This window comes from Pelmatolapia mariae, linkage group LG3_W, assembly GCF_036321145.2.
Source record: "Pelmatolapia mariae isolate MD_Pm_ZW linkage group LG3_W, Pm_UMD_F_2, whole genome shotgun sequence".
In the NCBI taxonomy this organism is placed as follows: domain Eukaryota; kingdom Metazoa; phylum Chordata; class Actinopteri; order Cichliformes; family Cichlidae; genus Pelmatolapia; species Pelmatolapia mariae.
In genome coordinates this window covers 78,554,962-78,699,140 of record NC_086229.1, presented here as the reverse complement: position 1 = coordinate 78,699,140, position 144,179 = coordinate 78,554,962, and the positions used below count along the sequence as shown (strand labels likewise).

The following is a 144,179-nucleotide window of genomic DNA, read 5'->3' as shown; positions in this document are numbered from 1 at the left end:
TGTACATGCATACATATTTACCTATCCATGCGGGGGTAGTGTTGTAGGTCACAAAAATGCTGTTACATGTTGTTACTAAGTCTAAACTTGTAAGTAACATCATGTAGCAGCAAAAAGAGCTTCTGTGTTTTCAAACCACGGCATCTGATCAGGTTCACATCAGCTGGCATGTTATGGTTGGTGTGTGTGACCCTTAATAAAATTTAAGTTTCCCGTTTTTAAGACGATCATCAAATGTTTGGTCACATGACATTGTACTCATATAGACCAATAGCAGCTACTACTTGTGTCAGTTTACTGACACACACACACACACCAAAACCTCTGCACATATAGGTGTTTTCAAATTAACCTACCAAGTCAATTTATTTAAAAGTAGATTTAAAAACAATAAGAGTTGATTAAAGTGGTGTTCAACTTAAAGGAATAAAACAAACACAGAGAAAAAAGCACAAACAAGAAACAAAAAACTCATATTTAAATGCTAGAGAGTAAAGATGTGTCTTCAAGTGGGTTTTAAAGATGTCGAGTGTTGGTGAGGTCCTACTCCGAGGGGCAGACTGGTCCAAAGTTTAGGTGCAACTACAGGAAAGGCCTGCTCTCCTCTATACTTCTGTTTGTTTTCCTGAACAACTAGAAACATCTGATCAGACGACCTTAAAGACCTTTTTTATTCTTAGAGGGTACTAATCCATTTAGTGACTTCAAAACAAACAATAACATTTTAAAATTCTAAATTCTAGTACTGGAAGCCAGCGTAAATATGCTTCTTTTAGACGGTATCATTAAGACCATCAACGCATCACCTGAGGACGCCTTGGACAGAACCGAATGGAGAAACCTTTGCCGAAGAGCGGGCCTGCGCCAGCGGGAACAACGCCAGGATGAAGAAGAAGAAGGCAGCACACATTTTCACTGCTATGCCGATGACACCCAACTTTATCTATCTTTAATAGACCTCTCTGCATTGAATCATTACTTATTATTAATCTCTGGCTCTCTTCCACAGTGTGTCTTTTTTACTGTGTTCCTCCCCTCACCCCAACAAGTCGCAGCAGATGGCAGCCCCTCCCTGAGCCTGGCTGTGCTGGAGGTTTCTTCCTAAAAGGGAGTTTTTCCTTCCCACTTCGCCACAGTGCTTCCTTATAGGGAGTCATATAATTGTTGATATTTTCTCTGTATGTATTATTGTAGGGTCTGCCTTACAATATGAAGTGCCTTGAGACGACTGTTGTTGTGATTTGGCGCTAAAATTGAATTGAAATTGAATTGAAAGTGTAAAGATTAAAGAAAAACAGGGGAAATATGGTTTTGCTTGCATGTCCCTGTCAGGAGTAGAGCAGGTTTCTATCCACTTAGAGGCTTGAGACAACTGCTGTTGTGAATTGGCCCTATATAAATAAAACTGAACTGAATTACACAGACTACTATTACCACAAAGCTTGTTTTAAATATATTGTAAGACAATTACATCAATTTACATGTAAATTCTGTTTCATTTATTTTATGGTGAACTGACGTGATTCATTCTGGGGTCAAACTTTCAGAGGATGTCATCCCCCAATCATAATGTCATGCATACATTTCCCTAAAAGTAACATTATTGGAAGCATTCTTGTTGCAAACAACCTTTTTCACCTTCATAAACCTGAATTTAAAGGCGTAGTCACTGTAGTGTTACTTTGACAAGCAACCTAAGTAGTGCGAGTTGAGTAAAATACACCAGTTTTAAGGTGGACCCAGTAATTATCCCGCCTGATGCAGAGGCTCGATCACGTTGATCAGAACTTTCCTAAGTTAGCTGAACTATTTGTAATAAAGCAGATAAAAGGAGAAACATGCTTAACATTGTTTCAGTCTCTTAACTACATGGAGGTGTAACTGTGTTTATGTTGCGTGTGACTCCACAGTGTATTTATCTATTTGTCTGTGGAAGAACAATGGCGCCCTCTGTCAGAGGCAGTGGATAAATGCACTGAGAGACAATCATCAGGTGGGTTGTAGAGCACAGCACTGTATACGGTTATTGGATATGAACGTCTGTGTGGCCACTATATGGAGCCTGTGATCACTGTGAATTATTTAACTGTTAATAAGAAGCGTTTAAGTGGATTGTTGAAGCTGGGAGTGTTAAAACAGTGACATAATATCACTGAGCACTGGCTAGGGTAGCTCTGGAGCTTCTCTGCTACAATAATGTGCTGTTCTGCACATAATCTGTTCTTATCCAGACATTAATAGGTACCACTAAAAGACAAACAAAACTTCATCCATTATTTACAGCACCACACAGAGTTGAGGAGTGTAGCTGAGCTTGTTACAATCCACTAAACTATCAAGCAATTAAAGAAGCATTATTCAGTGTAGGCATTAAAATCCTTCTGCCACTCCACACACCTGGACAAGAAACACATGTTGATGTGTTAATGTTAATGTCCTCCTCTCTCAGTCTAAGTAAAATTGAAACAGAATTTACAAGCCAAAAAGTTCATGACAATAATCAATTTGAATATGGCTGCTGCTGGCCTTTGACAAATAATGTCCATTTGACTTGCTCTCATCTGAAACTTGAGCTGTAAATGTTAAAGCTTGATGAAGAAACTTTATCAACTATGACAATAAAGTACATCAGCTTTTTGTCTAGAGACTACATGACTGCAAACTAGTGCCTCACAGAGCTAAAATTAGCTTATTAACTCTTATTAACTGATGTTGGCTAATGCTGTTTAAGCTACTTGGAGAGCAGATACACATAACAGATGCTTTGAGTCACATTAATGTTCCCCACACTGACCAGAGGTTGACAACCTCTGGTCAGCAGAATTCTTTGCACACATCTGCAGCTGTCATTTGTAAAAGCACATGGTGTCTGGCTTTCTTCAGGGTGTACCATGCTGGTCTTTTTCATTATAATCAATGTTCATGTTGGTGAGAGATGCACTTACTGACATTCAAACGTCCATGTGTCTGTGGCAAGGGCGTAGATTTGGTTTTGGCATTGGTGGGGACGGATGATTCAACCACCGAACCCTGCCGTGTTTCTTTTTTTTTTCCTTTTTGTCTTTGCTTCTTGATAACAAAAGGAGAAATATACTTGCCTACATATGCTATTCTACATCCTTTTAAACCATTTAAAATCACAATTCATAGTTTTATATGTGAATTATATAATGTTAAATTACTATTAAACAAATGACTGACTAAGTATTTTAGACTTTAGTTTACTTCAGCCATATTCCATATAAATCAGGTATCATACAAAAATAAAAATAGCTTCAAATACAGTCATGACAATAAAAGAATATGACCTTAAGGACTTAACAACATTACTTCAGTTATAGTACACCAACATCTCTTATACATCAGCACTAAGGGGGGGAATACATGTACATACAAAAAACTTGAATTTTACAGTGTTTACTTATTGGATAAAATAAGTTAAATGTCACCGTTATTATTGTCCAGCCGGAAACAGGCCGGAGGTGTCCAAATTCAGAGGCTGCGTCCACCTGAGGACCCGGCCTTTGCGGTCTAAGTGGGCCAGGTCCTCCGAAAGCCGGGTAGACCGGAAATGAGCGACTGTGAAATTGGACGGTCTACCCTTCAGAATTACGTCACCTCTGTCGTCTGCTCCTTGCTGTCTAAAATATAACCGGACGCTGGCGTAGATTCTCGACCATCTCACACTTCTGTTTAATCAGTTTTCTGTTTGACGTTTATTCAGCTGTGTGAAAAACCCTAGAGGAACCCTCCCGAGGGATTAATAAAGTTTTATTTAATCTAATCTAATCTAGTGACTTTAATCTCAGCCAAACCGATTTACTCACGAACAAATAAAACACTGAAAAAGGCCAAACAATAACATGTTTAAGTTATTTGAAGTTTACACAGCTACATTCTCGCCTGAAAATATGTTAAAAGTTTATTTTGCGACCCAGAAAGAGTAATAAGAGTAATATTAAAACTAAGTAGCTGCAGTAGTAGTAGCCATTGTTGGAAACTGGAATTGGCTGGGCCAGTCTGGGATATGGTTTTTCAATTTTGTTGTCCGGGTGGAAATTTGGGAGAATGGTGGCTCTGGGAGATTTTCAGGAGGGGCACTGAAATTCGGGATTCTCCCGGAAAAATCAGGAGAGTTGGCATGTATGGCCTAGCATAGCTGTAATGTTCGAACTCTTATTTTGAAGTCACCGGAAGTACAGATGTACGCCCGATGTGCGTTCATGTGCTAGCCTGGCAATTGACAGTTGCTGGATGCGTTGTTCTATATATACGGAATAAAAGAATCTGTATGATGACTCCGAGGCGATTTCTTCATAAGCAGTGAAGACACAACAATAGCTTGTAACGTTATTATGACGGACACATTTTATGAGTGAACTTGACTTTAAGTGACTTACAGGTTTCTATGAAAAATACTTTCTTATATCCAGTGTTGGGCAAGTTACTTTGAAAAAGTAATTCAATTATAGTTACTAGTTACTTCTTCAAAAAAGTAACTGAGTTAGTAACTGAGTTACAATATTGTAAAAGTAATTAATTACTTGGAAAAGTAACTATTGCGTTACTTTAAAAAAAAAACAGAGAACGTTTAACCCTCTGGGGTCCAGGGTATAATTGGCTATTTTTTTACTGCTCTTGATTTTCCCTCCACATTTTACCTTTAAAAACTATTTGCTTTGCCTTGTTTGGTATCATTCTTTTCAGCACAACCTCACGTGCCTGAATTTACAGTTATGTTCTCATTTTGTCATACTGTATAACCAGAACTGATCTAAAATCAGACAAAAAACATAAAATCAGAGTAGAAAAAGTTTTATTTTTACTGTAACAACCATAAACATGTTTAATGAATCATGTTTCATAACTTTAAATGCAAATATTAATTGTCAATTTTAAAATCCTATGCACAAGTTTTGCAAACAACAAAGTTATTTGCATCCATTTACCTTTTACCTTGATTTTTTAAATAACCATTTCAAACTATTTACAGAACAATCAGCTGTTCTTCAATAAGATGCCACAAATTATTTGTGCCACTCCAAAAAAATATTTTCTGTCCACTATAAAGGAGAACATCACAGCCTGATACCTGCAGGTCTGACAGCAGCAGGTGTATCACTCCTGTTTCTACCTGGAGACAGCAGTCGCCTCATTGTTCTGACACACAACACAAAACTATCCACAACACTACACACTAACTACACAAGACAACACATTAACTACACACTCCAAACACGCTAAATGTCACAAATCTCACATCTCAAAACTCGCTCTCTCTTTTTCTGTTCTCTCTCTCTCTCTCTCTCTCTCGCCGTCACTCCTAAAACTTCCCGTTTTGTTTTGGTTTTTTGCTCATAAGCAGAGAGTGCTTGCTAGCGCTAAGGTGGCGAAACTATTGAGGTAAAAACGCCGCGTATATCTTGTTTATCATGACTGTGGTTTTACGTGGCCTATCAACACAGTTTAAAAACTGGTATATGTCACCTTGTTGCTTTGTCTTTAAGTGGTCGTGTGATTAGCTTACCACGACTACTTTATTCTTCCTCAGTCAAACAGCAGCACTCATGCGATTGTTTTGCCCCCTGAGCTCCAGGTGTTGTGCTAGACAGTGATCGTGATTGCCGTCCGCGGGAGCGCGCAGCTGAGCACCCAGATTACTTACAGCTACTTCCGTGCAACTGATATAAGATGCAGTAAGCTGAACACAGCTTCAACCGTCTGTTTGTTGAAAAATAGTAACGGACCGCGTTTCCTTGTTAGTAACTGTAACGCCGTTGTTACGTGTCAGGATGAGGGAAATATTTTGCTGCTACTATTCATAACCATCATCATTATCATTGCATTAATCATCATTTCATCAAAGCATTTGTTGAAGCTGTTGGCATTGCATTGAAACTTGTGTTACAGGTGTTGTCATGATCATATGTGGACATTTGTATTACAGGAGCAGCCATAATCATTGTGTACACACACAACATTAAGGTTAAAACTGCATACATGCTTACAAAACACATATAATACATATAATCTAGGAACAGGCCTGAGCAGAGGCCCGAATGCATTCAGCTTCTTGTTGTAACCTGGTGCAAGTGAGTTTGCTTGGTAACAAGTGACCAAAGATGTGCTAAAAAGAAGACAAGTCCATGGGGACTTGAGGGGTCTGAAATCATCGCCATATTTGGAAAGAAGATGCTAGAAAGAGGAACTTCTGTGTCTGACTTTGGCTCTAAAAATTGATCATTGTCTGTACAAGATGCAAATGATGTTCTTAGAAATACAAAAATATGTTATAGAACGCAAGAGGAGGCGTTATACTCCGATGCTATAAAAACCATTCTCTGTGTATGTTTGGGGAAGAACCTCGCAGATGTGATGCTGTGTGCTTCTTCCCACGCGTGTGTTGTCAATAAACTCTTCATCTGATTGCATCCTTCTGGGCCTCTGATATTTTGTTTTGGTTCTCAATATCTCGAATCAGGACATACGATAGGAATAGTAATTAGTTAGATTACTCGTTACTGAAAAAAGTAACGCCGTTAGTAACGCCGTTACTTGTAACGCCGTTATTCCCATCACTGCTTATATCCAGGTTCTTCCTTTTTGCTTCCATCCTCCTCTCCTCCTTGCAGGTCCTCGCAGCGCAGGCTTGCCGCTGCTAAAACTAAACAGAGCTCCCTGAAAGGTACAGCCAATCAAATTGGCCATATTTGTCACATGACGTAGGACTCCGGTAGAGAACGTAATTTAACTCTTTCTGCACCGCTGGGTGAATGAGACGTTGACAGATCGTTTTTTAGAAATGACTGAAAGATTAATAGGCTGTTTTTTGAGTTTTGTTCAAAAAATAATGACTTCATATGGGGAAAAATATATATCACATATGCAAGACATCTTAAACTAGTTTTTTAATTAAGCAGCAAGGCAGAACAAAGTCGGGGCTGTATCAAGACACGAGGACTAAACCCCAATTCAACCAGACCCAGAACTGATCTGAATTAAAACAGGACTACAACAGTTCAAAATCAGGACTACTTAGCACTTAACCAAGACAGAACCAGAATCAGAACTAGATGATAGTAGCACTAAAAATCATCATAGACCTGCACTACACTTCTTTTTTAATTCTACCAAAGTACACTATTTAGATTCAGAAAAGTTTATATAATTATTTAGCCTTGTTGTGCAAACAAGCCTGCATAACTTAATAAATATAGAATTTGAAAAATAACAAACCTAAAAAGAAACACTAGTTACGAGATACATCAGTACCTATGATACGGTGATACTTTTGATAAACAACCATTTGACTAACATGTCTGTCTCACCTGGCTCTTGTTCCATCTCTGTCCTCATTCTCCTCTCCATCTCTCTCTCTGTTCCTCTCTCTCCCTCTCTGTTCCTCTCTCTCCCTCTCTGCTCCTCTCTCACCCCTCTCTGTTCCTCTCTCTCCCTCTCTCTTCCTCTCTCTCCCTCTCTGTTCCTCTCTCTCTCTCTGTTCCTCTCTCTCCCTCTCTGTTCCTCTCTCTCTCTCTGTTCCTCTCTCTCCCTCTCTCTCCCTCTCTGTTCCTCTCTCTCTCTCTGTTCCTCTCTCTCCCTCTCTGTTCCTCTTTCTCCCTCTCTGTTCCTCTCTGTTCCTCTCTCTCCCTCTCTGTTCCTCTCTCTCCCTCTCTGCTCCTCTCTCACCCCTCTGCTCCTCTCTCTCCCTCTCTGTTCCTCTCTCTCCCTCTCTGCTCCTCTCTCACCCCTCTGCTCCTCTCTCTCCCTCTCTGTTCCTCTCTCTCCCTCTCTCTTCCTCTCTCTTCCTCTCTCTCCCTCTCTCTTCCTCTCTCTCCCTCTCTGTTCCTCTCTCTCCCTCTCTGTTCCTCTCTCTCTCTCTGTTCCTCTCTCTCCCTCTCTCTTCCTCTCTCTCCCTCTCTCTTCCTCTCTCTCCCTCTCTGTTCCTCTCTGTTCCTCTCTCTTCCTCTCTCTCCCTCTCTGTTCCTCTCTCTCCCTCTCTCTCCCTCTCTGTTCCTCTCTCTCCCTCTCTGTTCCTCTCTCTCCCTCTCTGTTCCTCTCTGTTCCTCTCTCTCCCTCTCTGCTCCTCTCTCTACCCCTCTGCTCCTCTCTCTCCCTCTCTGTTCCTCTCTCTCCCTCTCTGTTCCTCTCTCTCTCTCTCTGTTCCTCTCTGTTCCTCTCTCTCCCTCTCTCTTCCTCTCTCTCCCTCTCTCTTCCTCTCTCTCTCTCTGTTCCTCTCTCTCCCTCTCTGTTCCTCTCCTTCCTGCACTGCATGCTGGGAGTGTGAGTGAATGGGTGTGTGAAGGTGTGTGGTGAGTGCGTGGAGCCGCTGAGTGAGTTTGGGACGTTTGGACTGTTTCTTCTTTCCAGAAAACTTTGGGCTTTATGGGTGGTTAACAGGTAAGGCACGTTTATTTCATTGTGTTGTGTGAAGTGAAGAATTTTAGCTAATTGGCCGTTTTTTTCCTTGAGTTATGGCGTCCCTCCCCAGTGAGGGTTCGCCTCCCCTGTCTATCAGACATGGGGCCAGGGTGGTAGCGCCCCAACAGTACACCGTGGAGCAGGTTCTGCTAGCTGTTGGTGAACAGGTGGGCCATGAGAACATAACTTATGGCTCTCGGATGAACAAGGCTGTGGTTGCTTTTCTCCGTGAGGAGCGCTTGGTTCACCTGTTGGTTGAAAGGGGGATCATTCTGGATGATTTGTTTGTGGCTGTTTCGCCACTGTTTGTGCCATCTACGCGGGTCACCGTGTCCGGTGTCCCGCCGTTCATCCCGAATGAACTGCTTGAAAAGGAACTGACCCGCTTTGGCAAGTTTGCTAGCGGGTTCAGGGTTGTTCGTCTTGGCTGCAAGGACGGCAGACTGCAGCATGTTCAGTCACTAAGAAGGCAGGCCTTCATGTATCTTACTGATCCTTCACAGACACTGGAAGTGTCGTTTAAAGTAAGGTATGAAAACGGCTTATATACTGTTTACGCCAGTGCAGGTAGCATGAAGTGTTTTGAGTGTGGTGATGTTGGCCATAAACGCTCATCCTGCCCTCATAAAGAGCAGGAGGTGCGCCGTGAACAAGAGGCTCACGCTAGTGGGGCGAGTGAGCAGGAGCGCGCTGCCGGTACGGGAGAACAGCCGGCTTGTAGCGATGCGGACGAGCGGCCGTCTACGAGCAGCGCTGTCATCGGCGAGCCGCTAGCGGCGCAGGGTGACAGAATGGAGGTCGCAGCCAGTGCTCCACAGGCTGCGCTAGAAGAACAGGGGGTAGTACAGGCGTCCACTGAGGTGGAGGATGGCTGTGATGACATACAGGTTAGGGAAAGTGTGGAGGAAAATCAGGATAGTGGACAGACCAAAGCAGCGGCAAGTGAGGTGGGTGTTGCGAATGTAGTTTCGGGTTCTTTGAGCGCAGAAAATGAGGAAGACGACTTGTTGGAAGATGATTCCCTGTCGCAATGCTCTGATATTGTTTCACAAGAAGACCATCAGCAGTCGTATTCCTTGGAAGATATAAATCGCTTTTTGGATGAGACATTTGGTATGCAGTCTGTGGATGTCACTGAGTTTTTTCCAGATGTTGATCTTTTTATAAAATCTGTTCTGAAAATCAGAAGAGTTGTTGGTTATGAACAATTAAGCAAACAGAAAAGATTCCGTCTTAAGAAGATCCTGACTAAGTTGAGGAGGGAAAAACGTGGAAAAACTCCTTTAAAAGCATAGTGAGATGTTTGGAGCACTAAGGGTGTCTTTCTGGAAGCGTCTCACTGTCTTTTCTCTTTTTCTCCTCCTCTTCTCTCTTTCTTATATGGCGGGCTTGAGAGTAGGTACACTTAACATTAATGGGGGTAGGGATAGGGAAAGGCGTGCAGTCTTAGTGGAGCTTAGCAAGAACAAAAACATTGATGTGTTCTTTTTACAGGAAACACATAGCACTGTAGATAATGAGACAGAATGGGGAATGAGTTGGAGTGGGCAGGCTTTTTTAAGTCATGGTACCAACCTCAGTGCGGGTGTAGCAATTTTATTTTCTAGGCACCTTCACCTGTCACATGTTTCTGTCTGTGAGATAGAGCAGGGAAGGGCTCAGGTAGTAAAGGCAACTATCAAGGGGATATCTTTTGCTTTTCTGAATGTCTACGCCCATAACTCAGTTGCGGGTCGTGTGCGATTATTTCGAAAAATTACTGATGAGTTAGCAAAATTAAATAGTGGTTCAATAATAGTGCTGGGAGGGGACTGGAATTGCACAACCCACCCTTCAGTTGACAGAAACACAGGAGAGCCTCACCCACCTTCGGGCTCACTTTTGTCTACAATCATTCTTCAGCATGATTTGACTGATGTGTGGAGAAAGCTCCATCCTACAACTAGACAGTATACATATGTGAAAGTCTCTGAGAGCAATGTGAAGGCAGCTAGGCTTGATAGATTATATATCAACCAGACGTATAATAATAGACTAGTTAAAGCAGAGATTTCACCTGTTGGTTTTTCTGATCATCATTTAGTGACTGCTGATATTTCTTTATTGGTGCATTCTACCATCTGTTCGCACTGGCGCTTTAACGTGCAGCTGATTCATGACAAAGAGTTCTGTCGAGCTTTTTCTGACTTCTGGTGCCACTGGAAACTAAGGAAAACGGACTTTTGCAATTTGGCTCAATGGTGGGAGGTGGGGAAGACACAGATTAAGCTTTTTTGTCAACAATACACATCACATGCAACGGCTACTGTTAAAGATTACTTGGAGGACTTAGAACGAGAGCTCAAGAGGCTAGAGACTGAGATTATAAGTGGGACAGACGATAGAAATGATGCCTGGGGCAGTAGGAGGAAGGCTTTGGGCAAGTTTCTTCACGAGAGAGCAAAGGGTGCTCTTCTCAGGACTCGGATTTCTACTATTAAGGAAATAGATGCCCCGACAAAGTTCTTTTTTAAGCTGGAGAAAAGGGTTCGAGAGTCACACCAAATGTTGCACCTAAGGCTCCCCGATGGGAAGGTGACATCTGACCCAGCGAAAATGAGGAAGCTCGCCATTGACTTTTATGCCAGCCTCTTTAGTGCTGACGCGTGTGACCCTGAATGTGTGACGGAGATGCTGGTGGGGCTGCCACGGCTGGATGGGGCCGAATCGGCTGTGTTGGAGTCTGCTATTTCTTTTGTGGAGATGTCTTCAGCGGTTCAACAACTCAACGGTGGTCGGTCATCAGGAGTTGATGGTCTTCCTGCGGAATTTTACCAAAACTTCTGGTCGCTGATAGGAGAGGACATTTATGAAGTTTTCACGTACTGTATGACCACTGGGATCTTACCGACAAGTTGCACAAGGGCAGTTTTGACTTTACTGCCAAAGAAAGGGGACCTGGGCTTGCTCAAAAATTGGAGGCCTGTCTCTTTGCTTTGTACGGACTACAAGATTCTTGCGAAATGTCTTTCTAATCGGTTGAAGACCTGTATTGACATGATTGTTGATGTGGATCAAGCGTACTGTGTCCCTGAAAGAACTATTATGGATAACTTGTTTTTAATTCGAGACATTGTTGATCTGGCCAAGCTCAAGGACTTGGATGTGGGGTTTTTATCTCTGGATCAAGAAAAAGCTTTTGATAGAGTTGATCACCATTATTTGTTTAAAACTTTGGAAGCTTTTGGGTTTGGGAACATTTTTATTTCTTGGATTAAATTGTTGTATTCAAATGCTACTGTCATGTTGAAAGTGGGGGGAGGGTTAAGTCGGCCTGTTCCAGCTCGGAGGGGCATTAGGCAGGGATGCCCTCTTTCTGGTATGTTGTATACACTGGCTATTGAACCCCTTTTACACCATCTTAGACAGGGACTCTTGGGTTTTACCTTTGACCAAGTAGGCAGTCCAGTAAAGTTGTCAGCTTATGCTGATGATGTTACGGTTTTTATAACCAGTCAATGTGATATTGAAACACTCAGAAAGACACTGGACTCGTATGAGCGAGCGTCCTCCGCAAAGGTTAACTGGTCAAAGTGTGAAGGTTTCATTTTGGGAGGGTGGGTTGATAAAGAGGAGCCAGTGTTACCGGCAGAATTACAGTGGAACAGGGAGGGGCTGAAGTGTTTGGGAGTGTTTTTGGGAACTGATGCTTTTCAGGGGAAGAACTGGGAGGGTGTAGTTGAAAAGATTGCTGCCCGGTTGTCTCGATGGACTTGGGTCCTGCCACAGTTGTCTTACAGGGGAAGGACTTTGGTTGTTAACAACTTGGCCGCTTCTGTACTCTGGCACCGTGCCACTGTTGTTGAACCTCCAGCCTCTCTTGTCAAGGAGATACAAAAAAGACTGGTTAATTTCCTTTGGGGAGGGTTTCACTGGATCAGGTCTGCTGTGCTGTCTCTACCTGTGTCAGAGGGGGGTCAGGGTTTGATTGACCTTCGCAGCCGTATCACAGCGTTCCGTCTTCAGACAGCACAGCGTTATCTTTATCAAAGACAACAACCACCCTGGTTCAAGACAGCATCTACGCTGCTTCACAGAGTAAAGGACCTTACATATGACAAGCACCTGTTTCTCATAGACCTGACTGGCATGGACCTTTCGCAGACCTCTGTTTTTTACCAGTCTGTTTTGACTGCTTGGAAGACTGTTTTTAAAGTACAGAGAGACTGTTCTCAATTTTATGGTGATGTTGGTGAGGAGCCTCTTTTTTACAATCCCTTGGTGCCAAGTAGGATGCTCAGCACTGCTAGTGTGCAGAGGTTCCTCGTAAATGCTGGTCTTACCAAGCTGGCGGGCCTGAGGACGGCAGGGCAGTGGAAAACGGCTGCCAAGTTGGCTCAGGAAACTGGGATCAGGTCTCTGCGCTTTCTGGAGAAGCTGGTGGAAGAAGTCATGGGTGTTCTTCCTGGACTCGTAAGGGCTGCGCTGGGGACTCGCTCTGCAGGTGGTCAACCGAGTTCAGCTGACTTCCCTTCGCTGTCTGTTTGTGCTGCAGTTGGGGAGCAGGATGAGGAGGGAGGCTCTCTTCTTTCCTTTCGAACACCTGTTCTGGGTGACCTGTCAAGGATTTCGAAGAAGGCTATATATGAGGTGGCTGTAAAGGTGCTGAACAGGGGATTGTTGGCTGGTGTTCTGGAGTCGAAGTGGTCAGGTGTGTTGGCTCCGGGGTCGTCTCCGAGGGGCAGCTGGAGGTCCCTGTACAAACCTCCCATAGAGAAACGCAGTGCGGATCTCCAGTGGAGAATAGTGCATGGGGCCGTGGCTACGAACAGACATGTGGCGCATATGGATCCACAAACAGGGACCCACTGTCTTTTCTGTCTGACTGAGGAAACACTGCAGCACCTGTGGCTTGGCTGTTCCAGGCTTGCTGGCCTTTTTTCATTGCTGCGGCAGTGGCTTGCTGGCCTTGGGAGTGTTTTGGAGGAGGGTCTCTTTATCCTGGGTCCGAGGTACTCTGCAGCGCAGCGTAGGAAGGTTTGCTTGATTAATTTTTTACTGGGTCAGGCGAAGATGAGTATATGGCTCACGAGGAGGAACAAAATGAAGGGGACAGGATCTGTTAATTTAGAGCTTATGTTTAAAGGGTTGGTAGGTGCACGTTTGAAAGTGGAGTTTGTTTATTACAAGATGGTGTCCAATATTGAAGAGTTTGTCTCTAATTGGGGCATTGATGGGTTTTTGTGTACAATAACTGATGATGATTTAGTTTTGAATTTTTGAAGGAAGCCGAATGGGGAGTTTTCTGGTTTTGTTTTTCTTTTTTTGTGTTTATTGTATTTGAGTGGGGTTGATGGTGGGAGGGGAGGGTTGTTTATATGTTGATTTGGCATTCATTTTCATTTTCAGTTATGGTTGTGAGTTGAAGTATTGATGTAATAAAGGTGTGTTAAAGGTCAAAGGTCTCCCTCTCTGTTCCTCTCTCTCCCTCTCTCTTCCTCTCTCTCCCTCTGTTCCTCTCTCTCCCTCTCTGTTCCTCTCTGTTCCTCTCTCTCCCTCTCTCTTCCTCTCTCTCCCTCTCTGTTCCTCTCTCTCCCTCTCTCTCCCTCTCTCTTCCTCTCTCTCCCTCTCTCTTCCTCTCTCTCCCTCTCTGTTCCTCTCTGTTCCTCTCTCTCCCTCTCTCTTCCTCTCTCTCCCTCTTTGTGCTGACAATCAAGCCAAACACCAACATCATCAAATATACAGTTGAAACCAGATATTTACACACTCTTCAGATAAAAACACAAACACTTTTTTAATTGTAACATCAAATCAGACTAAATGTTTGGTTTTTTTAGATTGATAAATATAAAAACATATTTGTTAAATTTAACAGTAAAGAGAGAAACTATCTGTATTTCTTAATTGTAAATGGCACCAAATTATATTCAAAATTGAGCCACACTTATGGAGCTCCACAATTCTTTTCCTGGTGTTTTGGTTGACATCTCTTGATTTTCCCATTTCAAAGAAACAGGCTCTGTGTTTTGCCTTATATGCATCCACAGGTGTGCCACCAATTTACTCACATGGACTCTGCTAACCTATCAGAAGCTTCTTAAGCTCAAAATGGAATCGTCTGGAGTTTTCTTATTAATTAACAATAAACTTAGTGTATATGTACTCCTAAATTTGATGAAAGTGATAAAAAAATAGACAGCTCTGTCTCTCTTTATTCTGACATTTAATTAATTCAAAAGATATTTCAATATTTATTTATCCAAAACAAAACAAGTTTACTCTAAATTGATGTTGTACAGTAAAAAATGTTCTTGTGTTTTCCATAAAGTGTATGTAAATATCTGGTTTAAACTGTGAATATACTGCTGTGTATTGAAATTCCTCTTGTTTTGCATAGAAATATACTGAACAACATACAAAGCATAATATATAAAATAACATTTACCTGAGTTTTTTCTTTGAAAGAAGCTCCTTATGTCCATTCTTGTATATCAGTACATTACTGAAACCGATTTATTTAGCCGTGGAGGGTAACAACTGAAAATATGTGGTGGGTGATCTGTTGGATGGGAATGTCTATATGTCTTTTGAGCAGGTCCAAAAGAAATATGGAATACATCAAATGGATTTTTTTGCATTTTTACAGGCTCGTCACCTAATTACTTCAAGTTTTGATACTTTGCACAATACAATGCAACTAGGACCCTTGGAAAATTTCTTTCTACACTTAAATGCAGATAATAGTACTATAAGACAGTTTTACAATACACTAGAAGGTTATAACAAACATAATATTGGAAAACTGATTAGGCGTTGGGAGGGTGACCTCCAGTGTCACTGTGATGATCGTGCCTAGAGTGAGTGCATACAATCTGTGCATTCTTTATTTCTTAGTAACAGATTTAAAGAAACACAATATAAAATCTTACACAGACAGTATAGAACACCTATTTTTCTGAATAAAATTGATCCGAGCAGGTCTGCACAATGTATTAAATGTAAATCTGTGGCGGGGTCCTACTTGCACTGTCTTTGGACTTGCTCAAAAATCTCAAAATTCTGGCTCTGTGTAACAAAAGAATTAAAAGGTATATTTAAATGCGGAATACAAAAAGATCCAGCTCAGTATTTATTGGGGTTGCCAATTCAGAACAAATTTCCAGATAAAAACAAATATATACTATTATGTAAATTATTGTTTTTGGCAAGAAAATGTATTCTTTTTAATTGGATTAATGAAAAACCACCAACAATAACTCAGTGGTATAAAGAAATCTTTAGAGTTTTACCAATGGAAAGACTGAGTGCAAAATTAAGTGCCAATGAAGATATTTTTTTGGATATATGGCGCCCGCTATTGGATTACTTACCTGATGATCTGAAGAAAACCATAGTGAGAGGGGCAGCCCCACTCCAGTGGCGGGTTGAGTTTGTCAGGACAAATGTGTAAATGACTGGTAGACTGAATTATATATACTGTATTACTTTTTTGTTTACATGTCTCAGACTGCTTATTGTGTTTGTTTGTTTTTTGTTGTTTGTTTTCTCTCTGTTGTTGTTGTGGTAGTTGCTTTTGTCCTTTTTTTGTCTATTGTTTTTATTTTGTATAAAGGATGAAGTAAATTAAAAAAAAGAGAAAAAAAGAAAATATGAAATAAACATACATGTAAGCTAAGACTCTAAAGCATTGTTGTTGTTCGGCTTTTCATTTCGCCATTTGTTGATTCACTTGAAGAGCAAGTAACGTAATATGGGTCAAGTGATCAGTTTGATATCAATCTTTCGTGATACACCGTCATATTTACATTATTTGTACAGTACGAATGATTTGCTTTGGTACCTGGTCAAACTTCAGTTCTCCTCTGTCTGCCTGGCTGCGTTTCTCCAACAGCGCACTTGCAGGCAGCAGCTCCCCCCGCCCCCTCGCTCAGTCGCTTAGTGTCTGAGCTCGGATCATACCAATATTAGGGGGAATTTACGCACAGTCGTAAATTCCCACAGTGTGCACTATGTGCTTCGAATATTGTGTGTAGTTTTTGTTTTATACAGTTGTCAGCCAGGCATCTAACTATGAAAAAATTACACTCCAAAAGACCCCGGGCTTCTGAAAAAACAACCCGGGCTTAAGCCCAGTAAGCCACCCCCCCGCTCCGCCACTGATCTGAACAATGGTTAAACTCTGTTTTGCAGAAGAGGACAATTAATCTCACACATGATTTATAAAATTAAAGGATTTTATTGGCCTGAAAAAGTCATAGCCTCTCATCACACAGCCAAAATGTTTGCATCATATCCACAGACGACTTGCGTGGTGATCACAGTCGAGGTGGCGGGCTACTTGTTTTCCCTGATCTTCACCTCACGATGCATCTGGCCCCAAACACACGGGTAGCAAAAGCACACTTTACAGCAGTCATCAGTGAACGAGCCCTGCAGGATGGAGAAGAAGAAGCAGATAGACAGAGGATGAAGCAGCAGGAGTTACTGTTGTCACCCCTCAGACATAAAAGTTCAGTGGGGTGTTGTCATCCCCTCATCCGGCAGCTGTGTCCCTGTGTAGAGCTGGGTAACCAAATATCTGAGAGTTTGTCAAAACAAGCAGCCGCAGCTTTTTTTCCCACGATGAGGGCAAGAGATTTCAGATTTGAAGAACTTTACACTTCCTCTTTCTCAAGTCAAGCTACTCCTTTATAACTTCTACAGATTGCAAAATACCACATGTTTTATCCAGATCGCTTTTATGATGGCACTGCATGATATGGTTACTTATAAACAAATAATGAGGACACAGAGACACCTGGGAGTTATTTGAGAGGTGAGGGTGAGTGAGAAGGATCTGCACAAAGTGCAATTCGTGTGCATTTTATATGAATCTCATAAAATTTACATTTAGATTTTACGTCAGTTCATTTTACAGCCACATCACAAAGACGCACATTCAACCCGCAGAAACCTCCAGGGCTTTAAAATGAAGCCAGTGCAGAAGTTATAAAACTGCACATCCTCTAGTGACCGCATCTATCTTTTAAATGTAGTTTGTAACAGTATCCTCCATCTGTAACCCAGTCTTACTTCGATGTTGTGGCGCTCTCTGATGGACCCACGGAGTAAGCAGGACACCACACCACAAACGTCCAGGAGTGGCAGTGCACAGCACCATCCATGTTTATTGGCTGCATCACACTGCATGCAGGGGAAACAGCAAAGGCCACAGCAACCTTTGGGGAGAAACAGAGTTGATAGATAGATTAGATAGATAGATAGATAGATAGATAGATAGATCTTATCATATAAAACTAAATCAGAATTTTCTGTCAAAAACACTGCGTTGTGTTAGCGCAGACTGGCAGCTGGGATAGATACTTCTCCAACCCTAAATTGGAGAAGTGGAAGAAACTGAATTTTTGTTTTCTTTAAGTCTTTCCCTCAAATTTGCAGCAGACAGTTACAACATGAAATTAAAGCTCAGTTTAGCACTAAAGCACTACCAATGCTGTTCCAATTGGTTTGTTATTTTTTTTGCACTAAGATGTTCGTATATATATATATATATATATATATATATATATATATATATATATATATATATATATATATATATATATGTATATATATATATATATATATATTGATTGATTGACTGATAATACTTTATTCATTTTATTCATTCCGAGGGAAATTGGGTTAAGGCTGCAGACCTTTTGCCAGCGCCATTTTACCCTTCCGACCATACATACATTACACAACCATCATGGGGAAGACAGGTCAGAGAGGTATAACAATGGAAAATGCACAACATGATGAAAGACTAGGAGAAAAAAAGAACTACCCCCAGACTGAGCTCCAACAGGAAGATCAGTTTGAGAACAGAAGAAAAACACCTCAGCACATGAATCATCACATCTCACAACGTATTGCGACATTTCCACTCCAATTATGAAAACTTGGTTTTCTGGTGAAAAATGTAAAATAATGAAAAACTCCATAATGCTACTAAATGATCATTGCTATCATGTAGTCTCAGATAATTAATTTATTCTTGATTTTTTACTGACTTTAAACACTCGGTTAGCTTATTGCAAACAAAGTCTGAGGAAATCGCTGCTGTTTGTAGGGTTTCCTGGGTTTACTTACAGCTCTCCATATCAGAGCAGCAATCACAGAGGTCGGTGCTCCATTGGCCAGAGTATTCAACGGTCCTGATGACTGTCACCACCTGGGTGGGCTGCTTGTGGACAGCCGTGCCTGTAGGAACCACCATGCTGAAGGAAACACAGACACAGACTGAAATGCTGTAGTGGTTATCTGGTTAGAGAAATTCAACATGAAAAAGGTAAAAGACTGGTTTTGATCCATGTTATAAGAATAACAGGATGATTCCTGGTTCATATAAATGACAACAAATACCTCGGGCCAGCTGTACAAATGATTTATGTACGGCCCAGACAAAAGAGCTGACACTGTTTTTAAGCACAGATTTATTATCTCTGACTTCCTCAGAAAAATGTTACCACGTACCACATTCATGATTTTACAAAGATTTCTGATTGTCTTAAGCTGTTCATCAGTGTAAAATGTTTTTCTTACCTTCTTTTGTCTTCTCTGGTTCTCTAAGCTTTCAAAACAAGAGAAAAACTTATGAAACACCAGCATTTAAGCACAGACCAATAACAGGAAGGGGAGGTGCCGACAGTATGCACACACACACATCTAAGTTGTACTGGATTGCCAGATGTTTTTCATTTGCTCATGAGCCGCAGAGGGCTGAGCCTGATGGGAAGTCCACACCAATCCCTGTAATGATTCCCAGTAACTGCTATGACGAATGGTTAGGAATTCACTGAGCCTCTGCTCCAGTGCTGTGAAAGGAAAACTCACTGCTTAACCAATGAGCAGCAACAAGACTTATTCTTTGAATCTATCAGTACTTCTGCTGTCAATCCAAACACACTTGACACCGGAGGTGGGAAGTAACAAAGTACAAATACTTCATTACTGTACTTCAGGTATCTGTACTGTACTTGAGTAGGGGTTTTTTTAGTGATTACTTTTTACTACAAATATCTGTACTTTCTGCTCCTTACATTTTGTAAAAAGGTTTGTTACATTTGCTTTAACGCAGTTCTGTCACTGTGAGCCTCCAAACATCAAACTAATTTCAAACACAGAATCAGAATCAGAAAGGGTTTTATTGCCAAATATTGAGCAGGTTTACAACATTAGGAAATTGCTGCGGTACTTAGTGCAAACATACTGTCAGATAACGCTTAAATAAACATAAAAATAAGAATTAAAAGTGCTAAGTAGATAGATATATACATGAGTGCAGGTGGTGATCAGTGCAAAAATGGGATGATGCAGTGAACACAGCGTAGGGTCATGTGTTAGTGGTGGGAACAGTCATATGGTTATTGTTTATGAGTCCAACAGCAGAGGGGAAGAAACTGTTCTTATGGCGAGAGGTTCTGGTGCGAATGGACCGGAGCCTCCTGCCTGAGGGGAGCAGGTCAAACAGACTGTGTCCAGGGTGAGAACGGTCAGCTGTGATCAAAGCTGCACGCCCCGGTGTCCTGGAGGTGTACAAGTCTTGCAGAGATGGGAGTCTGTATGGGCTCAAAATGTGGTCATAAATATTTTGTAGTTGTAAATCAGGATTTGTATGTGGTGATGAAGGAAAACGCTGGGTTGGCATGTAAAACGGCATTTATTCCCTTCAAGGACCTGCAGTTCAAAAAAGCGCCCCTCCGACAGCCAAACCCATCTGTTCTCTGATTCGATTGTTACATTTGTGATTGACATGACATTGACCAATCAGATGAAAGGAAGAAAAATAGGGTCAAAATTCGTACTTGTAATTTGCAGGGTTTTTTTTGGCTAAGTCCACACACAAATCTTTTTTACACACATACAAATTCTTCTTACACATACAAATCCTGATTTACAAGTACAAAATATTTATGACCACATTTTGAGCCCATAAGTCTGCAGCCAATCACCTTCTCAGCAGAGCGCACAACACGCTGCAGTCTCTGTTTGTCCCTGATGGTGGCTCCAGCGTACCACACGGTGATGGAGGAGGTGAGGATGGACTCGATGATTGCAGTGTAGAATTGCATCATCGTCCGTGTTGGCAGGTTGAATTTCTTCAGCTGCCTCAGGAAGTACAGCTGAGTGGAACAAACCTCAGCCCCCACAGCTCCGCCTCCAGCATACTACGCATAAACTAACAACAGAACCAGCCCCAGCCTGCCCAGACTCTCAAGTCTAAACTTGTAAGTAACGTCATGTAGCAGCAAAAAGAGCTTCTGTGTTTTCAAAACCACGGCATCTGATCAGGTTCACATCAGCTGGCATGTTATGGTTGGCGTGTGTGACCCTTAATAAAATTTAAGTTTCCCGTTTTTAAGACGATCATCAAATGTTTGGTCACATGACATGGTACTCATATAGACCAATAGCAGCTGCTACTTGTGCCAGTTTATTGACACACATATACACACACACACACACACACACACATACACCGAAACCTCTGCACACTTAGGTGTTTTCAAATCAACCTGCCAAGTCAATTTATTTAAAAACAATAAGAGTTGATTAAAGTGGTGTTCAACTTAAAGGAATAAAACAAACACAGAGAAAAAAGCACAAACAAGAAACAAAAAACTCATATTTAAATGCTAGAGAGTAAAGATGTGTCTTCAAGTGGGTTTTAAAGATGTCGAGTGTTGGTGAGGTCCTACTCCGAGGGGCAGACTGGTCCAAAGTTTAGGTGCAACTACAGGAAAGGCCTGCTCTCCTCTATACTTCTGTTTGTTTTCCTGAACAACTAGAAACATCTAATCAGACGACCTTAAAGACCTATTTTGTTTTTGAAGGGTACTAATCCATTTAGTGACTTCAAAATTTTAAAATTCTAAATTCTAGTACTGGAAGCCAGCGTAAATATGCTTCTTTTAGACAGTATCATTAAGACCGTCGGCGCATCACCTGAGGACGCCTTGGACAGAACCGAATGGAGAAACCTTTGCCGAAGAGCGGGCCTGCGCCAGCGGGAACAACGCCAGGATGAAGAAGAAGAAGGCAGCACACATTTTCACTGCTATGCCGATGACACCCAACTTTATCTATCTTTAATAGACCTCTCTGCATTGAATCATTACTTCTTATTAATCTCTGGCTCTCTTCCACAGCCTGTCTTTTGTCCTGTATTGTCACGGTCCTGGGTCTGTGACCCAGTGTTTTCTGTTCTGTGTTGTTAATCTTTGATTTCTTGATGTATCTTTGTTTATTCTTACATTTTGGTTCTATGTATCCCCTCTACTGTAGTCAGGTCTGTCTTACGCCTGCGTCTCTGAGTCTGTGTCTTTGCGTGTGAGTTTCGTGTTTTACTTTGAAGGTCCGTGTCTGATGTCAGTGTGTTCAGGTTACGTTTCCCCTGTCCCGTCATGTCTGATTACTCCCAGCTGTGCCCTCCTTCTGTGTCTCATTCCCTCGTCATCCCTCTGTGTATTTAAGCCTTGTGTCTGCCTCTGTTAGTTGCTGGTTTGTCTGCGTTATTTCCTTCCGTCCACCTGTGTATCTCCCTGCGTGTTCCTTTGTCTTTCTGCCTGGGTCTCCAGTTAATGTTTCAGGTTTGCTTTGTTAGTTTTTTCCAGCTTAGCTTCCTCCACGCCTTCGCCATTTCTGTTTGTATCTCCACCTTTTCAATAAAACTCCCCTGCATCTCAGCTGCCAGCATCATGGGTCCTCATTAAATTCTACACGACTCATCCCGCAAGCCGTGACATGTATTCCTCCCCTCACCCCAACCAGTCGCAGCAGATGGCCCTGCCCCTCCCTGAGTCTGGCTGTGCTGGAGGTTTCTTCCTATTAAAAGGGAGTTTTTCCATCCTACTTCGCCAAAGTGCTTCCTTATAGGGAGTCACATAATTGTTGATATTTTCTCTGTATGTATTATTGTACAGTCTGCCTTACAATATGAAGCTCCTTGAGGCAACTGTTGTTGTGATTTGGCGTAAAACTGAATTGAAATTGAATTGAAAAAGAGTGAAGAGTAATGAATAACGGGGGAAATATGGTCTTGCTTGCGTGTCCCTGTCAGGAGTAGAGCTGCTGCACTCTGAATGATTACTACAGATGAGGGAGCAAAGCAAGAGCCTGAGTGACTCCAAAATAAAGGAAATAATCAGGCCTGAATGAAACGAAGGCATTAATTAATTTCTCAAAGTCAGAAAGGACAGAAAAACACAAAATTAACAATACATGTTCATCTGAGCCAGATATAAACTAACTAATGATGCCTAATGATACTGAACAACTGAGAAACACTGTAAAAAACCAGTGGACAGATGTTAATGTTGTTACTGGGAATAATAGAAGACCAGTTACTCAGACCGCTTCTTACAAAGTAAGAAAAATCAGTTAGTGAAGAACAGAAAGTTTCTATCCATTTAGAGGCTTGAGACAACTGCTGTTGTGAATTGGCCCCATATAAATAAAATTGAACTGAATTACACAGACTACTATTACCACAAAGCCTGTTTTAAATATATTGTAAGACAATCACATCAATTTACATGTAAATTCTGTTTCATTTATTTTATGGTGAAGTGACGTGATTCATTCTGGGGTCAAACTTTTAGAGGATGTCATCCCCCAATCATAATGTCATGCATACATTGCCCCGTTATTACAAGCGTTCTTGTTGAAAACAAACTTTTTCACCTTCATAAACCTGAATTTAAAGGTGTAGTTATTGCAGTGTTACTTTGAAAAGCAACCTTTGTAGTGCGAGTTGAGTAAAATACACCAGTTTTAACCCTGGAGAACCCATGGGGTCAAATTTGACCCCATGGGTTCTCCAGGGTTAAGGTGGACCCAGTAATTATCCCGCCTGATGCAGAGACTCAATCACATTGATCAGAACTTTCCTAAGTTAGCTGAACTATTTGTAATAAAGCAGATAAAAGGAGAAACGTGCTTAACATTGTTTCAGTCTCTTAACCACATGGAGGTGTAACTGTGTTTATGTTGTGTGTGACTCACTTGCCATAATAACCACAATGTTCATCTGTGGAAGAACAATGGCGCCCTCTGTCAGAGGCAGTGGATAAATGCACTGAGAGATAAGATAAGATAAGATAACCTTTATTAGTCCCACACGTGGGAAATTTGTTTTGTCACAGCAGGTAGTAAAGAAATTTTGCCATGAGCAGGATTCGAACCCAGCCCTTGTGGTCTCAAGGCGGCTAGTCATTTCACTGAGCCAAACTCTTTTTTTTTTTTTTTCTTTTTTTTGATGAGCATCAGGTGGGTTGTAGAGCACAGCACTGTGTACGATTATTGGATATGAACATTTGTGTGGCCACTGTGATCACTGTGAATTATTTAACTGTTAATAAGAAGCGTTTAAGTGGATTGTTGAAGCTGGGAGTGTTAAAACAGTGACATAATATCACTGAGCACTGGCTAGGGTAGCTCTGGAGCTTCTCTGCTACAATAATGTGCTGTTCTGCACATAATCTGTTCTTATCCAGACATTAATAGGTACCACTAAAAGACAAACAAAACTTCATCCATTATTTACAGCACCACACAGAGTTAAGGAGTGTAGCTGAGCTCCACTAAACTATCAAGCAGTTAAAGAAGCATTATTCAGTGTAGGCATTAAAATCCTTCTGCCACTCCACACACCTGGACAAGAAACACATGTTGATGTGTTAATGTTAATGTCCTCCTCTCTCAGTCTAAGTAAAATTGAAACAGAATTTACAAGCCAAAAAGTTCATGACAATAATCAATTTGAATATGGCTGCTGCTGGCCTTTGACAAATAATGTCCATTTGACTTGCTCTCATCTGGATCTTGAGTTGTTCTGTAAATGTTAAAGCTTGATGAAGAAACTTTATCAACTATGACAATAAAGTACATCAGCTTTTTGTCTAGAGACTACATGACTGCAAACTAGTGCCTCACAGAGCTAAAATTAGCTTATTAACTCTTATTAACTGATGTTGGCTAATGCTGTTTAAGCTACTTGGAGAGCAGATACACATAACAGACGCTTTGAGTCACATTAATGTTCCCCACACTGTGCAGAGGTTGTCCTCTGCTCAGCAGAGTTCTTTGCACACATCTGCAGCTGTCATTTGTAAAAGCACATGGTGTCTGGCTTTCTTCAGGGTGTACCATGCTGGTCTTTTTCATTATAATCAATGTTCATGTTGGTGAGAGATGCACTTACTGACATTCAAACGTCCATGTGTCTGTGGTCTGTTTCCTTGTTGTCAAGAATCAGCCTGCCAGGTTCCACCATTATACACAATTATTTCATTTGCATATATTATAATACTGTGAAAAGTTATATGAGTGGACAGTGTGACCTTACAACAGCCTTCTCACTATCCTATCAAAGTTCACAATTAGTGAATATGACTAGTTTATATCTGAACAATGGTTAAACTCTGTTTTGCAGAAGAGGACAATTAATCTCACACATGATGTATAAAATTAAAGGATTTTATTGGCCTGAAAAAGTCATAGCCTCTCATCACACAGCCAAAATGTTTGCATCATATCCACAGACGACTTGCGTGGTGATCACAGTCGAGGTGGCGGGCTACTTGTTTTCCCTGATCTTCACCTCACGATGCATCTGGCCCCAAACACACGGGTAACAAAAGCACACTTTACAGCAGTCATCAGTGAACGAGCCCTGCAGGATGGAGAAGAAGAAGCAGATAGACAGAGGATGAAGCAGCAGGAGTTACTGTTGTCACCCCTCAGACATAAAAGTTTAGTGGGGTGTTGTCATCCCCTCATCTGGCAGCTGTGTCCCTGTGTAGAGCTGGGTAACCAAATACCTGAGAGTTTGTCAAAACAAGCAGCCGCAGCTTTTTTTCCCACGATGAGGGCAAGAGATTTCAGATTTGAAGAACTTTACACTTCCTCTTTCTCAAGTCAAGCTACTCCTTTATAACTTCTACAGATTGCAAAATACCACAAGTTTTATCCAGATCACTTTTATAATGGCACTGCATGATATGGTTACTTATAAACAAATAATGAGGACACAGACATAGCTATTTGAGAGGTGAGGGTGAGTGAGAAGGATCTGCACAAAGCGCAATTTGTGTGCATTTTATATGAATCTCATAAACTTTACATTTAGATTTTACGTCAGTTCATTTTACAGCCACATCACAAAGACACACATTCAACTCGCAGAAAACCTCCAGGACTTAAAAATGAAGCCAGTGCAGAAGTTATAAAACTGCACATCCTCTAGTGACCGCATCTATCTTTTAAATGTAGTTTGTAACAGTATCCTCCATCTGTAACCCAGTCTTACTTCGATGTTGTGGCGCTCTCTGATGGACCCACGGAGTAAGCAGGACACCACACCACAAACGTCCAGGAGTGGCAGTGCACAGCACCATCCATGTTTATTGGCTGCATCACACTGCATGCAGGGGAAACAGCAAAGGCCACAGCAACCTTTGGGGAGAAACAGAGTTGATAGATAGATAGATAGATAGATGATCGATCGATCGATCTTACCCTTCCGACCATACACATTACACAACCATCATGGGGAAGAAAATGCACAACATGACGAAAGACGAGGAGAAAAAAAGAACTACCCCCAGACTGAGCTCCAACAGGAAGATCAGTTTGAGAACAGAAGAAAAACACCTCAGCACATGAATCATCACATCTCACAACGTATTGCGACATTTCCACTCCAATTACGAAAACTTGGTTTTCTGGTGAAAAATGTAAAATAATGAAAAACTCCATAATGCCACTAAATGATCATTGCTATCATGTAGTCTCAGATAATTAATTTATTCTTGATTTTTTACTGACTTTAAACACTCGGTTAGCTTATTGCAAACAAAGTCTGAGGAAATCGCTGCTGTTTGTAGGGTTTCCTGGGTTTACTTACAGCTCTCCATATCAGAGCAGCAATCACAGAGGTCGGTGCTCCATTGGCCAGAGTATTCAACGGTCCTGACGACTGTCACCACCTGGGTGGGCTGCTTGTGGACAGCCGTGCCTGTAGGAACCACCATGCTGAAGGAAACACAGACACAGACTGAAATGCTGTAGTGGTTATCTGGTTAGAGAAATTCAACATGAAAAAGGTAAAAGACTGGTTTTGATCCATGTTATAAGAATAACAGGATGATTCCTGGTTCATATAAATGACAACAAATACCTCGGGCCAGCTGTACAAATGATTTATGTACGGCCCAGACAAAAGAGCTGACACTGTTTTTAAGCACAGATTTATAATCTCTGACTTCCTCAGAAAAATGTTACCACGTATTACATTCATGATTTTACAAAGATTTCTGATTGTCTTAAGCTGTTCATCAGTGTAAAATGTTTTTCTTACCTTCTTTTGTCTTCTCTGGTTCTCTGAGCTTTCAAAACAAGAGAAAAAGTTAGGAAACACCAGCATTTAAGCACAGACCAATAACAGGAAGGGGAGGTGCTGAGAGTATGCACACACACGGATTACTCATGAGCCGCGGAGGGCTGAGCCTGATGGGAAATCGACACCAATCACTGTAATGACGCAAAGTAACTGCTATGACGAATGGTTAGGAATTCACTGAGCCCCTGCTCCAGTGCTGTGAAATTAAAACACACTGCTTAACCAATGAGCAGCAACAAGACTTATTCTATGAATCTATCAGTACTTCTGCTGTCAATCCAAACACACTTGACACCGGAGGTAGGAAGTTACAAAGTACAAATACTTCATTACTGTACTTCAGGTATCTGTACTGTACTTGAGTAGCGTTTTTTTAGTGATTACTTTTTACTACAAATATCTGTACTTTCTGCTCCTTACGTTTTGTAAAAAGGTTTGTTACTTTTGCTTTAACGCAGTTCTGTCACTGTGAGCCTCCAAACATCAAACTAATTAGAGCCTAAACAAAAACATATGACAGGCTTTTTTATAAATCACCAGAGGATGTTGCGTAACAAGAGATGACTGTGCCAAAGTCTGGGGTTAAAAGTGGGACTGTGTCTTTTTGTCGTTGTTTGTTTTTGTGCAACACCAGAACGACTGCAGGTGTCTGTAAGTTGTGGTACTTCAGCATCTAGCTTGTGATACTGAAGAGGAGCGAGCATAAAGGGAGTAACGTTTTTTAAGTGTCAGGTCATTTTAAACGCAGTGTTTCTATCAGCTCAACAAACAGAGAGAGGAAGAAGAGAGGGTAGATTTAAAGGTAAGGACTGCTCATATACTCACAGAGGATGTTGCATAACAAGCGATGACTGTGCCAAAGTCTGGGGTTGAAAGTGGGACTGTGTTTTTTTTTTTTTTTGTTTTTTTTTGGGGGGGGGGGGGGGGGGGGGGGTTGCAATAAAGCACAAGGTTCACTTAGCTTTGCACACAAAATAGAAACATCCTCCAAAGGGATACTTTTTACGTTCTTACTCTGAGTACATTTCAGAGCTTGTACTTTTTTACTTTTACTTGAGTAAATCAGTCGTTCAACTTTTACTGGAGTACTTTTTTAAGAGTAGTATTTGTACTTAAGTGCAGAATGTCTGTACTTTAGCCAAACATTGAAACATTTGGTCACCACCAGGTCTAAGAGTACTTACACTGACATTTGAAAGCCGAATGGACTGGTACCCCTATATATTGCTTTTCTACTCTGAGCACTCAGATTGTTTCTTTACTACATACACACATCCACACACTGCTTTTTACTGTTCCATAGCACCTTGTCCCACATTCACACTCACACTCTGATGGACACATCTAGAGCAACCTGAGGTTTAGTCAGTGCACCGATGATACTTCAACATGTAATACGACTGCTAATAATAATATTCATAATAATAGTAACATGTAGATTGGAGAAGAACCAACCCTGCATATTAATGCATTCTTATGGACTGAATACTACACCATCAACCAAAAAATTCAAATGTCCAAGAGATGAAGTAGTGTTTTATAAACTGGTCACTACCTCAGGTTTTTCTCTTGACATCTCAGGAGTCAAATTCTTCTGGGAAAGGAAACAAGATAACTTAGCTCAAATGTATTTTTATCCGTATTTTTACCACAATTTATTTCACTTATTTACTGTTATGGCTGGAGGGATGTCTGCTTTTTTAAATGAAGCTGCTGGATATTTACACGAAGATGAGGAAATTTGTGTTTGGTTGATTATTTCTTTGCTGTAACCATGCTTCCTGGCAATAAATCTTGCTGTAATAAGTATTGCCGTTAGTTCCCCTTAAATAGTGTCACATTTGAAAGGAAATTTATTGAAGATGATTAAAGTCTGAAGAAATAAGACAGTTTTTGGCAGTTTAATTAAATTAACAAGATGCCATTTTTAGCTGCTAATGAGCTAGCTTGTGTCTTTAGTTGATTTCACAGGCAGTGTCGGGCTGTCAAAGCTGGTTCTTTATGTTTTTGGCTCAGACAATAAAGTACATAAATAGTGTATGTCCTGCATGGGTTGCACGGGTATCACAATGAATTAGAAGGTGAGACCAAAACTCAATAAAACTAATAAAATCTCAGGTAGTTGCAAACTGGCACACAGTGTAACCGTGTAAGAATAAACTCAGAATAGGTCACCATGTTTGATTTTTACCGACAGCTCCAGGAATGAGTACACACAGCGCACACATCTGGTGTAAAGCTAGTGAAACGTGAGGAACAAGTCATCACATTTGTAGATTTTATTTGTGGACTCTACATGTAAGTGATTAAAGAAGAAGCTCAACACAACAGTTAGCTTCTATTCTCAGGTATGGAAGAACAAGGCAGCTGATGTCTTGGCAGAAGATAACAGTATCTGAAGTATTGTCAGGTTCTTTATGAGGGAAGACAACATAAACTCAAAGTACACGTTTCTTAAAATGTATTAGACAGTTAAAGGTTCGAGTAACTAACAGCACCGTGTCTCTTACTTCATTTAGCAAACCTAAACGAACAAAGAGCACCACACCCAGGCAGTAAACAGTTCTATTATGCATCATAAAAACAGAATATTAATGTGATTGGTCAAAATAGTTGAGGGCTGGCCGCGGTTTGCACTTGGTTTATCTTTCGCCCTGTATGGCACAAACTTCTCTCTGTAATAAGAAGACCACTCTTCCCACTTCACCATGGCAACTGTTTCCTGTCCTCCAGTCAGGCCTTTATAGATCAAGAGAGATGTAAAAATGGGAGAGGGAGAACTCCAAAACACCAGAATTTATAGAATTGTTTTCGTCTAGTTTTGAGCGAATTAAAACTAACGTAAAGCATATCATTAAAGGTTAACTGCGATGAAAGCACATGTGTCAGTGAAGACCTCTCTCTCTGCTGCTTCTACCATGGCATCATAAATGGATCATTTCTCAGAGAAGACCATTTTGTTTTTGCTTCTCTGTAAACCGTCACCAAAACAATAATAAAAGGAGCAACACATTACTGCAGTAAAAATTGTTATGGTTGCTTGTATCTGCTTATATAGAAGTGCCTTTTTTCATGTGAATTAAGGCAGGTGCTGTAGTGAGGTACTGGATGTGTATAAATAGTCCTGTCTAGGGATGGGAACTGCACACCAGTAGATCATTTCCTTGGAATTGTTAGTCTGCCTGCCCATCGAACCTCCTTATCAGTTCCACTTGGACTTGCTCTACAAAAAAACAAAAATTGTATTCTGTTTTATTATTTATGTTTCTTTTGAGTTTGAGTTTGAGTTTTGGAAAAGCGGATCTTAAAACACTGAGAAAAACAAAAAAAGAGAAACCAAACCTCAAAAAGGGAACTGTTCTGAATCGCTAAAAAATTTTTGATTTTGTCTGGCCTGTCTGCCCTGTTTTAAATGTACTAACTTGTTCAGAACTGATAACAAGAAAATGCCACAAAAATGTAAGGAATAATTATCAAAGAGGGTAAAAGCTCAATAAACCTGTCTATAGTAATCTGAATGTTTCTAATACACAATATGATGAGAAACTGTCTGTTGTAACATCTGCATAACATGCACATGGGCAACATGAAAATGAGGAAGCAAGAAATCTGCAAACTGCGTACATGGCATGACTTACGAAATTTATACTTGGAATCAGGCAGATGATGCTGACCAAGGTATCACATGCCAGTGGCCGTGATTTGAACCCTGAAATACCTCCTAATCTTTACTCAGAAATGCAGATGTTGATCACACACTAGTTGAGAAACTGTCAGTAACAGCAGTGAGAGCTGTAGCTCATAAAAGAAGAAAAAATCTACATGAGAACAATCGCTTTCTTTATTTTTCCCTCGTCTATGAACAATCAACTTGTGTAAATCTACAACTCTCCTTCTTAGATCTTCACTGATTTTCTTGGGCTTTACTATATTTCAAAGTATTGGTCAGTCCAAATGCTTTTATACTGCAGCAGTAGCGGTTTTTGATATGGGCGACATGGGCGATTGCCCAGGGCGGCATCGTGGTGGCGGGCGTCATGACGGGCATCGGCAAAAAAAAAAGTTGCTCGTACTCATGCTGCCCAGACATCATGCCAGCGCATTTTGGGGATGGCATAGGTACCGATCGGTGTTCTTAGCAGCAGGCGCACCTCCGTTTGCGAGGTGCGCCTGCTGCTTGCGGGACAGGGAGGAGAGGGCGGGGCGGCGGGGGATCCTCTGGCTGGCTGGAGCAGCATCTAATAACCAGCTCGCAAAATAAAACAAAATAAAAACAAAACAACAAACACGAAAACACCAGACATCATGATACAGACTTATAATTTGCACCGATGTTTTTTCGAAATTCTATAAGCGAAAAGTGAGCACGAGAGCCCTCGGTGCGCCTGCTCGCTGCTGAAGTCAAAGTAAACTTTATTGTCAACTCCGCTACATACAGTCCAGTATATAGAGAGACGAGACGACGAGGCTCCAGTTACAACAGTGCAAGTAAATAAACAATATATATAAGAAGAGTAAGAAAATAAATATACACTTTAGGACTAGGGGTAAAGGGATCAATAACAATTTAAAATTTATAATTTACCGTTTGATGATTTAAAGTCTCACACACAACCCGTCGAAAGGGGAGGGGGCCCTGCTGCTTCCAAATAGAGCACATTTCATTCATAATGTTGTAAATCCAAGCCCATTATGTATTCATGATTTGAATCCTGGGTTGTGCGAAATCCCAGAAATAAACCCTAGACAAAGTGAATCTGTGAACTAAGGTGTAGTTCTATTAGATTATGTTGTGGGGATCCTCGGGTTGGGGGATGGGTGTTTATACTGGAGTGCAAAATTAAAACCAATGGAAGATGGACAAGAAAAGTTCAAAGCCATCAGGTGCTCAGTTTAGAAAAAGAGAAAAGAAGAGGAGGAGAAACGAGCAAAAGATACCAGAAAGTAGACGTGTCATTGGATCATGGCAGGTCATCCTGAAACAATCAGAATACTTTATTAATCCTTAAGGAAATTATGTGGGTTACAGTTGGTCCAAGAAGAAATTGTAAAAATAGTAACAGTAACAGACTAAACTCCAAACAATACATTATGTTACAGATTTTACACAATTAAGAAATAGCACTAATATATACAGATCACTCAATTATAAATATCAAGGATTAACAGAGGTGATAATAAATATCAAGAAAATTGACAAGAATATTCCAGAGTAGAAAAGAGCGTGTGTAAAAAGGGTGTAACTATTGCAGTGTTCACAGTGTGTTAGATGGAGGAGTTGTACAGGGAGATGGCCACAGGCAGGAATGATTTCCTGTGTCGGTCAGTGGTGCTTTTTGGTCATCTCAGTCTCTCACTGAACGTGCTCCTGTGACTGACCAGCATGTCATGGAGTGGGTGGGAGGTGTTATCCAACATTGTCTTTATCTTGGACAACATCTACCTCTCAGACACCACCCGAACAGAGTCCAGCTCCATCCCCACAACATTACTGGCCTTGTGGATCAGTTAATTTCATCTGTTGGCATCTGTGACCCTCAACCTGCTGCCCCAGCATGCAACAGCATAGAGGATGGCACTGACCACAACAGAGATACAACAAGATAACATTAATTAGTAGGGATAGTGAAAACTTCTGTTTACTATCATAGCCACTTGGCTATGATAGTAAACAGTAGACACTGATGTAGCTTATTGAATCTTTTGGACTGTGTTCAGCACAATATTAATTAGTCATTGTCAATTGTTGATTTGTCCTGTTCTCATTGTATGACGAATTATAATAGCTGTTTGTTAGCCATTTGCATACTATGCATACTCTCTCTCTCCACATATATATACAAAATATACAAAGGGAGTGTCCGCCAGGGCGCCAAACAGGCTAGGACCGCCACTGTGCTGCAGTTGTAGTCAATCATCATCACCAAAGTTGATAAGTTGATAGGCCTCGACCTTGTTAGGTCAAAAGACATGTAGAAAAATACATTAAAATTTATGCACCCAACTCTTAGTTTTTAAAGTCATCAACAATGTATGCTGTGCAATTATTTTATGATGGAAAAAGAACAGTTCATGAAATAATTCTGTGAAGAGTGGATACAAACTTCTGACCACAACTGTATATATTTATCCATGAATTTACCGTCCCTCTGTCCTCCTCTTGAGCAGAAGCCCTATGACTCATCCGGTTGCCTAACTCAGAACTCAGATGACACTTCAGTATTCAGAATCAACACATTTTGATACTTTTGCACTTATTCACTACATCGAACAAAATGTGTATGTTTGTTACATCGAATGAAATATATCTTTGCTCCTAAAAAGATTAGCTTCAGCAAATTCACATACAGCTATACTTTTTGTTGAACTCTGTGTTATATTTTCTATCGCCACTTCCTCAGTGGAGGTGAGCCTCTGACATCTTTAAACAATGGTCAGGTAGGCTCTGGTGTTTAAATGATGCTAGTCTTAACTACTAGCATGCTAGTTAGTACCAAGGGACTCAAAGTGTGCCAAAAAAATATCACCAGCATCTTCACACCATCACCAGCCTGAACTGTTGATACAAGGCAGCATGGATCCATATTTTCATAATGTTTACAGCAAACTCTGAACCTAACATCTGAATGTTTTGGCAGAAATCGAGACTCGTCACACCAGAATATCAAATTGTAGCCTCAGTTTCATATTGTTCAGCTGACGCTCAGTATGCCTCATGTGAAAGGTTAAGCATTATTTTACAGTTTGGGAATTTTAGGTCCCATTTTGGGTCTGTAAAAATCTGGATACCCAATAACTTCTTAAACTCTTCATATTTTCCCCTTGGACACAACTTTATGTAAATGAAATGAATAGAACAGTTTGTAGTATGTTTAATTGAATAAGATAGGCAAAAATAAGAGTGTTTACCTTTCAGTGTTTACCTTTACTAAGGCAGTCAAGGCTTCATTGTTGTGTACATGCATGATCTGGGGCAGCTCTAAATAAAATAAAAATCTGGTCAAAAAATATAAATCTCAGATTTGTTGCATAGCCATAAGTTCTGTGACGTAGAGGCATTAGGGGGCCATCTAGTGGCCGATAAATACTATTGCAGCGATTCTTCGCTACACATTTTCACCCAGGAAGCAAGAGTAAACAAAGATCAGGTATCGAATGTGACTACAACTACAGTGTCAGTGTACTGCTCTGGCGTTTGCTTACATCATTGTAGCAAGAAGAGAGGGCTCAGGCAACTGGAAGCAACGATATGCTGCAATGCTTGAGGCTTTGACATCAGAATAAGAAGAACCCAATCTGTGTCACAAAAGATTTACTAGACAAAGAAATGTTTATGATTTCGGGTACTCTTGGTTTCATTGCTAGATATTTTTATTTACTTTGCATGGCGCACTTTTATTTTTATAACAAATTTTCTAAGGGAAAAATAATATAAGGTGATAAAGTACCGTTACAGAAGCAGTAGAGTTTCTTTCAAATGTTTTAGGTCAAATAAATCTAAATGAAGTAGTAATGCTGTAATACAGCAGCATTATATTATGCAATGTTATAATTAATTAAGCACAACAGAAAAACACAGTTTCAGCCCAACAGGTTCCACTATTACAAACAATTACTTCATCTGCATATGTTATGATACCGTCCTTCTCACTATCCTATCAAAGTTCACAATTAGTGAATACGACTAGTTTATATCTGAACACTGGTTAAACTCAGCTCTGCAGAAGAGGACAATTAATCTCACACATGATGTTGTATAAAATTAAAGGATTTTATTGCCCTGAAAAAGTCACATAGGATTCAACATATTAATATGACAACAAATTTAAAGCATTTTGCTTCAGCAGTGACATAGGCCCTCAACAGCCAAAATGTTTGCATCCTATCCACAGACGACCTGCGTGCTGGCAGCAGTCGAGGTGGCGGGCTACTATTACTGCCTGATCTTCAGCTCACGATGCATCTGGCACCAAACACACGGGTAACACCAACACACTTTACAGCAGTCATCACAGAACGAGCCCTGCAGGATGGAGAAGACGAAGCAGAAAAACAGAGGATGAAGCAGCAGGAGTTACCGGGGTCTCTGCAGTATTTCAGCCTCTTCACCTTACAATATAAAGCGCTTTCAGGCAACTGCTGTTGTGATTTATATATAAAAAAAATATTATTGTGCTGTCGTGGTTGCCACTGTGTAAAAAGTGGCAATACTACAGTATCAGGTACGGCACTGATTATTCTGAACTCAAACCAACATGACTAGTAACAGAAACATGCAGAGGAGGTTTTCCTGTGATTTCCAGACAGTAAATTTCACATCACAACATTCAACATTCATCTGTTTTTACTAACAATAAAGACGTAAATGAATGACGGCAGTCTCTTTCTCCTTATCTGCTAAAAGCTCCACTATATTCACTAACTATCAGCTTTTTGATGCTGGCAGGAACCTGCTACAGCTAACTGTTAAAACAGGCTGACGTCAGCACTGAGAGTAACATGAACAGCAAAGCTGTGTCCTTTAAAAATGCTGTGTGGAGCTGGCAACCAAATATCTGAGAGTTTGTTAAAACAAGCAGCTGCAGGTGCAGGTTCCTTCCCACATTTTATGCAATTAAGTTCATTTTAGAACCACATCTGAAATACACACATTCAATAATAAAGACCAATCTCAGGACTTTTACTATATTCTGAAAATATCATAACTTATTACTCCAAGCAGAAACCTCCAGGACTTTTAGGAAGTCTTAAAACTGCACTTCCTCTAGTGACCGCATCTATCTTTTAAATGTAGTTTGTAACAGTATCCTCCATCTCAAACCAGTCTTACAACAATGTTGTGGCGCTCTCTGATGGACCCACGGAGTAAGCAGGACACCACACCACAAACATCCAGCAGTGGCAGTGCGCAGCACCATCCATGTTTACTGGCTGCATCACACTGCATGCAGGGGAAACACCAAAAGCCACAGCAACCTTTGAGGAGAAACATGTACAGAGTTATTGTATATATAATGTCCACGTTTCATATATAATAACTATGTTTTAAATCACAATGCAAACAACATAGATTTTTACTAACGCTGCAGTTTCACTCTGTTTTATAAAGACATGGAGAGTTCATTGTTTAGCACTTCTCCTTCTCCGTGCTGTCAGTTTGTCTGTTTCTTGCGCATCTTCCTCTTCTCATGTCTACATCATGTTTTGTATGTCTCATTGTACATTACAAAAGTTTCAGTGGCTATTTCTTCATATTTTTGACTGCATGATTTTGTTCCAGTTTCCTTTACTTCTCCCCTGTGAGAGTACCACTGAAGCAGGGCAGCATTTCTTCTTTTGCTTCTACCTGCAGAAAGACCTCCACCACAGCATTTATGCCTCCGCACTTCTTACGTGTGGCATTATGAACGTTAACGCTAGTAGATTTTACAAGAAGTTTCATGAATGTGATCATGTCAAATGAAAAATCTTCTATCTTTTGTTTTATTGTCTTTGATTTTAAAAAGTCACTTTGGGGAAAAAATGGATATGCTGTTTAAATCTTTCAATGATCCTTTTTTTCAAACATTTTACCTGATTGTAAAACATGAAAGAAGAGCTTAAAACGTACATATAGAGATATAAAAATCCATCAAAAAAACATGTTGAAGAGCACAGTTATGTATGTCCCTGTGTGACACTGTGACATGAAGGTCTCCACTGAGTTTGATCCACATTAAATTTTGCACTGGTGTACCATTGTGATGTTTTTGGTATCCTCCAAGGGAAGCTATTTCAGCTTTCCCCGAGTGAAACCACAAAGAGACCAGATTAGGTCAGTTTTAACATTTAAATTCCTGTTCCCATTAAGGTAACTTAAACTTTGTTGCAAATGACAAAGTGGTCAAAGGCTCTATAATGCTACTACCTTGACATTCTGGTGAGATAGTCTCACTGCTTGAAGAAATTCTTGAATATTTACTGACTCTAGACTCTCTGCTAAATTATTGCAAAGAAAGTCTGAAGCAAAGTCTAAGGAGACGGTTGATGCACTAATCGCTGCTGTTTGCAGAAATAGCTCGGTTGACTTACAGGTCTCCATATCAACGCAGCATTCACAAAGGCCGGTGGTCCACTGCCCAGCACTGGCAGTTGTCATCACCTGGGTGGGCTGCTGTTGGACAGCCATGGCTGGAGGAGATAAATCACAAATACAGATACAGAGTGAAGGGTTATAAGAGAATTTTTAGCTTTGTGTAAATCACTATGAAGACCTCAGACCAGAGGCACATTTTTTAATGTGCAGTACAGACAAAAAAGTTCACTGTGCAACAAACTACTAAGAATTTACATTTATATACATACATAAAGGCCATGCATGTGTTATTTGCATATTTAAAAGTGGTGTCTGATAAAGTCTGTGTGGTGTCTATGTTTATAACCTTATAATAACTGAATAAGTTGCCAATGAAATACAGATGTTAGTAAATGTTTTATACTTTAAGAGCACAACTGAATAATAGATACGTCACTATGCAGAACTTAATGGCCACATGAGCATTTTGAGAAAACTCTGATTTTGCACTATATAAATAAAACTAAATTGAAGTTTTTGACTATTTAAAAATAAATTTTGCAGTAATAAAAAACTGCTGTAATTGTGCAGGTAGGTCTGAACTTTGATGCCAAAATTCAAATTCATGGCCGATAACTTCAGAAATAGCCAGAGCAGGTGAAGTAACACCAGGCCTCTCCACAAGATGGCGTGGAGAGGCCTGGTGTTATTTGCATAAAAACACAACTCAGGCAACCCATAACCAAACACACTAATACCAGTTAGAACTGAAAGCAGCATTTTCAAAATGATACAGCATTTTGAGGAAGCCAGAAATGTAAAATGCTATATCAAAATTATATAACATTTTAAATACCAGAATAACACTGTTTCAAACACAGAAAGTAAAACAGATGTAAGCTTTCACTTCTACGGTGATGGATATTTTTATTTAGCATCCAGCCTAAGTAACATGCATCATTAAGTCCGCTTATTTTGTTACTGCAGTTGAAGTATAATAATAACAATAATAGTATTAATAATGTATCTATCATTGCAGCTGCACGTCTTCCTGATAACACTTATACCAAAGTATCATAAGTTCAAAGATGACTGACTCGTTTAAGCTGCTCATTAGTATAAAATGTTTGTCCTACCTTTTCTGCAGATCTCTGAGCTCTGTGTGGGAACAACTTAGTATTTAACTACAAATCAGGGAGTGAAAGAGGAATTGAAGCCTTAAAAAAAATCAAACCGATTTGAGCCTAAACAGAAACACATGGAAGACAAAGTCAGGGGTTAAAAGTGGGACTGCGTGCTTTTGTTGTTTGTTTTGTTTTTGCCACCACAAAGGAATGACGGCGGGTATCTGTAAGTTGCAGTATTGCAGCATCTAGCTAACCCTACTGAGGAGGAGCGGGGATAAAGGGTGTAACGTTTTTTAAGTGTCAGGTACACAGTGGCTGTGGTTTCATGCTCAGAGTGAGGTCACGTCAACAGAGATTCATTTGAATTTTAGCTGAAGATGCTTAAATTCATTCAATGAATTCCACCTTCATACCATGTAGAAAAAAGAAGGCATAAACAGTTTACTGGCAGTGTAGAGGGGACAACTCATGAAACATCTGCTTGCATCTGGTATAATTCAGGTGTTTACATCCTCAAAGAGCAGCAGGTCAGCTGATCACAGCCTGTAAATCTACTCGAGCTCTCAGTAGAAATTAATGTGAGTTATGATTTTTTTTCCCCACACTGATCGATTACAACCAATTTTTCCCCCACCTGCTGAGTCCACCTAACCCCTAACCCACACATTTTTCTGTTCAGAGGCAGTCCCCCTCTACAATGGAGGCAACAGAAAATACAGATATATTTTTTATTTTCCTTCTTCTTCTTCAGATTCAAGCTGATTATAATTAGAATAAAAAAAAATAGACTAAAGTTTTTATTCCCATCTACTGATATTATTTATCATTAAGTTGATAAAGCACAAGGTTCAGTTAGCTTTTCACAAAAAAATAGAAACATCCTCCAAAGAGCTACTCTTTACAGTACTTCAGCTTCTACTGTAGTATTTTTTAACAGTAGTATTTGTACTTCTATGTAAGTACACAATGCAAGACCGAGTCCTTCCAAGGCCGTGAAGACCGGAAGTGCGGCTGTTAAATTGGATGGTCCTGTTGTCTAGCAACTGCATCAGTAGCAGCTACGACCTTGGTGGATGACTGAATTAGAGAAAATCTTTATTTTATGTCATTTATTTTACTTGTATTGGTGAAAACATGTTGTTTCATCAGAGAGGTGTATCTGAGAGAACATCACAGCCATGGCTCGCTGTGGGCAACAGTAATGCTAACTTTAGGTAATAAACTACTTTGCTTGTGTAGCTAATGAGACTAGCCTCATTTCATTTTGACAGTACAAATATAATTGTCCTGGTCTGTGGGAGTGTCTTTATCAAAATATCTGTTAACTTGCAGGATGAAAACAAAATCTTGACTTTTAAGCACATGGACATTCTCTATATGTTTTAATCAGAGAGAGAGAGGAAAAAAGCTAAGAGAAAGGCGCAACAGGAAATAATATCCTGTAGAAATGTTGGACTTTATAAAAAAAGGAGACAGGCTCAGGTTGTCACTTGTTAATCTGGATATTTGAGTGAGATAAAAATCAAGTACTTACTTTTAAAAGTTTATTTCTGGACCACTTCGTTCGACCATCTGCGATTTTTACCAAAACATCTTCAACTTTACATTCAAAATGAATCCTGGCATATGGGCAGCTCACAACCCATCTTTAAAATCCAGGGGAAAGGAGGATGCTTTTGTGGGTCACATTTAGAGGAGCCTTCGAACTTGGACAGTCTTCGTCATTTTGCTGTGACGTAATCGGCCTGAAATTGCAGCCTTCGAAGGATTCAGCCCCTGAATTTGGACACAGCCATGGTCCTCCAGTCCCTTTGCCTTTTCACAATTTTGTTTTCGAGCTACTACAGGTAGCAGCCGTGTTCACAAAACTGGATCTCAGTAACGCCTATCACCTGGTTCTGATACGAGAGGGGGGAGAGTGGAAAATGGCATTTAACACCCATCAGGGCCACTTCGAGTACTTGGTCAAACCCTTTAGCATCACCAAGTCCCCAACCGTGGCCCAAGCCTTTTTGTCCCATATCCTACCTACTTGGTGAGACGCATCATGGATGTCAGACATTGTGGGAGGGCTCTTCAGTATCTCGTGCACTGAGAGGCATATGTCCAGTAGAGCATTCCTGGATCCCTCGGTCGGTAGTTCTGGATAAGACCATGCTCTGGGGCTTCTATCATAGTCATCCACATAAACCCAGCGGGTCCCTGGGAGGCTCCTGTTAAGGCGGGGTTACTGTGTATGTGTTCACTTACACTTTCACATGTAAGTTTCTTTGTCATGTAAGTGAAACTTACATGACAAAGATTTCCAGTGTATCCTTTCCTCTGTTTAAGATGCCCCACGGTGTGAGAGAGTGTTTTGCATGGTGGAGAGAGGAGAGTCTGTTTCGGAAAATGTTGAAGATCAGAAAAACAAAGAATTGCTGAAAGACTTTGTATAATAGCACAATGTTCCCCTGCACTGTAAATAAACTCAGTAAACTTGCACTTCTGAGTTCTGCGTTTGAGTCTGTTCAGTCAAACCTTGACACAGATGACCATATTGTGATTTAATAATTAATTGTTCAATAAAATATTCAAGAGTAAATTATTTTACAATCCACTGTTTTCCATCTTTTTATAAATAGTAGTTTAGACTACAATTAAGACTATTTACATACACTCCACGTTCTAGTGTGTTAATTTTTCAATATCTGTTTTGGGTTTGGGGTTTTTTATATTTCAAAAAAGATGATTTAAAAAGCTGTCCAGTTTAATAGCTTACTGCATCTTTTTCACTTCCTGTTAATTGTTGCATCGGGGGAAAAATTTTTATTTCACATACTAAATCAATATTTAAAAAAAAAACACAGAACATCAGCCTGGGAACTGAAAACAGGAAGTGCAATGTGGGACAGCAAACAGATTTCATTTCTGCTGAGAAACACACAACAAAAGGAAAACTATAAATAAGGAATAATTATCAGAGGCTTTGTGATAATGTAAGTGAATGTTTCTGTGAGCTCTTCTATCCAACGTGAAGCTTATGGAAACCCATATACCAAAAAACCCAATAACTCTAAAATCTGTGAAATCTCATTCATATAACCATAATGGAAAGGGAACACAAAGAGGCATACACTAAAGTGAAAAACACTGTAAAAGGAAGTTAGACAATATACTCTTGCCCACATAGCCACATTAAATGTCACCAAGTTCTAACAACAGTCCTTGTCATGTTTCCAAAGGAGTCCGGTGAGACACACAAACAGGTAGGCCTGCAAAAAAATCTAACTTTAATTCTTTCATGTAATACATTTAAGTTTCATTTGCTGACTATATTGACACACGTTTTCTTTTGCTACGTAACTGAGAAATATAGACGACTGGTGGAGGAATATCATGTGGCTCTCTTTGTGTCTTCGTATGTTTGATTTCTATCCAGGCATAATGCCAGACAGCAACAGGTCACAACACATCTGCGGGCCTTGGGCAATAATACTAAGTAAGAGAGTAATTTGCAACATTTTTGCACATCTGCTGCTGCTGCATGGTGTCATTTATATATAAAAATATCACTGCCTTCCTTCAGATTGTACCTTGGTGATTTTCGATATCATATTCGTTGCTCAAGGGGTAGTTGGTAAGTGAGAGATGCATCTACTGATGTTTGAATTCATTTTATGTGCTGGAAACAAAGTTTGAAAAATCAAATAATCAGAAGTGTTTAATAAAGACACTCATTTTTATCTTTATTCTTGTGCCCTGTAGGATTAGTGTACAGCAACGACTGTCCGAGGCAGCCCTTCATCCCCGTCTATATGTGTTTTTTCATACTCATACCCATCTTGTTGGCACTGAGCTCGTGCTACAACTGTTGCAACATCGTTTTGTGCTCTGTGGCCATCATCTTCTATGTTTGCTGGTTCATCACAGGTGAGCTTTGAGAGCTGAATTCAGTTTCTTAACAGCAAAAGTCATCTGATTTTAGAAATATTACAGACAGCCTGCACAAGCAAAGCCAAAATTTAATTTAAAAAATTCTCAACCGAGTTAGACGAGTAGCAAAGCAAAACCAAAGAGCAAAAAAGTAGCTTTTGATGCAAAGCTAAAATAAAAACTAGAGCTAATAATACGATTGTTATGTAACCATCCATCAGTGCATGTGAGGAAAATAACATCAAACTTCCTTTGATATTTAGATTTTTGAAGGTGATGTAAGTATTGTCTTTGAAAGAAACCTGTTGCACCATTTTTTTTTTTTTTTAAATTGTTATTTATTTGTTCCTTATCTTCTGTAGACGTGTGATGCATCAGGTCTTGTTTGATCAGAGAAGGATGTAATGTAACGATATACTTGCAGCAGACCGAGACTGCCTTGTTGCATTCTGTTTAAAAGAGTTCCCGCTTTCCAGAAAGCCTAATCTTCAAGAATCTGCCTAGGAACTAGGAACCAGTAAATTCATATCTTAGGTACACTGAGGTAGCAATGCTGTGACCTCATATATGCTGAAGAATGGTTTCAGTTTTAATGATACCTTCAGAAATGAGCACCTCCCTCTGGTTTGTGTGCTCTGAATTTTTATTTCCTAAAACCTGGTTGTCTGTTTTCTGTGAGATGTAATCAGAAGACCATGTGTTTTTTGTGGTTGTTGAAGGTAATTTCAGTACAGTTGAAACTGAACTGATAAAGGCAGTTTCAGCAATAGAATCATGCTGTGGCCATGAAATGTGGAACCTGCAAAGCTGCAAAGCCCATGTGCTCTGTTAGCCCAACACGCACAAATGTGGTATCAACAGAAAGTCCTGAATGTCCCCATGACGGTACAGTAGTACTCATATTGATTGCATGAATGGATATGTGACATAGAGGTCTCAGACTTGTGTCTCTGACAGAGAATAAAAATTAATTGTTGAGTCTTATATTATTGTTCCCCTTTGTTTACTGGAAGTGTAAGACATGCTTATTCAAAAGAAATTTAAAGAGGAGCTATTTCCTTATTTTATTTCATGTAAACATAACAACAGCTGGATGCTCTTATTTAACACGGCTGAGGTTTTAAATCATGTGATCTATGCAAGTACACGAAAACTTCAGCTCTGAACAGATCTGTTGACGGTTCGCTGATTTAAAAGTTAAAATAGATCATTCATAACAGAGAAAAAAACAGGGGTTTTCATCCCTCTCATGTGGCCAGAAATGAATTAGGGGAGCTTTAAACACCAAAGCAAAAAATAATGAGTTAGCACATTTGAAAAGCTGTTAATGTTGTGGAACAAATTGCTTTTCTCGTGGCATAAGAGTTAATGCATTACAGCATTATTTTCTTAGTGAGCAAGCACCTCTGAGTCTTTTTTTTTTTCAACCTTTCTCCAGGTAATGTGATGATCTACTCCATTTACGAACCGAACTACAATAAAAATACAACAAAAGCCGATCCATACTGCAACAAGACGCTCTACCTGTTTGCATTTTGGAGCACCAACCTGACCTACATCCTGTTAGGTGCGCTCTTCCTGTCTTATTGCTGTTGTAAGCAACGAGAGGCTGATGATGATAACGACACTCAGAGGCTGCTGCGGGGATGAAAAGAAAACTACTAAATAAAAAATGAAGCTTTGAACATACATGTTGGAATTTGGCTTTCATACGTGTTTTATATATGTATAGAGCATTTAATATTTTCTAATGGCTAATTTAGCAACACACTTTTTTCTTTTCGGAGAAATGTCACAATGTACAGGTAAAATACAAAGTTTAGTGGAAAATGTTTAATCTTTTTAAATTATTTTCACAGCAGATTTCTGTTATCTAAACATTTGACTGGATTTTTTAAATAATATATATATAATGTTAGGCAGAATCATGAACAAGCATGTCTAAAATAACTCACAAAACAGGATATTTATTTGATTGAGCCGTTTAGTCAGAGACTGCATTGGTCCTATATCAAAATGCTTGTTAACTCCTGAAGGTTCATGATACAATTCATATGTGCAAAAAGTCTTGAGCCACTTCATTTCTTCATATTTTGCTTCCAAGCAACCAGAGTTTTTTTTAAAGTGGTCTTGAGCAGTAGAGTCATGGCCAAATGCTGCTTCAATTTTTATGATGGCAATTTGCATATACTCTAGAATGTTATGAAGAGTGATTAGATGAATTGCAAAGTTCATCTCTGCCATGAAAATGAACTTAATCCCAAAAAACCCACTTCCACTACATTTCATCGCTGGCATAAAAGTAGACCGTTTCAATAATCTTTCTCGCTAGCACAGGAAAGAATGTTGACAAGCACAAGGCTGGAGATCATTATGTCATGCTGATTGAGTTGGAATAGCAGACTGGATGTGTTAAAAGGGAAGGGGATGCTTGAAATCATTCTTCTTATGCGACCATCATTGCGTTGCATAAAAAGAGCTTGACAGGCAAGGATGTTGTTGCTACTAAGATTGCACCTAAATTAACCATTTGTTGGATCATCAAGAACTTCAAGGAAACAGGTTTAATTGTTGTGAAAAAGGCTTCAGGTCACCCAAGAAAGTCCAGCAAGCACCAGGATCGTCAGCTGTGGGATCAGTGCTACCAGTGCAGCGGCGGCTCAGGAGTGGCAGCAGGCAGGTGTGAGTGCATCTGCACACATCTCAACATTATTGAAGCAGTGTGAGATCATTTTGACAGAGAACAGAACAGAAGGCAGAAACATCCAAAGAAGAGCTTTGAATGTCCTTCAAGATGTCTGGAGAACTATTCCTGAAGACTTCTTACAGAAATGACAAGAAAGTTTGTCATATTTGTGCTTAAGGATTAAACGCAGTCACAGCAAATACGGACTTCCAAGCTTGTTAGTAACTGTAGAAACACATTTTTTCTTTATATACTGCATTTCCATCGTATGTTTGTACAGTTAAAAAAAAATCACTCCACCCATTTCCAAAATATAAAGAAATCAGGGGTTTCTCTAAGTTTTTGCACAGTATTGTATTCTAAAGAAATCCCTCTGAAACTGTGTTCATTTAGAAGTTTCCAATCCATGCTGGGGGGTTTTGTCTTGTTTTGTTTCATCATGAGAAAATAATATTGTGGAAAAAAGCCTGCTGCATTTTTTAATCTTTGTCCAATACATTTTTACACTGAAACATGGATCAGCACAACCACGTCAGACTGAGAACTGAAAACAGGAATTTTGCATTTTGAAAAAACTCAAAATTCTCATGCGGCTAAAACAAACACAAAAACATCTCAGACAGAGAAGTCTTTGAGAGTCATTAAAAATGAGAGGAAAACAAAAACAGGCTTTTTGTTTTTGTAAAGTTCAGGTTGTTTCACATGTGCCCAGGGAAAGTTACCAGAGAAGGTGCAGAAGCTGAATAAACTTGTTTAATGTAAATGTTTTCTGTATATATCATGACGGGAAGCTTAAGGAGGCTGTCCATCATAACTGTAGCTTTTTTCACTTCCACTCCTGTATCACCTAAAATGCTTTCAGTTTCTTAGACCTGCGTACTTTATCTCAGAAAATCCCAGCACTTCTTCATCCTCTTTTTGCAAATATGAGAATAAAGAAGCAAGAAGTACAAAATGAGTTGTGAAATTGTTTTTCAAAGATGTTGACAAAAAATATACCCTGAAATACCTCATAATCCAATCTTAATAACAAAATATATTACACAGTAAGACAATTAGTGTGGAAGCCCAATTTAAAAAAAAAAAACCCACTGTGACAATCTCTGAAGATGGGGGAATGTGAAATGGTTGTAATTCTTAAGTAAATCATACAAAGTTTTTGTGAAACCCCTTAAAGCTAAAAATCTGTACTTCAGTCAAATATTGATTGTTTGATTTACAGTCCACTATGGTGCTATACAGAGGCAAAACTACAAAAATGGTGTCCTAAACATCAAGGGCGTAGATTTGGCATGGACGGAAGGGACATGTCCCCACCAATATCCAGTGATTATTGAATCGCTGGATATTGAATTGTAATTTTAAATGGTTTAAAAGCATGTAGAATAGCATATGTAGGCAAGTATATTTGTCCCCTTTTATCAAGAAGCAAAGACAAAAAGGAAAAAGAAAAGAAACAGGGCAGGGTTCGGTGGTTGAATCATCCGTCCCCACCAATGCCAAAACCAAATCTACGCCCTTGCTAAACATTATGGATGGCACTGTATCTCAGGTTTTCCTACTTTGATCACCAGTTTATTAGGTAGACATGTTCAACTTTTCATTAATACAAATATGCAATCGTTCGATCACTTCAGCCACTCGGTGCATTTCAGCATGTTGTCGCGGTCAAGCTGATCTACAGAATTTCAAATCTAGCATCAGAATGGAGAAGAAAGGTAATTTAAGGGACTTTGAATGCTTTTTACTGCTAAATAGGCTGGTGTCACAGTCTGGCACAGGCAGACTGTATGGAGTGACGAAGAGGACCCAAAATGCAGACACGAATGAACGTGGAATAAAACTTGAATGTTAACATAAAGCGAGCCGTTTATTAAGTCTGGTAAAATATTACAAAACAAAACGGAGAGATGAAGCTAAAAGACAACCTAAACTGTGGAAACTAAAGATAAACATTAAAAAAAAAAATCAAAACATGAAACCTGACATGGACACAAAGATACCTGGAACATGGAAACATAGTAGAAAGGATAACAGACGACCTGACAATGAACAAACAGAAACACACAGGCTAAATACACACAAGGGTGATTAGGGGAAGTGGAAACACATGGGGAAACTGCTAACACTAAGCTGACTTAGCGAGACGAAGGAAGCAAAGCCGACTACACTGACATAGGATGCAGACCTTCAAAATAAAACAGGAAACATGAGACGCAGACATGGCAATACGAACTTGACAACATAAGACACGCAGCATGAAACACATAAAGGGTGAGGGAAACTTAAATTTAGGGGTAGAAAAACACAAAGGGAATCTGATAAACAAATGAACTTAGCTAACCTAAAAATCTTAAACATTAACATCAACATAAATAAACCAAAACTTAAAACGCTGGATCAACAGACCCATTAACGTGACAGCTGGTCTGAGTATTTAAAAAAAAATGCTCATCTACTGAAATTTTCACACAGGCATCTCTATGGTCAGATGGACAGAAAATATCCTGTGAGCAGCAGTTTTCTAGGTGAAAATGACTCGTTTATGCCAGGAGAATGCCTTCCTTTGAGCTGATAGGAAGGCAGAAGTAACTCAAATAACCGCTTGTCAACAACCACGCTATGTAGAAGAGCATCTCTGAACACACGACATGTCAAACCTTGAAGCAGTAGAAGCAAAAATTGAGGCTACAAAATTGAATTGTCAAATGGTCTAATGTGTCGCGATTTCTGCTGCAACATTTGGAAGATATGGTCAAAATTTGACATAAACAAGATGAAAGCACTGATTCACCCTGCCTTATATTAACAGTTGATGCTAGTGGTTGTGGTTTAATGATGTGGGTGACATTGGCACAATTTGGGTCACATAGTACTAATAAGCATCATTTAAAAGCCACAGCCTACCTGAGTGTTGTTGCTGATCATGTCCCTTTATGGTCACAGTGGTCCCATGATGACTGTTTTCAGCAGGATGACAAACCATGTTTTGCAAAGTTCATCGGATCATCTCAAACTGGTTTCTTGAACATGACAATGAGTTTGTTGTATTCAAATGGCCTCCACAATCACCAGATCTCATTACTATAAAACAGCTTCAGGATGTGATAGAACAAAATATTTCATTATGAATGAGCAATTGAAAAAGCTGCAGCAACTGTGTGATGTTAATATGGACCAAAATCAGAACAACTGTCCCTCACAATCATGTGTCATGTTGCTGCTGGTGATAAATGTCATGATATTTGTTCTATGCTCTCTAAGATCTTTGTGTTGTACAGCATTTTGTGCTGTTCAACAACTTTTATATTTCTTTTTGTTTCATAGTATGGGCCCAGAACTCCATCTATGAACAAAACGTAGGGATCCGTTCTATGTTCACATACTAGCTGTTTATCCAGTGGCCAGTCAGCATTGTACTTTACTCTGCTGTTGCTGAAACCTTGTTAATCATTTCAGTGTACCATAAAAAGTAATGATAGTTGAGAGTAAAAATTACCCCAAAACTGTGTTTATTATGTATCTTTTAACACAGAAACTTTATAATTTACATAGAAAATACAAAAGTAATATGTTAATATTGTATGTTTAAAATGTAACTCCTTCTCACAACCATATTGTAATATGAAAAAAATTCTGCAGGATATTGCTTATAATACTTTCACTCTTTATGCAATGTTACATTTTCTAAAGAGTCAAGGCCGTCAGTTTGATTGGTGGTTTAGGCCACGATGTCAGCATGATTTGCGAGAAAGGACATCCAGTGCTTTTGAATGAACGGGCTTAAAGAGGAGGGTGAAGCTGGAGGGGCTCAAATGGCCATTGCCCTCTGTGTCCACTTTTCCCATCAACACGTAGTTACGGCCTGGACAAGAGACAATGAAGAAAAAAATACCAGAGCAAGTTGTTATCATCTACATCAGAGCAGCTGGTGATTTTTAAAGGGAAACGTTTAAAGGAGCAACATTGAAAATGAACAATTCCTATTAAATAACATTATACCAATCCAAAACTGTGTTTTACTCCTATTCTTTATGTAGTGGTTATTTATTTACAATAATCCCAATGATATATTTTGCAATATGACACCTCTATATGGTTTTATTATCTACATTATTGCCTTTAATCACTCACTTTTATTGGTTAAATACAAAATCAAATCATCTGCATACAGTTTGACATTGAACTGGATTTTAGCACTGGTAGTACCCTAAACAAAGAAAGCCATCATTAAGAGACTCCAGTTTGTACACAATATTTACAGACGTTTGACAACCTGCCCTAACTGTATTATGTGGCAATATTTCTGTAAGATGGAGAGTAAGAAAACTGCCTCATTTTTTACCTTTGATTAGCCCTGGGCATTTCTTGCAGGTAGAAGTCAGTGTGACTGTTTTGGCGGGTCCTGATTTGGTGACGGTGAGGCTTCCTGTCTTATACGCCTTGATCAGTGACACTTCGATGGTTGCTGAGCCCCTTGGACCAGGATCTATAAATGTAACCTTACCCGTAATCACTAAAATAAAGAAAAAAGAAAGATGTTGTCACTAAGGGAAAAAATTTAAGATTTTTTTAACTTTTGTTAAATTATCATTGAAAGGTGTTTAGACTTCTTTAAACTTTGGTCAAACATTTAAGACTTTCCGAGTGATTATCTGAGGAATCTGCTTATGAGTGAAATATCCATTGCTAAAAAGCCACCCTAAAGTGGTCGCTACTAATTTGAAGATTGGTGGTTTGACCTCTGGGTGCCCCAGTCTTCATCCCAAAGACTTGGAAAGACACTAACCCCAAGTTGCTCTCAGATGCATCCCTCTGAGTGTAACTGTGTCTGAATGTTAGAAAGCACTTAGTTGTAGAGTGGGCTAGAACCACAAAAAAGGCATGTTTCACTGGGGAGAAAATGTGTAGAACCAAGTGACATTTTGTAGATGTAAAGGTGTGAAAGCCCAAACTGCAGCTTGTTTTGTAGCTCACCAAAGTCATGAGGGCAGAAGCTGGTTTGGAGGGTTCCAGTCCGCTTACAGGGTTGTGTACACAGTGGGTTCAGTGGTAAAGCTGTAGGAAAAACATGCGGCAACAAACACTTTCTAATACAAGTAAACACAAATACATACATGGGGGCAAAAAGCAGGTTAAAAATCCAATACTCATTTTATTGTACTTACGTTTCTTGCTCACATCGGGTTTCTTTGTCACTGCTTTGGTTACTCCTGGTGTAGATGATGCTGTGGGTTTCAGTTTAGGTTTGACTGTTGGTTTAACTACTGCCTTAGTGGTTGGCTTCACTGGTTTCGCTTTAGGTTTTATAGTGGGCTTAGGTGTGGGTTTAACCTTGACTCTTGGTTTAAGAGTTGGTTTAATGACCTTAGGTTTAGGTGTAGGTTTAGGTTTGGGCTTTGGTGTAGGCTTAATTTCAGGTTTAGGTTTGGGCTCTGGTGTTGGTTTAATTTCAGGTTTAGGTTTAGGCTTAGGTGTAGGTTTAGGTTTAGATGTGGGTTTGATGTTAGTAGTAGTGGGTCTGTTTAGTGGAGGTTTCTTTACTAGCGGTGGCCTTCCTGGTTGCCTTTTGGGTGGTTTGGGGGTGGGTTTGGGTTTGGGGCTTGGTCTGAGTTTGGGAACTGGTTTGGGAGTGGGTTTGGGTTTGGGGCTTGGTCTGAGTTTGGGAACTGGTTTGGGAGTGGGTTTGGGCTTGGGGCTTGGTCTGAGCTTGGGAACTGGTTTGGGAGTGGGTTTGGGCTTGGGGCTTGGTCTGAGTTTGGGAACTGGTTTGGGAGTGGGTTTGGGCTTGGGGCTTGGTCTGAGTTTGGGAACTGGTTTGGGGGTTGGTTTGGTGGGTGTTTTTGTCGTGGAGATTATCTGAGGTCTGTGGATAAAGTCTCCTCCGGCAGTGGGTGTGCGGGACCCACGAGGCACACTGGAGTAGTAGGCCATGAATCCATCTGATGTCACGCTGAGGTCAGACACGAACTGGAGAAGCAGCTCGTTCCCATTTGTCACTATAGTGCTATGAAAGGAACAGGGAAAGTAGAAAGAAAGGATGAAGCAACAGGCACGTGGAAGAAACAGGACATGACAGTATAAACACGTCAGCAAAGCTCTGCTGTAAAATATGTATACATGTATTTAGCTTAATTCAAAGTAGCTTATATCTGAACAGTATCTCACCCTGGTGGTTTGTCTCCACAGAATTTCCCTATCCTCCTCGAGTCATCCGTTTCTCCCCCATTAAATAAGGCCACATAGTCATAACGACAATACATGTCAGGCTCCAGATCCAGTTTCTCAAACTGTACCTCAATCACCTGGAAAATAGGTGGAAACAGAAAGCTATGAAATTCTTGGCTGGGTATGGCGCTAGCACATGTTTACTTCTGACTAATTTTCATGAACCGTGTACAGTGCAGCCATCAGGAGGTGGTGGCGGAGTTCTGAAATACAGAGGTGCATTTACTCCCTCTCTTGCCCTTGCTTCCTTCCCTCCTTCTTTTAGTTCAATCTCTTGGCACACATGATCATGCCTGCAGGGACTCAAAGAGGTCTTTCATTTTAACCTCGGCACAAGGCCGCTGTCACACTCACACACGTTAACTGCATTAAGTATCCTACAAGGAAAGTACATTTCCTTGTGATGGGCCCCTTTACTGCCATTTATTTCCTCTTTCTCCAACACAAGGCATTTAACATACTCAACTGCACATACAGTCAACTGAAATTTGATTTTGACTAATATTTGGTGCAAGTAAATTATACAAATACAAATTATAATGATACTGCAGCACCCGTGCATATTTTCTAATTGTATATTTCACAAAGATTTAAGCCCAGTTCTTGTTAACAAGGGACAATCATGTGCAATTTTTTTTTTGAGGTTATTGCATTCCTGGTGCATTGTCAGCTTCACTGGCTATGTAGATTAGATCCACAAGAATTTAACTATTTATTCTTTGTTTGGAAATATTGGCTTTATTATTCGTTTTTATAGAGTTAACTAATAAAAGTATTTTAAAGTGTTGAAGATACAGAAAACACCTTTGGATTTTATTATTAAACTGACTGAAGCACCCACTGTGAAACTAGAATATTTATAAATCATTCAATCTAAAGTATTTGACTGGGCACTTTCCTACTTGAGTGGGTAATACATGTTTGGTGTTTGCTAACAATTAGGTGCTTTTAGCTGCCAGGTACAACATTTTAACCCTTGGAAAATAAACCCTATAAGGTGGATTAGTTACTCTCTTTTTTCACGCTAGTTGGAAGGCTATGTATAGCGTATATTCCTTAGCATTTGTTCCTCAGTACAACATCATGCTGTTAAATTTTTCCACCGGGAAAATTTATGCTAGCTAGCCTAGCTAGTGAACCGGTCCTACATATGTGTCCTTATTTCCGCTGGATGTTACTTTCCACTTATGTCACTTTGTTTTCTAATTTATGGTTCTTGTCATTAACTATCTGTAGACGGCCTAATTTGTGGTATTTAATTTGCAAGTTCAGAATAGTCACAAAAATCAACATCATATTTTACAGTCTTTTCAAATGCATATGAATCTGAAGAATGCCACTTTTAGGCATGGCTGTAGAAAATGTCAGAGCTCAGATTAATATGTTAATTAGGGTGACATAACCAAAAGAGATATGTGGGCCATATGGGGAACAGTACATATCTGACTTTTTTTTTTCAACATGTTGATGCTTCATTCTAGATAGATGTACAGCGGGTAAAATAAGTATTGAACACATCAGCAGTTTTCTAAGTAAATATAATTCTAAAGGTGCTATTGACATGAAATTGACCAGATGTTGGTCACAACCTATCAAATCCACACATGCAAAGAAATCAAACCATAGTCCATGAATTAAGTTATGTGTAATAATGACAAAGAGAAAAAGTATTGAACACATGAAGAAAAGGAGGTACAAAAAGTAAAGACACCAGCTGAAATCTATCAGTAATCAGAAAGCAATCCTTCCACTTATTGCAAATTAATATCAGGTGGTTCAGTCCCAATAAAAAGGTGTCTCATTACCAAGGTGTCAACAAGAAACATCTAATGAAGGGTAAAATCAATGAGCTTTCTTAAGACCGTCGCAGCCTTATTATGCAAAACATACCGATGGCATTGGTTACAGAAGAATTTCTAAACTACTGAAGGTTCCAGTGAAGTTTGAAGGTGGGAACATCCTGGTGTAGGGCTGTTTTTCAGCATATGGCGCGGGCACCCTTCATATACGTGATAAAAATCTACCAGGATGCTGAAGATCAAACGAGGGTTTGACATTTCAGCAAGACGATGAGCCCAAACACATCCAAGGAAACTCTCAGCTGGTTTCACAGATTAAAATAAAGCTGGCAGAATGACCCAGCCAGCCACCTGACCTGAATCTAACTGAAAATCTATGGAAAGCTCTGATGCTCAGCGTTCATAGAAGGTGTCTTCAGGATTTGAAGTCTGTTTGTGTGGAAGAATGGGCCAAAATCGTGCTTGAGAAATGCATGTGACTATAGTTTCTCCATTAAGGAGGCGTCTTGAAGGTGTCATCAAAGGCTTTTGCATGAAGCATTAAATACATTTCAGTAAGCGCTTTTGATATTTTTTCTGTGTCATTTCTCATTATTACACATAACTTAATATTTGGATATCTACGGTTTAATTTCTTTGTGTGTGTCAATAGCACCTTTAAAAATATATTTACCTAGAAAACTGGTGATGCGTTCAATTACTGCTATCTAATTTTAAATTGAAGAATAATGGTAAATCAGTTCTGAGTTTAGATAAACTAATATTAAGGCACTGATATGCTATGAATAAATAAAATGATAAATTCAACTTTCTCATCATAAGAACCGCTCTCAATCTGTATGAAGTGTAGTGTGATCAGCTTACATTGCTCGGCTCTACGGAGATGTGCCACGAGCAGCTGATACCTGCTGGGTAATTAGAGTTGGGCCAGTTGGGCGTCTTTACCGAGCCCTGTGATTTGGTCAGTCGTCCTCCACAGAACTGGTTCTCTGTGGAAATATGAAAAAGAAGATGGAGTTAAAAATAAGTGTGTGCTACAATATGTTAAGGTGAGATAAAAGCCAGGTGATACAATAAAAGCATGGGGCTGTCCTGTGTTTGCAGGAAAAAGACAAAACTGTGTCCTGGAGCCCCAGTAAAATGTTTGCAAGATTACTTGCCCACACCTTCCATATGTGGCTTCCCTGCATTGAAAGAAGCCAGAAATCCTCTTCCACCAGTGGCTTCATCCGTCACCATCTCCAGCATCATGGTGTTGGAGGTGGAGATGAGGGCACCGGGCCTGAAGGTCCCGCAGAATCGACCTAACTTCTGCACTAGGCGAGAGTGACCGTTGTAGACGTCCAGGTAGTCATAGCGGCAAATGGGGTCAGCCTCCAAGTCAAAGAGGCGGAAAGACAGCATGACCACATGATCCTCTGGGACCTGGAGGGGACAACAGATTCAGTATGACCCGCACACAGGAACAACCTGGTTTTTTGTTATGTAAGGCAGATTATTTCTTCAACATTGATACTGCTTGTGTTACTCTGAAAACAACAAGAAAATGCTGAAAGTGAAGCAGATCAATAATGAGTAAAAACTACAGATGTGTTTTTGAAGGAAATTGATCCAGAAGAAAATGGATTAATGAAATAAAGTAGATGTTATCCTCAAGGGACCTGCTGATTAAATAAAAATAAATAATATATTTCGTAGTTAAAATGACCAAAAAAAAAAAAAGAATAGCATAGGTGTTCCTTTAATTATCAACACAAAAGGAAACACTGCAGTGTTTTTGTTCTGCTCCACAAAAAGTTCCATTTCACTATTTCCTGTTTCCTCCCCTCACCCCCAGCCAGTCACAGCAGATGGCTGCTCCTCCTTGAGTCTTGTCCTGCGGGAGGTTTCTTCCTGTTTAAAGGGAGTATTTCCTTCCCACTTTTGCCAAATGCTTGCTCATAGGGCAGGGGTGTCGAACTCCGGGCCTCGAGGGCCAGTGTCCTGCAGGTTTTAGATAACACCCTGGGTCAACACACCTGAATCAAATGATTAGTTCATTACCAGGCTTCTGGAGAACTTCAAGACATGCTGAGGAGGTAATTTAGTCATTTAAATCAGCTGTGATGGATCAAGGACACATCTAAAACCTGCAGGACACCGGCCCTCGAGGCCTGGAGTTCGACACCTCTGTCATAGGGGGTCGTCTGATCGTTGGGGTTTTCTCCGTGCTACTGTCTTTACTTTACTACATAAAGCTCCTTGAGCCTTGGAGTCATTTAAATAAAACTGAATTGAATTGCAGTAAATGGGATGGAGTAGTTGAAACGTGTTTATTTACATGTGGATGAACCATAATTGTCAGGACTCACAGAGGAACTGTAAATTAATGTTTTGGTTCTTGTTTCTGTGCTGTTGAAGCACTTTCTAACAGTGTGGCTCCCCCTGTAGCTATGAGTCGATGGTACAGTCCAGTTTGGGCCCATCTGGTTTATAGTAGGATGATGAAGGCAGCTTAATATGAGCCTGTTGTTGGTGGTTTGATCATTATTGGGGTGGCTGTGGCTCAGGAGGCAGCACAGATTGTATACTGATCAGAGAGCACTCAGATTTTGAATGCTCCAGCACTGTAGTCAACCTGACCTTGGTTTCATCAAATGTTTTTCTAAATCACATTTTCTTTAGTTTTCTAGTGCCACACAGCAATCACATCCTTTTGGCACTACAATGATTTGGCTTCAGTCCAAAGCATTTAGTCATCTGCATAGGCGCTACCACTGTTTCACTATCCCCGTGTCCCAAACTGAAACAGCTACTTTCAGTGACTCACAGTGATGTACCAGATGCATTTGCTGTTGGGTTTGTACAAGCTGGGAAAACCTTCACTGGCCACGATGCCGGAGTCTGTGACCAGGTGGCCTCCACAGTGGAAGACTGGCCTGAAAGAGAAAGAGAAAAAGAAATCCTGCCCTTCACTTCATGCGCCGTGTGCTTCAGGAAATGCTGCTTGCTTATGCAGCTATACTGAAGAGCATTGAGGCAAAAACCTGCGCACACACACACACAGATTTAGATGTGAAAAACACAGTCTTTCTCTGTTCTCCGAGGCTGGGGAAGTTCCCAGTAAACTCTCATGGTATGTTTTTTTTTTTCATAGAAGTTGGCCAAACCAAGCCAGGACTGTTAATACACAGTATATGTGTTATCGCCACACTCTGACTGCACCGCAAGAAAACTGTACGCATTCGCTTTGCAAACACTGCCGCACAGCAGCCCAATCACACACGGTTTGGTGGCACGCACACCCACTCTTTCGCACTCGGATAAACACACATCAAAGCAGCGCCAGCTTCAACTTTTAATTTTGCCGTGCCGGTCGGGCCCAGACTCGTTAATTTTGATGTTGGCTGATCTGGCATCTGGTTTTCCTCCAGAAACTCTGCAGCTGGAATTCAGGTTTAAATTTTACTCCGTAGCAGCCAGTGAGGCAAAATTTACAATCCCTTACATTACAGAGCTGTTTTCCAGCTTGTTTTCCTGTCTCTCAAGTTCTCCAGGCATGCATGGTGTGTCTATTGTGGTACTCTAAGGCCACACTTGGCCAAAATATTCCAGTTTTGGAGTCCCCTCCCTTCTGACCCTCTGGAGCTTAGCAGGCCACAGGCATTTGTTTGTCTCTCATGTTCAATTTACACCTTGTTTGTGTGGAACTTTGCACAAACAAAGAATTTCAGGAAGATTTACTTCTCAGCTACCAACAAGAAAAACAAACTATATGACACGAGAGCACTGCTGCTGGTACATCTACCCAGATTTAATCACAATAAATTACAGCACGCTGTCATTATGTGTCCGCCTGCCTGTCTGTGTGTTTATGGGATGCCGACCACATCTTTCTAACGCTACACCCTTCTATTTCTACCGAGCTTTCGGTAATCACAATACTGCGACCAGGAGAGGAAACAGTCTCACACATGCACAGTAGTTAATCCAGACTGATGTGGGCTTGAAAATTGCTTGCCACATGTGCACATACTGAAAAGAAAATTGATTCACAAAGGGGACATTGACAGCTCATACATACAGAATAACTTTGCTGCGCACACCTTACCTTGTGTTAGTGTCATTAGTCTGAGCATCAGTCCATCCCAAGGACAAAATGACAAGAAGGCACATGGGGGTCCACACCCTGTCCTCCATCCTGCTGTCCTCCCGGATTGGGAAAGACGAGAGTGCAGAAGCGAAAAGAAGGAGGGAGAAGCAGCGCAGAGGCGTGGAGAGGGGTAAGGTTTTGGAAAGGGAAGGGGAGGGGAGGCAGGGAGAGGAGGGGAGGTGATGGTTGGATGGTGGGGTGTTACAGAGGGAAGGCGAAGAAAGGCAAGGGTGGATGAATGAAGTTGGTTAATGCAGGTGACTAGCAGAAAAAAGTGTTGTTTACACTGATTCACAGCCAGAGTGGATCTGTACAGTGTGCTTGTGTTGCTCATTAACAGGTAGACTAATGAAGTATATGCAGAAGTTTCTGTAGGCGTGTGCTTTTGTTCGCCATCTTCATCTGGAACCATCAGGTTTACATGTTGGACTTTTAGTCCATTCAAAGTCAAGAATTCAGCTCGACCGAAATGCTGTGGTGGGACGCTAAAACAACTGTGAATAAACCTCAATGGGCTGTAAAGGATTCCCCAAATTCCTCCATAACCATGTGAGAGACTGATAAAGAAATGAAAAGTTGGTTGTACAAGCTCGTGAAATGCGGACTAGCAAAGGACCGTGATGTTTGCAGATGACTCTGTGATCTGTAGTGAGAGTGGGAAGCAGGTGGAGGACAGCCTGGAGAGATGGAGGTGTGCACTGGAGAAGCAAGACAGATTACATGTGTGTGAATGAGAGGGAGACAGGTGGAAAGGTGAACATGCAAGTAATAGATGTAGTAAAAGTAGATGAGTTTGAATACATAAGGTCAACCATACAAAGCAATAGACAGTGCAAAGGAAAGGTGAAAAGGAAACTGCAGACAGGGTGAAGCGGATGTTGAAGATGGAGGAAAAGAGGCAGATCACAGAGGATTTATGGATGTAGTGAAGGAGGAAGGATATGCAGATAGTTGGTGATTGGCCGAAAGAGGAATAAGAAGAAGGAGCTTGAAGAATGTAGCTTTCTCTTGGTGTGTCTTTTACAGGATTTCCTGATGGCAGCCAGTGTGCACCCTTGGGGTAACTTTAATGCAGTTGAGTGTATTGATGTTTGAGTGTGATCACTTGGTCAGGGTGAGTGGTAATTCTAATCATGGCCCAAACTGTGGTGCAGCTTCTGTCTGTCCTCTTGTTTGCTAGCTTAATCTTAACAGGACTGGTGGATTTTTCTTCTTGTTATCATTAATTGGTTTCCATTTCCCACATATATAATAAAATTTCTTGTAACAGCACTTGTATTGCGGTGTTTAAATCTCAATATAATGGTAGTCCCTCTTTTGGCTCACACATTAGCATGCAAATTTAGCATTTACTTCTGTACTGCTGCGATCTCACAGCTGCCAGCATGGATCCTGACTGCTGTTTTTAAAGCTCATGGGCACACAAGCACAATTTAGGTGACGGTTCATTAAAAAGATTAAATTCTTTCCACAGAATTAACCTCACCTCACAAAACGATCCAGTGTAAGCACAGGAAAGCTTAAAAAACTGCAGGAACCAGAATAAAAATCATACAGGGCTCGTAAAAGCAATTATGAAAAACATGAATTATGCTGAACTCTACAGTAAAATATTCTATTACAACTGTAAGACTCATTTTTATTGTTGTATAATAAAAGATGGAGCGTCTTCAGCTGTGTTATTAATACCAGCCTGTCTGCCAGCAGACCCACGCACATTACAATCATTGCTGCCATTGTTATAATCATAATATGCACTGAAGTCAGCTTCGCCACTTTGAGCCTGTCTGAACGAGGACGTGCCTTTTGTCTTTTTTAAGCTGCGGTGACCACTTTGGGTAGAAACCACAGCAGAACAGCAGGAGACTGCGGTCGGGTAAGAAAGCAGCTGCCCCGATCCGCTCCCTGCTTCCAGCTCGTTCTGGACGCTTCTGTGTATCCACGCCAACTGACAACAAAAATAGACTGCAAAGAGATGTAATCATGAGGTGGAAAAGAAGAAAAATCTGACTTCGCATTTAAACCCATTTTAAGTCATTTTATTGTCTTTTTTTGTACAAAGAACTTCAAAAATATTAAACTGTCGCAGACACCACTGACGCCATGAAGCAAAGGATATCACATGACCAGAACAGTGCCACAGAGAAGAGACAGAAAAGGGACAGAGTGGAATAGAGAAGATAGTAAAACACTCTTCGAACTCTTCGGAGGACTTTTTAAGAGTTACATCCACCTTTTTCCAAATCTTCTCACCACCACGAGCAACACAGAAGCGCTGCAGGCTCCGTAGTTGGGGTTGGTAATTTGGGAAACGCTGTCTGTAGTGTTTGTTCACTGTTGTCCTGCTCAAACGAATGCCTGGCAGATGAGAAGCCTTTTAAAAGGTGTGGGTCCGACTCCCGGTGATTGCCACGCTCGTCCACAAGTAAAGCAACTCGACCGCCGAGTCACAAACACTGTCTCCATTTCCAAAAAGTGCGATCTATCGTATAACAAATAGCTTTTTAAACACATTTTTTTGTTGTTTTTTTACAGTACACACCCTCTTTTGGGTGTTCTCCATCTGCAGTGCATCAAAGTATAAAAATATACACAATGCTTACAAAATTACTTGGTTCTCACTGTACATTTTCTCTATCAGGTGAAAGTAGTTTAATTATTTGGGGTCACAATTCATACAAAAGAAGAAAAGAAGAAGAAGAAGAAGAAGAAGTCAGGATTGAGACCAGAACAGGATCCCAGAAACATTCAGAAAAGTCAGAGTCCCTTCTTTCTTCACAGGCTGAACTCTGAACAGGACAGATGAAAACACGAGTGAAGCACATCCATCTTTATGTAAAGGCGCACTTTTTTCTTTGCAACACATTAACCTTAGTCTCCTCTGATTATTTTACAACTTAAATAAATATACCATGAACTACAAAGACAATAAAAAAAAAAAAAATAGACAAAAAGAAAGAAAACAGGACTAATTCACTCTCTAAAACTGAGTGTGCGTGTCCGGTGGTGTCCAAGGCATTTACTTATGAGTTACAGTGGGTGCCTGGACCGCTGACATCGAAATCAGACTCAAAGAATCAACGTGTCCTGCCTGACCTGCTGTCCGACAATAAACGGCAGTTGTCTTCATCAGTATGCACCTCAGCATCCCAGCGCAAGCTCATTGGATTACAGCCTCTGTAATGATGCTTTGAGCACAGGAAGTCCTGGATGGCGCATATTGTCTCATGATGAAGCTCATGATGGGCGATAGTGCTTTTCACTTTGGCCCACCTGCGAGGTGAGTCCCGTTAGACTCCAGTGGCTAAGTCTCACTTTTTCTTTCCACAGTGTCTGACCTCACTCCCTCCTCCTCTGCCGCCATGTCTTGGCTGCTGTCCTGTTTTTCCGTTCCTTTATCTTCAACTCCTTCCTCCTCCTCTTCGTCCTCAGGGTGAGCTGCCTCTGCGAGGTTTTTCATCGTCTCACTGGCGTTCTCCTCCTCGGTCTTGAGCACGCTGCACAGCTCCATGTCGTGGATCTCCACGTCGAACGGGGCGGCAGGGGGCACAGCGGGGGGAGACTTGCAGCCGGTACAGCCCTGAAAACACAGAGAGAAGCGACTTCCTGTATCTTCTGGCACACGACAGATCGTATATCGCACGTTGCCATGGTACAGGGAGGATCTGTTGTACTTACGGAGATGTTGATGGCTCGCGGCAGGCGTCCGGTGCGGATCCAGGGATGGACCTGGCTCAGCTCCCTCTTCTGCTCCTCTGTGAAGCGTGGCTGGTGTTTCTGCATGTTCCTCAAGGACTCACGATCCTCTCGCAGAACCGTCTCCAAGTCCCTGTTGATGAAGACAAAGTGGACAAGTATTAAGCTGCTGCCTTTCTGGACTAACAGCTGCTTGTATTTCTCTTCCATATTACAGTATGACTAGACTGGTCCCACTTATACTTCACGTCTTAAGAAACAAAACAATCCTCACTTTTTCTAAACCAGTTTTTCATCTGAGAGCTAGATTAATGAAACAAGATCATTTGTGTCATTTTGCCCAGTGCTGTACCTGACAGGCAGCTGATAGGTCATCATGACCTTGTCGTCTGTGTTGGCCATAAGCAGCCAGATGGGGTCCTGCAGCACACACTTGATGAACTGCTCCTCTCCACCGTCTCCTCCTGCACTGCTGCTGCCCCCTGCTGGCTGTTTGCGGGAATGGTCATTCTCCGACGAGTCGATGCTGCCGAAGTACTTGCTGGTGTGGCTGCCCTGGCTGCTGACTAGATGGAGAAAAACATTAAAGTTTAGGAGAATTTTCAGTCTGTGCTTGAGAATTAAAGACTATCACAGTGTTGATTAAAGGCAATCTCGATAAAAACATTTTAAGGGAAATTTTTTGATTTTTTTACTGCAACTTTTAGAGTTTATCCGACTTGTTTCATCTGGTGTCATCTCACTTTACTAATAACAGTCATATCACTATCAACTAAATTAACTGTCAGAGTGTCCCTGATAGAAACCATTAAACTAAAAAGAATTTCATCAACAGCCGAGAACAAAATGTTTTTTTAAAATGGTACTAATGATTTAAATCTACTGACTGGTGCCGCTGGTGCCAGAGGAGCTGCAGCCGTTGGAACCAGAGCCTGAACCCGAGGATCTTGTTCCTGAAGATCCTGAACCAGAGGCAGCTGATCCGGTGCCTGAGCGCGAGTCTTCTTGGAGCAGCAAGTCCAGCAGGTCACTGGAGGTGGACATGGCATCGTTGTTGGACTCATTAGCTTCACCCTAATGAGGAAAACATTAATGTTAAATTTTTTTAAGTTTTTTGTGAGCGATTGCTACATTTTTAGGTCAGACATCCTATCCTGAACACTTACATTCTCATTTTCCTTGGAGGTGTCATCTGAGCTCCTCTGATTGGTGGAACTTTGCCCCCTGGCTGCCCCGCCCTGGACCGAAGGCGATGCCTGCTGAGATGCTGCTAGTGCCGTGGCGACCTCTAACCGGTTGCTCGGCGACTCTTCCAGCTGAAGCAAGTTGAGAGGGGAGGAGCATCGGGATTGGAAGAGGGGTGACTCCGCGCCTTCGCGATCAGCTGGCGTCTGAGTGTAAGACTGTGGCGTGCTGCTGCGAGACGGGGCACATGTGCCTGGCGTGGGCATGGGGTTGGAAACAGTAGTGGGGACAGCGGCTGTGGGGACAGCAGCTGAAGGGGCCCCGGGGTAGCCGAAGTTGGGATTGTAAAATGGTCCAGGGGTGGAGCCTGGCTGACACATGGGCACTCCCATCTGCGGGAACATGTAGTTGGGCAGAACGAAGGCCATCATGGGAGGAACCATCTGGGTGGGGGGGAAACGTGATGGATCTGGGACAGGTAATGGCTGCGTAAGAGGTGGGTAGACGGGGTACATTGGAAGCATACCAGGGGGAAAAGCAGCGGGTGGCATGCTAGCCTGGGAGCCTACAGAAGGCCAGGAGGATGAGGTTGTTGGAGGGCCGAGAGGCATGTTGAGGGGCATGGGAGCAGTGCTGCTTCTGGGGTCCTGACGACCCCCACTCAGGCCCAGAGAGCTGTGCTGGTCAGAAGACTCCTGGTGCTTAAGTCTCTTACCGCCACGGCCGCGTCTGTGACCACTGCTACCTCCTGCAGCTGGGTAGTCACGGGAACAACGCACCCCTGCAAAAGATAGAAGACGCCCTACAATCAGTTTGGTGCTTCACATAAAATATTCTGAAGCCTTCACACCAACAGTTTCACAGACGTTAGTGTATCAAAGGTGATACAGATGAAGATGAAGATGAAAGTTAAAATATACTTCTTCACTTTGCAAAACAGCTATTCAATACAAAACCATTTCTAAGACTGTGCAGTCCTACTGTTCTTATAAAACAGCATTCTTGAAGCACAGGCCACAGGATAAGAGCCTGAAAATCATCATACCTTTTGTTTTCAAATCAGTACAGTATTTATTTATTAATGGAAATATTTATTAGGAACAATGACCGGTAATTCACTGTACAGCAGCTCATCTGCAAAAGCATTAAATGCCACAGCCTTTATGCCCTTTAGGTACTAACTGAGCACTTAAAGCGCGATTTGGTGGACTGGCAGATGCATAATGATATAATCCAAATAACACTGTGTGTGTTGGGGTGACAGTGTGCTCCTACCTCGTGACAGGGGGTTGACAGCTGCGGCGTGGCAGCGCACAGTTGAAGATACCGTCTGATCGACAACGCGCAGCTTGCTGAGGTCCTTGAAGCGGTCGAGGAAGGCCTGCTCCTCCTGCTGAGTGTGGGCGGACAGCACCTCCTTGGTAAGACCCAGCCTGCTACCTCCACCTCCCGCCGCTCCGCCTCCTACACTTCCACTTCTCCGGCTGTCCCTATCAGGCTGGCTGGCTTGAGGGAGAGGAGGAGGTGGCGGAGGAGGAGGCGGAGGAGGCGCGATGTTAGCGGGAAGCTCTAAGCTGCTTGCGGGAGGAGTCGGGGTGGTGTCGAGAGGAGTCTGTGCAGCCGGTGTGGGAGTTGTAGGAGCTTCCTCCATGACGATGTCTGTGAGAAGAGAAGAAGAGGAGAAGAGGACAAGAAGGCGGGGTGTAATGATATAAAGAAGAAATAAAGATCACTCTTTTTGCAATTAACTGACACACAATTCAGTGCTGTCATTAGGCAGGTAGGACCAGAAGATTCAGGTATACATACATACACGTATATATCTTATACAATCTATAGCTGCAGATAAACACGAGTTTGTTAGCTGGAAGCCTCGTCTTTGCTAGAGCTGCTGTGTCATTAGAGTTTAACATTCACTGAAAAAAAATTTATAATATGTAAAACAGTGTGCACAGGAGAAGAATGAAACACATCACATCAAACCAGAAATGTTCCAGGTAGTATGCCTGCAATAAAAGCGAGTTTAATTGCAAAATGAACACATAAAAAGCACAACTTGAACGCCACTGTTAAACATGAAAAAAAAAAAAAAAGAACTCCATTCAGGGTGTGCAAGGAACTCATCCTGCAACTTCCAGGAAGGAGAGCGTGAGTGTTAACGAGGCCCACCTGACTCGGGAGGCTTCTTGTCTCCAACATGGACGATGGTGCTGCTGAAGCTACACTGAGACGTAACTGAGGCTACACTTTCTGCCTTTGTGGCCATGGTCAGAGGAGGCAGAGGAGGTGGTTCACCTACGAGGTTAACTGAACCACCTGGAGAGACAATACGGTCAGAAATTTAGTCGCACAGACACAACATCAACCAGGTTTGTTGTCTTCTACCTAGTTAGCTACATCATTACCTGCCTAACAACTTAAATCAATTCCAGATCATAGTGAAATACCTTTGCTGTTGCCGTTGGGCTCCTGTTTGTCGTCATCAGATGCTGAGGAGGCAGTGCAGGAGGAGGAACCACACTTCCTTTTGACTGTATTGGGAATGTTGCAGCTCTCCAAGTACCTGTGTGAGAAATCGCTGGGTAAGTGGGAAGGTCAAAGGGCAAATGTCGACACAGAAATGACTTCTGGTTTGTGCACAAACCTAATGATGCTGTCCAGACAGTTGATCTGCTGGTAGGAGTAGCTCGTAGATGGTTCCTTGGGTACAAGCGGTGCAGGGACCAAACTTTTGGATGGGTTTGTCATGTCTGCTATCAAACTTCTGACTGGATCACTGTTGATCGCTCTGACGGCCACTGTGTCTGGATCAGATACAAACAGGATCAGGAAATTAAAATCGTCCTATGTGAAGGCTTTTGGACATTATTGTTATTATTAAAAACTTTCTTTTATGTCTTTCTTTTCTTTCCTGGAATACTAAAACTATAAAATAAACTATTTACTCTCCCGTGACAGGGACATTCTGAGTTAAAATACAACTCCAGCCTCTTACCTGTGCTGGTGTTTTTCCTCGGCAGTGGGCGGTTACGAGACTCGATGAAAACCTGCTGCCCGTTTGTTTTCACCATATGGACGTCTTTGCAAATCTGCTGAAACGTCATCTAGAGAAAAACGAAGACCAGAAAAATCACAGCTAACTAACGAGAGAATGACACGGCACTGAATCTTCTGCCAATCTGTCATATTGTTCGTGCGTAACACTACAGCCTAAATGTGATGCAACAGTACCCAGGAAAATGCGGCTGTATCAAAAACAAGGTGATAAACAATCTTGTGAGAAAGCATTTCACAAAGCGGGACATGTTGTGCTCATTTTCAGATGGATTTTTTTTTTTTTTGTTTGAGTAGCCTTACATGATTCATAGTTAAAAATAATCCCTATTAGTCTAATACTCTATGCAGCCCCTTTAATCATCTAATGTCTGAATGCAGATATTTTATCATTTAGTCACACTACAGTAAAAGGACAGCAACCTCCTTGCAGCTAGGAAACAAAACACTGGTGGTTGCCTGGTGACAACTGAAGTTTCAGCAGCTGCAGTGACCAACCTCTCGGCAGCCACTTTCAATCACAAGGCAACCTTTATCCAAAAAAGCTGCCCGACAGACTGGATCAGGTAACAAGCTATAATGAATGAATGAATGAATTTTATACTCTGGCTCTTCTCGTGTGTCTATGATGTGCCTCTTTGCAATCAGACGATTGAACTCAACTGATTGCAAAACTGGTTGTACTGTGGTTATATAACTAAAAAACAACAACACAAAAGCACTTCTTTCTCAGACTCACAGGTTTGTGGAATGCGCCTGCGGCCTCATCTACAGCTGGACTGTTGCTGTCGCTGGACGAGGCGGCCGAAGCACTGAGGTGCTGTTGGTTGGAGCGGTGAGAGCCCCGTGAACCGCTGGACCCAAGAGAGCTGTAGCCCTGAGAGCTGCTGCTGTGCACTGGCTGCACCAGGAGTCTATGGATCTGCTCGCTCAGGTGGACGATGTCGGGCGTGGTGACCCGATTCTCACAGTCCTGCGGTGCGGTGAACACGTCTTCATTCAGCGGGCTCCTGGAGACAAGGAGACAGAGATTTAGCACCAGAGGAAGGCGAAATCTTAACTTCTTTTCTGACACATTATTTGGGATGTGTAAGGTTTTTTTTATGTCTTCTTAAAGTGCCACTTTTTAAGAAGATCCTTGTTTAGTCACTAAAGGCAGTATTAAACGCGTGTCTAATGAGCTTTAAGGACAGATGGCCGATGCACAAAGTTTGAACAATTACAAAAAACTTTTGGTGAAGTGAGAGACAGAAAACACTTACGTTCTGACTTTGTGCCGCCCCACGATGAACGCCACCTTTCTACTCCAGGGGTTAACAAAGGAAGACCAGCTGGTGTCCATGGTGACGTACTCCCCGCTGCGGGCGCACATCCGCAGGGGCGAGTAGTCGAACGGCTGCCCAGCAAACTGAAAGACTGAAGAGAGATGACAAAGCACACATGTGAGTTTCCTGAGTTGGGAAAAAACAAAATAAAACATATGAAAGCCATGAACGTTTACTCAGCCCTTACGCTTCTGTGTGACTTAAGCTCCTACAAAAACATCCCCAGATACAGGCGGCAACAGCCACCAAACTAAAACGTCAAAATGAGGACCCTTATTTTTTCCAGAAGTAAAAGAAGAGAGAAAGATCACATAATAAATGATCATTATTGCCTCTGCTGGATTAATGTAGGCGTCACCCTGTCCCCTGTAGCTGCCTTTGTGTGCGTCTATGTGCACACCACCTGCAGCTCTGACACACACAGTGCGCAGAGAACCTGGTTGCTTAGGTTTTATACATTTTAACAGCAGCTGTCGTTACATCAGCAGATTAACGTCCACGCTTCTCCCCTACTGCACAGGTTCCCAATTAATTAGTCTTCTGCTAACAAGTCTGTTATTCGAGCTAAAGTGTGTTTTTTACATTAGCCCTGTGTGAATTTTGTCGTGATTACATTTTGAAGAAAGGCTTAAATAGGCTTACTCTTCTCATGTATAGCCACCATAATGGGCCTGTCCTCAGGGTGGATGCAGAGCAGGATGGGTGTCCCGACCAAGTCCTGAGGGAGGTAACCCAACAGTGGCACTGCCCTGCAAACACATCACATTTCCACACTGAGATTTATCATTTTACACACACCTTAACATTCAGAGAAGTGAAATCGCAAAACATATTATAGCTGTTTATTTTTAACAACCGTCTCCAAATCCATAGTGAAACGATGAGTCGATCGCACTCCTTAAGCTTAAAACACCAATTACCAGAAGGCAACACAGCAGTAAGCACCGGGTCAGAGCAAAGATAACTGACCTTTCATCAACTTCCTGGAAGAGGCAGCTGGGAGTGTGACTGGTGGTGAAGATCCTCTTGTCGGGTGGGATGCGAGGAGCTGACGGGCACAGAGGACACAAACAGAACAGATGAGGAGCATGTTTGGAGGGTGAAACAGACTTTCTGTGTCTGACACTGTTCTGACAGTCATGCAGTATTAACTGTCTACATTATCCATATTCAAAGGAATATGGTATTCCAGTCTCTTTCATTTATATTTCCTCCAGAGCTATAGTGGAAGCAGACTTTGCACCTGTTAGAGTGTAACTACACAAACTAGACTCTCTCGCTCTTTTCTGAAAACCCAAGGCTCGCTTGCTTTGTTTTCCACTGAAACATCCTGTCCACAGAGTTAACACCAACGCACCGCCCACTCATCCTGTCTCACCAAAACAAACACGAGCTCTGAAACCAAACTAGTAACCTGTCACATGTCAGACCTGAAGCGACTCTGATACCAAAAGCTGCCCTGTGTTCTGCTACCCTATTCAAACAGGTGAGGCCTGCCTGGTTACAAGAATCAGCCTGATATTCATACATCACCTCATATAATCAGTCCAAACAGTAAGGAAAGAACAGTGTAAAGTGTCGATATAATTAAAATGCTATGTTACATCTCTTTAGCTTGTGTGACTCTTAGTGTCAAATTGATGATGGTGTAATTTTAACTCATATAGACACAAACACTTGTTTATTACAGACAACAGGGGATCGTGTCAAATACCTTCATATCCAGAGTGGACCCTCTCTGCGATCAGCAGGCAGCAGGGCTGTGGCTCAGCAGCATCCGAGTCTCTGATGGTGAGCTGGTAGGGCGTGAGGCGAAATGGGTAGTAGCGCATCTCGCCGCCCTGCGGCCGGCCAGCACTGAGCCGACAGAACATGGACTTCTCCTGGGTGCAGTCGACTGGAGGAGACGCTGGAGGAGACCGGATTCAGTCAGCACAGGAAACATAAGGAAACATAGCTAAACTTGCTCTCGCTTTCAGTCAGCATATGCTCACCAGAGCCGATGCAGGAGGCCCACGGGGGCAGGCGGCAGGGTGCCGTGCTGCTGTAGAAGGTGCTGACATCTTGCGGAGCCAAAAGGTCAGAGAACATCATTCCTTGGAGACACTCGGGCTTACAACGCAGCAAGGATGAGCCCTGGGGCGATATGTACACAACCTTCCCTGACAAGAATGATACTGCCATGGAGAACGTGTCCTGGAGAAAACAGAAGGAATTTAATGAGCCATCTTCTCCAACAATCTGGGATCTTTCATTGGGGCGCATTTCAATTCCTGTTTCTGAAAGGAAAAAACTGTGAAAATAGATATTTTTGAACACAAGCACAAAGCTGTGTAAAAAGATCAAATAGGGACCACTGAAGGCCACACCCATCTTCAAATTCATTTAGCTCTCGGCTACTAATCCTGTGAAATTTCCTGCCTGTATGTACTGGTTGTCCTCAAACATCAGCATAAATCTAAACATCTGCCAAAGTACCCCAAACCGCCTGTTTTATAGTTTCATTGAGGGTCGACTGAACCTCTAAATCTCAGTTTAAAATCAGTAGTGTGCCTAGAAGCACGCTCAGATGCTTCTTCAGTTTCTGGATAGTGTGGATTTATCAAATGCTCTGACAGCAACCAGGAGGCAACCCTCCTTTCCTCTGAGGTACCGAAAGTCATAAAATAATAATGCCCATGGCTCATTAACAACAGTAATAGTTTACTTTCCCCACTCCTAAAAGCCTTTAAGAGTAGTTTTAAGATGCAGGAAGAAGTGGATAAGTATTTAAACTCACAGTGTTTTTGAGGGTGTACTCTGAGGTGATATTATCCAGCTCCTCAATCGTGAAGGTGGACAAGTCCAGACTGCAGCCGTGACACTCCTCCACACTCCACTGGTGATAGTACTCCTTGTTAGCTGGAAACATTAAACATTTCTCAGTTAAGATGGGCCTAAAATTCATCATCTATGTTTTGCCTCCCACATAAGAACAGCCACCTTCTTAGAAGAAAAAAAAAAAAAAAAAAAAAAAAAAGACCCTCACCTCGGACTTGTTTGACACACTGCAGAGCGTATTTGAGTGCGTTTAGAGTGCTGAAGTGGCCCTTGGCCTTGCGCTCAGCTGGCAGTCGGAGCTTGAGCTCTTTGATGGCCTTCATGAGCTCCTTCTGCGTCTGGACCCTGGCTGACTGGTCACTGCTGCATCCGGAGGTGGAGGGGGGGTCGTGCTCCGAGCTGGACGATGGCAGGCTGTAGACCAGGGACCCGCTGGGAGGTGACAGGCTCTGGGAGTTGGAGCTGGGTAAGGAGGACAGTTTCAGACAATGATTATTCAGAGAGTGAGAAGTGAGTGTGTGAACACTGCTGCTGCTGACCAGGCAGACATAAGTGTCAATAAATAAAAAAAAATGCAAAGAAACTATTTTAAATAGGAAGTTTCGGCTACTGATGTCCACTCTGACAGCTAGAAGAAGCTTTTCAGATGAAAATGGGTAGAAGCAGAGAAGAGGTTTCTCGACAACTTCACCTATTCCAGGGCGCACCCCCCCATGGCAACGACACTCCCAACGGCAGCCGCCTCTCCCGGCAGGACAATGCGCCCTGCAACACCGCAAAAACTGCTCACAGCCAGTTCGACTACCGTAACAAAGAGCCCAAAGTGTGCACCCAGCCTCCAAACTCCCCAGACAGCAGTCCAATAAGGCAACAGTGGAATGCCCCGGAACAAGCCCGATCCTCGGAGGCTCGACTCTGCAACCCACACTCTGCCACAAGCCGACGCCACAGGACACCCTCGGGGGTCCTGTGTCCATGCCATTATTCGAAAGGGGCACCTGAGCAATATTAGGCAGGCAGTTTTAATGTTGTGGCACTTTTATGGCAAACATAAATAATACAATTACATTTCTGATTTTAAAGAACTTACATTGAAAACAGGTGCAATAAAAGCTGAAACATCCATTCTGCGTGCCACACAAAGTCGGTCCTCGCCAGCCACCGTACACGCTCAGTTAAACCAGAGCAGTAATCGTCAGCATTACTAATGCTGACATCTGTCTTATAATGAAAGCATCCAGCTATCTACCACCTTAGTCTTTGTCTACTCATTTCCAGCTTTTATTCTTCGACTCTTTAGGTCTGGCCTTGGTGCAGCCACTCATTTCATTCATTGTAATCTGACTAAGCTCATACTGATTTCACCCTGAACACACACACACACACAAACAAAATGAGCTGTGGGTGACTTCTCTTACCTCTTGTTGCTCTCTGTAGTCTCCAGTATCATGCCAGAGTCCTTGCCATTTGAAGAGCTGTGGGAGCTGTGTGCGGACTGATGTCCGCGAGACCTGCTCTGCCTCTCCATCCTGCCCTCGCTCTCCCTCTCCCCGGAGTCGTTCCCGCTCGAGATTCCATCCATATCGTCCGAAGTCGGACACCTCTGATCTCTGGACGAACCTCCAGACCGAGATCCGTCGCTGGGGGATGAACCTCCTCCCTCTCCGCTCCCCTGGTCCTTGTGTGTAACATCGACACCAGACTGACCACTGCTGCCGATTTCGTGCACATTTAACCTCTGTGAATCCGCTTCCGGGTCTTTCCCTTCGGCCCCTGCCAATCGCCCCCGATTGCTGCTGCTAGGCATTGATTTAGAGTTGTCATAACTCATACTAGAGTAGGATGAGGCTGGTACAGCTTGATTGAGGGGGTCAGCCAAGGCGAAACAAAAAAATTGAACTTTGCTTTAAGTGGGACTACTATGTATGCACATGTGAATCATAGTTGTTGGCTGTTAGTTTAACAAATCAAACAGGGACCATATCATTGTTTGGTTTGTTTTTCTGGGTGTGGGGGGGGCTGTAGACCCCTCTTTGAGAATTTTCAGGAGGAAAAAAAAAAGGTGCAGGCTGCTACAAAGCTGCCTTTCTAAACAAACAGAACAGTAATTATCTCGGGGGAAAAAAAAAAGTGTCACTCAAAGCGCTGCAGACAAGACATGAATTTGTGGTTATGAAACAGCCTTGGCATAAGTGCTCCAACAGATGGGATGAGAGATTGTGAGGGAGAGTGAGAAAAACAGCTCTCGGTGAGAGCAAAAAACATTCCTTTCACTCAGTGTCTGGTTTTCTCGCTTCTTTAGAGATGTGGTGCTCTAGGCGCTAAAGGCCACCTGAAGTGAAAGAATAAGAGCGAGATGGACAGAGAGAGGGAGAGGGGGAGAAAGGACAGCAATATTAGGATTATAAAACACTTGGTTGTCATGGTCTCTCTCCAGCATCTCTCCAGGACTGCGGCTTTAAAAAGGCAACAACAACAAAAAAATGCTTATCATCAGTTTATCATCATGTCAACCTCAGAAGACGAATCAAATACGGCGTGAAATATTCTCCCTGCCGAGCGATGCGGGCTGCGCGTCACGATATAAGAGTGTGCTCTTGTTTAGGGCCCAGCTGTTCTCCTTTTACTCAGATTATCTGGGAAACAAAAACAATCTCCTCATCCTGCGCACGGAATAACAGTAATCTCCTGTTTCTATTTGCATGTTGCAAGTGCGTACGCATGGATCTGAATATATAGATCAGGTGGTGCCAAAGTGTGACATAGGACACTGGTCGCTCGTCAAAGCTCAGTCTCTTTTTACCCCTGGGACAGTCAAAACAAAGTGCGCTGGGAGGAGAGAACAAAGCTCACATCAGAGAGCGCTAAGAATAATCGGGAAAGGTAACTCCAAGTATATATATACGGCCCACCTACGCAAGTGAGAGTCTAGTGCTATTTATTCCTTGAGCAGAGGTGATACCCCTTAATCCTTTAAGACCTGCAGACGCAACTAGGAGACGACACAGCCTCGTATTCATTTGCCAATCCTCTCAACTTTATACACCTGGCTGCCCCACAACCCTCTTTACCTGCCTCCGACAGGTGTGCAGTGATGCTCTGATGCTGCATTTGTTCAGGACGGCTTTAAATATGCTCAGATATACCTGTGCTGACGCAACGGCCCTTTACAGCTGAGGGGACAGGAGGCGATAACAAGTGAGGAGGGCCTGTGACGAGGGTAACTCATAAATAACTTAAAACGCAACAAACTGTGGTTGGGGAGAGGAGATTAACAAATTCATGCGCTGCGCCTAAGCTCCCTCCTTTCTGGGCATGAAATGCTAATCAGCATTATGTTTGGTCCGATGGATGATGCACACTTGCACATGACAATCTGTATGTGCTATGGCCAGACTGGGCGGAGGGAAGGGACCAATTATGATGAAGAAATATGCAAGCAGGGAGTGAGTGGGTGTGAGGCAGGCTGGCATCCATGCATGCTTCCATGGGTGATGGCAGAGACGCACGCAAAAGTGGTGGTGAAGAACTGTGCTCAGGCTATTACAGTACCTGCCTGCACCATCCCAGTCCACTCACTGGACTCTTTAAAGCTCAGCTTTAAACCTCAGCTCTGTTTCCGCAGCCAATCAGATGCCGAGTAAAAACACAGGCTGATAGAGAGTCAGGATTGGGGCGCATGCATGGCTTTGGACTGTGGGAGGAAAGCAAAAACCCACGCAGACACGAGAATAACATGCAAACTCCACATCGCAATGCTAGATCGCTTTTGAACCCATGACCACGAGCTAACGCTGCAAAAACCACTGAGCCAGTATGCCGCCCACCTTTTTCGAATTATTCACAGGAAATACACGCTGTAGGACCAAGCTCTGATTATGCAAGATATGTCTGTCGTGCTGTGGGAAAGAATATGTAACAAGGCGTGCTGACTACAGGACTAACACGTTACTTGGAAAAAAACATGTCTTCGGTTTCTTCTTAGTTTCTGTATCTGATTTGCGCTGCTCTCGACTGCCCCGTGTTGTACACATTTAGCAGAAAGGTTAAATGAATCATTCTGTCTCTGTCAGTGTGACACAGAGGCAAAAATCACTCGCCTACCCCTGTGACACCCGAGTCTCTAAGACATCCAGAGCCGGGTCATAAGAGCTGGGATAAGATTCATTTAATTTAGATTTCTGTCTAATGCAAATGATATACAGATATACTACAATACTGTAGATAAAACTTATTAGTTAACCACAGCGCAAAGCAGAAACTACGTCGTCCCAGATTTTTATGAATCAAAGGCTGCATTTGCTGACAGGCCAGTAACAATGTTCGGAAGATATACTGGTGCACACCTAGTGTGAAGACCGGCAGTCACCACATTATATCAGATGAACAATCACTTTGAATGACAGGTAAAGCTGTCATTCAGTGTGATAATAATCATAGCAGCACTTGTTTCTGCGTAATTTCCTGTCCAATTCAGGTGAACTAGCACGTCCTGACCTTGTACCTGTCAAGTGGCATGACTGATAAAAAGACACAAGAATGTCCAGGATCTGGAAATACAGAAGTGTTGGTATTCAACAGTTTGCATTTATCTTCATTCACACAGCGTTACATAACCAGACCTTAAAGTACAGCATTAATCCTACTGGGATTGCTCTGAACAGGACACATGCTGAAGAGAAAGTAGGCAAAAATGTCAGACACACCCTAATTTGAATTTCTCAGTTGCTTTTCTCTGTCTTAAATCACTGCACATTGATCACCTTTGATGTTTGGACCAACAAAAATACTTCTGAGATGTCACCTTCTAACAGACAGCATGGCTGTGTTCACAATCCTTCAGGCAAACCTCACAGTGCACGGGCAGAAAATAACTGCTAATGATAAACTGTAAACAAAAATGCAAAGAACTCATGTCTGCACGGGATAAATACACCACACGCTCACTATGGTGACAAATATAAATCAGCGAATGAAAGGAGCGATGCAGCTTTCCTGCCAGTAAAACAGCACTTCTCCACTTGACACTGGCTGGGCTCTGCTCCAACAGTTGGCCATAAATCTGTTCACTGTGATGGTAATGAAGCAAGTGATCTGATTCAAACACTGTAACTGTAAGGCTTTACACTAAAGACACACTGACATGTCAAACGGACCATAAACCTGTCTGTAGCTTTTATGACAACGATTTATTTATTCATATGGAGAATGAATAAAGAAATAAACTTTTTTTTTAAAAAAGCATCAGATGCTGTCCAAATTCTTATTTGAAGCATCAGCACAACAATCTCACACTTTGGCCATCTGAACAAGATGAGCTGCCTAAAACATTCAATCACATCTCTAATGAAACCTGCAAATGTTTAACACCTGGGGCTGTAAAAGCAAACAGTTGACAACAATGTGTTGAGCCTGAAACTGAACACCAGAGGAGGCTTCTTTGTTGTATTCATGAAGTGCACTGCAGGTAGGGTATGGTGCAGGTTGAAGTTCAAACTGAAACAATGATTATGTACAACAAGCCGGATTTAAGGGAAAAGAAATGCACACAGCTCAATGCTTGCTCCTCCTCAAATGTGAATATTTGCTCATTTGGATGCCTGCCTGCACCAAACTAACAATCTGAAACTGTCAGCTTCTTAGAAAATGTTTACAATTTTCTGTCATTTTAACTAAACAAAGAAAAAAAATATCAGCACTTGTTCTTGTAACTGCATTACTGTTTTCCAACAGTAGATTATGGAGAAAAAATTCATATCCTAAAGACTCTATAAAACTCCTCAAATTAAGCCAGCAGCTCTAACGTGCATGAGAACCTCTGATGCTGTATATTAACAAAAATAGCTACCCAACAAATGATGCACACAACTACCATATGACACTCCAAGCTATGCACTGGGACAATATCACAAGACACAGACCAGCGCATCTACCAAACAACAGCCACCTGACGCAAGCTGGCAGTAACATGAAATACTTCCCTGCTGTAAAGCACAGACGGAGGCTGCAGGAAGGTGTGGCGACGCTCCGTGCACGGACATGTGTGAACTACTCCTCTGGGCTCAAGCTAACAGCTCCATCACTGCAAACCCAGCGAGCGCGTTAAACAAAGTGTGTTAGTTCAATTTCCCCTCACCGGCATGAGCGCCCACTGCTCCACATCTCAGCACAGTGCAGTGTGACAGCGCTGGCTCAGCATCCCCGCTTCTCTTGGCTTTTCTGTGTACATGCGGCACGTGTACACGGCGGTGTTTTCCGCAGGTCTCGCCGGCCGCTGATTGGTCAGCTCGCTCGACCAATCGCAGAGCGCGCTACGCAGAGGCTGGGCTGCAGCGTCAGGAGTCCGGGCTCCCAGACGGCCTGCCAGACACTGGTCTTAGCTCCGCCCACAGAGGTTTGCCTATTAAATATGCAACGCTGTGAGCAGACGCCCGAGCTGATTCTGGACCAGCGGTTATGAGCGACAGTAATAAACGTACATAATGTACATCTGTGAGGCATGGGGAAGCACGCTCGGCACGAGAGAAACGGGCACACCGCTTCACATCACTGCCACACGATCGCATTATATTATAATAACTTCATTACACTAATAATACAGAAATATGGGCTTTCATTATGTTTATTTACATTTGCTGTACCTCTTGAAGTATGTTTATTTAATAAAGTCTTTCACCATTAGCCGATTTAAACAACAGCAACAATATCAAATAATAAAAAATAAAAAACCTTTCAGATTAAGCCTAGAATTAATTGAAAGGTATATTTGGACTGCATTTCCAAGCTGCAAAGCCTGCAGGGGACTTTAAAATTCAAGCTGTGCAAACCTATGTTGCAATAACCTAGTTGGAAGGTTATAAATGTGCAATAAAGTGGTTCAGCAACAGCTGAACAAATGGAAATAAAGCCTGATAAATATTCTGTAAACTAGTTTGATTTTCCTTCTGCTTATTTTCTGTTTCATCTTGGCATTACATGCACAACATCTGGCTACTTTCTCACTGGGTCTTGCTTTCATTGCAAGCTTTATCATTCTCCAAGATACTGTCAGTCTATTGTCAACAAATGGCAGGAAGCTCAATTAAGCACTCGTTGTTTTGGCTAGTACTACCCAACCACAAAGAAGGCTCATGTTCTTCTTATGCCGGACCACACCTGTACTACTAGTATGTTTGCCTCTAATATAATATGTGCCTACCAAATAAAAAAAAAAACACAACAACAGCCAGCCATGAACTTTCTCAAACTGCATCTGCATGAACAGGTTTTCATTTTAAAACACTGTTTTCAGAAGAACTGATGGGCAATAATGGCCTAAACCATCACCCCTTATCTAACAAAATTGATTGCCAAATACTTGTTCATGGATTTCAGTAAATCTTCCATGCAGTGATCTGCGGCCTGGATTCAGCTGGAAATATTTCCATTTATGAGCTACGATGCTTTTGAAAATAAATTTTATAACAACCCAAAAAGAGAGTCTTGAGGTTTTCCAGAAACAAATCCAGCCTGCCTTAAATCCTGCTTGCTGATGGTGTTACTGCAGGTTCCCAGTGTTTCTATGCAGTAACGTGATCCTTAAGGTACAAATGCTATTGATTTTTTTTTCTTTTTTTAATTCTTGGACTCTATTATTGTCTTTTTTGCATGATACACAGCTCAAAATAATTCTCACTCATATTCCTGGCCTTGATCCAGTCCCTCAGTTCATTCTCTGAACTTTCTTCCTGCTGGAAAACATAAGGTTTTAACAGCAGGTGGTGGGGTTGTCATACTCCTACACAGGACCATATAAAGGATATCCCCTCTCTCTGACATCACACAGAGCAAAGAGTAAAAAAACAAAAATAAAAAACAGACTCAATCCATGTGTTAAGTATGGTCTGAAGCCCAAGCTTTTGGCTCACAGCGATTACATCCACATCCATCAACATCATTATTTAAATTCTGGCCATGTTTAATATGAGCATCCTCCACTGTAACAACCTATATGTGACAGAAAATAAGGAAAAGCATAATAGGTCCACTTAAAACAAAAATCAAGTGTCAAGCGTCTGGTGTATTCAGACATCAACATGTGGCAACTTGATCATTTAATAACAGCACCGGTTGCATGAATATATGCATGACAGCACACACTCTGGACCGCCTGCCAACACACCTCAGCACATAAGCTCCTGAAGAGGGTAAAATAAAAGCCTGTAAAAAGCAGGTAAAAAACACTACATCCACAGACTTGTCCACGTGTCTGTTGTGAACATCCTCTGTAACAAGTTCAGCTGGAAACTTTAACAATGAACATGTAATACAAGAATGAAAAAAAAACCCTCTGAGGCAATGGCAGCTTTTAGTGTAAAACCTCAAAACCAAATCAGAAACAGAGACATTTAAAAAAAAACCTGAGATATTTCCCAGCAGTTTGCGGTCAGTCTGGTAACCTTGATGTTTTTTGTTTTTTCTTCTCTTATCCGAAAACAAGACAGACACACTCCCTCTACCTGCTCATATCCAAACCCTCTTTGTTTTTCCAAACATACGTGACCATTTTAAAAGTATATAGTTCAAATAAAGAAATAACTTACATCGAACTAAAGATTCATCTCGAACATTTTTCTTTTTTGTGAAGTCAAAACGGAAAGAACGTGGTGCTCTGTTTCTGCTGACTAAACCGCTGGTAAATTAGTCATTCGTGCTTTGATGTATCACTGCGAGGGAAACTAAAGATTGTTTACTTGTCTCATGAGTTGAGTCATTACCCCACATACATGTGATCAAATGATTGCAGCGTGAAGAAAATTACCCCTGCTGCCACTGCATGTCTCTCTGCCTCTATCAACTTCGTGCAACATTAGCACAGCTCGCTGCTGCGAGAAATCAAGTTTGACTTTTCTTTATGAGCTAGGAGAGTCATTGTTTCCTGCCCATCCATGGTCCGCTCTCAGACTTTCTGATAGGTCCCTTAATGGGTGAAAGACATTGACATTGGAGTCTTCTTTCTCTACAGTTTCTTCTGGAATAAGAAGTAGTTTACACATTTGCCTAAAAAGCAAAAGATTCCTGGTTTGATCCTGAAAGAGACACCAATCCTTTTAGAGTTGTGTCATAAAGGGCATTCCATGTAAAAATCTACCAACTATGGCAACCACTTTTGAATAAGGGAGCGGCTCAGAGTAGATTTTGTGCAGCTTTTTTGCACTCTCAGTCACTCAGGAGGGTAAGAGTGCAAAGAAGCTGCAGGTTTGCATTTGTGCAGGCTCATGTTTAACCCTCAAGCCTCTGCGGTGTGGTAACAACGATCTGGTGTGTGCCGCACTGTTTATGGAACATTTACTGTAAAACTGCCACTCAGAGGGGATTACAAGCCTGGAACAGGACACCATCGCAAATGTCAAAAGATTTTGGCACAGGTGCCAACTGAAACTGGTTGAGTGAAAACACCAACGCCGTGTGATGGTTTCTTATATTATTATCATGCAATGACAAAGTTATGCAGCCTCTGGGGGCCACCGCACAAAATACAATTCACAGGCATGAGTGGATCGCCACTGTTCAGTCACAGGAGCAGTGGCATGCAATTGTCTACAGTGAATGCACAAGTCAAATAGTCCTACATCAAATGAGAGCAGAGCTGTAAAAACTGTGTTTGGCTTTCAGTAAAATCTGCCAGCACCAAGAACAGTATGTGTACATTAGGAAAGAGGCCTCTAGGAATCCCTTTTAGCTGGACGTGCAGTTTACACTAGTCTGGCTAAAACACAGAGTAAACATTTGCTATGTTGCTTTAGTACCTCAATCAGAGTCCAAACGTAATGCTTAACATAACTAACATGTCTGCCAGACGACCACCGCACGGCACAAGCCCCTCCCTTAAAGTAATAAAAAAGGAGGGGTATTACTTTGGGAATCATGAAAATATGGGTAGTTAATGAAGCTACGTATGATTAAACTGATGATCAGTCACAATATATCTGAAAAACAATTAATGCCCCATCGCTAGCAAGCATATCGTAAACACATGGGGGCAAATTTCCTCCCCTCTTAGCACACAGTGCAATGTTCGTGTATGCACGTCCACCACGCACAAACCAAAGGGGCCAGGTTCACACAGTTCACGAAAAATAGGTCTTGGAAACTGGGTGGGCTGTAGTAGATGTAGATTACTGCTGTGTTACATTAGTTCAAAGTGTTGGCCTCTTCTTCTAAATACATTTACACAGCGAAGTCATCCGTTCACATCAAGTTAGCCGAGGAGGTTAAAAGAAAAAAGCTCGCGTATTATCTGTGAGATGAACAGACTGTAGTTGATATTAAGTTATGTACAGTAGCTATAATGTGAGGCAGTTAAATGCATTTATCTCTCCAATTTGTACACTGATGCTCACTAATCACAATAACAACTAATATGCTAGCTACATAGCATCACAGACTTGTAAAACAAAGTGCCAAAGGCGCCAGCTTACCTTAAATATGCTTCAAAATAACAATAACGCAAATGCTTCAATATCCCACGGTGGGGAACTCAAAATTCTTGAAAGAGACGGCATAAATCCAGGTAGCAACGACAGCCTTCGCTTAGCGGTCTGTACTGGATCTCCAGACATTTTTTTTTATTCTTCCCCCAACTGTAGTTTACACGCAGGGACACACGTGCACGTACATGGTCTGGTAACTAATATTGAACTAGCCGTTGTGATTGGACAACAGGTGACAGTTTCTCCGCCCAAAGCCCGCCTCGGCTCGATTTGATTGGTTATGAGGGGCGTGGTTAGCGGCACGGGGCCTGGGGGTCACGTTGCAGAGTGACTGGTCCTGAGTTCCTTTCAAAAACACATTGGAACACGAGAGGGCGTAGCCCCTGCCCACAGTTGGTGCAGTTGGCCGTAATGGATGCCATAGCAGCGCAATTATAGCTTCAGCACGCAGCTGTTTAAGAGATTAGCTGTTTTTAATAAGTCATTTTGGGTATGTCCAGAAATATTATGGTTATGATTTTTTGTAATGGTTTATTAAATCCACTGCTGCAACCAACAGAAATTATTCCTCATCATCTGTAGGCATCTGTGTAGTAATAGTTTTATTTTATTTTATTTTTTGTCATACTATGAAAGTTACTTATTTACAACTACATTTTATCCGTAGGTTTTTCTGTGAAGAGTTCAGCCCTATAGTCAATACCCTTTAAACAGACAACTAACTGAACCCAAGTTACCTTTATCCCGTATCAATCAATAACTATACCTATTTTTCTTTCCATTTAAGTCATAATGAACTTTGACCACCAGATCAAACAAAGTCCAGGCTATAGTGGAGCATCTAATAAAAGATGTATTTATGAAAGTGTCTCCACAAAACTAAAAGATTCAGCTTTGTTGTTTGTTTTGTCAGATTGCAGGCGAATTTTCAAATGACTTGGAAAATGAGTTATAAACCACTGACAGCCCGAGCTGAGCAACAATTCTAACTGTGCAACTATAGAAAAGATGTAATAAAAGTTTAACTGCCCAAGTTATTTGCACCCAACGCTGAGAAACGCGAATCGCCTTTCATGGTGCGCTTTTGTTTCGTATTTACGGCTGCGGCAAGGCCCAGACATGTACACTTCAACGTGCTCCCAGCACGATGACGTCATTCGCTCCGTATGCCCTCTCCAGCGGCACGAGGCTGCGGGATGGTGGCTCGGTGTCTGTAAACAGCGCAGATGTAGGGCACAGGTCCGTGTGCAGCTCCCATAAATCAGAGACGAATTCAAAGGAAAACACACGATAAAGCGTCTAAGTGAGACTTTACATGTCACCAGAACAGCCTGCTGCTGACCAGTGACCACTCCCACCCCAGGCAATCACAAAACAAAAAGCTGTCATTTACACAGTATTTACAAAAAATCAGACAGAGCCCTTCATCTAGTGGTGTCACTCAGATTATTAGTAAACAAGCAACAAACAGTGTATTAAGGCTTTAATATCATATTTATCCCATCTTCTTATGGAAAATGTATTTAAATATTAATTTACTACCCCTATCTTCATAGCTCAGTTAAACAGTTTAAAATGGATCTTTAATACAACTGAAAGAATGCATTTTAATACAAGTTACACCTTTGTGCACTGCACAGATCAACAACCCCCCACACAATCCTGTTGTCGAAATGCTCCACTTTTCTTCCTCAGTCACTGGTTTAGTTGGCCTCTCTGCCTGGCTGCCTCTGGTGGAAAGAAACATGCACATGTCCTGTGTGAGCTCATTTGCTGGGAACGTCAGAGGAGCTGTGCAGCTGGAGAGAGCAGCAGAATGGCGTGCCGTATACCGTATACCTATATTAAATATGCATTCATGATTGCTCTTCTGTATGTTACATATCAGCAACAGATTTATTTGATTCCACTGAGGTTTTATTTATAATGTTTTTATATTTCCCAGACTGTGGCAGACAGCGTTGCACTTCAGCAGCAAGAGTTTCAGTCTGGCCTCCATCGCTTTAGATTTGCAAATAAATCTGATTCATCACAACAAAATGCAACTAGGAATGTGTCCTACAGAGGGCAGCGATGCATAACACTTATAATGTATGAGGAAAAACTCCAAGAAGCACTGAACCAGTAACATCAACATACTTTTTAGAAGTATAAGCACTTACCAGGGACTTTATCAGGTACACTGTGCTACCGTCATACTAAACCCTCTTGTCCCTACAGAACTGTTTTAATGCTTCATGGCACAGATTTAACAAGTTGCTGGAAACATTCCTCAGAGATTTTGGTCCATGTTGACAGGATAGCATCACGCAGTTGCTTTGTTGGCTGCACATCCATTAGGATAGGGGTTTGTGTTGGTGTGTGAGGCTGTAGCCTGTAGGTTTATGTTGTTATGTGGTAATTATGAGGCAGTGTGTTTCAAATCATTTTACAGAGTAACATGAAGAGAACATAACAAATGTCTTTCTCCTGTGTGTAATTAAGTAATGTAGTGTATTACTTTTAAGAAAGGTGTTGTGTGTAATATACACATATTACACAGGACACTACAATATACACGTATATCTATTATCTCTATCTATTAGTGATGTGTCGGTCGCGAATGAAACGGCTCTTAGAGCCGACTCTCTGAAGTGAACGACACAAGCCGAGTTGTTTTTTTTCTCTCACCCTCTCTCTCGCACTTTTTTCGCTTCACTCCGCACGCGAGTCTTGTGCTTTGCGCTGGGAAGAGGGGGGAGGGGCGGTAGTTACACTCGCAGTAGCACAGGAACAGAGCGGGAGGGAAAGAGAGAGAAAGAGAGCCAGGGACAACAACGTCACATTAGAAAGGTATAGTGATCATCCACAACTATTTTCAGTTGCAGATGATAAAGGATTCAGAAAGTTTATTCATGCAGGCCTATATGACAGAGAATATGCATCTTCTTTTTGTTTTCATATTTTAATTTATATTTAATTGTGTTGTGGTTTGCAGTGTTTTGTGTTGTTTCACTTTAAATTTGTTTGAAAGGAAAAAGCTGAAAATTTAAATAGTTAAAAGTTGAAATGTAAATAGTTGGTTTTTGTATTATATGATTTATTTATTACATTTTATGTGGAGTGAATAAATAAAAGTATATTTACGGTGGCCCCTAGAGACAAAGCACGGACAAACCCCGAAGCACGTAAAAACTCCGAAGCACGTACAAACTCCCAAAGCACGTACAAAAGACAACGGAAGTGCTCCAGGATGCTAGGGGCAGTGTTGAGCTTTTGTTACCTAGTGGCTACACAAACCAGGAAGTACCAACGACCGGATTTGGTGTATGGTAGTAACAGGTAAATGAACATTTTTTTAAATTATTTGAATATATATGAGTGCTTGTGTATAAATACACAAAAATACACATATGCTTTCAATTGTGTAATTTAAGTAATCTAGGTAGCTCTGTTTTGGAAGTTCAGTTAAAGCTAGAAATGTGTTTTGGAATTTGTACGTGTTTTGTCTCAAGGGGCCACCGTATATATCTATATATAAACATATATAAATAAAACCACTTTTTTTTTTTACATTAGTAATTCCTTTTCTGCATATTTTTATATTGTTGTTAATAATAAATTAATTAGAGCAACAAAACAACCCGAAGATCCGGTTGGGAGCCGAAAGAGCCGGCTCTTTTTAGTGAGCTGAGCCGAAAGAGCCGGTTCTCTAAAAAGAGCTGGAAATCCCATCACTAATGCCCAGCATTAGGCTAGGATTTCGATGAAACAGTTTATGAAGGACAAGCCCACAAAGCGGGGATATAAACTGTTTGTCCTGGCTGATTCAGACACTGGCTACACCTGGAATTTTTTTGTTTACACGGGAAAGAGTGATGTCAGCACAACATATGGACTAAGCTACTCAGCTGTTATGGATCTTTTACCTCTGTCGTTGCTTGGCCAGGGCTACATTTTGTATGTGGACAACTTTTACACAAGCTCTACACTCTTGTGTGACCTATACCCCCCCCCAAAAAAAAAAAAACCTGGCTGTTGTGGCACCATTAGAATTTAAATTATTTTTATTTAGAAACAGGGACAATACATATTAATGAACATTTTAACAAATGTAAAGAAAAAAACAGACTGGCTTTCCGCGCACAAGCAAAAACGGCTTTCCTAAGAAGGCTGAGAGGGGAGATGTGCGCTGGATAAGGAAAGACGAACTGCTGTTTGGGAAGTGGACTGACACTCGAGAGGTCACAATGTGCTCCACGGTGCGCAAGGCCTTCAGCGGAAAGACTGTGCAGCGAAAAGTGAAGGGGGCTGCAGGTTGGACAACAAAGACTATACCTGTTCCAGATTGTGCTGTGGACTACAACAAGAACATGGGTGGTGTTGATTTGTCTGATGATCTGATTGGTTATTACACTGTCCTCCATAAAACTATGAAATGGTATAAACTTTTTTTTATCATTTCTTAGACATTGCTGTCGTTAACAGTTTTCTTTTGCGTATGGAGTTATGCAAGAGCTAGGGTAAGGAGACAATGACACAAAAAAGTTCCGGGAGCACGTTGCCAAGGAGATGCTTGACTTTGCTGTTGCCTCAGCATCACCATCACCAATGCCTAAACTCAACTGCATGCCACGTTATTTTGGCAGCAATGCAACAGTTTCAAGGAGATATTGCAGGACGTGCCAGGATGCTGGCATCCCGAGGGTGAAAACCCCAATTTATTGTAGGGCTTGCGATGTCCCCCTGTCCCTCACATAAAACAAAACAAAACAACTGTTTTGAAATGTGGCATGATGAGCATCAATAAATGAAGGTGTAAATATGTAGAGTAGGTTTGATAGCAATAAATGATAGTTTAAATGGCATAAATATGTAATGCAGAATTGGAAATTGTTTATTTACATTTTGGAATTTGAATAAATGTTTTCCAGTTGGAGACAAATGTAACCCTTTGTTATAGTGTTATTTGAAGTACTCACATATTTCTCTGTTCATGTAAACAGTCATCCAATAATATTTAATATTCAATTATGGTAACCATTAACAATTTAGAGGTATCAAAGCCGTGTGCTTAACTTCTCCAAATCTACAGACCTATTTATGACAGAGAACTGCTCCAAAAATGAAACCCTAGTTACGTTAGACTCACTTGGAAATGAAATAAATTCTTTTTAATAATTTGCATACACACCCAGAGACACAGAGGCTTGGAAGGACCTTTGATGATAATGCCATAAGGCCAGGGAACTCATCACTGTAAAAAGCAAGTTTATGTCATGGTTCTGAGGCTGAGGACTCAGTGTTTTGTTTTAATTAATATTATCTTATGTTTCGGTTTAATTCTGGTTATGTCTTCTGCTAAGATTTTTAGTTCTTAGGTTTTGGTTCCCGTGCTCCCTCTGTTCTGCATCTAGTCTGTGTCTCTGTGCCTGTCATGTGCTTCGTGTTTTATTTTGACAGTGCCTGCTCTGCATTCAGTCCCGAAGTTTGTTTTCGACCAAGTCTTTGACGAGAACGCTACACAAGTTGACATTTTTGGAACACTATATTGGAGAAGAACATGGATACTGATTCGTTTGAGAACGTGAATCAGTCCCTAGAGGCTGATTTACCTCTATCTGAACTCTCCTTGGAGAAGGGTCTTATGGCACAGTTGCAAAATGTGTCAGAAAGGCTGATAAAAAGACTGTAGACATTAAAACAATGAAACATCAGAACCCAAAAGACCTGTTGGAAAACCAAGAGGTAAAAACAGCTGCCTAGAATTTCAGCTAGAAAGATGTGTGGAGTGAATGTAAGGACTGTGATGAAATGCCTGTAAAATGTTTATTTCTGTTAAACTAATGTAAAAACCATCTGTAACCTATTCTAGCTCACTGCCCTGTGAAAACTTAATACCTGTAACTCCAACAAACACAATATAGTTGATTGGTACCAGGCTTTTGCAGACAGTGGACGTCTATGCCTTGAGTTTGAATATCTTGAAAAAAGTCTTTTTGACTTTATGAAAGAAAGAAATTCAAACGGCTCAGTTTCAAGGCAATTCGTCCCATTGTCATGCAGGTATGTTTAACTCCATGATTCTCTACATTAATAAATGCTTTTAACATGGATACTGATCACATTTGATCATAACATGACATATTCTTTGATACCTTTCAGATTGCAACAGCTTTTAGTCACCTCAAGTCTATTGGAACAGTACACGCAGACCTGAAATTAGAAAATGAAATGTTGGTGAAACATCACCAAGAGCCGTACCAAATTAAAGTAATTGACTTCGGCCTGGCCTGTGACACCTCAGCTGCCAAAGTGGGCTCTTACATTCAGACCCATCCGTACTGGCAAGTAGCTGCAATCAAATTTAATCTCTTCCTCGCACTGTGACATAAACTCCAGTGTTTGTGCTTTCTGTTAGGGGTTTGTCAGCTGTAGTAAAATCCAAATGGTGAATATTAACAAAAAATGTAACAATTATTTGTCTTTGTCCTCCATCAGGTCTCTGGAGATTATTCCAGGGCTTCCGTTTACAGAAGCCATAGACGTATGGTCTCTGGGCTGCATGGCACTGGTTTCTTGCTGTACCCTGGATACAGTGAATAAGTAAAACAATATGACTAAATGCTGCTTTGTATTTCTTCTGAAGAACTTGATTTCAAGCTTTATTGAAATGATTGACAACAAACTTTTAGTGTTAATCTCTGTGATGGCATCAGACATGTCCTCCAACAATTCCCAGGACAAGTTAGTCCCTAGAGGCTGATTCACCTCCAGATCCTCCAAGTACCAAATTTGAACTCTCCTTGGAGAAGGGTCTTATGGCACAGTTGCAAAATGTGTCAGAATGGCTGACAAAATTTCAAGCTTTATTGAAATGATTGACAACAATTGTATATCACTTAAAAGTCTGTGTTTGACTCCCAGTTTGATTAAATGTATTAAATGTATCCTGTATACCAGTCTTGAAACTTATTAGCATATTTCTTATTTTCTAACCTTTGATTTTTAACATATTGTAAAACATAAATTTTGTTGCTGGTTTGGCCAGAGCCAAATATGAAGATGGCAAGAGCCACATCTCTGTTAACACCTTCAATGACAGTCAGGCTGAGGACCACCGCTGCAGAAAAGCAAATGGAGGACAAGCAGAGTAACACGTGATTTTTGTCACGTGACATGAGTGTCTCACTTCATCAAATTTATAACTTTTGGCTAATGAAAAACATACACTGTTAAAATTCATATCTGCAGTAATGAGGTCAGTAAAGCTAATACTGAATCAGTGTGTTATGTCACTAACACTGTGACACACTAATCATTCCCCCCCCCCCCAACTGGTTGCAGTAGATGGCTGCACCTGTAAAAGGGAGTTTTCCATTTCCAATGTCGCAAAATGCTTGCGCAGGGGGTCACTTGATTGTTGGGGGTTTAGTGCCTTCAGCCGACTTTTGTTGTGAATTGGCATTTTTATTGAAGATTTTTTCCTATACTGATAGGCACAGAATGGCACAGCACATATTCATCTGATTTCTGGAAATATAATTTTCACTAGTTACTTAGAAATGATAGCATCAGAACCCATTTCAAAAAATTCCCCAACAACTTTACACCAGATGCCTTTCCTGACACAACCCTCAAATTTCAAGCTCTAAAGTATGGCGACAGCGTGAAGTTTCAGATGAGCGGGGGAATGAGACTCACGGGTGTTTGGATTTCACAAGGAAACGGGCAGATCTAAAGAAATTTTCTTTAGGTGGCATGAGGGTGGCAATTAAAATCAAATGGGGTGGCAAAATCAAAGTCATGTTTTTACACGCTGGTGTTATGTCCTGCAATATGCATTATATGTGGTTAAAATACACCAAATGCAGTAAGTATACACATTTCATATAAATATAGTCTATAACTTTATGTCATTTAGCCCAGATAGTTAAACATTTCAGTTACATAAAAGATGTGAATTTTGATTTTATGTACTGTACAGCCTATATAATAAATAAGTATGTTGCCCAATTAGTATAAAATCCAGAAAGCTACACAAAATGGGGCAATTCATTTGGTTCAAACCCAAGACGTTTCACACTCGTTTTATTAGAAATAATTAAATTGTTGCCTAAATTTACACAAAATGCAGGAAATCTGCACTGTCATGAAACATTCTTGACAAAAATATTAAACCTATTTTTTTATGATTTACTGGGTAAAACCTCTGGGGTCCAGGGTATAACTAGCCATCTTTGACTGACTATTTTTGATTTTACCTTTGTATTTCAACTTTAAGATTGTTTTTTGTCCCTGCCTTTTTTGTCATTCTTTTCAGCACAATCTCATGTCTTAATTTACAGGGGGGGTTTTTTTCATTAACAACCTGAATTAACACAATTGATCTGAAATCACACAAAAACATAAAAACTGAGCATAAAAACAGCAACAAGCTGCTGGCATCTTAAATCGGTCACGTGATTTGGAGGTGCGCGTGTCCATTGACCCCAGAGGGCTAATAACACTTGTGTTGAAATATAAAAATGCCCATGGTATTGACTCAGAATGTGCTCTGCCACAATTATAAGCATTGGTTTCTATAGACAACAAGAAATAAAGGCGTTCGATGCTATGGGCTGAACAATTTTTTTTTGGTGGAGGGGAGGTAGCACTATGTAATATATTCAGTTTTAGAATATGAGGTAAATCTGACACTGTAGAAAAACTAAAAATACATGAAAATCAATGTTGCTGCCAATCAATGAACCATTGACCCAGGGTCTATTACAAATAATAATCATAGACTCTACTATAGTTGTAGTAACACACTTAATTTTTTTATTTTTATTTTTATTTTATTTTATTTATTTATTTATTTTTTTTGGGGGGGGGGCGCTTTAAAGGGTTGAAAATCAAAAAATATACATAATAGTTGATGTTTATGCTTCAGCAGGCTGAAATCGTTGTAAGAGACAGTCATTTAAAGTGGAAAAAATTATTGCTATATTTTTACAGCACTTTTGTTTTAAATTTGACAGTTTTGTAGAATATATCATTTACTGGTCCTCAGGATCACGAATGCCAGTTTTATTTTAAATTTGACGTAACAGAAAAAATAAAAATGCATTGAAAATCAGTGTTACTGCCAATCCTTGACCCATCTCACGGTCTAATAAAATAGTAATCATATACTTTACTATACTAATAGTAGTAGTTTACAAATTTTAATGACATTATTTGGGAGGTTTTTTTCGAGTAAAAAAAAAAAAAAAAGCCCTAGGCCTTTAAAGGGTTAAAACCCCCAAACTATAAATACTATTTGATATTTCTAGTTCAGGCTGAAAGCATTTTGAAAGACTGAGTCATTTAAAGTGGAAAAAAATAGTGCGATGTAATATTTTTACAGCAGTTTTATGGAAACTACCATTTATTGGTCCTCAGGATCACGAATACCAGTTTAATTTTAAATTTGACGTAACAGAAAAAATAAAAAATACATGAAAATCAATGTTACTGCCAATCCTTGACCCATCTTAGGTTCTAATAAAATAATAATCATATGCTTTACTATACTAATAGCAGTAGTTTACAAATTTTAATGACATTTTTTGGGAGATTTTTTCAAGAAAAAAACAAACAGGCCTTTAAAGGGTTAAAACCCCAAAACTATAAATAATATTTGATATTTATAGTTCAGCAGGCTGAAAGGATTTTAAAAGACTGAGTCATTTAAAGTGGGAAAAAAAAGAGTAAGATGTAATATTTTTATAGCAGTTTTGTGGAAACTGCCATTTATTGGTCTTCAGGATCACAAATGCCTTCTTTTTTTTTTAATTTGACCTAACAGAAAAACTAAAAGTGCATTGAAAATCTATGTTACTGCCAATCCTTGACCCATCTTAGGGTCAAATAAAATAATAATCATATACTTTACTATATATAGTAGTAGTATAGTATAGTAGTATAGTAGTAGTTTACAAATTTTAATGACATTATTTGGGAGGGTTTTTTTTTTTTTTTTTAAAAAGACTGAGTCATTTAAAGTGGAAAAAATAGTAAGATGTAATATTTTTACAGCAGCTTTGTGGAAACAGCCATTTTTTTTTGTCCTTAGAATCACAAATATCAGTTTCATTTAAAAAAATGATGTAACAGAAAAAATAAAAATGTATGAAAATCAATGTTGCTGCCAATTCTTGACCCCAAAAAACCCATGCCTTTAAAGGGTTAAAAACCCAAAACTATAAATAATATTTAATATTTATAGTTCAGGCTGATGGGGTTTTAAAAGACAGAGTCGTTTAAAGTGGAAAACAATAGTACGATGTAATACTTTCAAAAGCAGTTTTGTGGAAACTGCCATTTTTTGTCCTTAGATCACGAATGTTAGTTTTACATTTGAGATAACAGAAAAAATAAAAATGCACGAAAATCAATTTTGCTGCCAATCATTGACCCATCTAGGGCCTAATAAAAAACAATAATCATAAAACCTATGAAATGTGTTTTATGGAAATTTTTATTTAAAAAAAGAAGAAGCAAGCTATCTAAACATACTAGCCTTTAAAGTGTTAAAAATACATTTTTATATGTAAATTTCAGGCTGAAGTAATTTTAAAAGACTGAATCATTTAAAGTGGAAAATAATATTACTATATAACATTTTTACAGGTGTAAAAAGAGTCAGGATTTTTAACGTTTTTAACGTTAATGGTGTGCTTTTTTAGGCTAACCAGTAATGGCCTTAGTTGGCTAGCTAGGATGAGTAGTTGGCTCTCGGGGAAAGCCGTGGTCGTCAGCTAATCCATGCACATGAATGAATTTACCATGACTAAGGAAATTGCTCTGAGCTTAAACGTAATTCAGAAATTGGCTCTGCTGATCTGACTGAACTGAACTGAAGGATTTTCAGACATGCAGTTGAAGATGAGGCACTAAAACATTATATATTAATATTATTATTATATTAAAAAAAATATTAAAGATTTAATTTCATTTTTTTTATGCTGTTATGTTCCATATGTCTGTTCAGTAAGTCCTCTAACACTATGATATGCCAAAAAACGATACCTACCTACCTTAGTTTAATCAAAAACACTCAAAATAAGTTGGATGTTTTTTTGATTTCTGACTTCCTGGTTGGGAGAGGGGAAGAAGAACCAACTGTTTACATTTACAGTGCCATCTGGAGGATTTTTTCAGCATTACATACCTTAACCAAGTAATACAGATGGCTCAATTAGTTGGATTGAGGTTAGGCACTCTTCTTATTGAAATATAGTGACTCAAAGGTGGTCAGGGTGTCTGCGTTGTACCTGATCAACCAGCACCCAAGTTTAAACTCCACAGCTGCAGCTTGCTGTGGAGCTCCTCAGTAAAGAGTCTGAGAGTTAGCAGAGGTTGCAGGATGGAGTTCATGTATCACGTCCGCTTCTGGTTTGTAAATTCTTAAACATGAGCACAAAGAGGATGAAGTCAGATTTTCTCCTCCTTCTATATGTTCCTGTTGCTCTTCAAATCACTGACTTTAACCTGATATTTGGCTCAAAACTTGCAGGAACGATTTATCTGTCACGGCTTCTTTCTCAATCTCCTAACTTTTAGGGTTAGGAGATTTTAGGCTCAGGAGCTGAAGTGATGAAGCAGCAGAGTCCTTCTTCCGGAAAAGCCCAAAGCACTTTCTCTTCTTTTTCAGGCACCGTTCCTGCAGATCTTTGTTCTGTACTCTGAGGTTGGTCATCTCACTGAAAGGTTCCTCATGCTGCAGCTCCAGTGTGTGGGACCATTTCTCCAGTTCTTTCAGTGCTTCTTGCTTCTCTTGGTCCTTTTCTTGAAGTTCTTTGTTTCTCTTTCAGTTCTTTATAATTCTTATCCTGTGCTTTCTTTTTGTCATTTTTTAGTTCTAATTTCTCATGCATGGCTTGTAATTTCTGACGTCTCTTCTGCATTTCTTCAAGCATGTCTTTATGTTTTTACTCCTGACATTGTTTCTCCTCCCACATTTCAGTATTTGTGTACTGACTTTGTCATAGAGTCCTTGCAAATGTGTATTTTGGTCACCATTTCTTGGGTTCTGCACTCAATTTCTGTGCATTTTGTCCCCAGTTGTTTCTCCTGCTCAAATTCAATGTTTTTCTCCTTTTCTTCATTATAAAATACTTCCAAGTCAGACTTTTTCTTGTCAAAGTCGTGGAGAAGATCCTGCATCTCTCTCCGTGTCTCTTCCAGTTGTTCCTTCTCTTTCAACATTTCTGTGTTTCTTCTGAGTGCTTCATCAAACATCACTCTCAGCTGTTCATATTTTTTTTTCTCCATGTCTTCTCCATGTCTTCATCTTGTTGTGTTGCCTCTTGCTTTTCCTTCTCTTTCAGCATTTGTGAAATTTTTTTGACGAGCTTCATCAAACATTGCGTGAAAGCCTTGATTTTTCTTTTCCATGTGTTGGAGCTTGCATTGCATCTCTTGATTTATAGCTTCCATTTCTTGAATTTTGTACTTCATCAGCTGGCGTGTTGCCTCCTGCTGTTCTTTGTCTTTCAGCGTTTGTGTATTTTGTCTCACTGCTTCATCCAACATTACTCTCAAGCCTTTCACTATTTTTCTCTGTGGCTTGGAGTTTGCAATGCACCTCTTGGTGTATAGCTTCCATGTCTTGAAGCTTGCACTGCATCTGTTGTTGTATTGCCTCCTTGTGTTCTTTCTCTTGGAACAATTGTGTATTTTTTGTTCTGATTCCACAGTGTCATCTCTCTCTCCCTTTTTCCTTCCAACTGCTGTCAGATTCTACAACATGGTCTCTGTAGATGAGCACACATGTGCAACACACACAAACATCCAATACACCATGATAGCCTTCGCCCAGTCTCCCTTGTATGCAATATTAGGTGCAATACCAAGTGCATTTTTTCCCCTACTATAAGAGTTACTGTATAATTTTATTTTATACAGTATTTTATTCTTGTTGTAAAGTCTGTTATTCTATTTTATCTTATTCTATTATGTTTTTCTTAACTGTTACTGCTCTTTAACTTGTACTTTCTGCCGTGAACAAGAAATTTTCCACGTGTGGAACTAATAAAGGTTTATCTTATCATAGCCACAGTATTCCTGAGTTCGCACCATTACCCCTGATTCATAGCAGAAGATGGCTTTTTACTTCCGCTTGCGCTATTGTTGACAATTGCGGGGTTACACCTTCACTGTTGATAAAGGTTTCTCTCACTGCGGTTTCTTTTACCCAGCATCAATGGCAACACATGGTTGGTGGATACACAGTAGAGATGATTCAAAGCAGCGAGGGCAGTTCAGTAGTATGGCGTTATTTTTGTGCCACTATTCTGAGCGCACGTAAAAAAAAATTGAGCCCACGTAAAAAAAAATTTGCAGGTGCAAGTGTTGCATTTTGAGGAGAAATTTATTTTGAGCGAAGAAAAGCTTAATTTGAGTGAACAAAATTCATTGCTGCGTGCAAAAAATGTATTTCAGTGTTTGCTATTATCCATATACACACACAATAGCAGCCCCTCTCGCTCAGTTTTTGCATTTGCGCTTACTTGCAATGTGTTGCTTGTGCTCTCAACATTTCTGCCTGTGCGCGTTCAACTCTTTCTGTACACCATTATATTTGTGCCACAAAACCAACCAATCACAGACTTGGATGCAAAAAAATCTGATTGGCTGTTTTTGCACGCAGCAATGAATTTTGTTCACTCAAATTTAGCTTTTCTTCGCTCAAAATAAATTTCTCCTCAAAATGCAACACTTGTACTTGCACTTTTTTTTTTTACGGGCGCTCAGAATAGTGGCACAAAAATAACGCCATACAGTAACAGTGCCTCACCCCTCACAGACTGGGTAGATGACATGAAACTATGGCCTGATGTTTAGGGCTGTTTGATATAACAATATATATCGGATGGCGATATGAAAACATCTATCTTTTCATTTTACGCTATCGTTTGTTTTGTGGTGTCGCAAAATAAACTGTTTACGGCAATATTTTTTCATCGTTTTTATGGTCGCTGTAGTATAAATTTCTTAAAGTTCTCTCTTTCTCTTATATTTAAAATAACCACACTACGGACGACTGTTTTTATGCGTTGTCGTTACCGGCCGCTTGTTTATTTTCCACATACACCTTTCACAATAGGTGAGATTGAGATTTTGAGATTTGAGATTTTTCAAAATAAACTGAATCACGTGAAAGAGTACTCTTTCTTTGCATACGTATGCAAAGTATTTACAGATGAGAAGCAAAACAGAGCCGTCATGTGCTAAAAAATAAACCGAAGACTTAAACGTTAGGACAGGCTTTTCCCCGCAGCACGCCATGTAATAAATACTCACAAAAAAAATGCCGGCCGTTAAAACTTATGTCTAAAAATGTATAGTTTCATGCATCGGTCAAAACACTAGACTCCAGGTACACGACGTCCAGCTGAAAACAGTTCACGCAAGTCGAGTTGCCCGAGATTCACAGAATTTACAGAAAATGTAAAATTTTTGTGATTTATATCACTGTCGGGACGATAAATGTCTTATATCGGGATATGAAATTTTGGTCGTATCGCACAGCCCTACCGATGTTAGCTACATTAACATTATTAATGACCTCGTATTTTCTGAAGGCATTGATGGCGAGTAATTACAAGAGCACTGAGGTGTATAAGCCTCAAAATTTATAAAATACTGCTCAACAAACAAGGGAACTTTTTTTTTTCTTAAAGCAGCTGTAGAGCCAAGCCAGAGCATTAATCAAGCTTAAACACTTAGCATGGGTAATGCTAAGGGAAAGTGAAGTAGTGGAGACAGTCGGCTGTTCCTGTATCGCCTGATTAGAGAAATCATGTAGTCATGCGGCTGCTATTCTGTGGAAGGTATATCACCTATCTGGATATCAGAATGTTTAAATCACTGAAACAGAACACTGGACTAGCCAAAAGGGGGGAGTAATGCTGCTGCCATCTAGCTAAGTGCTACGTGGAGCACTGTTTACTGTGCTATTACGTATGTGAAAAGCCAGTCGTTAAAGCTTGTGTGAACTGTATGCTGTATAGTCACACAAAAATAAAAATAAAAATATTTTTAAAAATGACAGTACATTAAGGGCAAATTCACAACATAAGAAAAAATATGGGTGACTTTGCCAGTGTTTTTATTTCAGTGGTTTAGATATGATTCAGGTGTGTTAACCCAGGGTCATATCTAAAACATGCAGGACACCGACTCTTTGTCCACCACTGATATAAACAGACACTGTAGTACTTCTGTTAGTGTAAATTTCCTCATTATGTTAAATCTTGAGTACTGACATTGAGAAAATACTATTAATATTTGTTACAGGTGCAGAATGCTGTGATGCAGTGGAAAGACAGGGCTTGCATGTACAGACGAGCAGCGCAGGTGGAATGCAGGGACAGCAAAGAACCTTGAACCCAAACGTCTAAGCCAGATAAACTTCAGACATCACGGGGCAGAGCAGCAATACATTGTGAACTCCCGGACTGCAGTGACACAAACTCTCCCTAACACATAATATCACCTTACACACCAAGACTTTATTGACAGTGTTAGCAAAACACCAATGAAGCCACTTTTCCTCCTCAAGAACACATTAATTGGAAAGTGTTCCCATGCCTCGCCATCAGCAGGACCTCACTGCAGCAGTAAAGTTGATAAGCAATTTTTTCAGCCTCACCAAGCACACAGTTGTGAACTAATCTGTAATCCATGCAGGGCATTCTATCTTTCAAATTTCTGAAGAGCAAGCAACACAATTACAAGAAGAAACCAAAGAGCAAAGTGCATCTGATTTGTGGCACAACTGCAGGAAAATCAGACTTACAGCAAGCTCTGCTAAAAAACTTCCAGTACGTGCCACAACAAAAAATGACAAATTTTTATCTGAGCACATGCACCCTTCCTTTCGTGGGAATTATGAAACACACTATGGTAAAGAAAATGAAGTTAGAGCTTGTCATCAGCTGAAAGAACAGGGCATGAACATTCTTCACATGGGTAGTGTTATCAGCATCCAGGAGCCATGGATCTCTGCTAGTCCTGACGGGGTGATTGACTCAGATGTGCTGCTAGAAATAAAATGTCCAGTGCTGACCCATCCTTCGCTCACTGAGCAGCTTACCCAGAAATGCAGCGATATCAAACTGGTAGATGGAGTTCTGCAGCTGCAGAAAACTGGCAGCAGAGGCTATTACATGGAAGTGCAGCTTACAATGTTTTGCACAAGTCTCAAGGTCACAAGTCCACACTTGTGATCTGGACACCTAGTGAGCATGTTTCATTTACAGTGCAATGTAATGAAGCCTTTGTAAAGGAGCAAGTAAAGCCCTTAAGAGGGTTTTACTTCTCATGTTTCTTACCTCAACTTGTAGAGGAGTATGCAACAGGACGGTTTCAGTTAAATGAGAGACATTTGAAAATAATAAGGCTACGTTCACACTGCAGGTCTTAATGCTCAATTCCGATTTTTTGATCAAATCCGATTTTTTTGTCTGCTTGTTCACACTACAAATAAAATGTGACAGCAAAACACGCTCTAGTGTGAACCCTCAAAGCGGCCCGCATGCGCAAAAGAAGACATCACACACAACGCGCTCTGTTTAGACCCAGACCAAACAGTATTGTTTGACTGATGGCCCTTAATATAAAGACTTTACGTTTCCCAATTTTGCTTTAAGTTATAAAGTTATTTTGTTATTTACATATGGCCTAATAATTATCCTTATTGCTGTTTTAGAGGAGCGGTGCTTCAAAGGATAGTTGCAGATTTCTGTCAGAATGGGCAGATTATACAGTACAAATAAAATGTTCGCGTTTCTCCAACGTTGTCTTCCCAACAGTTTCACTGACATCTACGCTGGATGGCCAGGAAGCGTTCACGATGTCTTCGGGCTCTTCTCCGGCGCTGATAATTGGCGTCTATCTTGTGTCAGTGACGTAAAAGACGGACTTAATGCAACATGACCATTCAAACAGCAGTCGCTTTCTAAAACATCAGATATGTATCGGATTCAGTACCACATACGAAAGTGACCCAGATCGGATTTGTGGTGTTCACACTGTCATACCATGATCGGATATGGGGCGCTTTCGCCTGCAGTGTGAACGTAGCTTAATAGGCAAGCTTTAATGCACATTTGCTCATGCGACAACTATAAATGGGACAGTCAAACACTAACATGCTGGCAGAGTTTGGTCTCTGTCTTGTGAATGAAAGGAGACATTGAAAAGAAAAGCGTCTGGATGCCTTTAAGTGGCTTGAAGACGTTTCACCTCATCCGAGAAGCTTCTTCAGTTGTAGGGTCAAATGGTGGAGAGTCCCAGATTAAAGCCTGTGGGAGTGTCCCCCTGAGAGGGACAATGGACTCCCTAATGATCCTCTACCTAATCACATGAGCCAAGGTGTGAAAACGGGTGTAGATCACAATCAGCCAGGGTTTTGGGTGAACCCATTGTGAAACCTAGCCCCACCCTATCATTTCACTTATCAGGTCAAATGGCCCAGGATGTGAGTGGGCGTTAAGGCATCTGGGAAGGGATCTCAAAACTGGATTATAGATGGCAGACAATTGTTGTCGTAAACCACCGCCTCTGTTCCACTGGTCGCTCACTGTCCCGTCAGTTTTAACTGCTCTTAAATTAACATAAGAAACATTTTTCACCACCAAATTCAGTTCAGTGATTGGGTCAATGGGTCGTTCAGTAGGTCGTAAACCTGGGTCTTTCATTTTGTCATTCAGTGGCAACAACAACTACATTTTAACATATGGTGGGAAATAAATGACAAACTGACAACATTAACTGTTGCAAATAGTTCTGTATTTCTGTAATTTTCAAAGACAACAAAATGTCAAGAATGCACAACTAATTATTGTAGTTTAGAGAAAAACATTTGTTTCCACTTGAAGAGCACATCGTGGTTGAATAAAAAAAGTAATAATTGTTCAGTTGATTGCACTATATGTGCACTGTGTATCACATAACCTTTCTTCTACAAAAATATTTACATCGTGTAGAACACAAGATAAAAAACAAAGACCTGGAATTATTTACTCTCTCCAAATATGTACATCAAATTTCTACCTTAAAATAAAATGACATTGGGTAACAATCTTGAGCTCCCTGAGTTTATGCTTGTTTACAACATACACAGTTATTCTGTATCACGGATGAGATCCTCTCGTAAGTTGACTAGAGCGGCACATATCCTCAGAATCTTGTCTATTTTAGGAGCCATGCTTATGGGAACAATTTGTGAGAGTATTTTGTAGACTTTCAAACGTCTGATTGCTCGTTCAACATGCATTTTTACATTTGCAATCCGACGCGTGTCTGTTACCTGGTCCTCAGTTAGCTGTCCACGGTTTTTTGTGAAAGAGGGTATTACTAATCCAACTTCTCTCTCAAAGAGCAAGTCTTTTATTGTTAAACCTCTATCTGTCATGACTTCATCACCAGGTTTAAGGTGTGTTAATATTCCAGAGTCCATTGTGATCAATTTGTCACTACATTGACTTCCATATGCCGCAGACACAAACATGATTAGACCAGATGGGGCAACAGCAACCAAATATTTGACTGTGTTGTGTGAGTAGTAATGGCTGTACGATCGCCTTCTTGAGCCCAGATTTCTGGGTTTCTGTAAAAGGGTCTCACTGCAGTCTATAATGCATGTAGTATTTGGAAAGGTCTTCTTGAAGGCTGCAGGCATAGTTGCGTGAATAGTTTCTTTTGGCAGCCATGGAATTAATGGCCGGAAAACTTCCTCCAGTTTGTCCAACCAGTGTGAGATGATCTTGCTGGCCATGCTCTGTGATATATGAAACTGGCGGCTTAGGTCGCCTATCACACGGTTACTCTTTAATTTCATAAGAGTCATGAGGACTTGATCTCGCACAGGCATTGTAAATTCATTGTTGTCATATCCTTCCAGTGTCGACGCAAGTGTGTTAAATGTTTCCAAGGGTATTCCAGTGTACAGCAAAGCGTCTGCATCATTTTGAAGAATGAAATATGCAACTTCATCACACTGAGTCATCTTATCCTGCACTTCTTTTCTGGGAGACCTGCTGCAGTATTGGTGATCTTGTTGCGAAGGATCCTCCCACTGTGTGTGGACTGAGTGCAGATGTGGCTCAGGGGGTTGTTTGGAGATGCTGGCCTGGTCTAAGATGACTGAAGGTGCCACTGCGCAGTCTGAATAACACAAAAATATGATCAGCTGTGCACTCAAATAAACTGTAAGCATAAGAGAAACTGTCGAGTCGCACGTATTACATTTTTGAGGGAAATTTCTCATTCTACACTCTCTCACACACATGCAAAATCAGAAACATTTTATGTTAACATTTATAAGTCCCCTGAAAATTTGTCACAATTTAATTAAATGATTGTAATTAGATTTTAGTTTTCATTCTAAAATAAAAACAAAAAAAAAAAATCACAAACTTTGGTTTGCAGAGGCTGCATTTAATCTTTTTACTTGGGTTTTCATACAGTTGCAGTCGCTTTAAATAAATGATAAAATAACTGCCTCTAATAACTCATTAGCATGTTCTTTATAAACCCAAACCTGAGACTTTTACAGGACAATTAAATGATGACATAGTTTTGGCAGCATGCGGCTGGTCTTAATTACTAACCATGGGCCTAAACTTTCTTTAAAATTGAGACTTAGCTGCTAATAACGTGCTAACATCCAGCCTAAATACATAACACTTGTTAAGGCAACCAGCTAGTGCCGATACTAACGCCATTCACCACAGCCTGTTATTTAGTAAAAATAAAGAATTGCATGATTAAAATGTGAAACGTGGACACACCACATTTACAATTTCACTCACCAGGTAAAGATTCTGTGTTTTTGTTTGTGTTGTTGGAAGCTGTCTGACTCACAGTGGTCTGAGTGAGCTTTCTTCTTTTCTTTGGTGGGGGCCGGTCATAGCCCAGATAGAGCTGATTTGCTGCTACTACCTCAGCCTCCACTTGTCCAACACAACTCTTGCCCACAGCCTCCATCACGTGGTGATTATGGTGTTGGTCTTCTGTCGTGTCCATCTGTGGCAGCTCTTCATCTGCAACTTCTGCGCAGGCTTTACCTTCAGACTCTGCTGCTTCATTACCAAAGCCTGTGAGATACAATGAGTGCATATATATGAGGCAAATGTTCGCCACAAGTCCAATGAAAAGTGCATGAATTATCAAAATGCTATGTGCTGATTACCGGGCAGTGAGAGCATTTTTTCTATCTTGGTAGTGGGGGGGTAACATTTTCCCTCGGCTGCTGCTCTTTGTTGCTTTCGTTGCATTTGCCGTCGGTGCCGGTCCAAGCTTGAAGCAGGGATTTCAGAGTGCCCCATGTGTAGCGTTGGAACCCAGTCAGGATTTGTTTCATCCATTTCATAGGCTGGTTTGCCTGCAATAATGCCAAATAATTAGCAACTCTATAAGTAGAACGTAGTTCTGCAAAATCACTCATTAGGATGTTTGTTCTAATTTGCTATGACCTCAGAGCGCATCGAAAATAAAACTATTAGGCTATAAAGAGTACTTATTTAGAACTTACCCGAATGAAAATGTCTGGAGCACACCAACAGATATCTGGGGATGGTAGAGAACTGGATATCAGCTCGTCTCACAGATGCTATCCAGGCTAGACGCCTTCTTTTGGTAACATCCGATACCTTATCTCCCTCATGTTGCCTCCAGGTGGGGAAAGAATGAAAAGATAGCCCATTTTCAAGCTTATTCCCTTGCCGGTCGTGCGATCTAACATTACAACCGATCACACAGCAATTGCGAACCATAGTTGATGTTATTCGTGTGCTTTCGCTTCTCTCAATTGTTAGCACTTTGTTTGGCCTACACAAATGGCGCTTCAACCAAAACTCCTGGCCACGTCCCCTCCGCTACGTCACGCTCCACAGCCCTATAAAATGAAAGGAGCAACCATAGTGGCTGTCTCGTACGTACTTGGCGTACTTGCGTTCACGTGATACGTCATCAGTCGGAGACGATGGCCGTTTCTCAATTCTCAAGTACGCGAGTACGTACTCGCGTTCTCGGCGAGTACGTACTGGCCGAGAATGCAACACCAGCGTACGTGATGATGTCACAGGTCCGGAGTTTCTACTGCCGTCCCCTCTTAATTTAACTGTGAGTAACATGTTATGAAGCTTAACTTTAATCACAGCCAAACCGGTTTACTCAGGGACAAATAAAACACTGAAATAAACCAAACATTAACATTTAGAAGTGATCTAAGTGACTTATATATCATTTTTAACCTCAGTAGTGAAACCTCTATTAATAAAAATAGTGTACATGTACATACGTGTACATACCTTAATAAAAACAAGCAGGTGAGATGTTGGAACGCTTCTATTTTTATTTTAGTGGACACTCAATACTATAGACAGCTGCTGGGGTTTCTTTAACCTGAGTAGTGAGAAGACCGCGAGCGGGGGGGTTGAAAACTTGAAAAGCTTGATGCGTACTTCGAATTGGAACAGTACTTGGTCTCCGACTGATGACGTATCACGAGTACACGAGAACGCAAGTACGCATATTGAGAAACGGGGCAAGTACTGTTTCGAGAACGCGAAAAATTCCCGGATGTGTTCTCGATTCTCTTCGGAGGGTGTTTGAGTCTTAAAGCTTCAAGCCACGCTAGTTTCCAATCCTCCTTCCGAGGCATAGAGTGCAGTGCGTAGGGCGCTGGGCACGGGCAGGCCTTTCGAAGTTGTTGATGCTCTAAGCAAAATATTTCTAACGCGTTTTTCAGTTTTCTTGAATTACTGTGGCAGCCGACAACAGCACACGTTGAACCCGATCTCACCCTCGAATAGGTATAGCCGCTAATTACAGCACAAAGTAGCCGTTTTTGTTGTTAGCAACAAGTGAACGCTAGCTCTGAGTAACCGGAAGTATTAAACCTAACGGCGGAAGTACTTGCCTGCAGCCTACGTACGCTCTTACAGAAATCTGTGGGTTTAAGAAAGCCATTGCCAAAGTGAATAATGCGGAGGCCAATTAAAAATTTGACGGAGCCCACCAAACCTAAAACCTTCTCTCTAATCAGAAAAGTGATCTATTTGAAATTTACTTTATTTACTTGAATTATTTATTCAAAACAAATGTAAATGTTCCCAAAGATGCTTATTTCAAACCACAGATTTGACTCGCATGTCCTGAATGTGCAGAAAGTTTTGAACATAAGCAGAAACATATCCCAGCTAGTCTATAGGGAAGTATCTCGCCTCCCTTACAGCTGGAAATGGACAGGATGTCATAAAAAGCTCCTGGAGGTGTAACGTGTTGGTGGTCTAATACTTCTGTTTTAAATTGTGCACATGTACGTATAATCTAACATCTTCAGATTTCATCTTACACCATAATGTACCAGAAATGGAAGTCAGGTTAATAAAAGTGACTTTTCTGCTGCTTTCACAAACCTACTGTATACCCAGACCCTGCCCCTTGGGAGGCACTACAGTTCATTACTAATTAATTAAACGTGATTGGTTGTTTAAATTCAAAATACGGTCATCTAGTCAGTTTTCCACGTGCTGCAACCAGCTGCTCTCTTACTGTATCACGTATTTGGAGTCAGTGCTTTAAATTTGCATGTAAATATGTGTCAGAAATGTGCAATTGACAAAACACCATGTTATCACACAGAGCAAATCTGCATTGTGTTTTATTTCTTGTTAAGAAATGCTGATTGTATTTTTTTTTAAAAAAATAAAAGAATCTGTAAATGAAATAATAACTGCATTGGTTCTGTTTATTCTGCTTTTTAGTTAAAGTACCCTTATCAGTGTTCATTCATTATGGGTAAAGTGCGCCACCTTGTGTACAGTCATTTGCAGTTCTATTTGAAAATGAACATAAGAAGAGATAGTTTATGCTCATTGGATTGGGGTTGGGCTTTTTTAGTGATGGGTTAAACAATACTGAAGTGTCTGTGTGTATCAATCATCTTTAGGAAGATCATTGACTGATGTTGTACAGTAGTGAGGTACCACATTATGTTTATTGGAAAGGGGAACTTTCAACCCATTTGCATTTGTGCTGAGGGGAAGGTGGAGACTGTCTTTGGTGCCGTTTGTGTGTTTTACATTTTTGGCACTGTACAATAGAACCAAAAAGGACAATTTCACCAATCTGGGATCATTTTGATCCCATAATGCCAAATAAGGTCAGTGTTTTCCCTTTCCTGTTTCCATTTTTGCTCAGTTGTCTTTGGAGTTAATTATGGTCCAATTCCTTCCTGAAGGAATCTTCATTTAAATTATTCATTATTATTTAGTTTATTATTAATTGATTATTCATTTTAGTATATCACACAAATAAACTTAATTTTAACTCATTCAAACCTCTCATCCCTGCCCTCACATACATGTACACAAGCACTCCCACTGTCACAAGCACTTATATGTCATGTTTTTCACTTTTACTTCCTTGTAAGAACAATTTTTGTAAATTCTGCATATTGATGCTATATTAGTCAATCATATAATTTTTATTACGATCAAATTCATTGGAATATAGACACAATATAGCACTTCATCACCAGCTGGTAATGTGAAGCATTCATCATTCATTTGGTGTCCAGACATCAGAATGAATGGACTTATTCAGTCTCTCCCCGTGCTCTTTATCCAGGTTGCCTGCAATGATTTTTGAAATCCTGCAGATGTCACTCGTGAGCGACACATCAACACAGTGTCGACACAGTACCGGGAATGTGCCACACACTCCACGAGGCGTCATATCCCCGTCACTAGCTGTTACTGTCATGTGGGGAACAACACAGAGATGAACTGAGTGCATTGACTCATTGTCACCGATACCCAATTCACATTCTGGACCAGTGTGTCCCAATCTTATACAATAAGGCTAATTTGAGTTTTTGAACTCAAAACAGGCTCCTGACCTGCAACACAGAGGAACACATTCAAAGCACATGAGTTCATGTATGTGCTTGATAAGGTGTTCCTCAGGTGTTCCTAGAGTTAGCAAGCTCTGCTTGTGTCTGTCCTTCACAGCTATGCTTCCTAACTGGGAACACAGATATCCTTGAAGTTCAAGTGACTTTGTGTTATACTGTGATGATCATGTGTTTCATCAGTTTTGTTTTTTTGTTTGTTTGTTTTGTTTTAGCGGTGAATGCGAATGAGGAGATGGAGGAGCAGTGGCTGTACTTTGAGTCCCTCTCAAATAATTGCAGTCCTAACCATACGGTTTGTGTAAGGGAGAGGCCAGCCACCCTTAGAAGGAAACTCATTTCTAGTGCTTGTAACCGCGCCCTCACCTTTCACTACACCCAGAGCTTGTGACTATAGGTGACGGTGGGAAAGTAGATTGACCAGTAAAGTAAATCCAGTCTCCACTTAAAACGCTCTTGCTGTCATTATTATTATCATTATTAATAGTAGAGCACTGAATTTACTAATGGATATCTATACTCTTTCCACCACTGAAAGCCAGAAATGAACAACAGAATTATGCACATTTGGTCAGATCTTCTGTACATTTATGATTTATTTTCTGGTGGTTTTCTACATGCATGTGCCTATAGAGACACTGTGGATATGTATAAGGATGATTAATAAGCACTTAACTGCAGTTAATAAAAGTATAAGGAGTTTATTACAAAAACTAAATACCTGAAAAACTAAATCAAAAACTGATTAAACAGGTTGTGTTAGAAATGCCCTGGAAGAGGGTGACAGACCTGCTGGTACAGTGGGATGTTGCGGAGCACCCTGGAGTCATGCACTGACCCAGGCCAGCCCACATATGTATCCATGAAGCGGCCCTGATGGTCGCAAACTGCCTGCAGGATTATGGAGGGGACCAATTTCCTGTTCCTGTAGCACTGACCATCAGGGCCACTGGGAGGCTTGATGCAGACATGGCAGCCGTCAATTGCACCAGCAGCTTTCAAAAAGACTGTCTTGCCAGCCCTGCTAACCCATGAGACACGACATCTAGTTCTTCAGGTGTCTGAGGGAGGTGGATGACCTGATGACGAACAGCCACCATCCCCGTCTATGACCCTGTGGATGATGCAGTGAACAGTGTAATGAAGTACTGCAAACACTCTGGAACCAATTCTTTAGGACGCTCCACATGTCAGCCAGAAAAGAAAAACAAGGACCTCAATTGTGGTACCCCAACCACGTGTCCGATCCTGGTTAATCAGATTCAGCAGCACTTTTAGAGACTTCCTGCTCAGGCGAAAATCAGGTCTACTGTCCTCATTATTAAAAAAAATCTGTCCATGACTGGGACACTCAAGTTAATCCTGCAGTACAGTGGTCTGTTGAAGGAAAGAGTGGAAAATAACAGACATTGATTTATTCTTATCATCATTACGAATGTTGCTGTTCTGGTTTTATGTGTAAATCATTATTTTGATTATTACACTTGAGTAAAATGTACTAAAATGTACTGGTTCACTGTAAAAGATACAAAAGTGAATAGTCCTATATTAAAATCACTTCTACAGTAAATATCGGAAATACAAATTGAATAGTTTTAATTAGCTAGTAAACTGTTTTCAACTTTTGAACACTTTCAAGAAAATACGCACATCAAAGATACAAAGCGAAAATAAAATGAAGACATGCATTTTTCACTGTACCTGAACGTGGTGATCGCTCAGTCGGAGATAAATCTGTGACGACTCTTTGTTTGTCATAGCTCTTCAATTAATAAAAAGAAGAGAAAAAGAGCTATTAGAGTTTCGGAATCCATCACTTCCCGCTGTACCGCTGGGGAGAAGCAGTAAGGGTGGGAACAGCAGGTGATGCAAATCTGAAGGCTAGACCATCCCATTTGCCTCTCACGTTTGGCATTCGTGTTACTGGCGGTCTTAGAAGGACCCGCGGCCTATGAATTGGGACACAGCTAATGTATGTCTGCAAATACTAACTAATCCTTCCTATGTGTTTCAATATGATATGTAGGCAATGATAAATGTGCTGAGTAGTTAAACGGTAAGGTTAAACTAGCAGGCTTTACTTTTCCAACTGTTTTCAGAGGCTAACGTTAGCGTTTGTACTCAACAGTAAAAATAAGTCTACAACTTGGGCTCTTCCTCCACTGAAATCTAAAGGTGGAAGTAAAACATAAATTAAGAGATCAGGACTTTTATTAGAGTCTTAAACTATTCCTTTCTACCTGTACATTTGTTAAAACGATTCTGTCAGTTTATATAACAGCCTTCAGCTGTTTTAGCTAACTAGCACTCACAGCTAACTTCAAAAAATAAATCATGTTAAACCTAAAATTACCTAAAATTAAGTCATCAAAATTTTCCCCATTTATCTAGTAACCGAAGGAGTTAGCAAAAGATAGCAACTTTTTTTACATACATACATTTATTGGTGTGTGAGTGTGTGTAAATGTTCATTAAAAGTGCTCTGGTATAGATAGTTGATGGAGACTTATTATAGTAAGTGATAGTAAGTGAATGACTGATAATTGAATAGAAATAAGTATATAAGTATAAGTGACGATTTCATTGTGGCGCTATAATCTGAGAAAAAAACGTAGTGTTTAAAAATGCCTCTCTAAAGGTGAACCCCCAACAAGTCGGATCAAAGACATCGCAGGATCTGGGGTTTTGGATTTTTCTCCTCCATGGCTCTGGGAGAGTTGTGATATTCAGCATTTTTAGTTAGTGGTGATCCAAATATCAATATGAATATATGATTAGGATCGATACTAACATTTGTATTGGTATCGCTTTGATAGTAGCACGATAGGACTGATACTTTGTTTCTATCCTTTAAATTCAGCATGGAGTCCATTGAATTGTGTTAAAAGAGGAAGGACCCCCCCCTCAAATTACCTCAAACATGCGCTATGAACAATTTTTGAACCTTTTTGTGTTATTTTTGTTTCCCATCTTTTTTCATTTATAGCCAATAGCACATTTAAACAACAGAAGTTGACCCAAAGTGCTTCAGAGACAGCCACATTTACATTTCAGGTTTTAAAACAAACAAACAACAACAACAACAAAATCCAGTTTCAAAATACACAAAAAGCTGAAAGGTGTGTTTTGTTGTGTTAACTAATAATTGTGGGGAAAAATAAACCACAGTGATTTTGTGGTCATTAAATGTGTTTAAAGCTTGCAAATTGATGATGATTCATCTCATAAATCATGACACACTGCTCTCTCCTACATAATCTATAAAGGTTAAAAATATCAGTAGTTATTGGTATCGACATTTTAAAAAAAATATGCAATCAGGCACGGCATCACTTTTAGGGGGGAAAGGCGGCAACGAACGCGGAAGTGTCGGTGAGTGAGTGCTCTCGCTCCAGCTTGACTCGCTCTGACGGGGACACTACAGGGCGTATCCGCTCTCTGAGAATCAGGAAACACGTTGATATTCGCTGAAAGTCTCCGCTTTACTTTGATCAGTGTAATCGCTCCGTAGTGCTGACCGTCAGCGGCTGCCTAGAACATCGACACCGACACCAGCCTGCTGGATATCAGCCCAGCGATGAGCAACACGACCGCTTCAAACGGTTGGTTTCTGAGCTTTCTGTAACTTGTGTGGGGATGAAACCGTGTTTCACCGCTGCAGTTCATGGTATATGATACATATATTGCAAAAAGACTTCTGTCGATTTCCATGTCGTGACATTGATGTCAGCCCTCCTGGAAAACGAACTTGTTAAGCCGGCGTGTAAAGTTTCAGGAGGATACTGCGCACCTACAACAGATGCGCTGCTATGCAGGGCAGAGGAAAAGGAAAAGCTAGTAGAGTCTCGTCAGAGGCTATGGGAAAACTATTGCTTTTGAATAATCACACACACTTTATTAAGCTTTATTAAGCTATAATGACTTACATGCTGTCCCATTGCCACAGAAAGACTGTTAAACTTTGGGTTTGAGCGATTTAAATATGTTTTTGCAGGTTTGTATTATTTCAGCATCATTACGGCGCTGACAAAGTTAACGTGTTGCCTCTTTGTATTACTTATCCCATTCTGCTGTTTAATATAATAGCTCTTCCAAGATGTCTCTGGAAACGTACTCACTGTGTGTCCTGCTGCAGATTTTCCATCACAAAACTATTATTGCTCAAAGCTGACTGAATAACCTGTAAGGTTAAACTGAGTACTGATAAACTAAGTGTGTAGTTGAATATTTGCTCATCAGATAAGGACTCTTCGAGCTATGTTAATAACGGTTTCACAATGTCAGATCACGCCTTACTGCTTCCCGTGAGAAAATGTTTATTTCTTTCTTCTTCTTGTATAGGATAGGGCTTTGTGGTTTACTGGAATAATCAGCAGATTAAGAAATATTAACCATAAATGCCAGCTGCTTCTCCAAAAGTGCATCAAGTTTAATTTTATGTCAGAATGTCTGTGCCTAAATGTGTGAAGGTTGCTCGAAACCAGAGCCAGACTGACCCTGGATGTTTGAGGGCTGAGATCAACACTGAACTGCTGGACCATCAGTGTGACGCCATCACATCTAAATAAACCGAAGCAATTATTGTTGGATTATTTTCTGTAAAAACAAAAAAGTATTCGGGGCAAGTATACATCAGTGCTGCAAAAGGGATGGGAAATAGCAAATAAGAATTTGGAGATTCTCATTGGCTCTCCTTTCAGAGTTTCTAAGCAGCATATAAAGACATTACATTCGCTTAAATAATTTGCACGTAGTAAAATGTTTGTGCATGTTGGCGATATTTCCCCTCTGTGTTGTGATCAGTGTTGGAGTCATTACTACACAGAATGCTTTTTTTTTTTTAAGTAGCGCAGTACGTTACTTAATTTCTCCCAGGACAAAGTCTATAAGTGTATTACTCCTTAGATTACTTTCATGTTTTGCCATAAAATAACCTGAAATGCATTATGCATAATTACCACCAACATAAATCCCTATCCTAACGAGGACACACGTGTGATCTTAGTACTTAGTATGAGCACAAAGCCGACAACAAAAAGGAAAAATGAAAACCAGCACAGAGACTTCAAAGTGATCTCCACGGTGATTCTACCTTAGAAACATAGACAGGTAGAAATAGAGGCCTGACTGCTCGTCAGTTTGTTACCTGTTGAAGTTCAGGGTCTGGCTGCTGGGCAGCGGTCGGCATTTACTTGGCTTCACCCTGGGTTTTTGGCTAGCTTAGCGTTAGCATGCTGTCTGTGCAAGGTGCTTGCAAAGAGCTGACGTTGTATTAACAACATAACGCAGCTGTCTTTGTCTTGGATGTTTGCACTATACAATTACTCTGTCCTCCTTTTGTGCAATAAAATATAAATGTCCATATCCACGCTGCAGACTGCGCCCCGATTTTCCTCGAATCAATAGGCAGGCAAACTTCCAATTCCAAGGAATTGAGCTACTGGAAATTGGCTCTCCCTAAGAACTGGTTCTCAGTTCCCATCTCTACCCGTAATATTGGGCAACATAGGAAGACATCTCATTTGGTTAACCAAAGCTGTTTAGAAAAATTGGTAATAGTTCATTAAACAAAATTTAAAAAATTAGATTGATAAATACGCCTCTACTCGTGGGAAAGTTCAGTGAACACCAGTGTTTGGGTTTGTGCCCATGACTCAGATGGTTACCCCGCCTTCCAGAAAGACCAGAAAGTCCAGGTGGGAGCTTTGCAGCAAGCAGGAGTGCTCAGTTAGTAGGTTGCCCCAGATCAATGTGCAGCTGCTTCTCTGAACTTTATCTGAATGTATTAGCGTATACCAATAATCAGTGCTTTTAAAATGGATCTCTGTTGTTATATGCTTGCTGACTTCACCCCTCTGAAGTTGCCTTACATAAGTGTGGCGTTGACCGGCTGATTGAAGCTTTGTTCGGGCTTGCCCTCACAGCCACAAGTAGGCTTCAGTTACAGTAGACAGTAGAAGTTGTTTTTTTAATTCTTTTTGTTCCACACTATTTATAGTTTCTGACGTTAGATGAAAACACACAAAACGGCACAAAACCCTGATACAAATCAGATGTGCAGTTCACTATCCTCCAACACTGTGTACAACCATGAAGCTCTGTTATTTACAGTGTCAGAGACTAGATGTGTGTACCAGGAAAGCAGCTGATCTGTCTTACATAAACTTTTATGTATAATCTTTAAAATATTGACTGTTTGACTGCAACAGCTTCTGAGCCATTTCCTTAGACAGATAATGAGCTTGGGTTTTTGTTTTTGTCACTTTAGTCCTCATAATCTGATCTGTGCATTTCATTATGCTAGCTCTGATAGTATTCTGTTTTTTTTATGAGGATCGATGGAGATAAATAACTTTTAAGCAGTGATTATTGCGCTGCCTGTTGAACGACAGAGAGTACTGTAGTGTCAGTCTCGCTCATTTAGTTCCAGCCGATGTCTTCATAACCTTTAAAAAGTGGGGCCTATTTCCATTTTTCCATGAGAGGTCTGTGGCTTGAAGAAGGCCAAAGCTCATTCAATTAGACCCACTCACCCAGTCCCTTAGTTTGGAGACAGGAAAACACTCGTATCGCGTGTGTTTGTTTATGTGTGTGTGTGAGTGTGCAGTACAAGTGTATGCCTTGGGGTAATTTAAGCTGTCGCCGTGTCTTAATCCTGTCTTAATTACCAGGCAGAATGTAAACTCACTCTAGTTTCAGCTGGACACTCAGGCAGTCACTGGTGTGTGTGAGTCAGAGAGGTTCCCAGTTTAGTCGAGCAAACTCCCCCAAAGTGATTCAAAAAAAAGAAAGTTTGTCTCAAAAGCTAGAAGGAAAAAATGAAACTGGACTTTTTTAGGTTTTTGAAGATGTTTCACCTCTCACCCAAGAGGTTTCTTTATTTCTTTTTTCTTCTTTAACTGAACTTGATTTAATTAATCATTTGTGTCATCACATGAGCCAGGGTGCACAAACAAAAGCGTGGGTAATCACCACCAGAGGTTTGGAGTGAAACCATTGTGACACCTTGCTCCACCCTATCACGTGACCTATTGAGGTCACCTGAAGTAAAGTGTTAGTGAGGGTTGAAGGGCCTGGGAAGGAGCCTCAACGCTGCACTGTAGGAGGACATAGATTGCCTTCTTTACTCCTCTTTCACACCATTGGTCTTCTCGGGCTAAAATGTGAACACTGGCAAACTCAAACGTGTGACCTTTACCCTCTAGGTGCAGGTGTACAGTGTTGAGTACACCTGAGAGTTGAGTGCTGTCCTGTCGATGTGGCTCTTCTCGCTGTCAGCCACAGAGTTTAAACGACCTCCTACTGATCTTTCAAATTAAAAGTGACTTATAAGTTGTACTACATACGTAGCTGGTCTTTAGCCACATACATCAGAGAAGATTAGGTTGAACAGCAATGTCCATCTTGGCCACTGTGTTAAAGATGGCGTGGCATCCAAAATCCTCCCCCCCCCCCCCCCACACACACACACACACACACACACAAATGTCACCACCTGGATTTAACTAAGCAAATACTTAAAACCCTTCCACTGGTTTGGAGGTCTAAGTTTGGGTAATGTTATGTTGTTATGTGCTTTAAAAATGTGGTCAGCTGACTGCCTGAATATACTAAATGACCAGGTTTTTCCGTCAGCCATATTATTCCAAGATGTAATTGCCGGGATTCATCGGGCTTAAATTGTGAAAGAGTGGCTCAGGGACAATGAGGCAACCCTCCAGTGTATTTATCGTCTCTTCACATGTCAACGAAGAGCATCCTTCACTCCAGCTGGGTAAGCTTGAGCCAAGATGTTGGAAAGAGTGACTTTTGGTCAGCTAGAAGCTTTTTTTTTAAACACTTTGGTTTCAAGGAGTTAGGTGAGGAACAACAAATGCATTTTTTTGTGTGTTAAACATTGGGAACTGGTTGAACTTTTTAAAAGTTCAGACTAAGCAGCTCAAATTGTTAGCCGCGTCAGTTGCTCACCTTAAAGCTTGACTCTACCTGGCTGCTTTACATTGTTGAAGTTCATCAATACAAGTTGCTAAATTTCATTATCATCTGTCGCTGTCCGGTTGCCACATCGCAGCTCGTCACTTCCTGTGTGGACAGTCATGCATTTTCCTGAGTATGTGGAAATGAGAAGCCACAGTGAACAGAACTGCATCGCATTCAGTTATGAGCTGAAAACCTATTTCCCGTAACCTACCCGAGATATAAATAAAGTTCTATCTCTCTTTAATTTCCTGAACAGTAGCAATACTGTGCAAAAGTTGAGACCCCCTCTTTCTTTATTTTGCTGGGAAAATGGGAAATAGGTTCCACATTTGTTAAAACTTGTACAAACATACATGGAAATACAGTATATAAGGCAAAAACAGACTTTATACGATTCTAAAAAGGTTGAAAGTCAATGCTTGGTTTGACCACCTTTATTCTTCAGCACAGTCTGAACTCTCTGAGGCAGCTTTTTTGTAATTTCTTTAAGTAGTCTTTAGGAATAGTTCTCCAGGTCTTTTGAAGGACATTCAAAGCTCTTCTTTAGATGTTTGCTGCTTTTGGTTCTGTTCTCTGTCAAGATGATCCCACACTGCTTCAGTAATGTTGCGGTCCGGGCTCTGGGGAGGCCAGTCCACGACTGATAGTGTTCCACTGGGTGTTTTCCTATCCAGGCTCTCTGTAGAACTCTTATCTTTGGCATTGTCTTTATTAGAAATACATATATATGTACCAATACATCTAAAATTGGTTCTTTGCTAAGTTGACTCTTATGTGTAGACACAACACTGAGTCATCTGTTGAGTTAAGGTGACCTTTTAATACTTGAATGATTTACAGGTCAGTGTTAAGTGGTTTAATAAACAAGCGTTCCTCTTAAAATGATGGATGATGGACTGAAAATGAGTGAAAATGCAGCCAATGTCCAAAGAAAAAGAGTAGGTAACCATGTTTATGGTCTCAGGCGATTAAGTCCATGCATGTCAGTACCTCAGGACCGAAACCTAGTGAGGAAACATTACATATGGTGCATTTTCCTGTTGTATCCATAATATTGTTGACATTTTTATTTACTCCAATAAACGTATGACACTAATGTTATTTAGGAAAAAAAAATGAATCCATTTGAGTGCAATCTGTGGAATTTCACCCATTGAAAGAGAGGATATTTAAAGGTTAATGTACAACGTTGTGCTCCTTACTCATTGTGTTTTCACGAAATCCTGTAGGCTTTTGAATACAATGAATCATCAAACATAGACAAAGTGCAAAGAGGAAGCGATGTGGAGTAAACGTCATTAGATTGAAAGGGCACCGAATCCACAGGAATAAATAGCAACAGAAGGCTGATTATTGCATGTGGTCGCCTGCCGTAAATATTGCCCTGTAGCTGGCATCCAATAGTGTTAATATCCATAAATGGCATGAAAAGTGCTTTAATATTGCTTTTTTGCAATCTGATATTTGTTGAGGTGTTTGAATTCTTGGTTGAGTCAATATATCAAATAAATACTTGTTAAAAACCCAATCACGACATCAGAAATGGGAGATTTGGATAGAGTTTGATTGGTGCATGCTGATTGCATTGTGTTCGCAATCAGGACTGGATAGAGAACAGGAAGAAGGAGCAGAGAAAATTAAGAGTGCAGCACACTGATGAGACACCAAAACAGAGGTGGAAAGGTGAGGAAGAGGTGAGCATCAATAAAAGGAAAGACAAAGGTGACTCGGCAGGAGCTGCAATAGCAGGGTTGGTAAAGTTTAAAAATTAAACTAACGTGTCAGCATATAGTCTGGGATACTCTCCGAGTGCTTCATAGACACGGTTATAATGTTTTTCTCAAGGTTTAGTCGCTGCTGCTTAACAACAAAGCTGAAGAACTCAAAAAGACATCATTAAATGTCTCTTTAGACTCTTTTTCTCCTAGTGAGCTTTCTTAACTAACTTCAATCCTTTCTTCCTGTAATCATCCACATGTCTATTAGGCTGTTCAACAAAGTCTTGCTATTAATTAATGCTACAATATTACATACAATAGAGTTATCTCTATCAGCAGGGTGTATGCCATAGACTTTCAAGGTGGCTGTAATTACAGCACTACTTTAAAGTCTGTCATGGATCCACCTGTTTTAGTGGATGTTCACAAGCCAAACAGGGGTCAGCGATCAGATGACATACACTTTACATTTCCACCCGTGTGATGGTGTTGCACACAAAGGGTCAGATTACTAACTGAATGTAGCTGAGTGCTTTAAATCTTGCAGCCGTCTCCGATTCCCTAGCTTACACTTTTTAATGCCCAGTTGCCAAGAAGCGACTCACAGAGTTTGACATTAAAACGAAAAACTAAAATGAAACTAAAAATATCAGCCCATATGATAGCAGGGCTCAAAGAATGCAGCGACAGCCAGCGTACTGCTCTTTTGTACAAATGACCCCAGTTTTATGGCCTCTTCTTGGCCTCTCGTGGTGCACCTCATCTGCACCATTAATCATGAAAATTGAATATGTTTTGGTCTGCACAGCCGGTTGGATAAAAAGGAGAAACTTTTAGATACCAGCTCGGGTTCTTGGAAATGGTTATCGCTGCTTTTCAGGATTTTCTGACTGATATTTTATCAGTAATAAAAAAAAAAATAGCTCACAAAACTGCAACTTTAATCAAGAACGAAAAGAAAACGACCTCTTCATTCAACAGAAAATCCAAAAAGTCCAAATGCTTCTTAGAAGTTGTAGCTGGAAACAAATGTAACCGCCGCCCCGCTGTTGTTGCCGTTTAAATTCATTTTGTTAATCCACTTCTGTGAAGTGCTCATGTCTCTAGCTTTAGTTTGTAGTTCTCTTCTCCCTCTTTTATAGGAGCTCCACCACAGCACCAGCTGTGGTTACAGAAAAGATGTCTGGCTCCAATTCAGAAACTCCTCAGTGACTCTGTTCAAGCCATTTGCTAGTCTGCAGTCTTATTTTATTTTAATACAGTCATCTAATTGGCCCGTGATTACTTCTGAGTCATTTTAGAGGCGCACAGGACCGTGCTGTTCCAACAGTGTGGTTGTCACTGTTATTGCAAGCTCATACACATGCAACTTTTGGTAACAGGCTGGTCAGTCAGCAGACAATGATCAGTGTGTTCAGGCTTGGGCACCAGGGAACTGGGACAATGGAGGAGCACAAATGTGTTTATGCATCGGGTGCACATAGGCTAGTATTTAGATACATGTCTCCGCGCATGGTGCTGTTCTATAGTTCGTGCAGATTAGCTGTTGTGCAGATTTGATGAGAATCTGATATAATTCTGTCTAAAGCGTTGCCCTCTCTGTCTGCGTCTATCAGACCCACCCCGAGTCTCTTTGTGCTGTGCACACACAGACCTGAGCAGACAAAAGCTCTCTTGTTTGTAGAGCTGGAATGCCTCATGTGGTACCTCACCTTTGAACTTTGACCTGATCGAGATGTTTGGTTCAAAATGTAATATTTCATAGTATCATCTGATTTATTCACACTTACGCTTTTTTTGTTTTTGTTTTTACATTCAAACATATACAGAATAAAAGTCGTGTTCTGAAAATATTGGCATCAGTAGCGTTATTGACGTTTCATATTTCCTCCATGGCTTAAAATGGGGAGTGGAGTAGTTAAGGTAGTGATATTACTTTACTGTAATAGCCATACTGCAGTAGGCCGAGGTTACTGGGGTTTGCCCATGATGCAGTGAACATTTCTTTTTCACTCTTTGTTGTATTATACACCAGTATTATGGGCTCAAATTGTGGTCATAAATATTTTGTACTTGTAAATCAGTTTTGTACTTGTAAATCAGGATTTGTATGTGTAAAAAAGATTTGTATGTGTAAAAAGAATTTGTGTGTGTGTAAAAAAGATTTGTGTGTGCACTTAGCCAAAAAATACATGTGAAGTTACAAGTACGAATTTTGACCCTACTTTTCTTCCTTTGATCTGATTGGTCAATGTCATGTCAATCACAAATGTAACAATCCAATCAGAGAACAGATGGGTTTGGCTGTCGGAGGGGCGCTTTTTTTGAACTGCAGGTCCTTGAAGGGAATAAATGCCCTTTTACATGCCAACCCAGCGTTTTCCTTCATCACCACGAAGGAAAACAGTCTGTGGTCTGAGTTTGGTGATTTTTGTGTCACAGGTCTACGTGCTTAATACAGGGACTTCCACAGCCTTTTCAACAGCGCTGCGGACCGCGGGGGGCGGGCAGTGTTTTGGAAATGACAGTCTTCACTAGTGGGGATAGTTACACTTTCTTCGTTATGAATTAGCATACATGTTTTTATTGAACATTTGAAGAACCAGCAAAAAAAACAGAAACTCTTTTAAAGGACATAAAGTCAGAGATAGAAACGACAAGGAGCAGGTGCATCTAGTACAGGTAGAGCTGCTGCAAAAACCCACAGAGCCCAGCAGCCAGCGCAACAAATTCTGGATCCTTTGCTTTTAGTTAGCATTAGCAGCACATCCTGCATCCGATGTGAAAGGACCTTTATGCTGCGCACTGTGACTCACAGCAGTGGTCCCGGGTCAGCCCTGACTTTGTGTTAAACTAATCCTAAAGTAATGATGGTATTTCTAACCACTGACATACCACAACTTTATCCTTTCAACAGCTGCTGAAAATTAGCGGACCTAGCTGCTATCGGATATTTATATAGAGATCCTCCAGCTTCAAACTGTATTACCCTTCAAGGACCTGCAGTTCAAAAAAGCACCCCTCCGACAGCCAAACCCATCTGTTCTCTGACTGGATAGTTAAATTTGTGATTGACATGACATTGACCAATCAGATGAAAGGAAGAAAAATAGGGTCAAAATTCGTACTTGTAACTTGCAGAGTTTCACACGTATTTTTTTGGCTAAGTCCACATACAAATCTTTTTTACGCACACACAAATTCTTTTTACACATACAAATCTTTTTTACGCACACACAAATTCTTTTTACACATACAAATCCTGATTTACAAGTACAAAATATTTATGACCACAATTTGAGCCCATACAGTATTGCAGTTATTAATTATTGAACTGTGGCTCTTTCACGCATAGTGTGTCTTTTGTCCTGTTCTTCTCTGTGCTCGTTTCTCCCTCCCATCACCCCCAACCGCTTGTGGCAGATGGCTGTCCCTTCCTGAGCCTAGTTCTGCCGGGGGTTTCTTCCTGCTTGCTCATAGGGGGTCATGTGACTGCTGGTGTTTCTATCTAATATTGTAGCGTCTTTACCTTTACGATATAATGAAAGCCTTGAGGTGACTGCTGTTGTAAATTAGTGCTATATAAGTTGAATTGAATTGAAGGGACTTGTATTGCACTTGCAACAGCAAAGCTAATGGAAGTTAGCTTAAAAGTTATTTTGCTCGTGCTGTGTTTTATTTATCATGATTATACGTGACACCATGGGTGCAGTGGGTGGCTGGTTTGAAGAGCATCCCTGCTGTCACAGATCAATGCAAGCAGTCCTCTGTTGACCGTGCAGCGTAAACACAATGAATTAAGCATTTTTTTTCCTCATGAGCTTTGGGTGAGCGTATAAGTTCATTCAATGGAAGACTCACACTTGCTATCAAGTGAATACTACAGTAGAGACTTACTTAGATCAGGGAAACATTAACACTGAGGAATGTAAAAATAAAAGCTGCTTCAAATATAGGCCTACTACCACTGTGGTAAATGTTACTATTCAAGGAAATGTGGCATCTCTGAGTTTTGGATTCTTGTGGTTGGAAAAAAACAGGAATATGAACACAAAGCTTTGGCTTTTGATAAGCTATATTCAACGTTTTCACTACTTCTTTACATATCATAGACTAAACCACAGGTGGCAAACAGAATGAGGCCCAGCAATGACTCTAGTCCGAACCACTGGATGGCTTTGGAAAATGTGAAGGAGGGCATACATTTTGGGCATACATACAAGTTTTACAGCTTTTCCTACTGATAAAAACCTCCCTCATCGTCATTCATCCTTTAACAAAGTAATTAAGTAATGGATACACAATTAAATGACAGATAGGTGCCTGTTTTTCACAATCTGCTTTAGAAATGTCTGTTTTTTACAATAAGTCCACAGTTTTGGGAAAAAGGACATTTTTTTTGTGAAGAACAAAAACTTTCTGTTTTATAATTACTTGAAAATCTGGGCACCGAGCTACCAGCACATCTTCTTAAATTTTGCACATTTATTTCTTACAATTTAAATGTAAGAAATAAATGTGCAAGGCCTGCTGACAGGTTTCCTTGATTTACTGCAGCAATATTTCTTTGTCATGTAGAAAAACGGAGACATTCTGTTGAAAGTGCACTTCTTTTTTTCTGATATGAAGACGTCTCAGGGTTTGAGTGTGTGGTGAACTGGTTTGGCCCAGTTGAGATCAAAGTAGGCTGTGTGTGGCCCATGATGTAAAGTGAGTTTGACATCCCTGGATGACAGTGGCAAGACCTCCTGAACTTTTTGTTATCTTCAAAATATATTTTTGTTGTTGTTTTAATTGAAAGTACAGGATTTGGAGCCCAGGAGATGTTTATTGTACCCAATCCAATAATCTAGACTTTAGACCCCCAGGTAGGCAGGTAGGAGTGGGAGCAGAGGCAGATTGAGCTAAAATGGTAAGATGTTTATGATCCTTGCGTCTGCTTTCTGCTGTAGTCTGTTATGTAAAAACCTGATGATGTAACCAACCCCTACGCCCAGGTTGGGTTACATCTGTTATGTTTAACATGCATTAAAGTCAGCTTAAATAAAACATGTGACTGACTGCTATCACAGTTTATGGGACCCTTGTAAAGCTGGCTTACAGCAGCCTTACAGGAGTCCCTGCTCTCCTGCCTCACTCAGAAATAAATCAATAAAAGGAAAAAAAAACAGTTGAAGACAGAAACTAAAAACCTTGGAAAACATTCCCAGTGTTCTTCACAGCTTAACAATGTTTAGCTCAAACACGTTTTGCCTCTTTTTCTTGCTCTTGTTCCTCTTCCTTTTTTTCTTTTTAAAGTTTGTGCCTGCTTTTTACACTAAATGCATGCTCAAAGTTGTAAATGCATCAAGTTCACGTTGCAGCTGATAACATTTGAATCCCATCAGCTGCTCGGCTCACCCTTCATGTGTTCCCCTCACACCCTCTGTAGAGATCAGGTTGCAGTGAAAGGTGCTGTGAGGACAAGGGTTTTGTTTTTCTGCGCCGCCTTACAAAAATGTATTGAATTACTGCTTTTTTTTTTTTCTTTTTTAATTTTTTATTTAAAATGTTTCTCATCCTCTAGCTGGTGACAGTGCTGGAAAGGGCGGCGGGACCAATCCATACTACATCGCCTTTGTGCTGGTGCCTATTCTCTTCCTTCTGGGCCTGCTCGGTGTGGTGATCTGTCATGTGTTGAAAAGGAAAGGCTACCGGTGCACCACAGACCATGATGACGAGGAGGAGTGTAAGGAAGAGGTCAAAGATCCCGAGTTGGGCGGAGGTAAGGATTCAGAGATTCTGGGAGGTCATTGGAGGTTCTGAGAAATTTGACAGTATCGTTGGATTTATGTTTTTATTGCGTCTAAGGCTTAAATCATCCATCGCCTATATACAATACAAGCCAAAGATTATACCACAGCCAGGCTCATATTAATCCAAGTGGGCGTGAGGGAGGACAAAGACGATTGTTACATTGTGTCGTTGTGTTGCTGATGTGTCTTCTCAGAAAAAAGGGCCTTTTTGTTTCTTCTTTAAATAAGGCGAGCCAAGGTAACACCAGTTCATTCTCAAAGATAGGATCGGTTAAATTAAAACAAGCCTTACCGATTCAATTTAGTTTTGACTTAGTTTTAACAGGAAGAAACCTGCAGCAGAACCAGCCTCAGGGAGGGCCGCGATCATTTGGCGGATGTGGGGGATAGGAGGGGGAAAAGAAAGAGAAGACAAAAGAGAGCGCAGGGACACGGGACAAAAACCCAGACTGAGGGAGACAGAGGGCAAACATGTAATGATATGTTGCAGTGATGCATAAACACGTGGGCAGTTTGAAGAGGTGAGTGGAGGAGTACCGCTCAGTGCGTCACGTGAAGTCCCGCAGCGGACCGAGCCTGTCGCAGCATAACAAAGGGAGGCTTCTGATTCAGCCCTGACTATCAGTTTTATCAAAGAAGAAAGTTTCAAGCTTTATCTAAAATGTAGAGATTGTGTCTGTCTCCCAAATTCAAAACTGGGACCTGGCTTCACAGGGGATGTGAGTTTCAATAGCAGAACATGACTATGATGCAGATCCGGGCGTACCCGGCCTCCTGCAGGCAGTGTCAGTGTTGTCGGTCCTTTAGCTTAGCCTCTGCACAACCGAGAAAACAATGAAATCAGTTCTCTTCACCCACCGTCTCTATTTCCCCTCTCTTTTGTTTTAAACATCTGACATCTTTTTGGACCCTGCTGACGCTCCATTTCCAGCACGAGACCGTGATTCAGCATTAGAGGTGCCAGCTGCAAACTTTAAGTGTACGGCAGTAGGACATGTTGAGCTGGCAGCACGGTTAGAGCTGTAAACCGAGAGGCTCAATTGTGTGCATTGTTTACCTCAAATCCCTTACTCATCCAACGTCCACATGATTCGAGGCACTGCGTAAAAATGCATTGCTCGTCATAAATACTATCGTTAACTGTTTCATAATCTAAAAGATTTAAAGTATTTATGATCACGCCTGTCCGCGTCTGAGTAAATCCACTGTGATGCTGTCGCACAGCAGAGATGATTTTTGTTTGTTTTGTATTTTTTTTTTTTTTGCACGAGTTTCCAAATTAGTCATCGGCCCATGTAAACTTTTCCATTTGCCTGTCATGTGGTAATAAGACGTCTAGAAGGCAGAAATCACCTTCCTTCTGATGCTTTCAACCCTAGACTACATTCCTGAATCTAATTACTTCGTGTGTGTTACTTAATGTAGACGCAGGCGGTGGCGTGTGACGTGAATGGCATCTCAAAGCAGTAGCATTTCTAGCTCTTCCTGTATAACAGAAACGAGATTTAACAAACAGACTGAACTTATTATGTTATTCGGTGTTTATGCTTTCAGACGATCCTCTGAAATAGACAAACGTGAGCTTAGAAATGCTCTTTTGGAGGTTGAGGTGCATTTTTAGAAGGGCTCTGTCATTTTATTTGGAAGCAGGCCAGCAGAAACCAAGAAGACTTTTAGCATTCCCTTTATCCATTCATGTGGAGTTCAGTGAGGTGAAACGTTATTACTGTGGGATTTGTGTGCGCACTTCACTTAGTTTCCCTCCTTCTGCATCTGCCGTGCCTGCTCGTCTGTTTTTCTAGTAGTTCTTGAGCGCATATGTGAAATCTCTGCAATCACCCTGGCTCTGTCGCAGGCATGAGAAATGTTATGGAAAGAATAAGCTGTTTACTCTGCGCTGTCCAACTTCCTGTCATCACGCAATGCACCGCACGCCAGTGTTTTCCCTTACATATGATGTCCCCACCATTCCCATTATTCTTTCCAGTTAACTGTGTTAATTACAACTCAGTTTCTTATGTCAAGCGCTGGTATTGGAAAAGTACAGGCGTGAAGCGAGTTTCGCTCATTGAGTAAGTGCAAGCTCCCTCCCTGCCACCACCACAATAGTCGACAGTCCATTAGGGTTTTTCCCTGCCATCTATTTGTCTGTGTGTGTTTGTTTCTTCAAAAAGCCCTACCGTATCGTACGTCAGAGCAAAAACACAACACTGCTTTTGTGTTGCGGCCTCGCTCGGTCAGTCAGTCAAGTGCTCCCTTTTTTTTTTCTCGTCAGTGTCAGGTTTCCTGTTTGCTGTCTTCGTTTGCGAACCGTAGAGCGGGTCCCTGCTCGCAGTCAGCCTCGGCATACCAGAGGATTCCAATTTACGTTTATCAGTAGCGAGGAAAAACTGAGGAAGCAATCAAAAGGAAACTCCAGGAAGTGCCTCACAGGGGTGTGTGCTGACCAGTGGATTTGTTCTGCATAGTTGAATGATTACTGCGAAGAATTTGCAATATTATAGAAATCCCACAATTTCCTTTTGAGAAATGGCAGGAAGTAACGTCCGGATGAAGAAGAAGGGTCATGAAACAGTCCTCTGCCGCGTTGTTTCAGGGGGACGGCGCGAGCGAGGGACAGTCATTGATTCTTCCTGGCAATAATCACTCAAAAGGAACATTTTAGCTCTGTGTGTGATCGATAAACATCTGCCACAGAAGTGTTATAGTTGTGCTAAAACATATTTCTGATGTCAACAATGGATCAAAGTGCGATACGGTATAAGGGCCACAAAAAATCCACTGTGAATTTTCCCCTTTAGCTGTACGGAGGCTTTTAGCATCAGCTTGGCTTTACTTTGCTGTTTCGAATGCTGGCTTTAGACATAAAGAAATATGGAAACCAGAATTCAGTCCTAAAGACCAGTTTTAGGTTATAGGCAACCTAAATGTGCTCTATGCATCATTTTCCTATGCCGTTAGGCTCAACCCCAACCGCCTGAGCTGAGCTGTTTTTAGCTCCTTTTCCTTTAAGGCCACCTTCCCCTTTAAGCAGACTTTCTTCTTCTTTTGTCTTCTTCTTCTTCTTCTTACAAACGCAAAGCTTTATTCCTGAGAAGTTATAGAAATCCACTAACTTCTCTCTGTGCCATCCTGTAAAGCCAAGAATAGAAGAACATGCATGAAGAGAGGATTTTTACTAAAGTCTCCGCTTCTAATTCTCTCTATGCATACTCTACACAACATTATAGTGTGTAATGTGTATATATATGTAAATCTGTATGTATATTAAAATCCGATCAGTAAAGTAAAGGAGAAAGTGACTGGAATTAGTTCAGTGCAGCATGAGCAGGAGACTGCACTGACTGAACTGGTGCTGTGCTTTTACCAGCCTTGATTTGTTTATTGCTGACCACTACTTACCCACGATTTAAATACCAGCTTTTATATGAAAATTTACTGAAGCGCCATCCATTTTTTATCCTCTGATCCAACTCAAGGATGCCGCCTACCCCAGCTGTCACTACTCACTTACATGGACCCGTTTCTCTTTTCTGATCGTCTCCATAATTTTCCTTATAACTGCTTTGATCGTTTGCTCATACCGAGGCTGCTTGTGGCTAGCTCTGAGCTCTGGATAGCTTTAGCTTCAGCCACTTTGCCTTTGTTAAAATTTTGGGTGAGGGTGATTTAAGTGTCTGATTAAGATTAGGATTTTCACTTTGGAGATTCTTTCCGTTTACACTCATGTAGAAAACTTCTAAACAGTGGAAATCAGATGATATCGGCCTCTAGCCAGTCAATCAGTGCATCTCTGCAGGAGGTTATAAATATAATTCAAGGTGAGGTTGATGTTGGGCCCTCAGGAAACACCTTTAGACTTTTTTCCTCTTCAGACACAGGATTTTAGGTTATAAGCTGCAGGAGTTGTTTGCTCCTCAGTGCCTGGCATAGTTGAGTGAGGCTGACTTTCTTTCAACATGTATCATGTTTCTGTAGCATCAATGCCTAATAATGCAGATGTTTCTATTCGTGTGTGTTTATTTTTCCAGAGCTCAATGACACCTTCAGTGACTACAATGACACGGTTGGACAGATTGTCCACTACATCATGAAAAATCAAGGTATGTATTCAAGGCTTTGTGTTTATTTGTTTTTTTGCATAAGAACACCTGTCATTTCTGGTTGAAGGTGTGAACCTTCAATAATTACTTCCTCCAAACCATCAACGTGTCTTTTAGACCCCATTCCTACAAAACTGCTCAAAGAAGTCCTGCCATTAATTAATTCTTCAATCTTAAATATGATCAATCTATCTCTAATAATTGGCTATGTACCACAGGCCTTCAAGGTGGCTGTAGTTAAACCCTTACTTAAAAAGCAATCTCTAGACCCAGCTGTCTTAGCTAATTATAGGCCAATCTCCAACCTTCCTTTCATATCAAAAATCCTTGAAAGAGTAGTTGTCAAACAGCTAACAGATCATCTGCAGAGGAATGGCTTATTTGAAGAGTTTCAGTCAGGTTTCAGAGCTCATCACAGCACAGAAACAGCTTTAGTGAAGGTTACAAATGATCTTCTTATGGCCTCTGACAGTGGACTCATCTCTGTGCTTGTCCTGCTAGACCTCAGCGCAGCGTTTGATACTGTCGACCATAATATCCTATTAGAGCGATTAGAACATGCTGTAGGTATTACAGGTACTGCACTGCAGTGGTTTGTATCATATCTATCTAATAGACTCCAATTTGTTCAAGTAAATGGAGAGTCTTCTTCACATGCTGAGGTTAATTATGGAGTTCCACAGGGTTCAGTGCTAGGACCAATTCTATTTACATTATACATGCTTCCCCTAGGCAGCATCATTAGAAGACATAGCATAAATTTTCACTGCTATGCAGATGATACGCAGCTCTATCTATCCATGAAGCCAGGTAACACACACCAATTAGTTAAACTGCAGGAATGTCTTAAAGACATAAAGACCTGGATGGCCGCTAACTTCCTGCTTCTTAATTCAGATAAAACTGAGGTTATTGTACTCGGCCCTGAAAATCTTAGAAATATGGTATCTAAGCAGATCCTTACTCTGGATGGCATTACCTTGGCCTCCAGTAATGCTGTGAGGAACCTTGGAGTCATTTTTGACCAGGACATGTCCTTCAAGGCACATATTAAACAAATATGTAAGACTGCTTTCTTCCATTTGCGCAACATCTCTAAAATTAGAAATATCCTGTCTCAGAGTGATGCTGAAAAACTAGTTCATGCCTTCATTACTTCCAGGCTGGACTACTGTAACTCATTATTATCAGGATGTCCTAAAAACTCCCTGAAAAGTCTTCAGTTAATCCAAAATGCTGCAGCAAGAGTACTGACAGGGACTAGAAAGAGAGAGCATATTTCTCCTGTTTTGGCTTCCCTTCATTGGCTTCCTGTTAAATCCAGAATTGAATTCAAAATCCTGCTCCTCACATACAAGGTCTTAAATAATCAGGCCCCATCTTATCTTAATGACCTTGTAGTACCATATCACCCTATTAGAGCACTTCGCTCTCGCTCTGCAGGCTTACTTGTTGTTCCTAGAGTATTTAAAAGTAGAATGGGAGGGAGAGCCTTCAGTTTTCAGGCCCCTCTTCTGTGGAACCAGCTTCCAGTTTGGATTCAGGAGACAGACACTATCTCTACTTTCAAGGTTAGGCTTAAAACTTTCCTTTTTGCTAAAGCATATAGTTAGGGCTGGACCAGGTGACCCTGAATCCTCCCTTAGTTATGCTGCAATAGACGTAGGCTGCCGGGGATTCCCATGATGCATTGAGTTTTTCCTTTCCAGTCACCTTCTCACTCACTACGTGTTAATAGACCTCTCTGCATCGAATCATATCTGTTATTAATCTCTGTCTCTCTTCCACAGCATGTCTTTCATCCTGTTTTCCTTCTTTCACCCCAACCGGTCGCAGCAGATGGCCGCCCCTCCCTGAGCCTGGTTCTGTCGGAGGTTTCTTCCTGTTAAAAGGGAGTTTTTCCTTCCCACTGTCGCCAAAGTGCTTGCTCATAGGGGGTCATATGATATGATTGTTGGGTTTTTCTCTGTATTTATTATTGTGCTATCTACTGTACAATATAAAGCGCCTTGAGGCGACTTTTGTTGTGATTTGGCGCTATATAAATAAAATTGAATTGAATTGAATTGAATTGAACCTGTGACTTTGGGGAAATGGCCCCTGTTTGTCCTCCTTCCCTGAAGCGATTACAGCTGGCATTATTGTTTGGTACATTCTCACACGCTACTCGGGAAGGAAGTCAGTTGTGGATTCTGAGCCTTTTGTGTTTTCTCAGACGAGTCTGGCTCAGAAATGAAGCTTTTAGTGGAAGTTCACATTCAGGACAACGGCAGAAGAATCTGAGACCATTTGTTATGACGTAGGTGTTGTCACGCTTTCGAGTACAAGTCACACGAGTGTTTCATCTGCGATTTCGTCTCATTCCTTCCCTTTGCAGGAAGTTAAATTCATGATAAATCACTGCAAACGCTTTGTAGCGTGTTATCCTCTGTAATCCTTTGTTGAGCCGCGTTCAAACGCGGCAGCAGGAGAGACGAGGATCGATGGCAGCATTGTGCGAAACTCAAACCAGCTTGATTTGTGGCATCGTATGTCTTTACTGACAGTGTGGATTGTTTTCCACAGCACCAATAAACTTCCCATAACTGTGAAGCGATGTTGAACTCAAAGAAGGGTAACAGCTGTCTGTGACTTTACTCCTTAAGAGAGGATGCTTTCATGTAATAGAAGACGTCCTGTTCCACTTGTTCACCCCCACCAAAGTCAAATATGCACATGTTTTTCCACTGGCCTGCAGAGCAGTTTATCCATCTTGATTATTTAGTTTTGAGTTGCTCCGGTTTTGTAAATACTGGCTGTAGATGTTTGCCTGCTTGTGAATAAAATGAAACTAAATTGCAGGAGCACTTTGCATTGTTGTGCTCAAGAAAACAGCATCTCTTTAAGAAGTCACGACCCCGTTACTCAGGAAAAAAGGAATGCACAAGGTAGCGTTAACATTATTTTCTTTCTTTTGGACTGAGCAGTGTTTCTGTGCTGGCATAGCTTGAGCCTCGTTTCACAGGTAGATGGACGCTTTCTTGTGCACAGTGATATGACTGGTGAAAGACAGCAGTTCCTATATATTTAGTAACCAGGTCATGGCTTCTGCAAGGAGACATTGCTGCAAGAAAGGTGTCATTTAGTTCCATTATGTTCAAGAGAAGACAGCTGACGGCTCCAAAACTTGGCATCTCACACCGATCTATGGATGGCAACTAGCACCACAGGGCAAAGGAAAAAAAATGTTTTGGGGTTGTTTGTTTTTTTTCGTGATATGCTCCTTTTATAAAGTTGAAAAAATGCAGATGACTCAGTCTAAAGTTCAATTTTAGGTCATTTTTAATCTGGAACTTTTCAAACGAAATATTTACTTCATAGGTTTTCTATTTTTTTTTCTCTCATGCTACAAACAGACCAGCTGAGACATTTATTTGCCGTTAGCCGTGATCAGCATTTTAAGAATTAGGTGTTTAACACAGAAGTGGCACTAATTCTTGCAGCGGAGGAGGACAAAAGGATTTATTCAAGTGTTATTTGCGGAACCCGGTCTGAGTTCAGGATATATGTCTGTACAAACTAAGAGTCAAAACAGGCTTTTAAATGCTAAGGCAGAGAATTATACTGAGGCAGGAGAGGAAAGAGACGGTTATACTTTGAAGATTATACAGTAAAATTTAGCAGTGTTCTGCACCAGCTGTTAGGATGCTGTGTGTAGTCTAAGAGGATGGAAAAGTAGCTGTTCACCCCGGTGTTTGGAGGCATGAGGGCAGTGAGAGGACTCGGTCTTTGACAGCGCTGCTCAAACTTTCCAACAACACTGTTACCTCACACCACTGTTCAAACGTACTGGCAGCAGGACACAGTGCTTAACACATTTATTAGAACACCACCATAACTGAGACAATTATTTACTTGAATTCTCGAACACGAAAAATTAGTCTTACGGGTTTAATGTTGTGCTTAATTATTTACTGACAAGAACTCCAGTGTGCCGGCTCAAATTTGGTATAAAATGCATATTTGCCTAATGAGTAATAATATGGGTCTTAGGAGGTTAAACCGGTCCATGGTGCAAAAAAGGTTGGGAACCGCTGCCGTGTGGCACCCATCTATAAGAAGTTTTATCATATAAGACTTGAAAATGTGCCATGTCACTATTGATTCTTTAAGTGTAATTCAATATTGCACTTTGACCCAATCCTGTGATACACAAAGGCTGTATCGTCCCATGTTGGTGACTGGCCGTCATTGTCCTGAGCTGTACGTTTGCTCTGGGCTGATTCACGGCTGTTTTATGAAGCAGTCACGCTCGTAGGATTCTGATTATCGTGACTCGCCTACACACTGTCAGTCTGCTGTAGAGTCAGCACGTCATCGTGCTCTCTATTTATAAATATCTCTTTTACTACGCCTTCTCTCACCCTTCAACATTGCTCAACTGATGGAAACTTGGCCGATGGTTAAGATTAAAAAAAGAAATCTCTGTAGCTGTTTTTTTTCCTCTCTCTCTAATGAAAACAGGAAGTTGTTGTGTCCACTCAACATTTTTGCAGCAACAGCTGTTTCAGTCTTAATAAAGAGAGGAGGAATTGGATGCTGTAGCATGCACCGCTCTGATGGCTGATCAGACAAAGGAAAACACTGCCCTCTACTGATCAAACAAAGGAAGAGTCACTACCATGTTTGCAACGAGTGGGAAGTGCTTGAACATGTACAGTGTGGAAAAACTTTACTCATTATTATTGGTATTCTTGGTCAGATATCATTTAAAAGTCAAATTCTTCATTATTTGAAGTTAATTTCACTTTATATTTTCCACCTGGTTTTCCACGGCCCAGTAGTGGGTCCCACTCCACAGTTTAAGAACCACTCAGCTACACTATTAAGACAAGTAAAAGAAGAGAAGAAGATGTGCCTTTCAACTACGCTCACAATTCTGTGAGTTTGAAAGCTAAAGAGTTGCTGAAATGTTTACTGCAGTTTGCTTCAGCAGTGTCACATACCTCACATTTAGGCACATAACTGCATGTTTTTAAACCTCAAGATTATGTTCTAGGAATGGTTCAGAAAGTCTTTCAGGGAACGTTGCCTTGAAGTTGAAATCTTCAGAAGGATCTTCAGGGAATGTTTTGTAAAGGGTTACAAAAGCGTCTACAAGGATAATTTCCTCAAAATTATCCTTTTTCATCCAAAAGTTTACTTTGTAAAAGACGTAAAGGAACATTATCCGTTTCTAAAGTGATGACATAGTGACCCCTTTTTCCAGGTTTGTTTCACTTGGTTTCCAGAGTGGGCGTCATTATTTAGTTAGCAAAAATTAAGCTAAAATTCAGGAGCAGTACACAGTTCACTACTTCCACATGAGTTTAGAGGCTAGCCAACTGCTGCTAGTCAAATACACATGATTAATTTACCATCAGCAAGTGTGAGCACCTCTATAAAAGCAGCGGTTTTGATAGTTTGCTGCTCTGGAGCATTCAGGTGTGTTTAACTATTTGTTAGCACAATAGCAAGGAGGAAGGATGACGATTTTAAAGAAGCAACTGTTCCTGTCCATCCGTCTGAGAAGGGTTATGAGGGCATTTCCAAACAATTTGATATCCATCAAAGATTATTGACAAATGGAAAACATTCAGCTGTCAGTCATCCCAGGCTTGGGCGACCCGGTAAATTCACTCTGAGGTCAGACCCTCAGAGAAACAAAAACCCAGACACTGTATCTGAGACTCTACAGGCCTCAGTTGGCATGTTAAATGTTAAAGTTCATGACAACACAATTACAATTAATTACAATAGAAAAACTGAACAAGGTTGCCACGGGAAACTTTGTAAAGTTGCATTTTAACAAACCACAAGACCTAGCTAGCGCTATGTTTGGAGGAAACCAAATCGACCATATCACCACAAATACCTCATACCAGCTGTGAAGCACGGTGGAGGTGGGGTGATGATTTGGGCTTGTGTTGCAGCCACAGGACCCGGACACCTGGCAGTCACTGAGTCGACCAGGAACTCCTCTGAATACCAAATTATTCTGGAGTCAAATGTGAGGCCGTCTGTCTGACAGCTAAAGCTTGGCTCAAACTGGTCATGCACAATGATCCCACAGTAGCAAATCTACAACAGAATGACTGAAAAAGAAAAGGAAGGACTGAAATTAAGAGAGCTGTGCATGAACAAACAATAGGCCAAAATTCCTCCAGAACGATGTGAGAAACTGATAAAGTCACACAGAAAACAATTTTATTATGTCCTGATACCTAAAACCTTTGAGCTGGCTGAGGGTTTTTGATTTTTTGTTTGTTTTTATTGTAGCTAGCATACTACTGTGTTGTTAAACCTTCTTTTTGTGTTCATGGGTGCGGTACGCTTGATTATAACACATCAAGCCCTAACTGATAAATCTTTGTTTGATTCTGGGACCTGAAGCTGAACATTTAGACCTTGAAATTATACTAATTACATCAGGTTTACTCCAAATCAACACTGTCTGAAAGTTATTTTGTGTCCCTCAGAACACATTATTAAAACTAGTCTATCAAAGTTTACCTTTATAATTCTAGAGGTTCTTTAGACCAGCGTTTCCCAACCTTTTGGAGCCACAGCACATATTTCTCATCAGAAAAATCACACGGCACACCATCAAACAAAAACGTCACAAAAAGCATATTAATAATTTTTCCCCGTGCACCAGGCATAGCAGAATTGGCTCAGTTTGTCCCCAGTATACCTGTTATGCTTTCTTCTGACCGCTACTCATGCTAGGGCCTTCTTTTGGCAAAAACAAGTGGATAATGTTTTTTGCACTAAAATTAACATCCATTCACTGAGGCTTCCTTCATGACACGAGGAGGAAGTTTGAGGCAGACGTTTGTGAACGCTGATGTGAAATCATAACATGAAACTCCTACGTCCACCTACATGAGTCATCTGTGTTTGTGTGTGTGTGCAGCTCATTTGTCACAAACTCTGCACAGATTTCTTTATCTGTGTACACAGCGGGCTGTTAGTGAAGTCAGTGAATGCATCGAGGCCTGGCCTTGGGGAAATGTGTCTCTGGGAGCAAATTATGTAAATCTACGCCTGAGCTACTTTGTCTGCAAGCAGAGGTCGGGCGCTGTTGATCGTGTGCACTGTGAGAATTTTTCAAACTTTATCTCCGGAGGCTGAAATCTCGACGGTTATGTGGAAGTTTGAAACTTTTCCGAGTCATACTCTGAAGCAACTTTGCTCCAGACAGAAGTTTTCATGGTCTGGCAGATTCCTCCCACCCAGCCGAGGTTTTCTGTGTACAGTTGTTATGTGTTCAGTGATTGCATGTGATGTGCCGTTTCGCTGTGTTAAAGAGTTAATCTGCTCGAGCCATCTTTCAATAAGCGCTCTGCTTTTGAAGTCACTGGAGCGTACTCCTCACTAATTCCCAACACGACTTTTATCTCCCCCCTCTCTCTCTCCCTTTTTTCCCCTGTCTTTATAAGTGTGTAACTTTCTCTCTCTCTCTCCCTCTTTAGCAAACTCTGATGCCCTAAATGCCATGATTCATGAAAACAGCATTGATTCGGATGGGTAAGTGTGATCACACGCTGTGAAGAACAAATCCATCTGTTATTAAAAAGGTTTCTGTCTTTGTTGGGCTTATCTTAAATTAATTGGGCAAAGACTCCGTGTACTAACTAGCTTGACCACCAGGTGGCACCATAAGCCTCCTTGAGACTCTATGTGTCTGAGTGTGTCTGAACTGAGAGCATTCAGAGCAGGACAAGTAGAGTCGAGGCAATGAGACTGACTGGAGCTGCTGACATATTTCCTTATAAGATTATTGGCTGTGAAATCAAGTAATTAAACAGAGTGAAAATATAAGAAATGCTGGAGGCTTAAGAACAGCAGAAGCTTTGGTTGATTAGTCAGTTGAGTTACTTGTTAGAAGAATAATGTCCACTGTAGACTTTGAACTTCTGGTCAAATATAGAACTATAGACATTTATAGATCAAATCCACAGTTAATTGTTGGTTAACAAAAACTTGGCCTCAGCAGATGGGTGCCTCTCTCTTAGCCTGGGTCTGCTGGAAGTTTCTTCCTCTTAAAGGTGTTCGTCTTCCCCACTGTCACCAAGTGCTTGGTCAAAAGGGATTGTTGCGATTTTCTCTCTAGTATCGAAGGGACTTGACTGAGCAATACAAAGCATCTTGATGCGTTTATTGATGTGAATTGACTTTATATAAATAAAATGGTATTGAACTAAATTAAATTAACTGACAAAATAAGTGAGAGTAACTTTTGAAGTTGGTAAACCTTTGAAGGTCTTTCATATATATAGTGTCTAATCTGTTAAGCTGAGTTATTAGCATATTGACTGTATAACTTTCTGGTTAGGCTAAGGGTATTTGTAATTTGTATAGTTAAAAAATGTGTAATATGTAGCATTATTAAAACAGTTTTATGACAGCTAAACTCATCATCATAAATGTCTTTTCTATAAAAAGTAGTTTGACAATAGAATAGATATTAGTCCACGATTTTGTTGCACATGTACAATGATAGTAAAGGGCCATTCTAATCTAAAATGTGATGTTACCTTTGTTTATAAATCAGGCTGCCAAGCAAACTCCAATCTGATTTAAACTTTTGTTTGGTATTAGCTTTAGCTTGATCTCACAAGTATAGAAATCTAGTTCCCATTTTAAAAACCTTTAAGTTGTTAGTTGAAAATATAAAGAAACTTACATAACATAATGCTAACTAGCTTAAGTTAGCTTAAGTTAGCTAGCTAAAGCCAAAGTCCATTGAGTCTTGCCACTTAGCAGCGCTATGAAATACCTGAAGTTCCTGATTTGGTGGTCATTTTGGAGTATTTGAATTAATTTTACTTTTGAAGGTCACCACAGCTTAAAAGCTATATCTAAAGAATTGGCTGCCTCAAATAACATTCAAAATGTTTTTTGTAAGATGTTTTGACAAGTAAATCCATCATCTACACTGTCACAGTGTAGATGATGGTAAAAGATATATTTCTACTACATAATTTTTTTTCCATAGATTATCATTATTCATTGAAAAGCAGGTCTCCATGTTAAATGTGTGTTGCGGCTAACAAAACACAAAGCTGTTGGTCTGCTAGAAATCACACTATATACAGTATGTGACAAGAATTATTACATTAAATCACTTCTAATAGCTGCTGTTGAGATTAAATGGCATGTCTAGTATACCATGTGAAAACTGGGCAGCTATGAGCTAAAGCAGCTTTAGCTTGCTGCCTGTAGCCAGGATCACCCAGTAGTATAAAACCTGATGGCATGAATGCATATGGAGTGTCTCCCACCACCCCAAAGAGAGAGAGAGCTATGACACGGTGGAGCGTGGCGGTGACGTAAAGACATTACTGGGAGTTCATAAGAGCTTGTTGTGTAGCTTTAAGTGCAATAAAAGCTGCTGATAGCAGGGAAACAAGCCACGGCTAGAGCACTAGTAGCTCTCTCGCTGATAGTGTTACAACTGGACTCCCCCAACCAGCAAACACAGGATGATGGGCTTTGGCCTAATACTCCTCTATAGTCTAGCAGACTTATTTTGGTGAGGTCGCATGCAAGCCTGTAACTTAATGTCTTTACTCCTTGGAGCAATCATACCTCAAACAGAGAAAATCAGTGCAGGGGAAACGACGCTCACCGTCCCACTATCCATCCATACAGAGCCATGAGCAGAGGAGTGTACATTAACAAGTGTAGTAGTGCTTTGCCTCTAATACAGGGGGAGAAGGAGTTGGGCAGATAGATGGATTAGAGGAGGAGATGCTTGTGACAGTAGGAGTCTAAGTAAATCGAGTTAGTGGAGTATGTTTCCCCCCTCTCTGTATCTCTCTCTCTCCTGCTGTCATCTTTCTCTCTCCGCTTCATATTGTGCTGGGCGGAAAGGAGATAAGAGAGGAAAGATGTTTTCTTTTGTTGGGAGAAAACAGTGTGGATAAATGGTAGCCGTGTTGCATCTGCCAAGGATTAGGTACTGAGGTATTCTGCTGTGTCACACCGAGTGTCCTGTAAAAAAATATAAATACATAAAAGGGAAAAAAACTAGAAAAATCTGAATTCACACACAATCCCCAGCGTCACTTTCATGTGTCTCACTTCTTCAGTTCTCTCTCCAAGTGTTTTCCTTCACATATTTCCACCCCTAGTTTGCCTTTCACTTTTTCATTTTGTTCAGATGGCTCTCTGTAGTTGTTTCTCCTGCTGTTATGTCCCACATCTGTCTTTCTCTCGCGCGCTCTCAGCCAGGATGGGCAGCCTGCCAGTCGATCACTTAGAGATGGCAGAATAGGAGGGGAAGAAAGGATATCGGTGGGGGTAATTTATTGGATACTTGGAGAAGGAGAGAGGGAGGAAGCAGGAGAGAGGGATGGAGAAAAGGCTACAAGGAGGAGAGTGACTGACTGTAGTGTCGCCAGGGCTCACTATCTGCCTCTCCAGATTCAGTGCTTAACTTCCGTTCTCCTGCCATCAGTCCTCCACCACCTCTCTACCGTCCTTTAGTCCCTCTCATCATCTTTCCACAGCAGTCCCTGTTCTCGTCACTTTATCTCCAACATCATGTCCTTTGTTCTTCCGGTGGACCAAAATCACATTTCATACCCTATTATTGGCCAATGACTCCATCTGCAGTGGCTGCATATGTTTATGAGCTGTCACATTTCTTGGAATAATTTTTAAAAGGCATTAAAGGCTTTCAATGTCCCAATAACCAGATTTGTTGAGGCTTAAAAGTACATAGTGCTCATTAAATTCAATTTAATTTTATTTATATAGTGCAATATCAACATCAACAATAACAACTCTCGTCTAAAGGCCCTTTTTTATCCATCCATCCATTCTCTTCCGTTTATCCTTATCAGGGTCGTGGGGGGCTGAAGCCTATCCCAGCTATCATAGCTACCAGAGCCATGAGCACAGGTATCGGCACAGAGCAAAGATGACGATTGATTCTACTATAGAAACATGAAGAGTTAGAAGCTGAGGCTTTAAGCTTCATCACTGCCTTTGTTACCTGTTGAAGCTCAGGCTCTGGCTGCTGGGCTGGGGTCTGCATGTGCTCGGCTTTACCATCACTCTGGGTTCTTGGCTAGCTTAGTGTTAGCATGCTGTCTGTGCAGAGGCTTGCAAAGAGCTGAAGCAAAAGAATGCAGCTGTTCCCTCAACAAAGATGGCCTCCTATAAGCAAGCACTTGGTGACAGTTGAAAGGAAAAACTACTTTTAAAAGGAACCTCTAGCAGAACCAGGCTCAGGGAGGGGCAGCTATCTGATGTGACGGGCTGGGTGTGAGGGGAGGGAGGCAGGACAAAAGTCACGCTGTGGAAGAGAGCCAGAGATTAATAATAACTAATGATTAAATGCAAAGTGGTGTGAGAACACACAGGGAGTGAATGAAGAAGAAACTCTCAGAGGAGGAAGCTGGCCTCAAAGGTGGAGACAAACGTCATGTGACGCGACACCCTTCGTGTCGGCGTTGCTTCTATTTGCGGGCTTATCTAATTGTTTACTTATCGTGTGTCTGAAACTTCACCTGCAGCTGCAGAAAACTGCTTCCATTTTTACTTTAAAGATAATCACTGAGGGTGATTGTTCTCAAAGAGCTTGTCAGTAATTGTTTTGAAGTATGAAATATTGATGTGTCATTTCTGCAGCGGCGGGCTGCGATAAGGGAAGCACTGCAGAATTCAGCGAGCTTAAATGCTCTGGGTAAAATGGACTGAAGGCTTTAGCTCGTGTTGGGTTTTTTTCCTCTTACTTCACATTTTGGATATTTACAGTTGTTGACCTATAAAAGATTTCTTGGTTCATTTCACAATATTAATATTGTATAATTAATTCATGAAGTGGTAATCTGAAGAAAGAGCTGCTAGGATCACACATTTCTCCTCCTTTATCTTCAAGTCCTCCGCTCACCCCCACCTCCCCCGGCACTCCCACTCCTCCAATGACACCTGTATCGCCGGGGGCGCCCCCGGGAGCAGCCAAGCACACCTGTAACCACCTGCACACCATCGGGGGCCTGGGAGGCAACAAGAACATCTGCACCCGCTGCAGCCAGAAGAAATGGCCGCTAATGAGGAAGCCATCAGCCCGCAAAGCAGAGCTGCGGCGCAGTAACTGTGTGGAGGTCACAGTCCTGGCTGTAGGCAGGTGGGCAAGTGTGTGTGTGTGTGTGTGTGTGTGTTTGAATCATAACTGAAGGACAAGACTGGGTGTATTACTGCCTTTTGATGATTTTCCTGCCTTTAAAATGTTCTCAGAATCGCACCACGAGGTGGTTTAATTAGCAGAAGTAAATGAAAAATGACACACAGTTTGCCCCAGAGGGACACCAGGCTTGAGTGCACACAGACACACACACGGCGCTAACAATCAAACATTAACTCTCGAAAATATTCACACTTCATTTAAAAGGCACAAGCATCTCATGCACTTTGATACCACACTGGGAGGTCAGAAACTTGTGGTCAGACCGCTCCACGTGCCACTGTGAACAGCACAGGTCCTCACAAAACTGAGACACGAACATTAATAAGCAGACTTCTAATATCTTATTCAGGATATCACCAGGACTGTCATGTTGACTAGTGAGTGTTCACCTAACTCTAAAGCTTTAATCGATGACAGGAGCTATTCTTACAATTTAATAGACATCAAGCTGCTTGGAGAAAGCATGTGTATTTGGTGCCCTTGTAGAAAATCATCACAGCCACAGACAGTATAAAACATGACCTAGCTTCAGGTTGGAAAAGCCAATCCTAAAGTACCTGCATTCTCTCTTAAAGCCACCAGATGGCGATAGCTGTGGTTGCAAAAAGAGTTCTGGTCCTGTAGAAGTGTATAAGAAAATGAGTTTCTGATATCACATGCTTATTGGCTAATGAGTTGTGGCTGACAAGTCATTAACCAGCGAGCGACCCGCCCCTCTTCATCACATTTGTTTTTTGCAAATAAAATGGTGTTAGCAAAAACGCTTTCTTAAACCAGCGGACAATGTTACAACAAATGTGAGGGTACCATAGACAGATAAAACGGTGGAATCACAGTGATGTCACTGGTTAGTGTCCTATTTAAAAAAAAAAAAAAAAAAAAAGTAAAAATATCAAGCATTTTCGCTGTTGCCTGCTTGTTGTTTAGAAACTGGACATGGCAAGGAGCAGCTCCGACTGAGCTCTGAGAAACCATAGACACCGCATGTTCATTGGCTAACAACTTTTGATTGAAAAGTTGTTAGCCAATGAATATAATCCTATTTTCTGGCTCTGGTATTGACCTGAAACTGGCAACTGAGCCCAAAATGTAATCGGAAAGAGAGCCGAGGGCTGTTGAGGAGGACAGGTCGCCCCCTACTGGTCATGAGGGCAAAGAATGCAGCTTTAAGGCACTTCTCCACTGGGTTCACCTATGTCCATCTTTCACAATGTCTGTTCAGGGAATTTGGACACCCTCATCATCAACCCGATGATCCTGCAGTGTGCAGGAATTTTTCTGGTTCTTCTTATGTTTGTGTTCAATGTCCAGACTTTTAGTTTCTGTAATTATAAGAAGAATTCACCACAGTGAGAATTAAATCCTGGCAGTGTACTCCCATCATAAATCTAGTCCCGCTGTGTCCTAGATCCAGTTTAAAGTAAAGAGACCATTTCTCAATCCACCAGTAAGGCCGGGAAAGTGTGCAGCCTCTTCGCCATCACGCAGCCTTCCTTAATGTCCCGCTGAGAACTGATTGGGATGCGAAGAGGTTTCTTTTCATTTGCGCACTTAGATGAATGGCGCCGTATGCAGAGGGTCAGCATGACCTGGATACAAATATTAATTTGCTGATTTAATTAAAGCTTTAGAGTGGGCGGATGAGAGAGATGTCATGTTTAGGTGAGTAAGAGTTGTAGAGAAAGAGTGTGTGTGTGTGTGTGTGTGTGTGTGCGTGTGTGTCTAAGAATGGCTGATGGCCTGAGTTTCTGTCCTGGATCATTCATTAACAGACCATTTTCTGTTTTTAACTTGGTCTTTTACCATGTAAATATAATATTTATGAAGTGCCACCTAAATTCTCTTTTATTTTTAGGTAAAGATATGATTCTTTATACACTCTACTGTATATATTTAGTCATTGTCATGTCAGCTTCTTAAGAACAGGGGTTTGAGCCAGCTCTGCGGCCTGGACTAGCTCGCTCATTTGGATCACAGGCTGCACAAACATTCAAACCCTTTTATCGTTCGCAGGTTCCGCGTGACAAAGTGTGAAAAACCAGCCAGGGAGCGGCGAACTCTGCTGATATTAGATTCTAACGGGAGCGTCCCCGCATCGCCCACGGCGGTGGAGCCGAAGAGTCGACCAACATTCAAGTCCCCTCAGGTGTGTGTGTGATGAAAATGTTACCTGTTTCTGCTTTTGTCTTCCCTGCAGAAGAGCTCCGTTTCTTATGTATCCATAAATATTTATGTGTGCACATATCTCACATTCCTCTCTTTATAATATGCACTATATTACTCAACCATCCACATCATTGCATTTAGGTGTTTTAATCACTTCCATGACCAGAGATTTATAAAATCAAGCACCTCGCTCCTTGGGTGTGGGGAGATATCTTGGACAATTTCACACTCCCAACTTTGTGGGAACAGTTTGGGGATGACCCTTTCCTGTTCCAACATCACTGCACACCCGTGCACCAAAGAAAGGTCCATAAAGACATGGATAAGAGAATTTGGTGTAGAAGACCTTGACTGGCCTGCACAGAGTCCTGACCTCATCCCAATCGAACACCTTTGGGGTAAATTAGAGCAGAGACTGTGAGCCAGGCTTTTTCCTCCAACATCAGTGTCTGACCTCACAAATGTGCTTCTGGAAGAACAGTAAAAAATTCCCATGAACACTCCTGACCCTTGTGGAAAGCTTTAGAAAATGCCTGAAGGTACTGACGGATCATCAAAGTAACCAAGTCATCAAAACTATATGCGACCTGTTATTTCGGCTCTAAACTTTGTGCTTTTAAGCAACAAGTCAGTAAAATGCCTGCAACACTTACGGTAGAACTCTGCCAACACTCAGGTCCAGATGGAGATTTGACCTCAAATGTAGAAGTGTGTTGTAGTGAGTAAATATAAACACATGGCACTACAGAGAAATATTACTTCTAGGATTTTCAATAAGAAATATGAGATGGAGTAAAAGCTGCATTCATGGACAGTAGTTTTTAGTTTCTGTTCACTGATGCTGTTTATTGCAGTGGCTGTAAGAAAAAACAAATAAACGAGTCTTTAAAAAATTCATCACACAGAGCTGGAGAAAAAAAGAAGACCAGCCTCCGGCCTGCTGTCTTCTGTTTACATCACAGGAAGTCTCGATTATGAAATGCTGTGCTCCAGGTGATCGGGAGCAGCATCCGCTCGTCTCTCCTCGATGTCTAATTTAGTGTTTACAGGAACGTGCCGGGAAGATGCGTCGTCCTGTTGCTGCCGTTAAATAACAGAAATTTCCTCGCAGATAATGTGTTTTCATATTCTTCAAACAAAAACAAACAGTGAACAACAAGAAAAGGTGCTTTCAGGCGCTTTGCAGCAAACTGCAAAGGTCTTTAGAGAAACCGGGTGGGTGGTGCTCCCGTGGGAATTATCTGCTGTAAAATTAGCCATCAAGGTGAATCCTTGATCATCATATTTAATATTCATTCGCAGATGTGAGCATTTCTTCTGTCATGGATGCTAGCTGTAAACAGCTTTTCCTAATCATCACGCGACTCTGTTTTACATGGCTGTGTTTTTGTTTTTTTGCTTGTTTGACAAAACCAGTGAGAGTGAAAGATACCGCTGAGTGACATATGACAGGGGTGGTAAATACTTTACTGGGTTACCTAGGCAACCAGAGACTGGATTGTCTGCTAGTGACCGACGATCGGCTTCAAAGTGATGTGCCGTCAGCCGGTAGCTTCCTGTGTGGATGCCACTTTGGTCACTCTTAATAATTCATAGTAAGAAGTAAAATTTGGGAAATTTAACAAAACATTCAGGTTGGATTTTTGTGCCTAATTTGGCTTTGTTTAGGTTCAGTCTCCGGCTTTACTTTTAGGAGATTAACACTTATAGGGAAGCTCTTATTGCATGAACAGCAACCTGACGAGATGTGCTTTACTCCAGTAGCATTAAGGTTGGCAGCAGACCATGAGAACTGGACAGGTAACCAGCTCTGACAGGGGGCATTCGGCTCAATTTGCTATATAAAAAAGAAAGCTACGTATATGTTCTGTATATTTACAGCCATATACACACAATGCACTCTCTGAGAAATGTTGCCACAGATACAAAAGTGCAGAAATATCAGTCTCACATTGCAGAGGTAACGCCAGAGATGAAAAGGAGAGACGTTTTCTAGTGGATCAGTGAACTCGCTACACACTGAGTCCTTAACACTTTTTTGTTTTGAAGTCTTTGAGTACGATCATGCTTTAAAACTGGCTGCACATGCTGATGAATGAGACATGAGGGCTACTTCACAAAGCACTAAACTAGAAGGTGTCAAACATAAGGGCCCGGGGCCAGGATTGGCCCAGGAAAGACTCCATTCTGTCCCACCGGACATGAAAGAGGGTTTAAATTTTTAAAATTTAACTGTATTTTCATAAATTTTACAGTTTTTCCTGCTGATAAAGGTCGTTCACACCACACCATCATGATCCAGTAATAGATAAACAATTAAGTGACATGAAAAAAATCTAGTTTCTTTTTTTTCTTTTTTTTTTTACAATGTGTAAAATAATAATAAAAATAATATTCAAATAAAATAGGACATTTTCTGTGAATAAACAACATCTGTGTTTTATAATGACAGGACATTGTGGGTAGTGAATTCCCAGAACATTTACTGTAATTTTACTCTTTTATTTCTTACAGTGTAGGCCCAAATAGTAATGCTAATGGGTTTCTTTCCACAGACAGCCCACAGCGATCAAAGTGGGCTGTATGTGCCTGACAGTGTAAGCAGACTGTGACATTTCTTCACTACGACTTTGAACCCAATAACTTGCAATTTATTTTATGTTAGCTATTATTTTCCCTGGTTTCCCATTTGGTTTCTGCGATCAGGCCCAAGCTGGGGCAGTTTAAGCTATTTCCTTGACTTTTTTGGCTTCAAAATATGTATTTAATGAATGATTCGACTAATTCTAATTCCTTTTAAGATGCACTTCAAAAGGGTGTAGAGTGGTTTCACTCTAGTCAAACTTTCTGATGCAGAGTTCCTTAAATTTGTAAAGTTCACCCTTTAGTCATAGTAAAAATCCCCGGCAGATCCTGGGTTATTTAATATGTGAGTCTTTGCTTCAGGCTTTAGTACGAGCCCTTCACTGACCTGACATCCTAACCAAATTTGTTTTAGGGTAGAGAGACGTCCAGAGATGTTCAATTTGAAGACTTAGAAAACGTTTAGCATCCGTGTTTGTTGCATTTTCTGTCAGCTTTCATGTTGACTTTTACCTTTCTTGGATGGATTTTATAATTTTTTATTATTTTTATTTATTCAATGTGTTAATTAGTCTGTGTATTTTTCTTTTTACCAGGAGCAGACAGACGGCGTGGAGCAGGGGAAATGATAGAAAACCAGGTAAAGTGTGTTTGCATCAGCTGCACGCATGTCTTAATTTTTCAGAGCTGTTTACATATTCTTTTATATTTCTTACAGCTATTAAAAAAGGAGAAGAGGAGCAACATCTGGACACTTTTTAAACCCAAATAAGAACTTTCAACATCAGTGCAGGAGGGACAGATGGATCCGGGAATCGTCCCCCTGTCCTGTCGCTCCACAGGGAGTGATGCGCTGCTGCTGCTGGTGGTGGTGGTGGTGATTTTACAAGTAGAGATGGCTCAGGTGTGTCTACTTGAAATGGTAGCTGGACAGCAGTGCCTTGCCCAGTAGTGTCAAAAATAAATGAAAAAAAAAAAGCCGGGCAACTGCTTGATGTAACGATGGAGGCTCGACCAGCGCTGTCCCTCCCAAAAACTACAGTCGTACTCCTCAAAAAGCAGCTGGTCCTGGTTGTGCATTACAGTTTCACAAGGAGGTTTTAAACACGTCATCAGTTGGTTTATTTGTAGAACTAAATCCCAGGAACAGGTAGAGCCAGTCTGTGATCCAGTTCAGGTCATCATTTACCAAACAGGAAGGAGTATATCATGGCCAGACGCTAAACGGGAACATTAGCAGGCGTGACCAAAGTAAGGTTATCACATCCTGTAATCATATGAACAGGATGATAAACTGTCCTCACAGTGCATGTCAATCTGATCGTCCCTTTTAATAAAGAACTCCGGGTCAAAGAGCAAATCGGTTCAAATATTCAGACTCGAGCCGCTCGAGTTGTGCTATAATGTATCCTTAATAACAAAAATACAGTTTATATCAGTGTTGTGTTATATTAGCGTAGAGAACATGTTGTCTGAAACACATTCTGAGTTAAAACCTTATGTAAACACATTAAAGTAAAAAGGGCGACGCTGTGATGTAGTGAGCCTCAATATGAACTGTTGATTTTTATGAGGCTGTTTGTTTCCTTATCGACTTCGTTCTGCAGCATGCCTTGACTTAATTTATCGAAGCCTTTTTTTAATTTAGCCTGGATTTATCGTATTTTAGCGTGAGCTGCCTTTATTATATTCCATCCTGAGAGCAGATACTGCACAAATGGTTTAATCCATTATGGATTATGTTATCAGCAGGTCCACCAGGATGTAAGCCTTATTTTCTCTTTCTAATGAGATGTGCCTTTCGTTTCTAAACGTGCTTGTGCTCGCACAGGTGTGTCGAGGCGAAGGTCAGATGGTAGGTGCTGTGATTCAGTCTGTTTACTGTATCAAGAATCGTTTACGGTGCAGAGCAGTGTACCAAGTGAGTTACATCTTTAAGGAAATGGTCTTATTGTGAATGTAACCTCTTAAAGTGAGTACGTGTGGATGGCCTAGTGCCATGTGCTGATGCAAGATGAGGTGTGTACTCATTTTCACTCTTTATCCTATCACTTTTGTGGCCATGCTAACTTTGCTCTTAACCTCTAAGGAAGTGGGCAAAAAGCCTATAAACACAGTGGATCATGTTGCTTGTCGCCATAATTTCGGCAGGTTTGCTCTGTGGTCACCAAACCAGACAAAGACGTCTCTGGAACATCGCACTAACGTAGATCAGCGTAAATATGATGTTATATCAGAGTTTCATGTGATGCTGTTATGTCATCAAATACAATATTTTAAAAATGTAAATGTAACGCTTTCCCATCGTGATTCTGTAATGGTGATCCTGGTCATGTACCAATCAGATGGTTGGCGGTTCTATCCCCAGCTCTACTGGTCTGGATGTGAAAGTATCCTTGGACAGGATGCTGAACCCCGAGTTCCCCTTAAATAATGTCAAAAGCACTTAAGCATAGAAAAAAGTGCTTACATGAAGGTTAAGCAGTGTCACAGGAAGTGCTCGCCACAACAGTTGGTCATGAGCAGCCGTTCCAGGCTCCTGTTGCTTAGGTAACCCTGTTGTATGTTTTTACTAACTTATCTAATGTCAGTCAGCATTTTCCTGTGCTCTCATTGGTAGTCGCTTCTCTCGCTAATGTCCAGGCGGAGAAAAGTTTAACTCAGGACCCGCCAACTTTTCAATGTGTCTTCGACTTTCAGTCGTCTCTCATCTCCACGTCACTTTTAGTCACTTCCTGTGTGGACGCCCCAGGAAGATGTTATTAAGACGTTTTTCCCTTTGGTTAAAACTGTTGTATTGATTGGCTGATTTTTAGCAACTGATGTAGTCCTATAGCAACAATGCTTGTATCAGAGATGTTTCATTTATAGTCTGGATTTCTTTCGTCTTTTCTAAATTGTATTAAAGATGATGCAGGTGGCAGCGACTTAGTATTTACAACAATCTCAGCAGCATCTGCAGCTCATGTAGCAGAGCAGCGTGACAGTAGAGTAGAGGTTCAGAGACGAGCGATCGATCCAGTTGAGTTGTGTGCAGACTGGAAGGAATTAGCAGCGACTTGGCGACCAAAAACTGTAGAAAGTGAATGCTACTTGGCAACTTCAGGAGATTACAGGCAAAACATCCAGGTGAGCAACTGAAACAACTACCAATGAGAATAAAGAATACCTATGACTGACGTACTTCCTGGTAGTAAAGACATTAGGGGGTTACCCGGGTAACCATATCCTGAAATTACTGCTTGTGACCAATGATCAGCTTCAAAGTGATGAGCCGGTTGCGTCCTTTGTGGACGCAGTTTAAGCTTTTTGCTAGTTTCAGAATTTACTGCTGGATTGGCCCGTAAACTAACGCTAACTTATTTTTTACTTCAAAAATATGCATCTGCCCCAAAACTCCAGTATTGGTCTCGCCCAAGTCAAAGGTTTCCCACCTAGTCAGCATCACTGACTGCACCGAAAGTTTAATCATACTTCCCTACAACCCGGGGAGAAGCTGAACTACTGAAGGATGTGTTAAGTTATTCTTTTTAATGCTTTAACTCAGTTTTTACCCCATAAAGACATTTTATAAGCTCCCCTGTACCTTTAATGACAACGTCTGACACCTCAGTGTGCAACGATAAAGATGTAGTTTGATGACATTTAGAGTAGTTTCCAAGGGTCGCTGCAGAGGCAGAGAACACGCTCGCTACCTTCTGATGAAGATGAACTTCAAAGGTTATTCCTAGAAGATCTTAAACAGAAATACACAGTAAAGGTTGTAAATTTTTACTTTTTCTACGATTACCACGTAACAGCTGATTTATGTGGTGGTTTAAACACATTTTAAAGGGTAATTCCACCAGTCGTAGGCGTTAAAGTTTGTTTGCCTACTTGCGCAATGTCATCCCTGATGTTGTCGGTGTGACGTCATCTTTCAGTCTTTAGACCGTGACTAAAACCAGAAAGCAAAAGTCCCATCCCTCCCCCGAGTGGAGAGCCATGCAGATGTGTCACCTTTTTCATTTTTTATTTATTTATTTTTTTTAAACATGCATGCACTTTTTGTTCTTGATATTATGGGTCTGTCTTTTTTCCTCGTTGTACAAAGACAAAAATAAAATCGACTAACACATTTTAAACCATGAAGTCGCCTCTTTTTGTGTTGTCCTGCACTGTATCGCCGCCGCATTGCAATGATTAAAGCCAGTGTCCGCTGACCTGCAGGCTGACGTCTCCCTCCCCTTCCCTCGTGCGACTGAACCATCCGTCTTCATATCCTGTTCTGTCTCATTTCCTTCTTTGCTCACTGCCCCTCTCTCTCTCTTTTTCGGCGCCGTAATGAAAAGATGATTTGTCTTATTC

At 40.9% G+C, this 144,179-nt stretch overlaps 5 protein-coding genes and 1 long non-coding RNA gene across 8 annotated transcripts; 1 reads left to right on the top strand and 5 right to left on the bottom strand.

Annotated features, from left to right (window-relative positions):
* Positions 1–16,613: 16,613 nt before the first annotated feature.
* Positions 16,614–19,091, bottom strand: LOC134618839 (uncharacterized). The gene is made up of 4 exons (XR_010573569.1): positions 18,985–19,091; positions 18,532–18,659; positions 17,470–17,615; positions 16,614–16,827 (listed from the first exon to the last, which is right to left on the bottom strand). It is a non-coding gene; the product is annotated as an uncharacterized LOC134618839 (long non-coding RNA).
* Positions 19,092–24,920: 5,829 nt separating this feature from the next.
* On the bottom strand, positions 24,921–26,907 carry LOC134618830 (cornifelin-like). Its single transcript, XM_063464415.1, has 4 exons — positions 26,801–26,907; positions 26,348–26,475; positions 25,751–25,896; positions 24,921–25,114 (listed from the first exon to the last, which is right to left on the bottom strand). The coding sequence occupies exons 2-4, from the start codon at positions 26,472–26,474 to the stop codon at positions 25,019–25,021; spliced, it is 369 nt and encodes a 122-aa protein (XP_063320485.1). The 5' UTR covers position 26,475; positions 26,801–26,907; the 3' UTR covers positions 24,921–25,018.
* Positions 26,908–48,255: 21,348 nt separating this feature from the next.
* Positions 48,256–56,830, bottom strand: pcolceb (procollagen C-endopeptidase enhancer b). Its single transcript, XM_063464393.1, has 9 exons — positions 56,742–56,830; positions 55,461–55,569; positions 53,818–54,076; positions 53,516–53,640; positions 50,793–50,929; positions 49,793–50,631; positions 49,602–49,682; positions 48,970–49,140; positions 48,256–48,489 (listed from the first exon to the last, which is right to left on the bottom strand). Exons 1-9 carry the CDS (start codon positions 56,828–56,830, stop codon positions 48,359–48,361), a joined length of 1,941 nt encoding a protein of 646 aa, XP_063320463.1. The 3' UTR covers positions 48,256–48,358.
* A 1,970-nt stretch (positions 56,831–58,800) lies between these two features.
* per1b (period circadian clock 1b) lies at positions 58,801–79,486 on the bottom strand. 3 transcript variants are annotated; one of them, XM_063469949.1, is made up of 20 exons: positions 79,324–79,486; positions 70,282–71,195; positions 69,072–69,325; positions 68,823–68,944; positions 68,038–68,239; positions 67,758–67,952; positions 67,013–67,091; positions 66,686–66,792; positions 65,981–66,134; positions 65,458–65,728; positions 64,660–64,768; positions 64,309–64,468; positions 64,112–64,227; positions 63,834–63,980; positions 62,940–63,323; positions 61,646–62,445; positions 61,367–61,553; positions 60,832–61,045; positions 60,462–60,612; positions 58,801–60,363 (listed from the first exon to the last, which is right to left on the bottom strand). In XM_063469949.1, the coding sequence occupies exons 2-20, from the start codon at positions 70,692–70,694 to the stop codon at positions 60,088–60,090; spliced, it is 4,341 nt and encodes a 1,446-aa protein (XP_063326019.1). In that variant the 5' UTR covers positions 70,695–71,195; positions 79,324–79,486; the 3' UTR covers positions 58,801–60,087. The 3 variants fall into 3 exon arrangements, with proteins under 3 accessions (XP_063326019.1, XP_063326020.1, XP_063326018.1); XM_063469950.1 differs by lacking the exon at positions 79,324–79,486 and adding an exon at positions 75,000–75,096; XM_063469948.1 differs by lacking the exon at positions 79,324–79,486 and having other exon boundaries at positions 69,072–70,395.
* Positions 79,487–97,127: 17,641 nt separating this feature from the next.
* Positions 97,128–101,998, bottom strand: LOC134618802 (uncharacterized). The gene is made up of 4 exons (XM_063464381.1): positions 99,884–101,998; positions 99,542–99,733; positions 99,162–99,446; positions 97,128–98,514 (listed from the first exon to the last, which is right to left on the bottom strand). Exons 1-4 carry the CDS (start codon positions 100,122–100,124, stop codon positions 97,472–97,474), a joined length of 1,761 nt encoding a protein of 586 aa, XP_063320451.1. The 5' UTR covers positions 100,125–101,998; the 3' UTR covers positions 97,128–97,471.
* A 4,699-nt stretch (positions 101,999–106,697) lies between these two features.
* rell1 (RELT like 1) lies at positions 106,698–143,956 on the top strand. The gene is made up of 8 exons (XM_063469947.1): positions 106,698–106,869; positions 118,532–118,729; positions 122,792–122,863; positions 130,357–130,411; positions 134,775–135,023; positions 137,097–137,229; positions 140,429–140,472; positions 140,551–143,956. Exons 1-7 carry the CDS (start codon positions 106,845–106,847, stop codon positions 140,459–140,461), a joined length of 765 nt encoding a protein of 254 aa, XP_063326017.1. The 5' UTR covers positions 106,698–106,844; the 3' UTR covers positions 140,462–140,472; positions 140,551–143,956.
* The last annotated feature ends 223 nt before the right edge of the window (positions 143,957–144,179 follow it).

What these genes read in the sequence shown, in the direction of transcription:
- LOC134618830 (XM_063464415.1), bottom strand. Translation starts at nt 26,474, where the DNA reads ATGGTGGTTCCTACAGGCACGGCTGTCCACAAGCAGCCCACCCAGGTG. An exon ending in CTGCTCTGATATGGAGAGCT is followed by an intron (nt 25,897 to 26,347) that starts GTAAGTAAACCC and finishes TTCTCCCCAAAG; the next exon opens with GTTGCTGTGGCCTTTGCTGT. An exon ending in GAGAGCGCCACAACATCGAA is followed by an intron (nt 25,115 to 25,750) that starts GTAAGACTGGGT and finishes TCCATCCTGCAG; the next exon opens with GGCTCGTTCACTGATGACTG.
- pcolceb (XM_063464393.1), bottom strand. Translation starts at nt 56,830, where the DNA reads ATGGAGGACAGGGTGTGGACCCCCATGTGCCTTCTTGTCATTTTGTCC. An exon ending in ACTAATGACACTAACACAAG is followed by an intron (nt 55,570 to 56,741) that starts GTAAGGTGTGCG and finishes TTTCTCTTTCAG; the next exon opens with GCCAGTCTTCCACTGTGGAG. An exon ending in ACCCGATGTGAGCAAGAAAC is followed by an intron (nt 49,683 to 49,792) that starts GTAAGTACAATA and finishes TTTTTCCTACAG; the next exon opens with CTTTACCACTGAACCCACTG.
- per1b (XM_063469948.1), bottom strand. Translation starts at nt 69,840, where the DNA reads ATGGACACAGGACCCCCGAGGGTGTCCTGTGGCGTCGGCTTGTGGCAG. An exon ending in TTCCAGGAAGTTGATGAAAG is followed by an intron (nt 66,793 to 67,012) that starts GTCAGTTATCTT and finishes ATGTGTTTGCAG; the next exon opens with GGCAGTGCCACTGTTGGGTT. An exon ending in GCCCAACGGCAACAGCAAAG is followed by an intron (nt 63,981 to 64,111) that starts GTATTTCACTAT and finishes TTGTCTCTCCAG; the next exon opens with GTGGTTCAGTTAACCTCGTA.
- LOC134618802 (XM_063464381.1), bottom strand. Translation starts at nt 100,124, where the DNA reads ATGGTTCGCAATTGCTGTGTGATCGGTTGTAATGTTAGATCGCACGAC. An exon ending in CTCCAGACATTTTCATTCGG is followed by an intron (nt 99,734 to 99,883) that starts GTAAGTTCTAAA and finishes GCATTATTGCAG; the next exon opens with GCAAACCAGCCTATGAAATG. An exon ending in AAACACAGAATCTTTACCTG is followed by an intron (nt 98,515 to 99,161) that starts GTGAGTGAAATT and finishes TGTGTTATTCAG; the next exon opens with ACTGCGCAGTGGCACCTTCA.
- rell1 (XM_063469947.1), top strand. Translation starts at nt 106,845, where the DNA reads ATGAGCAACACGACCGCTTCAAACG. An exon ending in AGATCCCGAGTTGGGCGGAG is followed by an intron (nt 118,730 to 122,791) that starts GTAAGGATTCAG and finishes TTATTTTTCCAG; the next exon opens with AGCTCAATGACACCTTCAGT. An exon ending in AACAGCATTGATTCGGATGG is followed by an intron (nt 130,412 to 134,774) that starts GTAAGTGTGATC and finishes TTTATCTTCAAG; the next exon opens with TCCTCCGCTCACCCCCACCT.